Source organism: Peromyscus californicus, unplaced genomic scaffold, assembly GCF_007827085.1.
Source record: "Peromyscus californicus insignis strain IS unplaced genomic scaffold, ASM782708v3 Scaffold_11__1_contigs__length_118956290, whole genome shotgun sequence".
Classification (NCBI taxonomy): Eukaryota; Metazoa; Chordata; class Mammalia; order Rodentia; family Cricetidae; genus Peromyscus; species Peromyscus californicus.
In genome coordinates, this window is record NW_026294402.1 from 107,804,204 (window position 1) to 107,926,099 (window position 121,896).

Consider the following 121,896-nt stretch of genomic DNA (forward strand, 5'->3'; position numbering starts at 1 on the left):
TCTTATGCAGAAAACAGAGGGAACTACACTTCAAAGTACAGTCATTGAACCTGCCCAAAAGACATTCTTGCAAACTATTAGGGTCTGAAAGAAGTCCCATAAAAGATCACCAGTCACATATGCAATCAACAAGAACATTTATTAAAATTTTCAACATGTTGGGGTGGCAAATGGTGACCCCCAAAGAAGCTCAAAGGCTCCTTTTAAACAGAGTAAGGGGGAGTTCCAGGCAGAGAGATTAGTCTGGGGGCTGGTTGCTGGAGGAAAGATTAGCCTGGGGGCTGATTGGTGCGGGGCTCTAGTGGTTAGGAACTTTCTAGCAGCAGGGTAGGGAGAGCTATCTCTAGCTAACAGAAGGCTGTGGGTGCCTGCTGAGCTAGAAGAAGGCTGTGGTGCCCCTGCTGATTGGTTGCCCCTGAGTTGTGGTCTTCCTGAGAATTGCTTGCTCAGCTCCAGCCAGCGCCAATAAACCAACACTAAGGCCTGGTCCCAGCAGGGGCCTGTCATGGCCTTTGTCTGGCTCCCCAGCCCTCTCACAAACCATAGCTTGGTGCATTACTTCTGAAGTGCCATCTATCACAAACTGTGGAGCATAAGTATGCTTCATGCCAGCAGACATAGCCACTGGAAAGCCAGAGATACAGGACTGTGATCTCTGGAGGCAAGAAATCCAAGGTTTGTTCACACCAAGTGGGCTATCCCAGAGGCTTTCATGGTGCAGCTGTCAGAACAATGATGACAAGTGTCCCTTAGCTACAGGGTGGACCCCACTGTCTGTGTCTTCATAAACTTCTGAGATGTCTCTGATACACTCTGAAGTTTGACAGCCACTGGAAAATCTATATCATACAAGCCAAGTAGACACATACCTGTTTTTTGTCTGAGTTTTGGTTTGAGTTTTTTGGGGTCTTTTGGTTTTGTTTTGTTTTTGGTTGGTTGGTTGGTTGGTGGGTTGGTGGTTTGGTTGGTTGGTTGGTTGGTTGGTTGGTTGGTTTTAGCTATAAATGTAACACAAGAAGTACCTCCCCCAAGATCTCAGGAGCCCATGAGAAAAAGAAACCTCCCCTTGAGGATGGCATAAAGGAAGCCCTTTCTTTGTTATTTGTGACGCAGCCACAGGGCCTTGGCACAAGCTGCTCCTCTGGCTAATGTGCCTTCATACCCAGCATATGTGGTGCTGGGGATCAAACCCTGGGTCCTTTATGTGTCCCAACTGAGCTACAGCCACAGCTTGAAGTTGTTTTTATAAAATTGCAGTAATATAGTGACACATTTTCTAGTAACCCTCAATTCATGGCCTCTTCTTTCATTAATTGTTGTTACATGCATATATATATATATATATATATATATATATATATATATATATATATATATATTCTTAAATACATAAATACAACCTGCTCAGTCTGTGTAATGTTACTCGTGTGTTTTCAGGGCTGACCATTTGGTACTGGATAGCCAGTTGGTGTGCTCTTCCTTGGGGAAAACCATTTCTCCCACTCTCAGCTTTCCTTAGTTGCCTGTAATTCTTTGTGTAAGGCTGAGGCCTCCCAGTCTTTCCCTGATCCACATTAGCTTGTCTATTGTTGTTGCCCTTGTTCAGCTTGAGTTTAGGAAGTCATGCTGCTGGGACTTTGTGGGTGTGGCCTCTGGCACTCCTAGGAGACACAGTCTCAAGGCAAACTCCCTCCTCTGGCTCTTGCTATCTTTCTGCCCCTCTTCCGCAATGTCCCCTGAGTCTTAGGCGTGGGAGTTCTTTGTATATTTACTTATCCATGGAGACTGGGCCCAACAACTCTTCATTTTGATTGGTTATTATTTTCTGTAGTTGTCTCTGTCTGTTGAAAAGAGAAGTTTCTTGGGTGAGGGGTAAAGACTACACTTATCTGTGGATAGAAGGACAATTATTTGGAATGCAGTTAGGGACTATGCCGGTTTAGTAAAGTGGTGGTTGTAGGTTCTCCTCCAAGATCCATGACTTCACTAGCTCTGGGTAGTTGACTAGGTTTCCTGTACCAGACATGAGTTGCCTCTTGTTGAGCAGGTTTTAAGTCTAATTAGGGATGCATGAGATTTCATCTCCAAAAATTAATAATAATAACAATAATAATAATAATAATCCCAACAGCAGGTCAGTACACATTTGTTATAATGGACTTTTGAGTATTTTGTTTCAGTCTTGAATAAAATAAGTAAAACTAAGCTGCGCAATAAAGAGCTGTATGCAAACCACACCCTTTGTAGTCTGGATGCTTCTGTGCTATCAAAAGTGATAAAGCATACCAGCCAAAAGTTAATAAAAATAGAGATGACGCAGATGTAAAAGAACTACAACTGATTGATCAAATGAATATAGAACATGCTCACCACCCAGAGAAAACACGTTCATTTCCATCTTAGATGGAAAATCTTTCAGAAGAGTACATATATAGCACTATGTTACAATAGGGAAAGTCATCTCAAGTGAGATGTTACATGTCAAAACACAACAGAGAAAAATATTAATATGTATAAGCAGCATTAGAATTAAAATTCTGTATCAAAATACAAAGTTGAAGAAGGATTAAGTATTGGGCCCTATAGACATGTAAAACTTTGATAAGTCAGAATATCCCATAAATAAAAATACAGATAATGGATGTAATTGGGTGATAGATTTATGAGATTTGTTGCACTGTTCTAATTTATGTATGTTTTACTTTTTCCATTAGGCAGTGTTTTAAAATGCCATGCACAAAATTAAAGGGCAAATGAAAAATATTGCTATGTATGAGAAATAAGGAAAATAATTCATACTATCTAAGTATTACTTACATTTCATCTTTAAAAATATTATCTGTCAATTTAAAAAAAAAATAGGTGAGCTGGTATGTAGCTCAGTTTGTAGAGTGCATGCCCAGCATGCATGAAGCCCTGGTTTCAACCACAATACCACATAAAACAGAGCACAGTGGAGCATGCCTGTCATCCCAGCACTTGTGAGGTTGAAGTGAGAGGATCAGAAACTCAATGTAATCTCAGCTGCACAGCAAACTCAAGGCCAACCTTGGATACAAGATCCTATCTCAAAACAAAAAAAAAAAAAAAAAAAATGGGTCAAGGTTATAGACCAGCAGTTTCAAGTACAACAAAAACATGAGAGATTTTCCTAACACTAATAATCAGAGGCCCTGATTAATGTAAGAACTGATGTCCCACTCACCAAATAAAAGTCTGAAAAGACATCTTTTTCTCTGAGCCTGATACAAGATTAAATCCATTTTTCCTTGTCACTGTTCCATAGATTTCAAGCATCTCAGCAAGAAAAATAAACACAAACCTAACAAACTAGAAAGAAAATATTTCCATTGTCCAAAAATGAGATGATTATATGCACAAAAAAATCTAAATAATCTACAGACTTTAGAATCAACCAGTAAATGTAACAAGATTACTCAAGATCAGTGCTCAGAAGTAACTGCATTTATTAATGGCAGCAATAATTAACAAACAAATTTTTTTAAAAGACTATTTGCAACAGCACCCAAAATATTAAATATCCAGGAGTAAATCTAAAAACATAAATGTGAGATTTTTAACAGGAAAGTACAAATCATGACTGAAAGAAGTCAAGGATAGTCTCTATAAACTGGTAAGTATTGGAAGTTTAGCAATCCTGTGATGGTCATTGTTAATTGTCCACTTGAAACCATCTGGAATCATCTGGAAAGAAAGTCTCGGTGAGAGACTGTCAGCATTAGGTTGGCCTGTGAGCATGTTAGGAGGTGGATTATCTTGATTATGTTAATTAAGATCAGAAGGGCCCACAGTGAGCGGCACTATTCCCTAGGCAGGGGATTCTGAGCTGCTTAACAGCAGAGACAGTGAGCTAAGCATATACGCACTAATTCATTGCTCAGGTCCTGGCTGCAGGTGTCATGTGACCAGCTGCTCCAAGCCTCTGCCAGCTCGACTTCCCTGCAATGATGGCTGTAACCAGCAAACCAAAGAAACCCTTTCTCCCTTAAGTTGCTTTTGTCAGGGTATTTTATAGCAGCAACGGGAGAAGAAGCTGAGACAAATTCCAGTTTCCTCCAACATGATACTCATTATCAAAGCCTCAATAGAGGGTGCTGCCTTAAAACAATACACCTCATTAGGTGTCAATGTGTGTGCACATGCATGTGTGTATGTGTGTGTGTGTGTGTGCGTGCATGTGTGTGTATGGAAATTGACACACTGACTCTAAAACTTATGTTAAAAGACAAGAGATTAAAGAGAATAGACAAGAGAATCTTGGAAATGAGAGACTTCCACAATGGATACCAAGAAAAACTACAGTATATGGAGACAGGCCAGTGCAGGGAGAGAAGGACAGGCCAGTGCATTACAATCATCTGAAACATACAACAGTAAATACTCTAGAAATGAGTTTATGGCAAGTATGTGATGGAAGAACAGCAAACAAACGTTTTCCATCAATGGTGCTGGGTCAAAAAGCTATCCATATCTGCTCCAAGATAAGCCTTAACCCTTACTGTGAACAAGATTCCAGATGGAGTAGAGACTCAAATATAAAATATTAAAAAATACATGAATCCATATGTACTTCACAAGTAATCCCTACCCCAAGTCACATGGACTCCAATTTGTTTTCCACACAGCTGTTCCAGTTATCTTTTCAAACCACAGGTTGGATTATATTCAATTATGTTTAATGATTTCTCAATGCTCTCAAAAGAAAGACCAAATTACTTGCCATGGCCTCCGAGGCACTCCACAAACTGGCTGCTACCACACTCTTCAACCGTCTTCCCATCTCACTCACCCGTAGACAGTGCGAGTCCTGTTCCTCTGCCTGTGGTGCGATGACTGACCTCCACTCCTTGGCTCACTGCTCCCTTTTCCTCTTTTGCCCATCTACTGGAAAATCATTTCTACAAACATCTCTTTCCTGATCCTCTCCCCCATCCTAAAACAGGTTCCTCATTGGCTTCCTTGGCAGACTTTAGCATCTTGAAGGCAGGAAATAATGCACTACATTTCATCTCAGATGGAGAAGAGACTCCTGAGGCCCCACCCCTCCCAGAAGGACTATTGGTAGCTAATGATTGCTGGGGAGGAGAAGTAAAGAATTTTCTTCCGTGGTGTAGACACCAATCAATTGCCCATGCTCCAGTAAATAATCCCACACTCATGCTCATGCAAGTAACTGTAATTAAACTCAGTGGGATACACAGATACACACACACACACACACACACACACACACACACACACACACACACACACAAGAAATTTTGAAGTAGGAGAAAGGTTATTGGGAAGTAGAAGGGTTTCACTGGGAGGAGTGGGCATGAGAGAGTGAAAATGAACTAAAATTCATTATCTACAAATATGAAACTGTCAAGGAATTTTTTATAATTCCATTTGGTCCCAAGTAACAGAAAACACAAATCAATGCTTCAAACAAGATTGATATGTTTTTGCTCCTCAAAGGGAGGAAGACACCCAGTCACCAAATCTTGCCACCACCATTTTCTTTTCTCACATGGCAGGGAGTCAGCTCCTAGGATCCTGCTCGGCCACTTGTCTCCTGGGACTCAGGTGGAGGTTTCTGGCCCTTTTTACAGGCTGTTCCTGTAATCCTTGTGACAGACAGGGAGTGAGAATTGGGAAAATGAGAAGGCACTTTCAGGGCTTCTGATTGGCTGTGGTATATATCCCTTCTGCCCACATCTGATTAACTAGAATAAATTATATGACTAAGCCTAAAATCAGAGTGGGAAGGTCTCCAGGGAAGCAGCTCATCACATGGCAATGAGTAAGAATGAATGAATCCTTCTGAGAGAGAAGAGGAGTGAAATTATGGGCATCCCTGACAACGTAAGTCTAAGAAAGACATGGAGACTCAAGCTCTTAGCTCTGTTTACCACACTTTCTACCACATTCTACCAGATGGTGGTGCAATGCCAAGCTAGCATAGGCAGTGGACAATTCCTCGTATCTCAGGAAGCCAAGCAAGGTACATATATCACACTCAAGCATTTAATGAACATTTCACAACAAATAGCTTTTGTGTTGTAGATGCTCATGATAACTTCAGAATCAAACATTGACTTGTTACTTACAGAACTCACTTTCTGGGATATTTTCTGTATCTATTATAGGGCAAACCATCCTAAAACTTACTGGTTTAAGATGATTTTTTTTTTTTTTTGCTGCTACCTATGAGTTTGTAAGTTAAATGAGTGGTTCTGCAGACCTGAGCCATGCTTTTTTGACTTGGCTGAGTTTCCTCTCAGCTAAGCAGCAGCAGCAGCAGCAGCAAGAGAATCTGCTCATCTTTGGTAGCTCATCTGAGGCATTCATATAGCATCTTAGTGCCAGTCCACATCCTCCATCACTCTGGCTTGGGGATAAGCATACAAGCAGAAGATGGAATCTTAAGGGAGATGGGAAAGTAAATCTTATAAGGCTAAGACTCGGAGATAGCAATCACCATTTTCTCAAATTCTATTGGCAAAGCAGGTCAGGGGCCAACGCATGTACAGAGGTAGAGAAAGGGACCTCATATCTTTATTAGAGGAGTTACTAAAGGCATAGACACCCCAAAAGACAGATGATTAGGATCAGTTTTACAATCTGTTGAAAATGTCAAGGTCCCCATCCTAGTCGGGTTTAATTGCCAGCTTGACCCAGCCTAGAATCACCTAAACATAGTCTCAACTGAGTAATTGTCTTTTCTAAGTAGGTCTGTGGACATGTCTTTGGAGGATTGTCTGTTTGGTAGTTTATGTAGGAGAGTCCAAGCCGTTGTGGGCAGCACTATTCCCTGGGCAGGTGGATCTGGGATGTACAAGGAAGGTAACTAAGCCAGCAGCATTCCTCCATGGTTGCTGCTTCAGGTTCCTGCCTTGATATTCCTCAATGATGGCTTGTGTCCTGGAAGTGTAAATTAAATAAACCTTTTACTCCTCAAGTTGCTTTGGGTCAGAATATTTCATCACAGCAACAGAAAACAAACAAGATCAGTCCCCTTTGAATGAGTGTGGACGTTATATAGCATATACATAGTGTGTATGTGATATGGGGAGACAATAACTTATGACACAATAGAACTGAAATATTTGTCTACTCCTCTAGGAACAAGCTCAACAGCTTTGTTTTCTTTTTAATTTGTTCTATCCTATTCACGAAAGTTACCAGAATTCTCCGGGGACTTATAAAACAATAACAAAAAATTAAGAATCATAGCTGTGTGTAGTGTGACCTCCTCTGCAGACACACAATACACTGAAGTGGAACTAATGACTTCTTCTGAAAGTCACTTAGATATTTCAACCAAGACGATAATGCTCCACCAGGGAACCGTTTTTAAGTTCATATATTTTATGCATGCTTATTAAACATATTTTATTCATGTACATATATATAAGTAACCATATTCCATACAACAGTACAAATATATAATCCATATAAAAACCAAAGGAATAAACATAAAATCAACCTTTTGTGCTCACTTTAACCAAAATAACCATTAGGAAGATTCTGGAACAGAAGAATGTTTAGGTTCAAACTATGTCTTCATGCTATTAAAAAATTACCATTTCTTATGGTATCCATAAAAAAAATAACCATTCCAATTTCAAAGCTGGAATGAACATTTTAAAAGAAATTATGCCTAAACAATAAGTTTATGGGCCTCAGCATGTTATCAATATAACTAACCATTTGGGAAAAGACAATTCGCCCCCCCCCTTCACCCTGGATCAAATCATCACTTACTTTTTCATTGCTGGAGACTGAACCCAGGACCTTTCACATTCTAGGCAAACTTTCTCTACCACTGAGCTACATTCTCAACCCTCACCATCACATTCACATACTTACTGTAAAAGGAAAGCATTCGTGGGGTACGGTTATGATGGGAAGGCTGAAACCAGCTTCTGCACATAGGCAGTGTTAGAAGAAGAGAATGTTTTAGAAGAATAACACTGACCAAGAGTGGGGAGAAGAGCTGAGCATTTATTTCTGGCCTGAATTTCTATATAATACCCAAAGTACTCAAAATTAGATGTCAATGTTTAAATCTTAGGAATTATGTTAGAGTCATGCCCATTAGCCAGGCTGGGTACCTAAAGTTCTTCTACTTGCCTGATGTGTTTTTAAACAGAAATTCATGACATTCCAGTTGCCCTCAAACTCACCATATAGACGAGAATGACTTTGAACTCCTGATTCTGCCTCCACCTCCTGATTGCTGGGATCACAGGAAGGTAACACCACAATGTCTTAGTTGCTTTTTCTTGTGCTGTGACAAAATACCTAAGGAAGGAAGAGCCTATTTTGGTTCACAGTTTGATGGTACAGACCATGCTCATGGGGGAGCCAAAGGGGCAAGAGCCTGAAGCAGCTGGTCATAGGGTGTCCACAGCCAGTAAGAAGATAACAATGAATGCTTGTCCTCAGCTATCTTCCTCCTCCCTGTGCAGTCCAAGATCCCAGCCCACAGAATGGTGCCTCCCTCTTCGAGGGTAGGTCTTCCTACCTCTATTGACCTAATCCAGACAATCTCTTGCAGGCATGCCCAGAGACTAATCTAATTTAAATAATCCTTCACAGGTGCCTATTGGTGTCTCCTAAAGGATTCTAGATCCCGTCAATTTGACAATCAATATTTACTATCACATACACTCAGTTTTAAGGGATGCTAGACACTGAACTCAGGGTCTTGTGTATTTTCGGCAGGTGCTTTCCCCACAGCCTTTACTAGTCTTCTTGATAGAATGAGGTGTTCACAGCCTATGGGGACAATTGTCCTTTGCAACTTCGAACTGCAATGTTGGTGTACCAATTAGTTCACACATGTCTTTGTTATCATCATTCACATTGGCTCAGAAAATAAGGCAGAAGTAACAATCATACGGCAGAGAATCAAGCATTTGCTTGCCGAGGCCACCTCCCTTGCTGTGCTTAGATTCCGGCTACCCTGCAAACAAGCCAACCCCACCTGGTAGAAGATGAGATCACCCTGCTCAGTAACTGTTATGGCCACAGCCAATGGCTCGACAATAGTCAAGCATGTGAGTGAGGCCATACAAAACCATCATGTGCCCAGCTGACCCACCAGCCAACCCCAGAGCCAATCCAGCCAAATACAACCTAAGTCAGAATATCCATCCCCCCAAACCATGAGCTAAATAAATGGTTGTTATTTAAAACTAATATTGCTGGGGGGGGGGTGTCTTATGTAGAGAAGGCTAATTGATACAGACAAATTGTGTCTTATTACCCATGAAGGTGTTTGTCTGGGGAAACCCTGGATAGAGCCCTGCCCAGTCATGCACTGGGTGAAGAGTCCTCAGTGCCTTCTCCATAGGTTCAGTGTTTCTTCTAGTTTGATTTTCTATTACTGTGATAAACACCATGACCAAATGCATCTTGGCAGAGGAAAAGGTTTATTACAGCTTATACTTCCAGATCCCAGTTCATTGTTAAGGGAAGTCAGGACAGGAACCCAAGCAGGAAATGAATCAGAAATCATGGAACAGTGGTTCTCAACCTGTGGGTCACAACCCCTATGGGGGTCAAATGACTCTTTTATATGGGTCACCTAAGACCATTGGAAAACACATGTGTCTACATTATGATTCATAACAGTAGCAAAATTATAGTTATGAAGTAGCAACAAAAATAATTTTATTGTTGGGGTCACCACAACATGAAGAACTGTATTAAAGGGTCGCAGCATCAGGAAGGTTGACAACCACTGCCATGGAGGAATGCTGTTTACCGGCTTGCTCACTGGCTTATGTTCAGCTGGCTTTTTTATACATCTCAGCACCACCTGCCTAGGGATGGTGCTGCCCAGAGTGGGCTGGGCTCTCTTACATCAGTTAGCAATCAAGACAATCCCTGTAGATGTGACCACAGACTAATCTGATCAAAGCAGTTCTTCAGCTGGAGATAACGCTAGATTGTGTCAAGTTGACAATAAAAGCTAACCAGAGGCTGGGCAGCAGTGGCACATGCCTTTAATCCCAGCACTTGGGAAGCAGAGCCAGGTGGAGCTCTGTGAGTTCGAGGCCAGCCTGGTCTACAGAGTGAGATCCAGGACAACCAGGGCTACACAGAGAAACCCTGTCTCGGGAAAAAAAAAAAAAACAAAAACAAAACTAACCAGAACAGTGTGACAGGTTGTACTCAAACAAAAACACAAACACTCATTGTCCCCAAGAATTAGAACAGGGCCAAGGAGTCAATCTGACCTTTACAAACACACTGAGATCTATAGGGCTTATCCCTTGCCCTCCTTGCTCACTACACTCAGAGACATCAGATTCCTGGAAATCTCCAACTTTCCACCATCCCTAGACAGCAGACCCTTGGAAACTGAATTAATAAGGAAGAAGGTGCCAGCAACTTAACTTCTGAATGAGGAGAACAATGAGCCATGGAGGAAACTGCTCAGAGAGATGATCCTGGAGGTGGCAAAAGAGCCTGAGAAGCAGGACTCAAGTTTGGGGGTCGGGGGACACCACCCATCCTTGGCAAAGAAGAAATCTTGATTGGTTCTTGGCAGGAACTCTGAAGGATGTCATTCTAACACCTGGTAAGCTTGGCAAAGGCAGACCTTGGATAGAAAGGATGCGGGTGATCGGCACCACCACTGAGAAGGAAGAGCTGGAGCAAGGGGTTCAGAGCACAAGGACAGTGTGACAGGCCAGCAAGCAGCAAACCAACCAGCAAAGAAGCAGTCTAAGTGGGATCCTGTCAGGCACCCCAAGTAGGATAATGTGCCTGTTAAGACAAAGCATGGCATCACAACACAGCCACTTGAAAGTGCTGGAAAATATACCCCAGGTGCCACAACATGCAAGCCTCTGGTTTCTCCGAAGAGCCTTTTAAGAGGCTGTCATGGTAGCCGGGCGGTGGTGGCGCACGCCTTTAATCCCAGCACTCGGGAGGCAGAGCCAGGCGGATCTCTGTGAGTTCGAGGCCAGCCTGGACTACCAAGTGAGTTCCAGGAAAGGCGCAAAGCTACACAGAGAAACCCTGTCTCGAAAAACCAAAAAAAAAAAAAAAAAAAAAAAGAGGCTGTCATGGGCTGGGGCTATAACCTGGTCGAGTGCTTACCTAACATGCAGAAAGCCCCAATCTCCATTCCTGGTACCACATAAACTGGGCATGGAGGCACACCTGTAATCCTAGTACTCAAGAGATAGAAACAGGGAGATAGGAAGTTCAAGGCCATCCTTGACTGCATTGCAAGTTCAAGGCCAACCTAGAATACATGAGACCCTATCTCTCCATGAAAGCTGCTACCAGTGACCAAGGGAGGGCCTGTAGTGACCCCAGGATCTCTGCCTGGTGGTCTGAAAGTCATCTTATATTCCCATAAAGCACCAGGAGTCAGTGGTCTCACCTGGTTATCCAACTTCTCTGAATTGACATCTCTTCATGCCAAAGATGGAGAGCAGATCTATTTCACCATGTTATCAAAAGAATTCGAATTCCAGTGAGAATCTGAGATGTAAAATGTGTGCAGACCCAAGGAGATTGTTGGGTTTTGCTTATTTTTCTGCATATAAGAGACATAGTGCAATGGTATTTTCTGTCTCTTGCTTCTCTTAATGTGGGAACTGTAGGAATTAAACCTTCTCTGTTAACATACTGACACTAGTGATTTATCAAATTAGCACAGAGGTTAATGGCATAAACAGGTTTTGGTTTCAACTCCTAGCACCATCATTCAATTAGGTATTTGACCTTGAAAAAAAAACTTAATTTCTCCCCCTTAGTTTTCTCATCTGCAAAATCAACTTAATGATAGTTTCTATGTTTTGAAGAGTTAATGAGTTAAACATCACACAGCAATTTGCATAACACCAGGTACATTGGTAAGGGCTGATTTATAAATATTTACTGTTATTCCCTCTGCATTGCTGTTAGTCTCCTTTTTATTATTTTGATTGCTAGCCATACCACAAAGAGATGAAGCACAGAACGGCAACTAAGAAAGGTGACCCTGGACCTGAGCTACAAAGTCTCATTTTGTCATGAGGGCAGGAGAAAGGTTCATTGGCCTACACTGGCTCCAAACTGATGGGCAGCCAGAATCCCCTAGAGCAGCGACTCCAACCACATCACTTCTCTACTTAAAACCTCTGATAGCTGCACATTTCGGCAATTAGGATGCATTTCAAAGTCCTAGCCCAGGCCAAGGGCTACCTACTTCCATCTCTGCACTAAAATGTTATTCATTTGTTCTTGGGCTAGAATCTCTTATTCCCCCAATAGACAATAGGTTCTATAAGAACAGAGTATGGTGTCCCAGCCATGACTACACCCAGCAGCTGCAATAGATCCAACACACACCAAGCTGGTGACGCATGCATGTTCAAAAAATAAATGTTCATTAATGTGAACAATAATCCCTGGTGCCTATTGGAAAATTTATAGTTTATGGGAAATTTTGTGTGTCCTGAGCTTAATATTATCCAATTACTAAAAATGGATGCTTGCTGGATCAAGGGGATTTAATCATGTGACTGGTGTTGGGGCAATGCGAGGTGACCAATAGGCAGCATTGGGACTCATGAAACACAGCTGGGCAGTTGCCAAAGCCATACCTGAATGAGTCTTGGAAAGGCAAACCCCTGAGGACTATGCGTCCTGAGGACTTCATGCTGTTATTGAACATAGCTCTGATTGTTGTCATTGCAGCCTCCATATCCTTCATAATCTATGGGTTGTATGAAAACTCTCAGGGGGTTTCTAGCCCCTCACTGGGCAATGTTACTAGTACTTACAATAATAGTGATTGACTTTTTCCAGGCATTGCTGCTGGAGCAGATTAATGATTCAGCCACCACCCTTAGAAAGAATTTAGACATGTGAATTGTTAATAAGTTTAGGTTAAGGTGTTTCTGTTAATGACTATGAGGTAGAAAATCTTGGAGAACAATTGAAAGTTTATAAAGACTTTTTTTTTTTTTTTTTTTTTTTTTTTTTTGGTTTTTCGAGACAGGGTTTCTCTGTGTAGCTTTGCGCCTTTTCCTGGAACTCACTTGGTAGCCCAGGCTGGCCTTGAACTCACAGAGATCCACCTGGCTCTGCCTCCCGAGTGCTGGGATTAAAGGCGTGTGCCACCACTGCCCAGCTATATAAAGACACATTTTTAATAGTTGAACAAGAGACTTGTTGAGGTCAAGGAACAGGAACAGTGGCAGACTGGCTACTGCTGACTGACAGACCTTTAGTGCTAGGACGGGTTGATAATAGAAGGTGATGATTAATTCTTTATGCCCATTTCTGCCCTCAGCTTCCTGATATAAAAAAAAAAAAACTGTTGATGAGTGGGTGTGCACCCTGAGGATTTAAAGTAGAGCTAACTGGTTGTTTTTCATATAAAAAAGTTTATATTTGTGATTCTTTTAAGATTTTTTATGAGATTACCTTTTGAGACAAATAATAAAATGATTGGTCCTTTCTTTGTAATGGCAAAATGCAATCTTCCAGCAAAAGAACTGGCTGAGAAAAATACATTGCTTTCTTACTTGCTTGAGTTTGAATGCATATGGATTCTTGGGACAACTTGTTTTTCACCTGTAATACATAAAGTGTTTAATCATGTAAGAGATATGAAAAATATGTTGTTTTTTAAGCGTCTTCATTGGAATCATTCATTTAAAAAATAGAACGTAGCCACAGTATAACTTTTATATTATTTGAAAGATTCTGCTGGGGTATATAAGCTGTAAGGGAAAAAAATAAAAGACATGAGAGAAGGAAATCACCAGGAAGGATGTAGAAGGAAAAATGTAGAAGGAAGACATCAGGAAGGATGGAGGAGGAAGACATCAGGAAGGATGGAGGAGAAGACATCAGGAAGGATGGAGGAGGAAGACATCAGGAAGGATGGAGGAGGAAGACATCAGGAAGGATGGAGGAGGAAGACATCAGGAAGGATGGAGGAGAAGGACATCAGGAAGGATGGAGGAGGAAGACATCAGGAAGGATGGAGGAGGAAGACATCAGGAAGGATGGAGGAGGAAGACATCAGGAAGGATGGAGGAGGAGGAAGACATCAGGAAGGATGGAGGAGGAGGACATCAGGAAGGATGGAGGAGGAAGACATCAGGAAGGATGGAGGAGGAAGACATCAGGAAGGATGGAGGAGGAGGAAGACATCAGGAAGGATGGAGGAGGAAGACATCAGGAAGGATGGAGGAGAAGACATCAGGAAGGATGGAGGAGGAAGACATCAGGAAGGATGGAGGAGGAGGACATCAGGAAGGATGGAGGAGGAAGACATCAGGAAGGATGGAGGAGGAAGACATCAGGAAGGATGGAGGAGGAAGACATCAGGAAGGATGGAGGAGGAAGACATCAGGAAGGATGGAGGAGGAAGACATCAGGAAGGATGGAGGAGGAAGACATCAGGAAGGATGGAGGAGGAGGAAGACATCAGGAAGGATGGAGGAGGAGGAAGACATCAGGAAGGATGGAGGAGGAGGACATCAGGAAGGATGGAGGAGGAAGACATCAGGAAGGATGGAGGAGGAGGACATCAGGAAGGATGGAGGAGGAAGACATCAGGAAGGATGGAGGAGGAGGACATCAGGAAGGATGGAGGAGGAGGACATCAGGAAGGATGGAGGAGGAGGACATCAGGAAGGATGGAGGAGGAAGACATCAGGAAGGATGGAGAAGGAAGACATCAGGAAGGATGGAGGAGGAAGACATCAGGAAGGATGGAGGAGGAAGACATCAGGAAGGATGGAGGAGGAGGACATCAGGAAGGATGGAGGAAGAGGAAGACATCAGGAAGGATGGAGGAGGAGGACATCAGGAAGGATGGAGGAGGAGGACATCAGGAAGGATGGAGGAGGAGGAAGACATCAGGAAGGATGTAGAAGGAAGACATCAGGAAGGATGGAGGAGGAAGACATCAGGAAGGATGGAGGAGGAAGACATCAGGAAGGATGGAGAAGGAAGACATCAGGAAGGATGGAGAAGGAAGACATCAGGAAGGATGGAGGAGAAGGAAGACATCAGGAAGGATGGAGGAGGAAGACATCAGGAAGGATGGAGGAGGAGGACATCAGGAAGGATGGAGGAGAAGACATCAGGAAGGATGGAGGAGGAGGACATCAGGAAGGATGGAGGAGAAGACATCAGGAAGGATGGAGGAGGAGGACATCAGGAAGGATGGAGGAGGAAGACATCAGGAAGGATGGAGGAGGAAGACATCAGGAAGGATGTAGAAGGAAGACATCAGGAAGGATGGAGGAGGAGGAAGACATCAGGAAGGATGGAGGAGGAAGACATCAGGAAGGATGGAGAAGGAAGACATCAGGAAGGATGGAGAAGGAAGACATCAGGAAGGATGGAGGAGAAGACATCAGGAAGGATGGAGGAGAAGACATCAGGAAGGATGGAGGAGAAGACATCAGGAAGGATGGAGGAGGAGGAAGACATCAGGAAGGATGGAGGAGGAAGACATCAGGAAGGATGGAGGAGGAGGACATCAGGAAGGATGGAGGAGGAGGAGGACATCAGGAAGGATGGAGGAGGAAGACATCAGGAAGGATGGAGAAGGAAGACATCAGGAAGGATGGAGGAGGAAGACATCAGGAAGGATGGAGGAGGAGGAAGACATCAGGAAGGATGGAGGAGGAGGACATCAGGAAGGATGGAGGAGGAGGAAGACATCAGGAAGGATGGAGGAGGAGGACATCAGGAAGGATGGAGGAGGAAGACATCAGGAAGGATGGAGGAGGAAGACATCAGGAAGGATGGAGGAGGAAGACATCAGGAAGGATGGAGGAGGAGGACATCAGGAAAGCAGAGGAAAGGAAACATCAGGTAAAAGAACAGAACAAAAGAACAGAGCAGAACAAGGACAAAATAATAATAACATAAAGAAGCAGCTTTCATTCCTCAGGAAAGAAGTCTGTGTGTTTTTCTGACTCTGCATCTCATTCCCAGTCTCTCTGGCCTGCAGAAGGCTGATCCCTCTGCACTAAAGATGCATGTCTACACAACAACAGAAATCATTAAAGACTGAACGGCCAGTGCCTGCCGAATACCTAGTGTCTTCCCTACTCCAAGAAAGGACCTATGAGTTCCTGGTCCAGCAAACAGTACTGATGGAGAAACCATACTGAACCCAGCTGGCTTTGAATCCTCAGACTTGTTTCTTCCCCCATGACACCCATTCCTCCTCCAAAATCTAGGGCATGAAAATAATCGAAGGTCGCTTCCCACACTCAAAAGCAATTCAGTGATTCCAACACTCCTAAAATTGTGTACCACAACAGAAAGCTGTCCACTGTTTCTTCGGGAAACCCCACACTCAGCAACCAGACCCCCCTACATTGCTTCTCACCCCAGCCCCACTGCCAACAATGAGGCAGAGGTCCCCCGTGTGACAACCGCCCCACACTCAGAACTAAGACCTGCCAATACAGCACTGTCACTTTGCAATGTATGTACCCGTTTGTTTGGCTCATGTTTCCGCTGTGCAGCTCTAAATAGCACTTACAAAGAAAAGCAAACTCAACGACAAAGTTTTCTCTCTCCTGGCAGGCAGGCTGCCTCCCCATTTTTCAGCTGACCCAGAATCTCTGGTTTTGCTGATTTCCTACTGTAACTGCCTCCTCATTTACCACACAGTGGAGATCTGATCCCTTCCTACTGAGACAAGTAGTTTTGCCTGCTCCTTTGGGCTTTTAGTATTCTTCCAAATTATTCTGATTGATATAGACCTCCATCCATGCTAATTATGCATAGCTTCTCTTATAAAGTGTGGTTTCCATGGTGATGGCGAGGGGAGAACAGGTGTGCGGAAAGCTGTGCTATATTAAATGACAGTTACCCTCTGCCTCTCCTATGCAGATTGCTTTTCTCTGCATTTATTTATAGCAGGCAGTAATTAATCTGTGTGAATCTCGTTGCTGGAGGGTGGGGGAGGGGAGAAGGACACAGAATGATTAACAAGAGTCCTAATTATCCATGTACCTGTGAGTCTGAGAATTCTGTTACCGCCAGATAATTCCAAAGTAGAGAAGTCAAATTTACCCTTGCACAAAGATGCCACTGCATGACAATCAAGGCAATGCCTAAGAAAGGAGACAATCTTCCAGCTGCTGAGCCTCTGAGTAGTCATCTGCGCTACGCTATTCTGTGGAAGGTTTCAAAGTGGACACTGAGGCCCTCTTCAATGACCCATCAAAGTAGAAAATTAGATCAGGCCAGTGTCCCAGACTCCGGGGACTGTTAGTTCCACAGATCACAGCAGAAATGCCACCACTAAGCACAGGAGAAAGCAGGAAAGTAGTGCCTGTGGCTGGCCTCCTGTGGGGTCTAGAATACTGCTCATCTGAACTCAGTAGAGAGAGTGCAAGAAGACAGCAGAGCAGGCCCAGCCCAAAGATAACTCTGAGTCTCTGTGGGGCTTGGGTATCCCACTGTGCCTCTGAGCCTCAGTTTCTCTATCTGTAAATTATGTGTTAAAACACAAATTCTTGGGGCCAGAGTGATAAGATAAAAAGGGAGATTATTGAATCTACTTTTTAAAAGGAACTTCTTGTTTTAAATAGGATAAGTAATGAAAATTTTTATCTGAATTTGTCAAATGATAATGGACTGGACATTGTTAATATATATAATGGAGTTTTTGTCTGAATCTGTCAAATGTTAATGGACTAACCATTGTTAATGTAATTCTTGACTGTATGTATATACTATATATACTTATTGGATATAGTTTTTCTTGTATTAGTTATAAGCTTTTTTAAATTTTAGACAAAAAAGGGGAAATGTGGTGATATTGTGTTCCCTAATATATTGTACACCCTAATAAACTTATCTGGGGTCAGAGAACAGAACAGCCACTAGATATAGAGGCTAGAAAATGGTAACACACACACACACACATCTTTAATCCTAGCATTTCAAAGGCAGAGATCCATCTGGATCTGAGTTCAAAGCCACAGTGGAAACCATCAGGCATGGTGACTCATGCCTTTAATCCCAGGAAGTGATGGCAGGAAGCAGAAAAGTATATAAGGCGTGAGAACGAGGAACTAGAGCCTGGTTAAGCTTTTAGACTTTTGAGCAGCAGTTCAGCTGAGATCCATTCAGATGAGGACACAGAGACTTCCAGTTTGAGGAAACGAGATCAGCTGAGGAATTCGTGAGGCGAGGTTAGCTGTGGCTTGTTCTGTTTCTCTGATCTTTCAGCGTTCACCCCAATACCTAGTTCCAGGTTTGTTTTTTATTAAAAAGACCTTTTAAGATTCTTGCTACACCAGAGAGCTGGTTTATTTGGGCTTACTGTTTGAGGGCAAACAGTCTGTCATGGTGGTAATTCATGGTTGTGGGGCCATGAGGCTGCTGGTCACATTTCATCCACAGTCAAGACATACAGAGAGATGAATGCAAGTATTTGTGCATTCTCCTTCTGTTTCCTTTTATTAAGTCTAGGACCTCAACCTGTGGGAAGGCACTGCCCATGTCCACATCTCAATTTAATCTCAGTTAAAGTCTGTGCAGAAACACTCTCAAGGACGAACCCCAAGGTGCTCCTAGGTGAACCCAAGTCCAGTAAACTAACAATGAAGATTAGCCATTAGCACACTGCTCATGTGGTAGGTGGTGAGGGCAGTCAAGGGTGGGAGAATAAACAGAAGAATGTAGATTTGTCCCACCGCAAAACCCACACATGGCATCCCTGGGTGGCACAGTGCCATGTGTCTCGTGTAAGCAAGTCAGAGAATTCACTCACTCCTTCCAAAACTTTCCACTGCAGGGTGTAGACTCCCCCAGAGGTGTGGCAGGAGCTCCCGTGATGTGATAGCAGCATGGTTCACAATGTTTCTGATACTCTCAAGCTTTTGGGAGTCAGTCCAATAGAGTTAGTGTCATTTTGATGACCCAGTAATCAAATAGCATGGAGTGAAAACTGCAAGCTTCCTCTAGAACGGCAGGAGCTACTCTCCCAGGGAGACAACGCTCATGTTTGAAGCTCAGACTGGTGTTTCCTTCCCTATGGATATTTTATTTCTAAAATGACCTGGAAAAAATTGTACAGAACACTATAGCAATAAAAACAAAAGGAGAAAATAAAGAAACAATACACATCCCCTTTAAAAAGGAAATGCCTTCAAAGTTAGCCTGCCTTCTGTGAGAGAGGGAGAGAGAGAGAGAGAATAAACCCCCGTGTACTTTTATTGAAGTGAAGACAGCTTCAGCACAGAATAGGGAAACATTGAAGAAAAATATGTCTCATTCTCAGTGGATTTCCCAAACACCACAAGAAACATCAAAAAATTATTAAATTCCCAATTACTGCCATCCGTACATATGTTTTTCACAGCTGGAAAACAAAGTTGAAAATCAAGCAGGACAATCAAGCAGAATATAGATGTACTTGAAGCTTTTACTAACTCCCAGAGGGGTCACACAATTCAAAATTGGAGCTAACAAGAGGTTCTCTGTGGGGAAATGCCCATGATGGAGGACGAGAACTACCGTTCATTGCTGACACTCAGTGACCTCCATGGGACTGTGGATCTGAAGCCAGCTGAGAACAGGCAGGGATAGGAAGCAAGGATTGGTGGGTAGTAAATACCACGTCCCTTACTATCACAGGCTACTGTCACTGTGTCCCTTTCTCAAGTCACTGACACATATACTCACAGAAACGTATGAACATCGCCCCTCCTTTAACCTTTGACCATGGATCCAGGAAAGACAAGTACTAACGAAGCTTCAGGAACCTTAAGATGAAGCTTCCCAGCATGAAGCTCCCAGCAGGTGCAGCATTCTGCCCAAGTCCTCTAGGCTGGCAAGTTCCCATCCTCAACCTCCATCTTTCCACTCTTCCAACCACCCTGTCCTTCTAGTCAATACCACACACAGGCAGATCACATGGTCATATCACACTATAAACATTTTCTTTTTCCTGATGAGCACAGAAAGTAAACCAGTCCAGTACACATTATCTACAACGCTCACCTCTCATTCCCTGTCTCTTCCCAACATGACTGCAACTTCTCCTACAGGGCTAGCCTACGCCTTGCTTCAGTTAGCAGCCTATGACTGAAGAGGCATTGAGATTGGGCCTTGAGACATTGGTCATCTTCCACATCTGTCTTGGAAACCTGGGTCTACTAGGCAAACAAGTTCCAAGTTAGTTCAAGTGCACAGCACTTCCCTCTCACTAATCACAATCTGTCCAGAGTCCAAAATGTTAGTGACTTTGACCAAAGACCTAAAACAATCAAAAGCCAGAACTCTGCAGGAGAAACATGGTTTGGCTCTGTCTTAATGCTCTTTCACTGCGGCCTGTTTTATATCTATTTTTTAAGACCATTTAATGATGTTGTACAAGGATGTTTTAGTTTGGTTTCTGTTGCTGTGATAAAACACCCCGACAAAAAGCAGCCTAGGATAGAGTGGGTTTCTCTTAGTTTATAATCCCAGCTGATGAGACAGCTGGTCCCATCACACCCTCAAATAAAAGCAGAGTCGGGGAAATGCAGGCATGCTTCCTTGCTGGCTTGCTTGTGCTCAGCTCAATTTCTCTACCCTTACACAGTTCAGGATCCCTCTGCTTAGGGAATGGTGCCACCCACAGTAGGCTGGTCTCTCTTCCTACATTAGTTACAACAATCTCACCACAGACATGCCTGGGGGCCAACCCAATCACAGAGATTCTTTTCCCTGGTGACTCTAGATTGTATCAAGATGACAATTAAAGCTAGCATCACAAAGGGGGTATGGGATGGATGAAGCCCCAGGGAGGAGACTCACCACTAAATTTCTGCTCTGCACCAGCCACTCACATCTAGTCATACATGGCCAATAGATTACTGAATACTGCCACTGTAATAATACCCTTCCACAGACACAAGTCACCATGATCAAAAATCTATCACCAGACCCCTTGGTTTGTTTTCTCTATTGTTTTATTACTATTACTATTGATTTTGTTTGACTTTTATTTCCTGGAAAATATAATTGTGTAAGAAAGACCAGAGTTCAAATCCCACCTGCTACTTAATTGGCTGTTGTAATATTCTTAAGCCAAGGGTAAAGTTTACTGCAGAGAAACACAATCCCTTTAACCTGAACTCCACTACAATTAATTTCATACCTAAAAATAGTTGTATAGTAAGGGGAAAAAAAGGAGGAGGTGTTAGCCTAGCTGACTCCCCTGGGGCAACAGCCAAGGTGATTTCACAGAGACAATTCTGAAAAGAGTTTCTGTGAGTTATAGGATGTGGCTTTTTCAGATGTGACATGCCACAGGAAAGGCACCCAAATCCACCGTGTTTCTGCAACCTATTATCCTTGCTTAATTAGAATTTGTCAAGAAGCAGCTTAAGCAGCAGTTATCAAAAGGGCATAAATATCTCAGCATCAGCCCTTCTGCCCCTGAATTTCAATACCCCTCCCAAAAAAGACACAGGAAAATGTCAGGGTGCATGGCCACCCTGTCATATGAGCTGGAGGGCGATGCTAACAGCCCCCAGGCTCACGCTATAGCCTGGTTTGGGGACATGCTGTCAGGTGCCTACCTGGAAAGCTTCACCCCATCCACTCGGCAACGTTTCGTGTGTCACTCTGTTGTCACTATTCCCCTCAAAATGTACTGACTGGTATATTAAAAAATTGCTATGTCTAGCTGAGACAATTCTTAGGTAACAATAGTTATGAGCCCCTGCCTACAGTAGCGGATTTTCACCTACAGTAGCTATAGAAACAATAAAAGAGTATAACCAGGTAGGGGTTGATGGTTATTGTTCTGGCTCCTGTGAAAACAGGACTGATTGGACCCTCTGTGATCCACACTGCACCACTGCTGGGCTGGCTGGCATCTTGTTCCTCCATCACCTAGCAAAAGATGCTGTGCTGCTTAGATTCCAGTGTTGGACTCTGAAGACCAAGTTTAAGTAAAAACCCTGGGGCCAGCAATAAGGCTCAGAAGGTAAAGGGGCTTGCAGAGCAAGTTTGATGACCTGAGTTCAATCCCCAGAACCCATGTAAAGGGTGAAAGGAGAGAACTGACTTCCCAAATTTGTCCTCTGACCTTCATGCATGCACCATGGTGCATACACATATGTACACACACATACACATAACAATAATAATAAAACATAAAACAAATAAAAAGTCAGGAACTCTAGGTAGAAAGAATCCATGACCCCAGGCCCAGACAGTCTAGACTCAAAGACAAGACAATTCATAAGGTTATCTTCAGGGACCACAACAATGACCTGTCCTGCGCAGGTCAGTGAGACTTGAGATAAAATTTCCTCTGAGAAAAGGGAGCCACAGCACAAGAGCCACAGCATCCCCAGGGACACAGTCAAGCTTGGTTGGTCCAGCCCTGGGCTCCCCCAACACACTGCTGTGTCACTTCTCTTGGAGAGATAAGAACAAAAGTTCACCCAAGACACCGCACAAAGGTGTCATTCCATGCAAGTCTAGCTTGCTGAACCAATAAACTTGGGGTAGAGAGTAGGTTACTTACAAGAACATAGGTGAGGATTTACTTACAGAAGTATGGGTGTTCTGGTTAGGTTTTTTGGCAACTTGACATAACTTAGAGTCATCTGAGAAGAAGGAACCTCAATTGGGAAAAATACCTCCATCAGATTGGCCTGTAGGCAAGTCTATGGGGCATTTTCTTATTTAATGATTAATGTGGGAGGTTCCTGGAGGTAAAAAGAAAGCAGCTGAGCAAACCATGGGGAGCAGGCCAGGAAGCAGCACTCCTCCATGGCCTCTGCTTCACTTTCTGCTTTTGGGAACCGTTTCCTCTCCAAGTTGGTTTTGGTCATGGCCTTTATCAAAGCAATAGAAGTCAAAATAATATAGTTGGTAACTAAAAACAGCTACTGCACTGCAGAGTCCCACCCATCGTGTCTCAGGACGTCATGGACGCTGTGTCATGGAGTCCTGTCTTTATTAACCTCCCTCCATCTCCTGTGCATTCAAGCATCACCCTCTATGGCACGCCACTGGGAGGCAGGGGTGGTAACACCTGTCATCCCCCCTTTCTCCTTTCAGTATGGAGCGTTAGGAGCTCCATTGTCATTATCATGGACCTGGCTGTCACTATATCATTCTGCTTATTGCCATGACTACAGAGGCAGTATCGCCTCTGCTCCATGATGGTGATAGGGTGATCATACATGCCTGGCGGGAAGCACATTTATTAATTTGTGAATTATGAATGAATGCTGTGAAGGCAGAGGTGGGTAGTCCCCATGGAGACCCAATGGCCTGCAGAGCCTAAAGTCTTTGCCAGCTGACTCTTTGCAGGGAATGCATACAGTGACTTCTGGTTTAGGGGGTGGAGGCTGAGCCTGTGATATTTCTGAGAAAGCTGTGACTCTGGAGGCTTACCCCGGCACACCATGACAATCACGCTGTTATCTCACATAAGCTAGTGGCTGAACTAACTCCAACTCATGTTTTTGTGACTCCAAGTAAACCAAGGTACATTGCGGGAGAATAGAAAGGATCCCACCAGCCTAGGCTTGCCTTCAAGGTCGTGCTCCTGGGAGTCCATTTCTGGGATGGGTTTGTTCTCTGGAGTTCATTGAACAACTTTGCAATCATGAAGCCTCTTTGGGGAACAGGAGGGTAAGCCAAACATTTCAAAACGATTTTACAAGATCAACCACAACCAGGATGATTCTCATTCCATTTATTTGATTGATTTATTGCCTGGCAGGTCTAACCTGGGCTCTGGTTTAGAAATGTCCTCTAAGGGCCTCTCTATTAAGGCTTGATTGACAGCCTGTGGCTCTATTAAGAGGTGATAGAAAATTGAAGAGGTGTGGCTTAGTATAAGGAAGTTAAGTCAGTAGATAGGTACAATGAAAAGGACATTAGGTCCAGTCTTGCGCTCTCTCTCTCTCTCTCTCTCTCTCTCTCTCTCTCTCTCTCTCTCTCTCCCTGATTTTACATAAATAAGTACCATGTTAAAGGAGAGCAAATGACTCTCCTGTGCTATGGTTTGGATGTGATTCAAATGGATCACCCAAGTACACTGGATGCTTGGAAATCTGCATGGCAATATTGGGAGATAGAACCTAAAGGTTGGGGAGCTCACTCAGTTCACAGTGTTTTCCTTCAAAACAGAAAGAACTGAGTTCTATCTCCAGAACCCAGGTAAAAGGAGGGAAGGAAGAAAGGACAGATAGATGGAGGACAGATAGATAGAGGGAGGGAGGGAGGGAAGGAACAAACTCTGGGTGTAGTGACAAGCACCTTTAATCCCAGCACTTGGGAGGCAGAAGCAGGCAGATCTCTGTGAGTTAGAGGCCAGCCTGGGCTACAGAGTGAGTGCCAGGAGAGCCAGAACTCCATAATGAGACCTGTCTCAAAAAACAAGTCTGTCCAGGCAGGGTGTGAGCCTTTACAATCCCAAGAAGGCTGAGCCCCTCTGGGATGGTAGAAATATCCTCTCTCTTGATTGGGGTTATGCCCACTTGGATCACACATTTGAAAAGTTTTATCAGACTGTAAAAAATGTATACATTTTACTTTTAAAAGCATCTATCTCAATAAAAATAAAAATAGAACCGGCTGACGAGCTGGCTCAGTAGTTAAGGGCACTGGTTACTCTTGCAGAGGATCTGAGTTCAGTTCCCAGCACCCACATTGTATGCCTCACAACCACCTATAACTCTAGCTCCAGGAGATCTGACATCTTCTTCTGGCCTCTTCAAGGCCCACACAGCCATGATACACACACACACACACACACACACACACACACACACACACAAATTAAAAATAAATACATCTTTAAAAAAAACAAAGACAAAAAGAAGTAAATAACTGTGTAAGTAGAAAACATGGGAGGATTTATGAAGACTAGATGAAATCCTACAGCCCACAGCAGGAGAATGGACAGGACCCAGATCCCCTGAAATCCTCATTCTCCCCACAGGCAGCAGCTCTTCTGTGACAGAAAGTGAGGGCCTTGCCATGCCAAGCAGGGCAGGCATTTCCCCTCAGGACTCCAGAGTCCCTCTTCAGCAACCTCGTAGAACCTGGGGTGTTCATTTGGACATTGAGTCCGGGCTCTCAGGGATGGGAGCCCTCCAGCCGCTCCGGATTTAAATAATGATGTGTCAAAACCTGCCTCAGATGCCTCAGATTTAATCTCCACTGTGACCTTGTAAGCCTGCAGGATTATTAGAGCCAGCCACGGAGAAGCAAAGAATATTAAAGTTGTTTGTCAAAAACCTCTTGCTTCTGTCAAGGAAAACTCCAGAACAGAGGAACATATGTGCTGGAAACAGAATGTCCAAGAGGAAGGGAAGGAAGAATGTCATGTGTCCATGTTTGCCAAAAACTGATGGGGTCTGCAGCATTAGCATGGTGTTCAAGGGCCAGCTCTTTGCCACACTTGCAAGATTAAAATTATGTGTCTTCAATGTTTCCTTAGAACAAACATTTCTAAGCAACTGCCTCAAATCCTGCCGACCTTGGTGACCAGACCTGATCTGTCAGTGCTGAAACTACCAGCCAAGGTCTGTAGGCAGACCACATCAGTTTCTCTGGACCTCAGTTTCCCCATTTGTCCAGTGGAGAAGTGTACTAACGAGGAATGTTAAAAGAAGCGGGGCTGGGGAGATCGTTCACTGGAAAAGTGTTTATCTTGAAAGTGCAAAGATCTAAATTCAGTCCCCAGAACCCACTTTAAAAAAAAAAAAAGAAGGGGCTGGAGAGATGGCTCAGAGGTTAAGAGCACTGACTGCTCTTCCAGAGGTCCTGAGTTCAATTCCCAGCAACCACATGGTGGCTCACAACCATCTGTAATGAGATCTGGTGCCCTCTTCTGGCCTGCAGACATACATGCTGTATACATAATAAATAAATAAATCTTTAAAAAAAGATATTATTAAAAAAAAAAAAAAAAAAGAAGCGAGGCGGTGGTGGTGCACGCCTTTAATCCCAGCACTCAGAAGGCAGAGGCAGGTGGGTCTCTGTGAGTTCGAGGCCAGCCTGGGCTACAGAGCGAGTTCCAGGACAGGCTCCAAAGCTACACAGAGAAACCCTGTCTTGAAAAACCAAAAAAAAAATAAAATAAAATAAAAAAGAAGAAGAAGAACAAAATGAACTTGGTGGCCTTGTATTTGTCGTTCCCAGTGCTGGGGAGGTGGAGAAAAACGCACTCATGTGCCTCACTGCCCAGCCAGCCTGGCCTACTGGGCAAGTTCTGGGCTACATTGGCATGCTCTCTCAAAACATGTGGACAGTACCTGAGGAAAAACATCTCAAGCTGTCCTTTGACTCTCTGTCGTGTGTGTGTGTGTGTGTGTGTGTGTGTGTGTGTGTGTGTGTGTGTGTGTGTAATAGAGAATAACCAAGTGTGGCAGTGCAGACCTGTAATCCTCGCATTGAGATCAGAGGCAGGAGAATCATGAGTTTGAAGCCAGTCTAGGCTACACAGAGAAATCTCTCAAAAAAAAATATTAACATGAAAGTTACAGAAAGGCCTGGGACATTATACTTAGTAGTCATGAACTGCACACATTAAAACCCCACACAGTCCTCTCCCATCCACCCAGACTACATCAAACTTAAATTCAAGTGTGCACTCAGCCAGACCTGTAATTCCAGCTATTCAGGAGGTTGATCGTAAGTTAAGGCCAGCCTGGATAACTTAATGAGATCTTATCTCAAATATTCTTTAAGGCCTAGGGATATAACTCAACAGTGGAGCTCTTCCATCTCCACTATAGAGAGAATATATTCAAGTACTCTGAATACTCCCCCGGGAGGTGGGGTTGATCAGCATTGCCTCGCCAAGTCTGAGGCTCCTTCTGTTCCCAACTTAGACCTGACAGTGCACCGAGTGCACAGAGCCCAGCACTCTCCAGGTAAAACTGACTCATTGCAGCCTCACCACATCTGTCAGGCTCTGTGACAGCTGAGAACGCTTGAGTTCAACGTGTTCTGTGAGCGTGGCGTTGACAGGCGCCTGGGTGGGAGATGCCTGCACTTTGCTCAGTTCACTGAAGTCAGCAAGGCCATGCAGAAAGACACATATACCTGGAAGAGGAACAAAGGGCTTTCGTTTTCTACTGCTAAGTATCCTATCACTTCCAAAACCTGGTGTCTTAACCATTTCTTTCCTCTATAATTCAATCACACAAAAGGCTTGTGAGCTGAGGGATGCACCTCACAAACCCAGGGCTGGAAAATCTCCTCCCCGATGCCTTCTCCATCAATATCTGGTATGCTTTTTGCTCCTTGGCCTTTATCCCTTTCCAGTGATGTAGCATCTGGTGACCCCAGGACAATTGCACATCTTACAAGGCCACTAGCTCCAAGACATAAAGTGTAGAGATTTCGAAGCTAGCTAAAGGCTGCATCCCAGACATGCTGATGTGGTTTTGACAATCCTACAGGTCAAAGCAAAGACACAGGTCAAAGTTTGGAGCCCAGAGTTTAACTCCTGGGAATGGAATGGCAACATCACAATAAAGTTGACATGAGCTAGAAGGTGCCTCGGCAGCCATCTTTGGAAAGCATAATCTTCCACAAATCCCCTATGAGTTGTTTATTTTGAAAGTGAGAGTTGAGGGACCTATTAATACTGTAATCCAGTAACACTCATAGACAAAAATATGCACTACTTAAAGCTGATAAAAAGAAAAACGGTAAGATCATCATTGTTTAGGAGAAAGAACAAGAACGGTGTTTCTCTTGAAATCCTCCAGCAGAAAACATTGGGTCCTTGGGGTCCCCATACCTGGTTTGTCAGGAATGGAATGGAGCAGGCTGATTGGAGAATGAGCCCTTCCATTGGTTGCTATGGGGCATGAGGAAAGAGCAGTAGATGTCAATTCCCCTCTACACAGGTTCAATCTTCCACTTGGAGTAGACAAAAACAACAGTGTTTCTGGCTACTGTTTATTGACTGGCCTTACCCTTGACAGCAAATGTCAAAACCTTCCCCAATAGGCATACGGCTAAGGTGATCAGCAATGACCAGGGCCACTTGTAACAAAGGAACAAGAGTGTCAACTATGGCCACGGTTCACTGTGCTACAGCTGTCCTTCGGCTTTCCAATGACACCCACTTGAGGCTTCATTGACCCCTCAGGGTTTCTTGGCACTAACAAAGAGTGGCTAACAGGAACAATGGCAGTCACCCTTTGTTCCCCACAGAAATCTAATCCAAAAATGAAGTAGGAAGGAAGCACACAACTGCCCCCTGTCGGTTACTCTTCCCATCGCTGTGACAAAAGCAACCTCAGGAAAGAGGGTCTGCTTCGACTCACAGTTCAAGGGAACAAATCCATCATGGGGGAAATCATGGCAGAAGGAACGCGAAGCAGCTGGTCACATGCATCCACCGTCAGGAAGCAGAGAAAGAAGAATGCTGGTCTCGGTTCTCCTCATTCAGTTTGAGACTCCAGCCCATTGAATGGTGCCACATGCATTTTGGGTGGGTCTTCCTACCTCAACTGATCTAATCTGGAAATTTCCTCACACACATGCACAGAGGTCTGTCTCCTAGATCCTGTCAAGTCGACAATATTAGCCATCATACTTTGGTTTTGCACACACACACACACACACACACACACACACACACACACACACACATCCCCAATTGCATAATGGCTCAAGATTAAACACATTCTGAAACTCGGGATGATATGGAAATGTGCCTGTATGTACTGGACCATGAGAGTACCTTTCAGGCTATGTCACTGTGTTTTCATTTAACGAACTTCTTTGCTTAATGTCTTTCCCACCCACATTACAGCCTCTCCAAAAGCAAGGGTAATTTGTTCTCGCCTGTCTGCCCCTTTATTCTCAATGCCTAACCCAGAGATGATCAAACACTAAGCACTCTATAAATATTTATTGAACCAATGAGTGAACACAGCCTCTTAGCTCCATCCACAGTCATATTGGATAGTTAGGGACTATATTTCTCCTGTTCATCTCCATATCCCAGCTGGTGCCTACTAAATGCTCAGTGAATGTTTGATGAGTACATGAATGAAGAGACCCACAGCAGAGGAAGGAGGGAGGGAAATAACTTAGATGTGAAGGCAAACCTTGCCTCTACCTGCACATCAATCAAGTTTTGCTGAAGTCACACACTCTCACTCTCAAATTTCCTAGGTTTTGAGAAGCCCAACTTCCAGCACTACCCTCAACAAACTGCCCATTTGCTACCCTGGGTGAAAATGTGGTGCCAGCAATGGAGAAACACTGTTATTGGATAATTCAATTTCGTTTACAAGGTTGTTTTTTTTTTGTTTGTTTTTTTGTTTTTGGTTTGTTTTTTTTTTTTAGAGACAGAATATCACTTTGTAGGCCAGGGAACAGGCTAGCTTGGAATTCACTCTGCAACCCAAGCTTCCAACTAAGTGTTCACGGCAACCCTCCTGCCTGAAAAGGGTAACAGGTGTGTTTCACCATGCCTACCTCATTTGCAAGATTTCATGGCAAAAACAAATCATTAGAACCCAAAGTTTGTGAGTGCTCAGTAAAATTTAGTTTTGAGAAAGTGCCATCAGGGGCAATAGAGATAGCTCAGTTGGTAATATCCTTGACTTTCAGGATCTAAATTCAATCCCCAGAACCCACACTAAAGGCCAGACAGAGTGATATACACTTATAATCCCAATGATGGCAATGTGGAGCATGAAGACAGGAAGGTTCCTAGGAGTCCATTGACCAACAAGCCTAGACTACTTCAAGCCAATGAGAGAGTCTGTCTCAAAGAAAAAGTGGAAGGCATCTGAAACAGGACACCAAGAGTTATCTTCTAACCTCCACATGCATACATGTAAGCACAGATGCATACGTGCACAGAGGAGATGCCACAAAATGAAGCACGTTATTTAGACTTTAGCAACTTCATCTTTGCCTTCCTGCCCCCAACACAAGATCTCACCTGACTGTTCTCTTCCCCTGCCCTTCTCAACCCCAGCACCAGCAAGCTCAATGAAATCTGGCTTTTCCTTCACTGTTCATCCTGTGGCCATCTCTCCTTATGATTCTATAAATCAGTGCAGCCTACTCATGTTACTCACCTCCTGCCTTTGCTAGCTGCCTCATGGGAAACATGCAATGATCCAGCTAAAGGAGCCTGCCCTGCTTAGCTTGGGGAAAGGGCATTCTGTGCAATGAAGCATGCTGTGAATGAGTCACATCTCCGGAGACTCTCTTCAAGCTTGAGAATGCCAAAGATGCCCAGACCTGAGAAGTTAACACATCTTCTTCCTGCACAGAAACAAAGTCCCTAGCTTGGCTCACCATGCCACTCACTTGCCTGGGAGATCATTGTGTACAGACCCACAGGCCCAGCCTAGGAGATCCAAAACTTGGAGAGCTTGTAATTCTAGATTCTGAGTCTCTGTCTCTGCCTGAGACTTGAGCATAGTCAATTATTTTTTTATCATTCTCCAAGTTGCAGCAGGACAAGAGAGCTAGATTCGAAGGCTGAGTGTGAGATTAGGCAAAAAACCATCAGAACTCCTGCCACCAGCCAGGGCTTCCCCAGGAAGTGAGGGGATCATTCATGGGTGTCTTAGTCAGGGTTTCTATTGCGGTAATAAACATCATGACCAAAAACAAGTTGGAGAAGAAAGGGCTTATTTAACTTACACTTCCATGTCATAGTCCATCATTGAAGGAAGTCAGGACAGGAACTCAAGCAGGCTGGAACCTGGAGGCAGGAGCTGATGCAGAGGCCATGGAGGGGTGATGCTTATTGGCTTGCTCTTCATGGTTTACTTACTCAGTCTGTTTTCTTCTAGAACCCAGGACCACCAGCCCAGGGGTGGCACCACCCACAATGGGCTGGACTCTTCCCCATTAATCACTAAGAACATGCCTTACAGCTGGAGACATTCTCAATTGAGGCTCCTTCCTCTCTGATGACTCTAGCTTATGTCAAGTTGACATGAGACCAGACAGGACAACAGAGTAAAGAGAAACCTATGGGCTCAGACGTCATGTGGGTGCCAAGTACCGGGAGGGAGACACCACGGAATGAAGCCAGCTGGCCTAGCAGTTTCCTTGTTTCGGTTATTTTGTCAAAGGAACGGTATTTGGTGCAGTGGCTGAAATAGTGGTGGAAGTGCTTACTGAGTGCTCTGTAATCCAGTGGTCATTCTCCATAACTACCATACTTCTTCATTAGCCTCAGCTAGCTGCTGAAAAGGGCTGTAGAAATGTGAGAAATCCACGGATGTCTGGGAAGAAGACTTATTTATTAAAGAATAAAATGGGGATCACACTCACGAATACAGAACAAGTAAATGCCACTGCTGATCCAGCTGCCATTCTGCCCAAGGGTGATGGGGACCAACCGCAAGGCACTCTTTTCATCTCAATCCTGGTCTAACACCCAAGAGAGAGCGTGACACCTCTTCCTCCACTCTTTTTTTTTTCTTTTTTTTTTTTCAGGGCTGAGGACTGAACCCAGGGCCTTGTGCTTGCTAGGCAAGCGCTCTACCACTGAGCTAAATCCCCAACCCCAAAGGATTTCCTTTCTTTTTTGTTGTTGTTGTTTTTTGTTTTTTCGAGACAGGGTTTCTCTGTGTAGTTTTGGTGCCTGTCCTGAATCTCACTCTGTAGACCAGACTGGCCTTGAACTCACAGAAATCCGCCTGGCTCTGCCTCCTGAGTGCTGGGACTAAAGGCGTGTGCCACCACCACCCGGCTCTTCCTCCACTCTTAATCGGTCACATACGCAGACAAGACCTCACATAGGCAGACAAGACCACACCCTAGGGCTTATTACCCCAAGCCACTGGCTGAACAGATGGAATTCCCACGACACTACAGGCCTGGAAAACAGTCTCCTACCACAGTATACATTCTTTCGAGGAAGAAATGTGCACACTCTACTCTCAAGGAAGTCAGGATTGTCTGTCCCTCAAACCAACACAATTTTAGCCTCTGTACCACTCTATCCCATACCCCTACTCTGTAGATGTAACCAACCTTCTTATTAAATAAGAAACACAGAACCCATACAAAGAAGAAAGCCAAGAGGTCAGAGCTAAGAGCTAAAACCTTACCCTTCCTCCTGCGGTGGTCCTACCTCTCTGAACCAGAGCTACCCCTGTGTTAAAGTCTTTATATAGAGTTCCTGTCCTGACTTCTCATTGGTTGTAAACCCAACCACATGACCACCTCCTCACAGCCTGTCTGTATAGGCCTCCAGGTTTTCCATGATTGGTATTGAGATTAAAGGCATGTGTATCCAATAATGGCTGTGTCCCTGAACACACAGAGACTTACCCAGCTCTGCCTACCAAGTGCTGGGATTACAAGTGTATGCCACCACTGCCCTGCTTTCCTATGGCTTGCTAATAGCTCTGACCCCCGGGCAACTTTATTTATTAACATACAAATAACATTTTAATACAAATAAAATATCACCATATTACTCTCTTTTGTCCCCATTACTTCTAGGGTTGCATGAATTAAAACTCACTCAAGCCCAAGCATTCTGTATACTAGCAGGTAACCAACAAAGGCACAATTTGGTTGCAGGCCTCTGGTCACCCTGCATCCGCCCCTCACCTATAAGCTACCTTGGTCACCTGCTAAGAGAGCTGCTGGAGTGGTTCCTGCCACTCCCCCCACCATGAGATCCCTTCCTTCACAAGTGAGGCACAGTAGAAATGACCTGTGCCTCATTATCTGAACTGTTATTCAGCTTTAAAGCCTTCACGGGGAAGTGGGGCCTAACAAGTACTTCCTTTGGCTTCTTGTCATTTTTTTCTCCCTAGGAATTCCAGCTCACTATAAATCTTACCACATTTGCCTCTGAGTGACCCAAACAGGCCCTTTTGTCTGCCTTTCTTTTTTTTAATCACCTCTTAACTGTTTTAGCACCCAATTTTCACACCAATCTACATCCTCAGATCTGCTGGAGCATCTACTACTGGAGTTCTTTTCAGCCACACTGATGACTTGTCCCCATGCCTGAGCACTTGAGTTTGGTTACCTAGCAGTGGATGGATTCTGAGCTAGAGAAAATTCCCTCTGTAAAGACTTCTGGACCTCAGCTTCATGTCCTATCACCCCACAGCAGGAGCCATGCGACTGTCACCCCACCTAGGAGACCTGCCATCCTATCTCAGAAAGGTGATAGCTACATGGAGAGTCCCCCATGAATGTTCTACTAATCCTCGATTATGCTGCTCCCTGTTTGGGTTGAAGTGTAGAAGATACCAACAGACCAAAGAAAGTATTCCACCCAAGTCCAGCCTGGTGAAACAAGAAGTTTATCCAGGTTACTTCCAGAATTATGTGACTACACAAGAGCTTCACCATGTTGGGATAACCTTTTTGTGTGCTGTGTGAAGATGTGTCTCTGTCTTACCTCACCTGCCTAAGGCACCTTCTGGGTTTAATAAAGAGCTGAACAGCCAATAGCTAGGCAGGAGAGGATAGGTGGGATTTCTGGAGAGTGATAGGAACTCTGGGAAAGAATCTGAGGCAGGAGATTCACCAGTCAGACATGAAAGAAATTGAATGTATAGTATTGAGAAGAAGTAATGAGTCATATGGCAGAATGTAGATTAATATAAAAGGGTTAATTTAAGTTTTAAGAGCTAGTTAGGAACAAGCCTAAGCTAAGGCCAAGCTTTCATAATTAATAAGAACTCTCTGTGTCATTATTTGGGAGCTGGCAGTCCAAAGAAAGACCTATTACATTACTACTGACAAATCCCACCCTGTCAACTGTCTTAAATGATTTGGGAGATGACCTCCTGAGCATCTCATGGAAGCTTGGAGAGCCACACTAGCCTTCCTCTCTTCCATAAGGGAATGTTCATAGGCCCAGTCTCATGAAGGTCTCATGTGTGTGACCACAGCTGCTCTGATCCAAAGCAGCAATGGCCATGTCCAACCCTGAGAAAACAGCTATGCCACGCCTTGTCAAACCTGTCACTTCCCACCATATGGCAGAATCAGGAATGCTCTCTCTGTCTCTGTCTCTGTCTCTGTCTCTGTCTCTGTCTCTGTCTCTCTCTCACATACACACACACACATACACACACACACACACGAAGAAGAAGAAGAAGAAGAAGAAGAAGAAGAAGAAGAAGAAGAAGAAGAAGAAGAAGAAGAAGAAGGGTAGGGTGCTCTGGGGTGTGTGTATGTACCACCTCTAGCCTGTGGGGCAGTTGGTGTCTCCAAATCATAGTGAACTTGTGAAGGAACAGGAGTGACTGCACTTGCTGAGCTGGGTCATTAGCAGTGTGGAATGTTGCACTGGAGAGGTGACAGGAGGCGCTGGAGACAGAAGAGAGTTAAAATGGAAATTTTATAGAGAATTCTTTTCCCTTTTACTTGTAGCATAATTAACCAGAAGAGCCCCAGCTGATGCTGTTATGGTGACTGTAATATGAAACCGAAGCTTAACGGGAGGACTGGATGGAAAATAATAGTGCTTAGTGTCTCCACAGCTTTTTACATGTGATGGTTTTCATTCCCTTCAAACTACACAAACATTAACTAATTAATTGCCATAGGACCCCAGACAGACAGGAGGTTTCCCTATCTATATTTTATAAGGGAGGAAAATGAGACCTTTCTAAGCAAGGCAGAAGTAAGTTCTAGTCTCCAGGTACTCTTTCTTCTGCATCCACCACAGCCCGCAGGGAACACATATTTTTACATCTTTGCACAGTTCTAAAGATTCCTATTAATAGCCTTAAAATGTGAGTAGATTTGAGCTGGAAGAGACAGAACAGCAGCTCAGGACCAAATCTTTCATTTTACAGAAAGCAGCTTACTTCAGCCAAGGACTTTCTAAGGTCAAAAGCAGCTGAGGGGAGACGCATCTAGATTCGCCTTGTGCTGCCCAGTCGAGGGCAACATTTGTACCCACAAATTCTGAAAGAAAGCCATTGCTGTTTGGCCCGCACATGACAAACCATGTGTTTAAAAGGTGGGTTGTCGCCGGGCGGTGGTGGCGCACGCCTTTAATCCCAGCACTCGGGAGGCAGAGGCGGCGGATCTCTGTGAGTTCGAGGCCAGCCTGGGCTACCAAGTGAGTTCCAGGAAAGGCACAAAGCTACACAGAGAAACCCTGTCTCGAAAAAACCAAAAAAAAAAAAAAAAAAAAGTGGGTTGTCTGTAGGGGTATGTGTATGTGTGATGTGTGTGTTCATTTGGGGAGGATACATGTGCTTGCTGCAGGCATGCATGTATGCACTCATGTGGAGGCCAGAAGGCGGTCACATGTCTTCCTCAGTTGTTCTGCATCTCACTTTCTGAGACAGGGTCCCTCACTGAACCTCATTAATGCAGTTAGACCGGCTGAGGTGCACGTGTCTGTCATGTCCACTCTTCCACCATGCACCTCGCGCAGCTTTCTACACTTTATGCGGGGGCCGGGGATCCAAACTCGGGTCCTCACGCTCGTGCAGCAAGCACTTTACCCATGAGCCTCTTCTTCAGCCCCCAGAGGACAGCTTCCTGAGCACTTGCCATGCAGTCACCAAGATTTCATTGAGCTCTAGAGACTGGAAGTCCATAAGCTCGTGTCAAGTGAGATGTGTTGGGAAATCAGTGCTGTGAATGAGAAACACGGCAGAAAACCTCTGTCCAGTGTAGCCCAGGAGTCCACAGCCCTGGGCGCTTTGGCGTTTCTCAGCCACAGATACTGTTCTGAGAGCAGCGTAACTGCTCAGTAAATAAATAATGACTAATCAGCGGGTGTGTTCCGGGGCCATTCAGACGCTGCCTAAAGTAAGACAGGATGCAGCCAGGGTTCTACACTATAATCTTTTTGTATATTTATTTTATTTTTCAATCTTTGAGTGTCTGTGTATGGGTATATACACCTGAGTACAAGTGTCCAAGGAGGCCAGAGACATCAGATTCCATGGTACTGGAGGCATGGACAGTTCTGAGCTAGCTGCGGGTGCTGAGAATTGAACTCAGGCCCTCCACAAGAACAGAGGACCTCTGTACACTCTCTTAACTTCTGAGACCTCTCTCCCTACTACAATTTTAACCCAAGGGGAGATCTAAAAGCCCAGTCTCCTGATTCATTCAGCCTGTGTTTATGTGTTGAATAAGCCCATGTTGTATATCAAATATGACTCGAGGATTGCAATAGGTACAAGGACTACAAAGTATTCTTCACCTGTCTTTTGTATACATAAAGCAAACAGAACACCGGAGATCCGTTCAAACAAAAAAAAGTCCTTAGATGCGTGGTGGGCTGTAAGAGGTTCGGTCCAGTTTCTCCATGCCCACTATGTGGATTCCTAGTGACGGATCACACAGAGCAAGGCTAGAGCCAGGGCGTCAGATGTACGCTGTGACCGCCACGCCTCCCACCCTGAGGACACTCAGCCCCAGGACCTGCCGTTTTGACCACTGCTGTCACTGCTGTCACCATCACCACACTGTGGCCACTGGGCCGTCATCACACACCACCGTAGGAACCGCGGCCAGGGTGACACATGGCACAGGCAGCTCCCCTCGGGGTTGGCACTGGGAGCTGAGTAAAGAGCGAGCTGCTGAGAGTGGATTAAAATCCAGGCAGACTGGGGGGAAGAAGGCAGGCTCCGAAGACGGAAGAAACAGATATTTGCAAAACCTAGCACTTAACAGGTTCTCAGAGTCGTTTGTGTCATCAATAACTAAGCAATGATTTTTTTTTTAAATACAGTCAAAATTTCTTTAACTTCTAGGAGGCCATGCCAGTAGACTGATCAGAATATTCTGGAAAAACATGAGCTGCCCTTTCCATGACTGCCTGCTTCTGGTCTTGCCTTCTCTCTCTGTTTCAGTCACACATGCCCAACTGTACCTGGCAGAGTCATGCCACCAACAGGCAGAATTACTTGTGCGGGTGACTGAAGGGCATCTACAGAACCTGCCTATGAAGGAAAACACACTCACAAGAGCTTTGACTCCTGAAATCCCACTGTGGGGGGATTCAATCTTTATCACCACCACTGCCAGCAGTTCCGACTTAGAAACGTCATGAGCACACCTCTGGAGTGCCTTGCTCCTTGGTAGAGACACTCTTTCAAGGGTCTGTTATGCCAAGTCTCTGCTGGGAGCCACAGAAGCACTCATGTCCACCTGGGTCCACAAGCCCATTGCCTTCTCCACTATCATACCTCACCACCTGAAACCCAAGAGCTGTCAGACTTCTAAGCCTGTGCACAGGCATCTTCCTCTGCCCAGAGAGCCTTTCAGACATCCCAGTCTCTCTTGACTCTACCCCAGCTCCAACACAGCAGAGAACCCCTCCCTCCATGAGGTCCACGCCACCTGTCCACTTCTCCTATTAGCGTGTCTGTCTCCTCCTCTACAACTGTGCGGTCTCTGGGTCTCCAGTAATTAGCCAAGAGCCTAGCTCACTTAACTTCATTTTGAAACTGAGTCATGTCATTCAAGAGGTCTTAAGATGGAGGGCTTGCATGCGGACAGAAGACAGCAATAAGCACTGATAAAGAAAAGTCCTCCCCTTAATGAGTTTGCACTGGGTGGGTGACACATGGCCCCCCGGGTTCCCTGGACCCTAATTTGTCTGGCAATGCAGCTCCAGAGCCTTCAGAGGCAGCCAAGGAAAGTTTGTACGGCTCTTAAGTTGCTCTTCTTATAGACCAAGAGCAATGTCGGCTAAGTAGACTGTGACGCAACCACTGATCAACCCAGAGGACACTCAGGAAGTGGTCACAGCATGCCTCCAAACGCCTAAAGGGTCCAGGATCTTGCCAGCATCTCCACAGCAAACCCAGACAACGTGAGTCCCTGGGCTCCCCGCCAGTCGCCAGTAAACACAGAAATCCAGCTTTTTAGTATAAACTATTTGCAGCCTTCTAGTTCGTCAGCCTTCCCCTCCATTGACTTTCCCACCGTTCCCTAACTCTGAACGCAAGTCTCTTAGCACTAAATGCATGCAAATGGCGTTTAAGGGAAATTAAACAGTCAGGCTCTCCCAGTACCTGTTCAGAGCCGACATAGAGTTCCAATTTCCTGCTGATACAAATAATTATTCTGCTTTAAAATCGCCTAGGTTTTTTTCCTCTCTCTCTCCAAGAGAGACACTGCAAAATTACCTTCCACGATGCCATTTGGAGAGCAGGGAAAAGAAATTTACCATATAATTTGTTTTAAATAAACTTTTTAAAGGTATAGAAAACTGGAAAACAAGGCTGAAGACTCTCAGTACAGTGCCTGCTGCCCGGTTTTCACATGGAGCTTATCACTGTCTCCCAAGGTCAGAATTTAGTCACTAGCTCTGAATCTGGATAGAGACAGAGGGCGGTAGTGTGGGCAGGGCATAGGGAACAAAGGTAGAGGACCCCTGGCGCCAAGCAATGTCACTCTGTCTTCTCTGTGCCAAGGATGGCAAGTCTCTGGGGTTCAGAGGGACAATAGAGTGGTAAGGCCAACTCTAGTCCTCAAGAGGCTCTCTCTTTTGGGGGGAGACAAGGAAAGAGTTAATCATAGTGGGACCTCAGTAGGATGGCCAAGGGAGGAAGGAGACTGGCAGGGATGGATAACGTGTTCAGACTAAATGCTCAGCTGATGCTTTCATACAGGACAGACAGACAGAACTGGTTTTGACAGACTACTTTCCCCTGTCCCCAATTGTCATGGCTGTGCTGGTGGCCTCCCTGACCCTCTTCCCTTATTAAGGTGCCTGTCCTCTGCTGCTCTAAGTGCTGCTGCCAACGGATCTTCACCAGCTCTTCTCCAGAAACTGGCCCGGGGCACAGGGCCTGCCATGTCCACAGGACTTCAGTCCTCCCTCTCCCATTGGGAGCTGCCCGTACCAGAAGCAGCCCATTGACAGGAAGTCATACAACTTTGCACTTGCCCTTGACCAAGTCAACTTTGTGTTTCAACTCAGCTCCTAGTGAGTCAGGATAAAGAAGGCTGCAGCGAAGACTCCATCCACGTGGAGGTCTTTCCGTGTCCTCTCTCTCTTCCCTCTTTCCCCTTCTCATGAAAGAACCCCACTTGGCATCCCTATTCCAAACCGAATGGGCAAATATCCCTTTCTCAAGAAATTTCACTTGGGAGTTAACCTTACCTTAGTCTTGCCAGCATTCCTGACATGCTCTTGTTCCTAGGTTCCAGCTCCATGGCTGTAGGAGACACTGGGCTTTCTCAGTAAGGTGTAAGACAGAGGACCTTACATGCACAGATCCTGTCCCCTCCCAGACAGTCCTACACCAACCACCCTGCCCCTTTGTTCCAGGCACTTTCTTTGGAACTCATCTGCCCCCACCCACCTGCAGTTTCTGCTCCTAGGAATCCCCCACACTTACATCCCCCAGCCAACTCCAGATGCCAACTTGACAACATGACTCAAAAGCCTCCCAAGTTCCTCTAGTAGGATCATGGCTAAACTGCTCATCCTGGATCTCAGGGTCTCCCATGAGTGCTCTATCCATGTGTTCCAACTCTACACATATATGCCCTTGCAAACTCTGGCTACACAGAGTTCTTCAGCTCTCCCCAGACATGGCCTGAACCCTCTTCACTTTTATACCTTGCTCTCTTTCCTCACCATCAATTGTTTGAAATGTCCCACTTTCCCTAAGGGTTCCCATGACCACACAGTAGTGGTGAGCCTTTCTTTCACATGGACAAGCAAAGCCTTGCTGCCTCAAGGGGTCATTTTATTCAGTCTACAGTAACCTGGCTTTCTGTAAGAGGCCTTCTCTTCCTCTTGAACTGGCTCATGTTCCTTGGGTAGAAAATCACTGTTTGTGGATATAACTCTAAATCACATTGTGTGTGTATGGGGGGGGGGGGGATACACTTTCATATGGGCATATGAACCCATGCATGCTGAAACATATGAACGTGTGTGTGCATGCATGTAAGGTTAAAGTTCAATGCCTTCACTGATTGCTCTCATCTTATCGTGTGAGACATGGACTCTCATTCACCCTGGACTCAATTCATCTAGGCTGGCCAATTAGCTCCACAGATCCTCCTGCCTCCCTCTACCCTACCATCAACACTCAAGTTACAAGTATGTACCACCATGCTCAACTTTTTACATGGATTCTGGACTCAGGTCCTCATGACTGGATAGCAGGCACTTTACTGGCACAGCCATCCTCTCAGCCCCCACATCTTCCATTCTTATATAGGAGACAACAAAACCAAGGTTCTCATGTTTATTGAGCATTTACTACACGCCCAATACACTGAACCTTAGCATTTCATACATGTCATAATACACTGTACCTTAGCATTTCATACATGTCATAATACACTGTACCTTAACATTTTATACATGTCATAATACACTGTACCTTAACATTTCATACATGTCATAATATACTGTACCTTAGCATTTCATACATGTCATAATACACTGTGCCTTAGCATTTCATACATGTCATAATACACTGTACCTTATCATTTTATACATGTCATAATACACTGTACTTTATCATTTCATGCATGTCATAATACACTGTACCTTAGCATTTCATACATGTCATAATACACTGTACCTTAGCATTTCATACATAATACACTGTACCTTAACATTTCATACATGTCATAATACACTGTACCTTAGCATTTCATACATGTCATAATACACTGTACCTTAGCATTTCATACATGTCATAATACACTGTACCTTAGCATTTCATACATGTCATAATACACTGTACCTTATCATTTCAAACATGTCATAATACACTGTACCTTAGCATTTCGTATGTCATAATGCACTGTACCTTATCATTTTATACATGTCATATGACTTACACTAATGCCCACTTACCTCTCATGTGCAGCTTAATGAATTTTACCTATCTATAGCCATGAGCCATGACTTGATTCAAGGCAAGAAACTCCTCCTCTCCTCAACAACTTCCCCTGCGTTCTTCACGGGAGTCGCCACCGCTCAGAGCTCTCTCACCAAAGACTGGTTTGGGCCTTTCTTGAGTTCATATAAGTGAAGTGTAATTGGAACTCAAGAAAAAGTATGCCTAGAAAGGGTGCACTCTGTCTGCTTCTCTCATCCAATAGGATACCTCTAAGATTCATCTGCACATCTACCATGAGCTGGCTGGTGAAGGGCATCCCCTTCAGTACTCCACCACAGCGTGTTTATTCCACCTCCTTTGATGGATGCTTCTAGTATTTTGATACTATGAAAGGGGCTGTGAATAAACACAAACTGCCATTCCCTTGAGTACATGCTCAGAAGGGAAATCACCTGCCATGGCATACGCTCATTCCCATCATTAGTAGATTCTGCTGCATGATTTCTCCTCAGGCTTCACTCCTCTGCATACTCTTGTCCAGACACACAGGAGAACTTTTTCCACTCAAACTCTTGACATTGCAGTCTGTCAAATCTTTCCATTTTACCCATTCTGCTGGGGGTGACATGGTATCTTATCATGGCTTTAATGTATGGTACTGTCAGGTGAACTTGATCATGTGTCTATTGGCCATTTCTAGGTCTTTGCCAAGTTCTATCAGACATTTGATATACAAGGAAATTTCGGTCAGGTTTGATGCTACCTCTGGAGGACAAGTGTTGCTATCTCCATCATACAAGAACTCCAAAAAGCTAAGTTAAGTTGCCCAAGGTCACATAGGCAGGAAATGACGGAACTAGGACCTTCACACAGCTACACAGCTTTCTACCTGAGGGAGAGTTCTTCCAGAATAACGTGTGCATTAGGTGTACATACTATGCCATCAGTCACCAGGGTTTTAAATCCAGCCCCTGTGATTCCTAGGCAAACATTGGGTCTCCTTGAACTTCCTACAGAGTATGGGTGTAGTACCACCCCCTGCCTCTAGAGGGCATGGTGAAGATGTGCTGGCACAAAGCACACAGCTGACATAGCAAGAGCTCACAGCATGTCATGCACTTTCTTGGCGCCTCTAGGGATATCATCGTCTTCTTCCCTAGAAGATTATAAGATTCTACTATAAATAGAGAATAGGAGTCCCCTGCCTGCTTGCTTGTGGTTTTGCTTTCCATGATACCTTAACTCAAAGGTACCCCTAAACCAGAGGCTCTCAACATGTAGGTTACAACCCCTTTGGGTGTTCTGTATCAGATATTTACATTATGATTCAAAACAGAAGCGAAATCATAGTTATGAAGTAACAACAAAATAATTTTATGGTTGGTGGTCACCACAGCATGAGGAACTGTATGAAAGGGTGGCAGCATTAGGAAGGTTGAGAACCTCTAATCTAGACTGTGTATCTTTCAAAACCTTGAGACAAAGCATGCACATTGTATTGTTAAAATGCCAGAAGAGAACATAACCATCCAGGTCAGACCACAAGCTGACTCAGCCTCCAACCTGTAACATGTCCAGTTTCCAGACACATCTGCCCTTGAGCTGGAAATCCCAAGTTCATTACACATTAGAGAGGTATAAATTAAAATCACAGTAAGCTTACCACTTCACAGCCTCCAAAATGGATAAAGTTTAAAAGATTGACAATACAAAGGATTGGGTCCCTGCTTTTGCTCCCCATTGGGGACCCTTCAGATACATTTTAACTGCAGACTTCAATGAATGGGAACAGGTTATCGATTCTCCGTTATTAAAACCCAGAATGTGAAGTCACAAGACGTTTAGTTCAGTAACTTGCCCAGTAAATTTTGAAGGGATATAACATTATTAAATAAGTCTCTCGTGGGTTCTGTTGGAACAGTTCAAAAATAATTATTCTGGAGTTCCAAGAGTCAGCGTGGTCCCTGGTGTTTTCCCTAAGTTACTGAAACTTACTAAACATCTTCTCAGAGGCCAGTCTCCAGCCAAAAGGCAGCCAGTGCCATGGTGGAAACCACTTTGACCTGATAGCAACTGAATAAACATGTGACACCCTGGCTGCTGTGTACCCAGACAGAACCTATCTAGACAGAGTTGTATATAACAACTAACTGTATATGCTACGAAGCAAAGAAAGGTAACGTGATTTTAAAAATCAAATAAAACCAAAAGCTGAGTAGGACTATATCATATGGAAAACTGGTTTTAGATTGAGCAGATGGGAACATCTACTGAAGAAAACCCATGTAGGTTGAAACTCTAATATAGAAGTAGCTAGCCAAGGGATGAGGTAGGGGTCAGGGGCATTGGCCATAAGCAATCTGTTCAGGCTGTCCAGGAAACTGAGACAGTCCCCTAGGCTGAGGAAACAAAAACAGGAGATGCAAGCCAATGGTCTGATGGAGACAGCAGGAGTGAGGCCATGCAGCATCTTACAGGTCGTGCAGAGTGGTCCGGGTTCTGTCATAAAAATTAAAAACAACTGAGGAGGGACTTACAGTAGGAAGAGCAACATGGGACAAGAAGTTGTGGTCTGCTAATGGAGGGAGATCAAGGGAACCAGAAAAAGACAAAAGAAGGATGGAGTGGATGGGCCAGAAACTATTTTAATCTGGTCTATGCCACTACTACTCCCCCTGAGAACACCCTGTTGTGGAAGCCACCTACAGGCAGCCAGAGTTTAAAATGAACTTTAATCTCCAGCACCCACTGAAAAGGCTTCCCCAGCCTCGATGCACATTCTCCTCTCTATACACATTCTCCTCTCTCTACACATTCTCCCCTCTCTACACATTCTCCCCTCTCTACACATTCTCCTCTCTCCACATTCTCCTCTTGGCTTCCATCACGTGTCTGCTAAGTTAGCAATGGCTCCAAGATCCAAGATTTATAACCTTAAGTAACAGTAGACATCTCTAGAAGTGGATGGGCCTTCAAGGCTGACTAACAATGCTGAAGAGACACAGGCTCTGTCTCAGCTCCATCACTGCCAAGATCAGGAACCTCTGAAGGAGAAGGAATGAAAGAGAAAGAAAAGAATTCTCCTGTTTAGAAACAAGGTGGCCCCATCCTCATGTCTCCTGGCCAAGGAGCACAGTCCAGTCCATAAAATGCTGGAGGGCTGTTCTCTTGGCTCCAGTGTCTAGAACAATTCTCAGATTTGTAGTCACAGGCCATTTTCAAAGCCTTCAAAACTATGACCCAAAAAGCTTTAGTTTATATGGGTTGTAATATATTCTATGTATTGATGTTTCTTATGTGAGAAAGTAGAACAGAATCACCTTTAACTATTAATTTACTCCAAATTAATAATGAAAATCTGCTCTGTATTTATGCAAATAACTTATTTTTGTGAAAAATAACTACCCTTCTCAAGTCAAAGAAAACCAAGGCAAGAACAGCATCATCGAGACAGGAAAATGAAAACTAAACCTAGGCATTACTATTTAAGTAGTTTTGATCTTTCTAACCCCTGAAAGTGGCTAAGTGACCTTTATATGACCTTGGATCATAGTTTGAGAACTAATGCTCTGAAAATGATTAAACTGGGAATCTATGGACTGAGGGTCACCTATCCATAGACTGCCCCCTAGATAACCGGGATAATTAATGAACCAAAAACGTGAGCATCAACTAAAAGATTTGCACTGAACACTGAAACTCTATCCTACCTCCCCAAATCTGTCCTTAACCCATCTTGGACCACGGAACAATGTCAGTCAAGCTAATTCTCCAGCCAGGACACTTTAACATCCCATAGGAGTTCAGTCAGCTGAGTAAGGCCTTACAGACATACCTACAAACCACGTTGGAGTGGAGGAAGATCCCTTGAGCTTACTGGCCAATCAGTCAAGCTGAAAAGACTGTGAACTTCATGTTCAGTGAGAGACCGTGTCTAAAGGGAATAAAGGAGAAAGTGATAGGGAGGATCCTCAGTGCCCTGCCCTCCACATATACACACACTGGTTTGAACGCCCACATGTACACATGCATGCCTGCAGCCACAATCATTTCATACCTCTCTGAATCCTCTGACCAAAAAAGGATGAGATCCTGTCTCCGCTCCACTTTATCACTTCCTGTCTCCCATCTGTACAGACCTCCAGACCTCTATGGTTAACTAGGGGCTAGCTCCACGCTCTGACTCCAAGCAAGCTTTATTTGTCAGAGCACAAACAAAATATCACACAACAGGGACTAACACTGAACATGGAAAAGTGAAAAAGCAAGAACAGGGGGACATGGTGGAAGTGTACTCACCAATGCGCAACTTACATTTATATGAAAATGTAAGAACAAATTAAAATCTAATTTAATTTTCTTTTTAATCCAGAGGTGAAATCTCCAAGGGGTTAAGGGGGTTCCCAGGGTGAAACTTAGAATATCTGCTTCAGTTTGGAGTGAGGCAGAAGGCTCCAGAAGGTCCTGGCACCATGGCTAAGCGCTGTGGCCGAACACTGAGAATAAAGCCATACAACCGCGGGGAAATGCTGTGTTGAATTTGTAGTAACACATAGAAAACAATGTACTGCTTGAGTGGGTAAACAGAGATGGAGTTTCAGAGGTCAAACCAGGTTTAGTGAAACTAGAGAACATTCAGAGTCTATGACTTGACTTCCCACCTTGGAAAACACATCTAGGGAAGACTTCAAACTTCTGCTTCCCAAATCCCTCATCCACTGCCACATTCAAGCAAAGCTTTCGGATGTCTGGTTCTGTCTTCCTAGCCATCTGCATGGTCAACCCCCATTCTAGTTTCATTTGTGTTGCTGTGATAAAATAACACACACAAAATAATAATAACTTGAGGAAGGGGTGGAAAATTTAGCTCACAAACCCAGGTTACTGGGCATTATTTCAAGAAAGTTAAAGTAAAAGGAACTGGAAGCCGCTGATCCCGTCACACCCACAGTCAAGAACAGGGAGAAATGAATGCATGCCTGCTGACCACTCAGCTTCCTCTCTCCCCTCTTACACAGTCCAGAACCCAACGCCAGGGAGTGGAACCACCCACAGTGGGCTGGGCTTTCCGGGCATCACATATTTCAACAGAGCAGGTATTATGGGCAGTATGGAAAATGTCTGCAGCAGAGGGCACAAAGGATACCTGTGTCACCTGGTTCCCAGGTAGGAAAGGGAGGAAGAACAGCCCTCATTTGAGAAAACCAAGGGATAATCACATTTCAATGAGAGATGGGAGACAGGAAAACTCAGAAAATATAGCTAAGTTCCCTGCTGACATCTCCAGAGGGCACGGCGGAATGTATGGGTTCAATTAGAACTAGAGAAAATTTTGGCCCAGAGGAATATTTGAAAAAGCCTAGCATCATCGTTTATTGTAATAATTGAGGTGGGTAGGTAAAGAAAAGGTGTGCTGTTAAATATGAATAGAGCAGTCATCCATAACAAACTTATCCAAAACTTCAATACTACCTAAAACCTTGGCCATGGTTTGGATGGGTATATGGATGGGTATAAGGAAGAATGTATGGAAGGATGGATGGATGGATGGATGGATGGATGGATGGATGGATGGATGGGATGGACAGTATAGTTAGAATGAATGCTATAAATAAATGGAGATGAGCTCTATGGGATGGACAGGATGGATGGGTGGGTGAGTAGGAAGATGGGTGGATGGATGGACGGATGGATGGATGGATGGATGGGATGGGATGAACAGTATAGTAGAATGGATGCTATAAATAAATGGAGATAGGCTCTGTGGGATGGACAGGGTAAATGGGTAGGAAGATGGATGGATGGATGGATGGATGGATGGATGGATGGATGGAAGGATGGATGGGTGGGCATAATGGGTGGGATGGGTGGATGGTTGGGTAAACGGTGGATAGGTAAATGGGTGAATAGAAGAGTGGATGGGAGGGATAGAGGAATGTAAGATGTGTGGGTGGATGGTTGGATGGATGGATGGATGGACGGATGGATGGATAGATGGAGACACAGATAATAGAAATAAAATGCTATGTAGTTAATATGTTCTTCCTACTTTGTCCCTTGGTTGTAATTTTATTTACTCTGCTTTGTTTTAGCTTGGTTTTAAAGCAAATACATAATCACCTATGATAACAAAAGGGGTATGTAATAGCAATAATTGAAAATAAAAGACAATTCAGAAATAACTTCTATATTGCCTGAGTATTTTTCCCATGCTCTTTTAAGTAGCAGATTTGCCAAATTAATTCTATTTCACCTTGGCAAATATTAAAATTATTTTTCACTTCTTAAACACCCACCAGCTGGTTGTGGGTGAGATAAAGCTAGATATAAATTGGATGGCAGAAAAAGGCAAGCTGGGACATGATTCTTTGGAGCAGCAAAGTCACGAGCTCTGTTACTTTTGAGTGGATGATGAAGAGTTTATTTATAACCCCCCAAGTCCTTTAAATTTAATAATAAATAATGACTCATTTCTCCATGAATATTTCCTTGCAATATGATCTGTGAAGAGATATTGTTTAAAATCACATTACAAAGATTTTGACTGGTCTGATTAAGCATCCTTCAAATTACCAGGTAAACACAGTAAGTTATGTCTTGGACCAAACTGTCCCAATCAACTTTCTGGTCATCCTTTCTCAAACCAGTCACCTGTTGACCCTGGCTATCCAAAGTCAAGTCAGAAGCCCAGCAGCTCTCACAATCACTCAGATGTTAAGACTAGAACTGCTTCCTTGTTCTGGAAAAGCTCACAAGATGACTACACTAGGCCCTTGAGACTCCACTGTCACAGGACCAAGATAAAAAGCAGGCACAGTAGCCACCGGGTGCTGAGGACCATGGCTCCCTGGGAAAGTCGCAGGGAAGCATCTCTAAGAATACAGAAGAGGCTGCTTGGTCCTGAGAGCATCCTCAGGCCCACAGGAATCAAGCTTGTTTTCCTAGCACCTGTGCTTAAGGATGACAATTTCCACACCACATCATAACACACTGCTAGGCCAGATGTCCAAGATTTTTCCTCAGACCTGGGGAGGCTGCTTTGGCCCAGGTGTGGTACTTCAATGTCTGGCTCTATGCATGTATCTTTCAGGTCATCCACCCAGCCCAAAAGCCTGACCATGGGATAGGCCCATTGGAAGTCTGCCAGATGCCTCTTATAAATCTTGGTCTTATCCATCAAAAGTCCACTTCTCCTTTTCTGGGAGTTAAGCCTGTTCACAGCAGGGATGCACAGGTCAGACAAAGCAAACATCACATGCAGTCTAGCCTAAGACACCTACTCCCCCACTTGCTCTCCTGGTAATGAAAGAGAGAAACCTTGCTAGGACAAAGCAGACAAAATAAACATTTGTGCTCAATACTATTCTCATGGCTCTGACTGAATGCCTGACATGGAGCAAGGCCATACAGTACAGAAGGCACAGCAGCTGGAGTGGGAGGTAGCTGGCCACAATGCCTCTGTATTCAAGAAGCAGAGAGAGAGAAATGAATTCTGGGACTCATTTGGCTCCTCTGTTTCCCTGTGACAACAGCCTCTGTCACCAAAAGACACATCCCTCTCTTACCAAAAGAGAAACTTCAGTGAAGAGATGGACAAAGTGTGACAGGTCCAGTCATGTAGGACCCGGTCATGACCTTCATATTCATACCTGTGTTTCAAGTTCCCACATTATGAAATCATTGTGTAATCATCTCTTCACAGGTAGGGAGAGGACCACAGTACCTCTTGTCTTGCAGTGTGTTCCTAATTCTCCAGGTTTCCCTCTTCTCTATTTAGACATCTGGTCAACCTCCCCTTGCAACATCACTCAGTCTCATCCACCAACACAGCATATCTCAGATGGGACAGTGCAATAAAAGGGGTGATACAATGGGTACTCCTCGGTATGACCCTGGAGACCCAAACCAGGGAAAGTGGGGGTGGGGGGTTACAAAGAACTCAGAATTTGGAGTCCAAATATCAAAGAGTGACTCACTTGCTGGATACAACACCCTGAAAAGTCCCCTGTGGCAACTTCTCTACACCTGGTTTCCTTATTTATAAACCAGAGATGAGGGTGCCCATGAGCAGGTGACATCCTACAGACACCTAAAAGGCTAGATCAAAACCAATAAACAATGGCAGAGGTCCATGGTGCAAACAGAACTTCAAAGACAAAATGCTTCTTGTGTCAGCTGCAAAAAGCCTCCTTTATTGGCATCCTTAGTATTAACCAGACCAGGAATGTTAACAGAAAAAGAAGAATCCATCAGAGGCATAAGGAAGCTCTACACACATACACACACACACACACACACACACACACACACACACACACACACACAAATGAGACTCAAAGAGGCAACAGTTGAGAATGGGAGATGGCTCAGACAGTAAGGTGCCTGTTGTGCAAACATAAAGACCTGAGTTCAGACCCCCAACACCCGTATAAGAAAGCTGAGTGCGGCAGCGCACATCTGTGATCCCAGCACCAGGGAGATAGAGACAGGAGTCTCTTGGGAGCTCACTGGCCAGCCAGCCTAGCCAAATTAGTAAGCTTTGGGTTCAATTAGAAAGCCTGCCTCAAAAAATAAGGTAGAGAACAATCAAGGAAGACACCCAACACAGACTTCTGGCCTCCATATCCATGTGCACCCATATAAATGGATACATACTCACATGAAGACATACGTGCACCATACACACAAAAGAAGAAGAAGAAGAAGAAGAAGAAGAAGAAGAAGAAGAAGAAGAAGAAGAAGAAGAAGAAGAAGAAGAAGAGAGAAAAGAGAGGCAACAGTTGATAACACACTCATATCACAAAAAGGCCCTAAATCCCCAGCCAGCATGCTGCCTAGCTATTAGTCTAATGTCATTATACACTGTGATTTTGTTCCATTTACACCAGTGCATCTCACAGTGATTTGACAACCAAGTGATTTTAAGGAGTAAAAGGAGTGGTCGGGGTGGAGAACAATCTCTTCTTTCTCACATCATTTCAATGACTCCCGAGAAGACCCGAGGGAGCAGCCCATCAGAAAGCACTTTATAAATAGCCAGTGCTGTGCACTGCAGTAGCTTCAGTAAGGACAGTTTTCCAGGAGCCATGACCTCTGAATCCATCTGACCCACTCCACGGGAGCCCAACCAATGGAGTGAGCCCTGAGTGTAAAGAGAAGCAAGAAGGGATTATGGAGTTAAGGTTAGTAGGATGCAAAAAAAAGCCTCACTGGGTCCCTAGTCCCACTATCCATTTCTCCTTAATGAATTTAGCCACAGGCACATCAATTTATCTCCGGTTCAATGAGTCATTTATCTCCTAGCTTTATTCCCTACCATGATCCAAATGCCTATGTGGCCTGTTGTAAATTCATATATTGAGATATTTACTCCCAAATTAAAATTAGAAGTAAGGTCTTCAAAAGGTAATCAAGTCATTGGGCAGAGTCCTCATGAGAGAGATTAGCGCTCTGTACAAAGGGCCTTCTCATCTTACAGGTACACACCTATGAGCTGGAAAGCAGAGCTCCACCAAACACAGAATCATCCATCTACAACCTTTGGCAGCCAGGCCCCTCCCACTGCGGCTCCAGGGATCAAACTTGGGTTGTCAGGCTTGCACAACAAGTGCTTTTACCTGCAGAGATCTCTCACCAGCCCCATAAGATCGAGCTCTACCCTGGGTTTCCCAGCTTCAGAGTGGTAAGACATCAATCTCTGTCGATCATAAGCTATTCCAAATTTGGTGTTTTAGCATAGAAACCTTAGAAGCACTTAAATAATCTAATTTGTCATTTTTTAAAAAAGCAGAAAGCTGATAAAAAAAAAACCCTATCAACAGTTAGTACTGAACACTCCTATGACATTCCTTGTGACTAGATAGTGATCTCTCTAGTCATGGCATTCAAACTTGCAGGACATCCTCTGAAGTTCTCAGTAATGAAATCCACATGAGAACAATTAATAGCACCACATTCCCTCCTACTCTTGAGTCCTATGCCTGAAACTTGGGGCCCTCTTGACTAGTAGATATAATTGAGCCTTATTTGATCATACGGTAATTCCTCTATTATTTAGTATGGGCCAAGGCCCAGGACCAGTTTGAACAAAAGTAACTGGAATGGGATCCAGGCCTATTTTCCTCCCTCCCTACTTTCCCTCCTTCCTCTATTCTTCCCTCCCTTCCTTCCCCCCTTCCTGCTTTCCTCTCTTCCTTGATTTATTCAACAGCTACTCGATAGCTCCCAGGTTCGGGTCCTGACAAGCCTGTGTTAACCTCATCGTCTATGGAGAATAAAAGGCTTCATATCTGACCCCAACCAGAACGCAGACCTACCTCTGACGACCTCTGACCCTTGCCAGTTATTGAACCTTTCTGTACATCTGGTTGATCATCTCTAAAATAGAGATGGAAAGGGTATCTATTCAGTAGAATTCTGTAAGGATTGCCTGGCATGCTCCATGAAAAGGCCCTAGCAGAGTGCCTGTGGTTAGCACCTTCCCAGTGCACAGCATGTCTTACATGGTGTTGTGGTAGTCTGTGGTATAGCTCTAGATGATCCTTGTCTCCTAATGTTCATGGCCTCTTGTAGCTCTCTCCCTCTGGTCCTGTGCACTGGTCCTGGTGACTTCTAACCAACCAAAACAGTAGAGGCAATGATGTCACCTCCATGATTAGGTTATAAGACTAGTCTCCAGCATAGATATGGCCCTCCCAGCCCCACTTTCTCTCTCTTTCTCTCTTTCTGAGACAAAGTCTCACTATATAACCCTGGCTGTCCTGGAACTCACCCTGTAGACCAGGCTGGCCTCAAATTCAGAGATCTGCCTGGCGCCTCTGCCTCCCAAGTGCTGGGATTAAAGGTGTGCGCCACCACACCTGGTCCCCCAGTGCTGGAATTATAACTGTGTGTCATCACACCTGGCACTCCCTTGCTCTTACTCTCACTCTCAATTTCACATTTTTACACTTGCTCTCTTTGTATGCTTTTTTAGTCAAAAGGACCACTTTGCAAAGAATTGAAGACACCTTTCCAACTCAGTGGCCCAAGAGGAACACAATCCTACCAGCAAGCTTAGAAATAGATCCTGCTCTGGCTGATCCATGAGTCAATTGTACCCCAGTAGACACCTTGATGGCAACCAACAACAGGGCAAACAAGACCCTGAAGCAGAAGACCTGCTAAGCCACACCTAGATTCCTGAGCCACAGAAAGAGGAAACAGAATCTAATGTGGAGGCAACCTGTTATGTAGCAAGAGATAATAAATATATCATTGTTATCAAATGTTGTGCTATAATTGGGGATGTATTGGGCATGAGTCTCTAGGGGAACAGAACCAACAGAACATGTGTGTATTACAAAAGAAGATGCACCAGATTAGCTTACACAATAGAGGCTAGATGGTCTGCCAATGGCCATATGCATGCTGGAGAGGCTGAGACCTAGCGGTTCATAAAGCAGTATGTCTCAGCAATCCCAATCCAGTGCTGAAGGCCTGGAGACTTCTGGAGAGTCACTCACTGTTTGTGGTGGTTTGAATAAAAATGGCCCCATAGGCTCATATATTTGAATGCTTAGTCACCAGGGAGTGGCACTATTTGAAAAGATTAAAAGGATTAGAAGGTGTGGCCTTGTTGGAGGAAGTTTGTTACTGGGGATGGGTTTTGAGTTTCCCAAAGTCCATGCCAAGCCAGAGTCTATCTCTGTCTCTGTCTCTCTCTCACACTCTTTCTCTCTCCCTCTCTCCCTCCCTCCCTCTCTGCCTATGGATCAGAATGCAGCTCTCAGCTACTGTTCCAGTGTCTACCTGCACACTGCCATGCTCCCCACCATGATGATAATGGATAAAACCTCTGAAACTGTAAGGAAGCCTCCAATTAAGTGTTTTGTTTGATAAGAGCTGCCTTGGTCATGGTGTCTCTTCACACCAATTGAACAGTGACTAAGACACCGTTCTTCAGTCTACATTAGAGGGCTAGAGAAGTTCAAGTCTGATAGCAGCAGAGGCAAGCAGCAGGAGCAAAGACAAGCATGCCCACTAGCAAGAAGCAAAGGTGAGCAAGCAGGCACATTTTCTCCTAGGACCTCTTAGTATCTGAGTCACCTGCTGGGGTGCTGTCCACTCTGAGGAAGGGCCTTCTCTCAGTTAATCCTTCCTAGACATACCCTCACAAACATACCTAGAGTTGTGTCTCTTGACTGGTTCCAGATCCCATCAACATGACATCAAGATTAACCATAAGTGACAAATAGCAAGCATGTACAAAAAAAAAAAGCAACCAGATGGGTTCATTGAAAAAGGCAACCAGATGGGTTCATTGAAAAAGGCAACCAGATGGGTTCATTGACAGCTACATCAAGAGGACCTGAGAATGACACACTGAATACTTGACATTCCATAGACAGACATCGTGAAGTCATGGAATGTTCTTCTTAATAAGTCAAAGGTGGAGTCTTAAAGAAAACATCTTTCAAGAGGAGGAACCACAAGACTCTTTAAACCTGTGTATCATCCAAAGTAGGAAATAGGAAAACTTTCCAGACAACTAAGATCTCTTCTTTTTTCCTCCTTCGGTTATTGGGCAAGTCACTTTGGGATTTATTTCACCAAATCTAATGGCAAAGAAAAGACACAAAAGTAAAGTTACTGAAATAAACAACTACATTAAGTTTAAAATCAATTAAATGTGTATTACCCTTTTTAAGGACACAAATAGTACATTAATAACAGTGAAATGAGTTTGGTGGACTACATAAAAAAAAGTAAGACTTTTGAAACAACACTTGGTATTATAATATCCTGAACCAGTAGGGATGTATCTCTTTTCAAATCTTGAGTCAAGATTTCTACGTGCTCCTTCCTTGGACAAGTCCCATAAATCACTTTGAAAATGACCCAGTTTGTACACATGAGCCATGATATCCATGTATCTAGGCCTTACCATTACAAGGGGATGGAGATAAGAATGTGATCTATAAACCAAGCTTTAAAAAAATGACCTCTGAGTTGCTTAAAGAAGGAGTCAGCTTCAGAGGGGAAGTTGGTGTGAAGAAAGACAGTAGGATCTACGTGCCGAGTCTTCAGCTCTCCGTAGCAGAAGAGTCTGTTGCCATCAACTCGCAGAACTTCATACTATCTTTCTTTGATTGGTAAATAGAGTGCCTACTTCACAGTACGCACTGTGTTGGACTCTAATCCCCTCCTGAGCCCAATCACTTACCTGCTGGATTAGTCGATTAGTTAATTAGTTCATTGTGTCATTGATGTCATAAAATACCCAACAAAAGCAACTGAAGGGAGAAAGGGTGCATTTGGCTCACAATTCCGGTGGGTACAATCCATCATGGTGGGGAAGATATGGTGGAAGTCTCATGAGGTCATATCACAGGCAGAAGCAGAGAATGATGAATGTTTGGGCTCAGCTGCTTTCTCCTTTTTACTCAGCTCAGGACCCCAGCCCATGGCATGTTGGCACCCACACTGAGGGCGGGTATCCATCTCAATTAACCTAATCTAGGAAAAATCCCCCAAGCACAAAACAAGAACCCTGTCATCTTGAGGACATACAAAATGTGTCCTGTCACCAATGGTCAGCACCATCAAAGCAATCCCATAGTGTCCTCCCAGTGAAGGACACATTTGGAAAAAGGAGAGCCAAGATTGAGAAGGCAGTATCTGCCTCTTGGTTCCATAGACAGCCTGTGGGTCTGAGAAGGTCTGAGACCTACGTGATGTTGCACAGAACACCCTGGTGGCATTGATGACATCTCCTCAGCATATAACTAAGTTTGAGCTAGAAGATCTCTCTAGGTGTTGCCACATTGTGGCCCTCACAGCTCTAATTCCCCCCAAACACCCCAGAACAGTGAGATGTCCCTGGTCCACCTTTCACTCCCATCTCCCAGGAAAGAAAGCCAATGCTAACAGACATATGACAAGGTGTTCAGCACCAGATCAATAACTGAAACTCAGTTCATTCAGATCTCATTCGACTCCCCAAGCCTGAATGATCTATGAAACAGTCCCTAGACTGCTGTGTTAGTCCTAGGGCAGGAACTTGAAGTCAACCGACTCACTGAGCTAAAGCTATTCACTCCAGACAACAGTGTTGGCCAGACAGGACCCAGCCTAAAAAAGAAGTTCCATCAGGAAAATATGAACATAGAAAATACCAGCAACAACTACCAACATACAGAGCCTGACCTTTATACCCTAGATAATTCCTTCCAAGAGCTGAAGACCCCATGCTCCAATTCCCATCTTCCTGCTTTGGGGTATTTTTCACAGCCACAGCTCCATTCTAATCTTTGCAGATTCCTCCATGGGAAGTGGTTGGAGGGGAGAGCAATATTAGCTGATGATCTGGAATTAGTTAAACTGACTCCTAGGGTGTAGGACGCACTCTACTAAATCAGAGCTAATGAATTCCACAGAGGGGAAGGAAAAAATAAGCCCACTGTCTAAATATCCTTCATTTCATGAGAGACAAAAACAAAGTACACCTTTGAAAGGATGGCTCCACCTTGGTGAAGAGGACTCGAGAAACTGCCTGACTGAGAGCAGCTGCTTCCAGCCATCTTCTGCACTCAGAGTTTTGTCTTTTCAAATGCTTTTTGGCCTTTGAGATCCACACATCCTTGTTGCTGTGGCAGCAATAGCCTGCATGGGAAGGTGAATAAAGATTGGCTACTGAGGAATTGTCCATTGCATAGTGGAGTTATACAACCCATAATACAGACTGTCCCCTTCTGAGAAACTAATAAAGAGGGATAGGGCTCAGTGACTGCACACCTTGTCTAAATTCCAAAAATAGTAGCTTCGAAATGGCTGACAGTTCTTTGGCACTTGTCTTCTGAGAATGTGAGACTATTTCCCCTCCTGTTCAAAGCAGGTCATGCTCTAGGCTCCACTTGAAGCAAAAGAAATGGGCAGAGACGTGAGGCTCTGTGACTTCTGAGAGTTGCTCACAGAAAGGCAGGTTCCCACCAGGCACGTTGGCACACACCTTTAATCCCGGCACTCAGGAGGCAGACAAGGGTGCCTCTCTGTGAGTCAGAGGCCAGCCTGGTCTACAGAGCAATTTCCAGGCTACATAGTAAAAGCATACCCACCCTCAAAATAAAAATAGCTCCCATCAAGCTCTGGCTGTCTTGGCTTACTAACTCTAGGAAAAGCCAGCCGCCACATCATGAAGGCGCACACTGTCTGTGGCCTCTACAGGGAGGAGGTAGCCAACCTCCAACAGACGACACCACTGGATCACCTTGAGAGAATACTCACTCCCGGTCCAGCTTCCCATGACCTAGGAGCTACCCAGCTTGGTCACTTCTCAGCTCTTGACCCATTAGAATCACAAAAGAGGGTGTTTACTGTGTTAGGACACAATTTAAGACAATTTGTGGCAAGGCAGTAGTTGGTTTAAAAATAGAAGCATGATTCATTCTCAGCTGAAGACGATGACCATGTCTAAGATGAGAAGATGGGAAGAGATTGGACACAGAACTGACAAGACAGGGATAAGCCTGGAGGAATGGGGGAAGAGACAGCAAAGCGTAGGAAGCAGCCCTCTCCTCCCACGCCGGATATTTCTCCTTTTTCTCTGAATTTCTCCACTCACTTATCAACACATTCTTATCCCCATGGTTGCTAGCTTTATCTCATCACTTGGATAGATGGCTTATTTTTTAAGATTTATTTTAATTACATGTATGCATGTGTCTGTATCTGTGCACATAAGCATATATATGAGTGTGTGTGTGTGTATGTGTGTGCAGGTGCACACATATACAGTAGCTCACAGAGGCCAGAAGAGGACATCAGATTCCATAGAGCTGAGTTCCAGGAGGCTGAGTTGTCTGGCAAAGGCACTGGGAACCGAATCTGGGTCCTTCGGAAGAGCAGCAAGTGTTCTGAACTGCCAAACCATCTCTCCAGCCCCATGGTGGCTGTCTTCTTAAGGCAGGGGGAAGGGTCAATGTTTATTCTATGTTGCTATATCGTACCGGGCACTGTGTTCTGCATACAGTTAACCGAGACCCACAGGCAAAACTGGCTAGCTAACCAAATGCTCAGAACATTCTAACAGGATTGGACAGAGAAGTGGCTGGCAGACAGGAAGCCACAGTGTTTCTTAGAAATACTATTTATCATTTAGTGGCCCTCAAAAGACCACATTGTCAGGTATTCACATCTTCATCCCTTACTACACTATCATTAAACCTGACCATGTGACCACATCTGTCTGCTAAGATATTACCAAGCCTGATGCAAGTGAGACTTGATGTGCAGTCACATAGTGAGGTTTAATCCCCAACAACACCCCTCAGAATTCAGCTGCCATGGCTTGGTTTGGGTTTGGGTTTGTATGCATTGTATGTATGCGTATTTGTGTGCACGTTTGCATATGTGCGGCTTTACATGTATGTACATGTAGAGGCCAGAGGACAACCTCAGCTGTCATTCCTTCTGTACCATCCACCTTGTTCTTTAGACATGCTTTGCTGAGAAGTCTAGGCTTGCTGGTCAGTGAGCCCCAGGGATCCTGTCTCCAGATCTCCAGCAATGAGATTACAGAAACACACCACCATGTCTGACTTTACACGGTTCTGGGGATCTGACCCATGTTTTGAGGATGTCCAACAGGAAATACCAACTTTCCCCCCAGTGAATAATGTCATTTTAGACCCTATAGCCATCCCAGGACTCTGGCTGACTTCGGAGATGAAAACACCTATTCGGTCAAACCACAAGAGATAATTTATTGTGCCTGTCTATGAAAGTGCCATACCAAATGTGGGGTAGGATCATTCCAAAGGCCATGCAATTTGCTCAACCACGGCTTTAAGGGGCCCACAGCTGGAGTGGGTCTATTTCAGCCCAATTTCTTCCTATTACTGCCTGCAAGCCATGAGGGTCAGTGCACAGGAGGGAGGGAGTATTGCAAGCTCCATGGGGGCCCGGCAGATGCTCTGCAGTGGTGCAGACATCGAGGCTGGCTTTTGCTCTCTTTCTGCTTCTGTCTCTAACCTCGTTCTGCGTCATGTTCCCTCTGTTCCTCCATATCTCTTGCTAAGACTCTCACCTGCCTAAGGTGCCTTCAAAAGTCACTCAAGGCGACAGACCCCGAACCCGGCATAACCTGTCTTCTTTTCCAGGCTAGAATGCTGGGCTCAGGGTGCAACCACACAGCTGTGTAAAAATTACCCACTGATCCTGGGTTCCCTCTCACTACAGAGTGGAAATCAGTCTGTCTCGGGCTGTTGCTGAGAAGAGACACAAAGCCCCAGACAGAACTGAGCCTAGCTTTCCCAGAAAAAATAAGTTTCTGTTTTGTTTGATTCTCTCTGTTTAACCGATTTCTGTTGTCAACTTGACTGGATCTAGGATCAACTAATAGGCAAGCCATTGGGAACACCTATGAGGGATTATCTTGTTCAGTTCAACTGAAGTATGAAGACCCAACCTAGATGTGATTGGCACCTTCCAGTGGCAAACCAGATAGGAGGAACTACGAAAAGCAAAAGCTTATGCTTTCTGCTTGCTTGCCTTCTGGTCCTACTGGTAAGTTCTGTTGGCATCTTGCTGCTACTGCTGCTGCTGATGGTGATGATGATAATGATGATGATGATGATGATGATAACAATAGTAATAATGTCATTCTTCTCTGCCATGGAAACTCATCTTTTTGACCTTACAACCTAGACCAAAGACCAATGACTGTCCACTAATCCTCCACGCCTTTGACACCAAACTGCTGAGGCATCCAACTTCATGGACTGAGCACCTAGCATGTTCTCAGCCTCTCCAGTGTGTGGGAAGTCATTGTTGGACTACCTAGACCAATCTAGTGAATTCCCCTTTGATACACTCATGCTATTAGCTGTGCTCCTCTAGAGAACCCTGATGAACACACAGTTCCTCTGTAGTGTATTCTTTGTACTCTAGTCTCTTCTAACAGTGAGCCCTAGGTCAGTACCTCTGCACTTCACTGGAACCCAGGAGCAAGAAAGCTGTAGCTCTCCATGAAGTAACACAAGAAGTCCTCAGGGAGTTTAAGATGGTGAAACCATCCTGGACCCTATCCCCATCCCACAGAAAATTAAGTGTATTTTTAATGACCTCCAGGATACAAGTAAATAGAATTCTTCATTCACTCAAAAGGTAGAGGACATTTTATGCCCAAAAAAATAATAGCAACAATAGGAGGAGAGGAAAAATACAGTAAGAAACACACTCATGGTGATCTATATTATGAATATACATGTATATTCATATCTCAGCAGGCCCTGCAGAGTTACAGATGAGCTAATTAAAATGCTTATGTTTTTAGCAATGATGTTTATTGAAACCATTTCATAACCATCCATATTGGGGTTTGTTTTCAGCTATGATGTTATGCTACCTGGAATATTCTGACCTAAATTATTTATGGACCTAAGAATAGATTTCCTCCTCCCATCACTGACTTCATAGATAGATCTCAGGATACAGAAAGTTTTGGTGAGTTTCTACAGTGCTGACAAGGCATTCGTGCATTTCCTGTACCGGCTAAGACTCCTGTACAGGCTAGAGGCCTGTGGAGGGCCAAGGGTAGAAGCTGACTTACTTCCTCTAATGAGCTACTCACTTCATGTGGAACCTCCAACATGGATGATTCCCAATAAGTTCTGTTAAATGAGTGGCTGATGGTGGTTTCTCATAGCAACCCCTAGATAAATCAGGAAGGAAGACTTTAGTCTCTACAGAGGATAAGGTTGAAGCTCAAGATGTCCAAACCGACCCAGGCCTGCTAATTAGAGACCTGGGATGCTATGGCTTGAGTTCTCTGCTTCCCAGCCCAGGCATCCTACAGGAACTAACACATACATGTGCTAGAAATTGCAGAAAGTAAGTAGCCCTGGAAATCACTAAAGCAAGGGTAGAGAAGAAGCAGAATTCTTCAAGCCAGCGCACAAAGACAAAGATGAACTAATTCACCTGATTCTCCATCCATATAAAGAACTCACCAAGCAGTGCATCAAAGCTATATAACACACATAGGTATTTCAAACTAAAAGATATTCAGTATTAAATGCTAGTACTTACCAAGCATGGAAGGGCTGGACAAACAGTAGATATAGCAAGCCATAAGGCAACTGAGTTCAGAAACACACCACAGAGCTATAGCCCAGGTGTCTCGCCGCTCCTGCCACGGCTACCTTGAAATGTCCATGAAGTCCAGCTGCCATAGAGACTCCTAAGTACATTTTTATGGCTTTGCTGACCATGATCACTCAAACTAATCTAGACAACATGGAAATAGACTTAGAATCTCTTTCAGTCCTAGCTTTGTTTGAATCCACCTAACTGACAGAATCAACTTCTTAACACCCCAGCTGAAAGAGAGTCCTGGGATGATGATGTATATTCATTTTCCAGAAGGAGTATCAGTTCCCAGGACCAACTGACCATATGCACCACAGTTCACATCCTTACATCCTAGCTTGCCTTTCACAGAAACTTTTAAGAGCCAATAAACAGCAACAATACTGGATGTGATGCACTGTGACTCAAGTGAACAAAAATGTTTCCCTTTCCTCAAAAAAAGAGACAGTCAATGTCACATAAGCCACTGAGAAACTGTCATTCACTTTCTACTTCTGCTATATTCCCACCTAAAACCCTGTAAACTCTTTAATTTACCACAGACATCTTAAAACATAGGAAAAAGAAAGGTAAAGTAAAGGAAGAGATGTACTATTGTTCTGCAAAGAGAACACATCAATAAAATGACTCCTAAGAATATTCTGCTCAGCTATCATTGGAAAAGTTTCCTCCTACAATAGATGGGGACTAACACAGAGAGCCATACCTGGACAATGCACAGAGAGTGAGAGCCTTTGGAACACTCAGTTCTAAATGGGACAAATCCCTCCTCAGGGCTCAGGGAATTATGCAGAAGAGGAGGCAGAAAGTTTGCAAGAGCCATAGGCGATGAATAACAATAGAATGTCTTCCAAATAGAATAGGGTGATGCACGTATTAATTCACAGAGACTGTGGTAGCATATACAGAGCCTGGACAGGTCCAAGACAGATGGGGTCCCGGTATTGAAAGGAAAAAGTGGACATGGGTTCCCATTCCTAACCAAGAAGCTATCTGCAATTGACATCTACTTGCAAAGGAAAAATTCATTTTCTCTAATGGAGTCCCACTGTATATTGAGCACATTTATGAGTAGACCCCATGCCCAGCTGTAGATGGCCAACACAAAATGAACTCAATGGTATTTTTGCATATTTGTTTTTTTCCTCATATTGCTTTGTTTGGGCACTTTTTTTTTGTCTTACTGGTTTTCTGTATATGTATTATGGTTTCCAATTTAGTATTTTTATGGATTTGGTGTGTGTGTGTGTGTGTGTGTGCGTGTGCGTGTGCGTGTGCGTGTGCCTGTGTGTGTGTGTGTCACCCCCAAAATACCTCTTCCTGGAGCCTTCATGCCTGAAGTTCCACTGTGAGTGTGTAGATCTTCTGTTTTTTCTTCTAAAACCTCTTTGCTCAAAAATCTTTCTATCAAGAAACAGCTTCTAGGGGTGGGGACATAAATGGCTCAGAGGTTAAGAGCACTGGCTACTCTTCCACGTGAGCTGGCTTCCATTCCCAGCACCCACATGGCAGCTTGCAATCTTCTGTAACTCCAGTTTCAAATTAGTCAGTCAATGCCCTTTTCTGACCTCCTTAAGTACCGCACGCACGTGGTGCACAGACTTTATACATACGTACACAGAAAGTAATAAAATACTGTTTTAACTTAAAGAAACAGCTTCTGGGGCTGGGAGTGTAACTCAGTTGGCTGAGCACCTGCCTAGCATGCACCAAGCTTGGGATTTGAACCTATACACTGCCATGATGGCACCTGTCTATAATCTCCACTCAGGGAGGTGGAGGCAGAAGAATCAGGAGTGTAAACTCATTCTTGGCTACATAGTAAGCTCAAGGGCAGCCTGGACTACATACACACTCGAAAGAAAAAGAGAAGGGGGTGAGGAAGGAAGGAAAGAAGAAAGAAAGAAAGAAAGAAAGAAAGAAAGAAAGAAAGAAAGAAAGAAAGAAAGAAAAGAAAGAAATAGAGAAAAAGAGAGAAAAAGAAAGAGGTAGGAAGGGAGGCAGGGGGAGAAGGAGGGAGGGAGGGAGGGAGGGAGGGAGGGAGGGAGGGAGGAAGGGAGGGAGGGAGGAAGGCAGGGAGGGAGGGAAGAAAAGAAAGGGCGAGTTTCTAAAAGGCTTTTGTTTTGTTGTCGTGAGGATTCTTTACTCCCTAAAATTAAAACTGAAAAATGAGCAGGTCAACACCTCAGAAATGATTTTTACACTACAAAACAGAGGGGTAGCGTGGCATGGCTGCATGCCCTTTTGGGGCAGGCGCCCAGGAGTGGAATAATAGATGTCAGGAGGATGTGAGGGCAAAAGAGAAAACTTCGCCTTTATTTCCCTGGAGACAGAAGTCAGAAGCCAGAAATGAAAGGTGACAAGCCCAGGTGTAAAATGGCAGATTAGCTTTGTTCTAGGGATCCAGCAGGACTAAGGGACTCACAGAGTGACAGCCTGAAGGCAGGGGCTGGTACTAAATGTCAGCTAGAGTTCTTACTATGTCAACAGCAGACTCTGGGGAGAAACTTGCAGCTGGGACACAGATAAGATCACAAAAAAAGGACTCCAGCAGGCCAGGGCCTCCATGGGCCCTCTCATTTGAAAAACTCAACATTCACTCTGAGGTTGATCAGAAACTCCCCTCCCATTGAACACAGACACTTCCTGGATTAGTTCTTTAGTTCTTCTGGTCTAAAAACGATATTTGCTGATTAAGGCTCCCCCAGTCAGTGCAGTCCCCTGAGACTCTCCACATGAGAAAGGAGCCCTCCCTGGACCAGTGAACTGAAGGTTGGAAATTCAGTACGTACACCCAGCTCTCTCTCTGCACCCCTGGCCCCAAGCTATGGAGACTTCCACATAACACAGCAATTCCAAAGCTTTCCCCCCAGGACTCCAGTTCGTCCAGGTTCAACATCTTCAACATCTTCTCTAAGTCATCCTGCACTGTCCTCTACCTGGATCTTGCAAATACGTGTGTGTAAAACACAGCAGCAGACACACAGTTCCCTCCCAGGACCCAGCTCTGTCCACATTTTCACAACTCTGTCTTAGTGGGGTTTCTCCACCTCCACTCCCTAAGTCCTTCTCTAAACTACATTCAATTGATCTAAGAAATGGAACAAAGGGGCCGAGGAGATGGCTTGGTTGCTAAGATGCCACACAAGCCCAAGGTCCTGGGTCGGGATCCCAAGTACCTATGGAAAAGCAAAATGCAGAGGACAGAGTCTATGACACAAGCCCCAAAGGAAGGACAGGAGAGCAGGCAGCCTCGCTGGGCCAATGAGCTCCAGGCTCAGGGAGAGACCCTGCCTCAAAAACTAAAGTAGAGAGAGATGGAAGGAAACTTAGACATGGACTCTGGCCTTCACAAGCACATGCACATACATATACACGTGTCCACATGCACCCATACACACATATATACAGAGGGAGAGACAGAGAGGCCAGAAGCAGTGGTAGACATCTGAAATCTCATCACTGAGGCAGAGGGAATGCTGAGCGCTTAAGGCAATCTTGGACTATACATAGTAAGTTCCAGACTGGGCTATATTATAAGACCCTGTTTCAAAAAACAAAAAGAGATGAAGAAAAAAAGGAGGAAGAGTAGAGAGAAAAAAGAAAAGAAAAAGGAACAACAAAGAGACCCATGCCCAAATCTACTTTTGCTTCTTTTGACAAAGACAGTATGAGAACCGGTCTATGGCAGGCAAATTAGGCCACTACTTAATGGCCTGGAATTCCAATTAAAGGAAGGAGCCATAACAGACTTTATGAGGCTGCCTAACGGTAGGGAGGAATGTCTGACCCAGAATGGCTACCTTAAGAGAGAAAGCAATTGCCCATTAGATTTGCCGTGGGTGAGAGGAAGCTATAAACTACAGGGAGACTGAGCTCGTTAAAATGGTAATCTTCCCATCCCCACTATGGGGGTGCTCCTGGACACCTCAGAAATGAAATTTGGAGCAATCATGAAGCCAAGCATTTCCTCCCCGCGCCCCAACCTGGTCTAATTCTTGTCACTTTATGCGTTGATGCATATAGGCGGCCCCTGAATCTGGACTCCACTCTTGAGGGTATGCCACGCCCCAGACACCAGCAGGCACGGACTTTCAACTAAGGTTATCAGGTAGGAACATGGAGAAGGAGTCAGAGGCGCCCCAACCTGGTCTAATTCTTGTCACTTTATGCGTTGATGCATATAGGCGGCCCCTGAATCTGGACTCCACTCTTGAGGGTATGCCACGCCCCAGACACCAGCAGGCACGGACTTTCAACTAAGGTTATCAGGTAGGAACATGGAGAAGGAGTCAGAGGCCTGATTCAAACTGGCACCATCTCCTAATTCCTCTGAAACAGCTAGAAATGCCTCAAGAAAACCACACAATGTGTATTTAGGAGGGATGGTGCAAGGTGGGATGGTGGGCAACCGGCTGGTATGGAGATACTAAGGCCCAATTTCAGGCGATACTGAAGGGCCAGCCAAGTTGCGGGGCCTCTGTAGAACCCAGCTGGCTTGTGAGTTGTCATTGAATTACAGGTCAGGTTTTTTTTGTCTGCCAAACTATTGTTCTAACTCTATATCCTACAGTTGGTCTCCTGGGAAGGCATGGGCTCAAGATTATAGAGAATGTATGGGACTGAGCAATAAATATAGACCAAAGAAAGGGTAAAGTTAAATTAATCATACACACACACACACACACACACACACACACACACACACACACACCATAACCCCATTATCAAATTACCATCCAAAGGCTGAATAATGGTAGTCATTCTTGACTTCTTCAAATCCATCATTTATTGACTCATTCAACAAGTGTTCATGGATCCTCTATGCACCAGGCATTGTGCCAAGAGCTAGGGGTATGACAGCACAAAGTTCCATCCACTCCACCCAAGGATCTCATTGATGGTGGTCTTAGATTGAGTTCTCTACAATCAGATTCTGAGATGAAAAAGTGTATGTGGACATTTTACATGGGAGAACTCTCAGGAGATCAACTGTAGGGCAGAGTTCAAACAGCAGATTGGCAGGCAGAAAGCCTACCTGTGACTGACTTACGGCTCACTACTCAGCTGGGTTCTACAGGGGCTCCAAAACTTGGTGGCCCTTCAGTATTGCCTGAAGTTGAGGCTTGATAACTCCACACTAGCCAGCTGCCTGTTGTACATGCACTTGTAAGGAAGAATGTGAGCTTGAGCAAAGCTCTCCCTGTCTCTAAGCACAGGTCCAGGAGAGTCAGAACTGTGAACCACAGGAACCACTTGGAGAAGCGATCTCAGGCCAGTGTGGGACCAATGTCTCTGCTGAAAGGCCCTGCCCAGTCTGATGTAATCACTGCCAATCACTAGACCCCCTCCTCCTCTCTGCCTTCAGTGTGGTCCCACCCATGGTGGCCTTCTGATCTGGTCACTTGATTGTCCTGAAACCCAAAATCACTTGTGGAATAACATTTAATTTCCCAGGCAGAGACTGTGAAAAACTTTCCAAAATTCTTATAATAATTTTCTTCCCTACCTGGGTATGATAGAGCAAGCCTATAATGCCAGCAACTTGGGAAGTGGAAGCAGGAGGATCAGAACTCAAGATGACCCTTGGCTACAGACAGTTGTGGTGTCTGGACTACATGAGATCCTGTTGCTAAAAGTGTTTTAAAGATGTGTGTGTGTGTGTGTGTGTGTGTGTGTGTGTGTGTGTGTGTGTGTGTGTGTGTGTCCAGAAGGCCAGTAGGGCATCAAATACCCTGGAACTGGATTTACAGGCAGTTGTGAGCCATCAAGTGGGTGCCGGAAACTGAACTCGGGTCCTTTGCAACAGCAACAAGTGCTTACTACTGGGCCATCTTTCCAACCCTCCAAACAATTTTCTAAATGTAAATAATAAGAAAAATTCATGAATTTGAAACAGAGTTGGGAGACAGAAGGAGTTGGAGGAGGAGAGGCTGAGTGGAAATAATGGAAATATAGTACTGTGTAGGAAATTCTCAAAAAAAGTAAATAATTTTCCCCTCTTCATTTCTTTGATATTTATATTTTAATATCATTATATTCCAAATCTTCTAGATTTTCACTCTAAAAAATTTGGAAAGCTCAGTGCCCACATTTCTATTCACTAGTTCCTAGCCCACCTTCAGGTAGTGCTACTCTTAATTTCCAGATGCTAACGAGGTGGAGTCCAGAGAAAAATGCTGCTAAAGAATCCCTCAGGGCCCAGTGAGGGTGGAAGTTCTTCAGGTCACGTAAAGTCTCACTGTGTTTGGAAAAAAAAATGAAAAACTGAGTCACCTATGATACACAGTACAAGTTAGTCAAGCCTGTGCCCACAGCAGTGGCATCAGCAGCACCAAGCCTGTGCCCACAGCAGTGGCATCAGTTACACCATGTCATCTGCAGCAGTGGCATCAGCAGCACCAAGCCTGTGCACAGCAGTGGCATCAGCAACATCATGTCATCTGCAGCAGCCTCATTGTATTCAATGTGGCAATTTTGCTTCTGCTTGGATGTGATGCATTAAAATAATTTTAGTTCATTTCCTACTTTGTTATTTTTGTTATTGTTTACTTTAGTCTCCTGGTTGCTATACATGTAACAATATTAAAATAGGGTTTTAAATTTACATATACTTAAGAAAATTACAAAGAATGTGTTTCAATCAACATTAACAGATTGAGACTCTTTCGCCAAAAGATAAAGTTGGGGGCCAGCAAAGTGTCTCAGAGTAGAGGTGCTTGCTGCCAAGCCTGACGACTTGAGTTTGATTTCTGGGGCCCACAGAGAGGAAGGAGAGAATCCTCCCAAAAGTTGTCCTCTGACCTCCACAGTGACACACACAGGCACACATGTACACACACACACACACACACACACACACACACACACACACTAATTAAACAACAATTAAAAAGCTTTTTAAGAGGTAAAGGTGGAGATGCCATAAATGATGAAGATGGAAACATGCATGGGACCATCTTCTCACAGCCTCTGTGACTCTGCTGACCTGGTCAATCCATGCCTCTCACAGGCCTGCTAGCAGATGAAAGGGTCCTTCCAGTGGGGAAGAGGTCTATAGTATTCTAAACTAAGAAATTAGGGGCTGAGAAAACAGTTCAGTCAGTAAAGCCCTTGCCTTGCATGCTTAAGGACCTGAGTTTGAACCCCAGAACCCAAGTTGAAAAGAAAAGGAGAGGAAAGGAAAGGAAAGGAAAGGAGGAGGGCAGGAGAGGAGAGGAGAGGAGAGGAGAGGAGAAGAGAGGAGAGGAGAGGGGAGGGGAGGGGAGGGGAAGGGGGAGGGGAGAGGGGAGGGGGGAGGGGAGGGGGGAGGGGAGAGGGGAGGGGAGGGGAGAGGAGAGGAGAGAGGGGAGGGGAGGGGAGGGGAGGGGGGGAGGGGAGGGGAGGGGAGGGGAGGGGAAGGGAGGGAAGAGGAGAGGAGCGGAGAGAAGAGAAGAGAAGAGAAGAGAAGAGAAGAGAAGAGAGAGAAGAGAAGAGAAGAGAAGAGAAGAGAAGAGAAGAGAAGAGAAGAGAAGAGAAGAGAAGAGAAGAGAAGAGAAGAGAAGAGAGAGAAGAAATAGGCATGGTAGCACACACCTGTAATCCCAGAGCTGGGGAGGTGGACACAGGCAGGTCCCTGGGCATTGACCAGCCAGCCTAGCCTAGTTATCGAGTCCCAGACCAGCAAGAAACCATCTCAAATGTTTTTTAAAAAGTAGTGAACAGTGCCTGGAGAACAATACCCAAGGTTATCCTGACCTGCACAGGCACATGCACACACGTGCACACACAAGCAGAAAGCAGGCAGCTCTGTTGCTTTCCACTTCAAAATCTAATGTTGGGAAAAAAATAGGACATCCAGAATTCGATGTCTTTCTTTGCTTCTGAAAAATGAAGTCCATTCGACAGAGCTCAGGGATGGATTTTGACCACAGCCTATTTCTGAGGAGAACCATGAGTCTGCACTAACTTGGGGTGAAAGGAGAATTAGTCCCAATGTTAATGCACACATTGCATTATGGTTTTTGTCTTTGTAAAAATGTACCTGACAGGTAACATTGTATGAGTTCATCATGTACTATACGATGTTCAGATGTGTGAAATGCCAATCTAGCTAATTAACAAAGGTGACCACAGTTACTTGTGATTTATTCTTTTCTTGAAAAGCATAAAGAGAGTGGGGTTCTTAACTGTCCCACAAAAGACAGTAGACAAGACCTGTGAGGGATACAGAGGCAGAACTCAGGTCCTTCAAGGTCAAGACCATCTACACCATGGGTGGAGTAGGGCAAACATGCAACCAGCACACAGAACAATCACAGAACTTGTCTCTGCTCAGACTCAGGGTGCAAAGCCTCCATCAGGCAGTCAAGCTGCAGAAACTGGGGTTTCCACAGTGGACAGGGATAGGTTTTCACTACCTATGTTAGTGAGAATCCCCAAACAGAGTTGTGTTTTAAAACTATGCACGAGGGATGACTTGGTGAATAAAACACCCACTGGCAAGCCAAGCGACTGGAGTTCAGACCCCCAGAACCCATGTAAATGCCAGGTGGGAATAGCTGCCCACTATAAACCCGGCACTTGGGAGCTAGAGGCAGGGGATCCCAGTAATGCTCTGGACTAGACTAGGCTGGCTGTAATGGTGAGCTCTAGGTTCAGTTAAGAGACTGACCCTGACTCAATGCGTACAGTGGAGAGCCATGAAGGAAGACTCCAAACATTGGCATGAAGCCTCCACACATACCCCTGAGAAAAGAAAGGAGGGAGGGAAGGTGGGAGGGTATTCCACTGTCTACCAATGATATCAGAATGTAGAAATGTTCATATGTCCAGCTTATAAACTGAATATTGCAGCCTATTGAACAGGCCTTTCCCTCTTCAGAAAGTCTAGTGTGGCACAAGGTCTCTACAACCAAATTCTTGGATCCAAATTCATTCTCTGTATCTGACAAAAACTATAAAGTTATTTAAAACATTGTGTGTACATGTTTATGTATGTGCATGAGTGTGTGGATGCATGTAGTGGCCAGAAGTTGATGTCTGCTGACTTTCTCATGAATTCTCCACAGGTTCTCTCATTGGATGGGAGCTCAATGATTTGGCTAAACTGGATAGTCAGGGATTCCCCAAAGATCTCCATGTGCTCCCTCTTCAGTACGGGGACTATAGGCACATGCCATCACACACAACTTTTATTAAGTAGGTATTGAGGATCTAAACTCAGACAAGTACTTTATTGACTAAGCCTTCTACCCAGCCCTTAATTAAATCTTTGAGAAAATATTGAGGAGGCTAGAGAATGACTTAGCAGTTAAGAGCATTGGTTACTCTTCCAGATGACTGTTGTTCATATCCCAGCATCCACATGATGATTCACAACCTTCCGTGACTCCAGTTCCAGGGAAACCAACACCATTTTCTGGCCTCTGTGGGCACCAGGCACACATGGTGCACAGACATACATGCAGGGAAACACCAGTAAACACCAACATGATCACCATCATCATCATCATCATCATCAAATGATTTACTTAAATGTATATGGCTCAGTTTTCCCCTTAGGTATTTTTGAAAACAAAGCAAAGACAACCTAACAAGCTACTTCTACACCAAGCCCTCAGGATTCTCCCAGTAATACTCAGGTTCAGTGGGGATCTGTTTTGACGAAAGAATATATAATAGATGTGAAAAACAAAAAACATCATAAGCTTAAGTATTATGAATATGTCTATGAAACTCCCTGGTTTGCCCAGGATGGCCCTGGTTCTACCTACTAAATCTCAGTGAATGTCTAAGCATTGCCCCAGACTCCATGTTCACTCCCAAAGTATTTCTCTGTTTGGTTGGTAAATTATACTGTCACCTTAATTATAACAGATAAATAGAGACACATTGTATGTCAAAGACAATAATTCATAAGAAAAAAATCTCAAAAGAAAAATTACTCAGCAACATAACCTCAAAATGTATGAAATCAAAACAATTACAAGGAGAACTAGATAAAGCCAGTCAAGTGGAACATCTTTATATGCCTCGCTTGGCAAATTATAGATGATGAAACAAAAAAAAGCAAAAATAAAGAAGTTTTAATTGACACAAGTGAAATACTTGAATGTACATATGATATATATTTGGTATATATATGGTATATATTTGGTATATATTATATATATGGTATATATTTGGTATGTGTATATATGTATGTAAGTGTGTGTGTGTGTATATATATATATAAATATATATATATATATAACAAATAATTAAAAGTTAGATATCGACTTGAAACATGCATGGAATACTTAGTAAAATTAACCATGATGATAAGCCTTATACTTATCCATTATTATAAAAATATAATCATTTTCTTATAAAGCAAGGCTTACCAATAAATAAGGAAGGATGAACCAAAGTCAGAAAGAAAAACCTTCTGGAAATTGGAAAACATACTAGTAAATAACACTGCTGATAAAAGAATTCTATAAAATATTTAGACATGATTGATGGAAAATCACCTATCCATATTAGTAGTTTATGAATAAAGTAGTAGGGGTAAATTGCTAGCTGTGAATGTATCTACAGTCAAGCGGCTTCCCTCACACCTTCATTGCACATACATGTAATTCCATCTCGCATTATAAAGGCCTTGCACACTGCATGAAAAGGTTCTAACTGCTCTGTGCCCTCCTGTGATGGATAGTTCTAATTGTCAACTTGACACAGCTGGGCAGTGACTCAGCAAGGGACTGTCTCGATCCCTTTGGCCTGTGGGTATGTCATGGTGGGGGTGTTGTCTCGACTGCTTTGACTGATGTGAGAAGACTCAGCCTGGCTGCACCATGACTGGGTTTGGCTTCTGAACTGTGTAAGAAATGCAGAAGCAGGCACGCATTCATTCCTCTCTCCGCTCTTGACTGTGGATGTGAAGCTGTGACCAGCTGCTTCAAGGCCCTGCCTTGGCTTCCCCACGCTGATGGAATGGAACCTGGAATTCTGAGTCAAAGTCTAACTCCCCTAAGCCACCTTTGTCAGGATATTCTATTACAATAACAAACAAAACCAAGACACTTCCTCACTACAATATAAAAAACTTGAACTTAAACATTGTCTTTTCATGTTTGTTTCCCAATATACAACAAAATTCCCAACACATAACCCACTCAGAATGGCTAACTGAACAATAACATTCTAAAGAAAAAGAAATACTCTGAAAGACAAAATATCTGCCACATAATGCAAGCTAATATATGCATTATCAACATTCAAGCCAAGCTTGGTGGTGCAAGCCTTTATTCCCAGCACTCAGGAGGCAGAGGTATGCAGATCTCTGTGAGTCAAGGCCAGCCTGGTCTACAGAGTGAGTTCAAGGAGATCCAGGGCTACACAGAGAAACCCTGTCTCAAAAAAAAAAAAAAACCGAGGGGTGGATATTGTTAACATTCAATGTACCAGAACACTCAACACTCAATGCACCTGATAGAACCAGCCTCAGGGTATAAGCAGAAAGTAACTCTCCACCCTTGTCTCCTTTCAAAGCTGTGCAGTGGGAAGATGGTCCCCTGTCATGAGAAAGGTGGAGTGCCAAGTTGATGGCTCATTCTCAGCAAAACAATGCCTTCTTGTGCCAAAACATGGTATCACATGCCTGTAATCACAGCATTTGGGAGGCTGAGGCAGGATAGATTAACTCAAAGCCAGCCTGGCTACATAGTGAGACCATGTCAAAAAAAAAAGTCTCCTTTAAGATGCTATTGTGAATCTCAAGGATGCTCCTCCATAGTATACTTGATCTCACTGGTAAGGGAAGTGCCATCTACAAGTAACCAGCAGATTATTTCAGAAAGCTTAAGATCTGCTCTTCAATAAGAAGAAAATGCTGCTTCGAGGAGGACATGAGCCTCTCTGCTCATAGTCAGCATAAGGATTTCCGTAGATCATCTGGAAGATTACCCCAAAATGATGGTGGTGTGCGGAGAAGAAAGGGCTCATTTAAGCAGGGCGGAGGAGACAGACACAAGACAGAAACAATAGGTAACATACAACCCAGCTCCAAAGCAACTTCTAACAATGAGGAAAACAGGAGAGGAGATTTATGGCTGAATTTGGGGTGACAGGAAACAAAATGGGTTTGAAGAAGTGAGCTCACAGCAGCCCTAAAGATACGAGTCTGAACAACAGATGTTCCGCTGCAGAATAAAGAAAGAAAAAATGGGACTTTCCTGGATCCTTAACACACAGCTGCAGCCATTGGGAGAAAGAAGACCCCGCCACCCCCCGGATCTTCATGTGGGCTGCAAACACAATAATTAATGGGTACAATCACAGTTCCTAGGGAGCACTCAGGCTCCAGTCTCTGTAAGCCAACAAATTTCTGTGTGATCAGGGTGAGCCTTCCAGAGCTTTGCATAAAGCAAAGGATTCCTAACTCAATTTTTTTTCCATTTCTGATTGATGTTTTTGTGTCCATCAATGCTACAAGGAGCTAGCTGTTTGTATTCAGTGAGAAAATAGTTCTCTACACGTCTGTGTTCCCAAGGCAAGTAAAGCGTCTTAATAAACTTAACTGGGCTGTTGTAGTTGGGGTGAGATGTGTTTCCCAAGAGAGGCTCAAGTCCCCAGTGGATACCATTTCCCAGCACTGATGGAGTCACCAGGACTCTCACCTAATCAATGGGCTAATCCATTGATGGACTTATAATTTATGGCATTATTTATAGAGAGGACACAGAAACTGGGAGGTGAGTTTTGATTGGAGGAAGTGGAGCACATGGGGTATGTCCTCAGTCCCTTGTCATCTCTATGTTTCCTGGCCACCAAGAGTGAAGTAGCCACTGTGCCAACCACATTTGGTCTGCCAAGATGTTCTGCCTCACCAGACCCCTAGCAATGGATTCAGCCATCCATGGACTGAGATCCTGAGCCAAATAAGTTGTGATGGCTAATATTATCAACTTGACAAGATCTAGAATCGCCTAGGAGACATGCCTCTGGGCATGTCTGAAAGGGACTATTCAGTTTAGTGTCACTGAAGTAAGACGACCCACCCTGGATGTAGGTGGCACTGTTCCATAAGCTGAGGTCCTGAACCACATAAAAAAAAGAGAAATAAACTACACAGCAGAAGTCATTATGCTCTGCTTCCTGACTGCAGATGCTATGTGACCAGCTGCTTCCAGTTCCTGCCACCAGGACGTCCCTACCAGGGTGGACTATACCTTTAAATGGTGTGTGTGGAGGGGTGGGGGACCTTCTTCCCTTAAGATGTTTTCGTCAGGGTATTTTATTACAACAGAAAAAGTAACTAAGACATAAGCCTTTTGTCCCTTGGGGTTTTTTGTTTGTTTGTTTTTTGTTTTGTTTTGTTTTCCCAGGCATTTTGTCACAGTTTGAAAACACTAACAACAGGATCTCTCATCAGCGTCACCTAAGCTCGCAAGAGTCTGAGAATCCCGGCATTGTTTTGTTTGGGTTTGGCTTGGTTTCCGAGTCAGGGTCTCATGATATAGTCCAAGTTGGCATCAAACTCACTCTGAAGTCCAGAATGAACTTGTAATCTTCCTGTCTCAGTCTCCCAAACAGCTATGAATCCAGGCCTGTGCCATTGAACCTAGCAGAGCAGTTTCTTTATTCAGGGACATAATAGATGTGCTTGCAAAGTTGTTTCTAGAAAGAGCAGCCTGGACATATGTATTTCCAGCAAGAAAATGGGGAAATGACCCTGAAAGTGTATGTTCACTGACCAAAACAAGCCCACAGCTCAGTCAGGTATAGTGGGAATGGAAAAGTTCATATTTTTTTACATCTATTTATTTATCAGGATGGGGATACATACATAAAGATCAGAAGAAAATGTGCAGGAATTGGTTTTCTCTTTCCACCACATGGCTCTCAAGGACTGACTGAAATCTTAGACTCAACAGCAAGAGTCCCTGCCCACTGAGCCATCCTCCTGGTCACAGATGTTCCTTTTTGCTGTGAGTCACTTTCAAGAGTCCTATATAATAAAGTATACATTGAATTATAGTTTATAATTGCCATGTGAGGTCATAAAAGTTGCCAGCACAATGCGATGTCTTTTCCAGCCTTAAACCAAATATGGTCTCTTAAACCTAATTGGTCTCTCAACCAGTTCTCCTAGGCTCATTTCAGATCCACTCATCAAAATGCCCTTGCTATCACATCCCAGAATGACTGCTCAAGCTTCTGAGCTACCTGATGTACAGACTGTGACATCTTCACAGATGATTTCTGCATCCTACCTTATTTCAATGTCTTTTTCCCAGTGTTAGTGCACAGCAAACTCCTGGAGAGCAAGGTGATATCTTACAGCTGAGAAAGTCATCCGACAAGCCAAAGCAGCATAGAGAGTCCAGGCAGGTCCAATTCCTTGCGAGCACCCTGCTCACACTGCCTGTAGGCAACAAGAGGTTGTTGGCCCAAGTTTCAATCAAGTACATTATACATAGAGCAAAGTCACTAAGACTGGAGAGGTTGCAGTTTCCTTGAGGGGGCATTTAACCTCAACCCCCAGAACCACTGTACAGTTCCTTTGCTTCTAGACCAAGAACTTCCTGTGAGGTCTTTGGGTCAGCTCAAGTTTGACCTGATTAAGGGTTTCCTCAAAGCCAGCCCTGAGAAGGTGGTTTATGTCCAAGTGATTTATGGAGGGAGTGCCTCGCCTGTAAAGGGATAGGACAAGAAGGCTCATGAGGAGCAGAAATCATGCAATATGAAACTCTCCAGAGAAGTCTAGCCTCGACCCACTCTTATAGATAGTTCTTGGGGCATAACGGCACTGTGGGTCTGTCTGGCTCTAAAGCCAAAGAGCACAGCTTTATAAACCTCCTCCCATCGGGCATCAGCGAGTCAGAGGTTGCTATGTGCTGCTCCAGCACAAGAGGCAGGGGCTCCTGTCATCTATCAACAGTCAGGAGAAAGTGGTTCCGGTGACCCAGCCATGAGCCACAGCACACCATGGCTGGACATACAAATCGCACTAATAAATGAGGCCAAGGGACTCTAAAGAGAACATCAACACCATCACCATTTGCTACCTTCCTCCAACCAGACTGCACCTAGGGATGGCCTTGACATTAATCTTTCAGGGAAATTCAGGGAAACTCTGGATGAATTTTGCCTTTTCAGCAACCATAAAGGATTATCTTGCATCAAAGGGCCGTGCTGAGAGATGATGTTTTGAGAGAATGCCTTGAATTGATACCTCAGAGGGCTTCTTACGAAGGCATGATTTATACATCACAAGACAAAGGGGATTTATATAAAGAAAATGGATTCCTTTTCTGAACTGTTTTGAGAAAGACAGATGGCTTCCTGTAAACTGCAGTTCCATGTCTGTGAGCTGAGTGTTACCAGAAAATTACTAAGGTAATGCTGCCCCTGGGACCCACTACACCATCCTCACCACCACCCACGCTGCGTGTGGGGGCACATGGATGAGGGTGTGAAAGAGGCCACAGAAACTGTTACCTAATCAGACTGATGCCTACCACTAACAGCCCTCCTGGGGGAAACTCATATTATCCAAACTACACAGTTAATAGCCAAAAAGGACATTTTTAGATCATTAAATGGTACAGTAATTCCTGCTCCTCCGGCTACTGCTGTTGGCACATTTGCAGGCCCTATGCTTCCTATAAAAAAACGGCTTTTACATTTTCTTCAGTGGTATAGCCCCACTAAGCTGCCTGCGCCCCTGTAAATAAGCCCTTGCCCAGGTTCTTCTATGCAAACCTGATAAACTCATCTGGAAGCTGGTAGGATTGCTCAGTAGGTAAAGACACTTGCCACCAAACCCAAAGACCTGAGTCCTCAGAAACTACATGGTGGAAGAAAAAACTGATTCCTGCAAGTTGTCCTCTGACCTCCACATGCACACCAATGCAAAAACACATATAAGTGCACAGAGAGAGAGAGAGAGAGAGAGAGAGAGAGAGAGAGAGAGAGAGAGAACAAAAAATAAATTAATAAAACATAACAAATCAACTGAACTCATTGGGTCCTTTAAAAAGCATGAAAGGGGGACTAATTGGGAGAAGAGGAGATAGCAGTACTAGGAAAGGAACACAGCGGGGACTAGGGAGTGAATATGATCAAAACGCATTTTTTCACGTATGGATGTCATAATGAAACCCATTGTCATATGTAATTGATACGTGCCAATAAAAACTAATTTTAAAAAATCAAAAATCTCATTATGTAGGTTATTCTCCAGATTTTAAACACCTTAACTGACTCCCACTTAATCTTTGTGCTACTTTTCACATATACGTCTGATGGAGAAAATTCAAGAGTATAAGAGTTGTAGAAATGGGGATAAGGTTAAGACTTATCACTGCTTATCGGGCTTCCAAGTCCTTGGGAACAAGGTGACTGGAAATTATCAAAGAGGAGATAAATGGAGTCATATTGTGAGTGGGGAAAAAATATCCCTGAGAAATAAAAAGCAACAGCCCCAGGGAAACCTGGGAAACCAAAAGGTCTTTGAAGCACCAAGCTATAGAATCAGCATTCAGAATGAATGGTGGCAGGTCAGCTCCAGAGCAGGCTCAGTGGCATTTAACTCTTAAGTGACCCTTTCCTAGTGTAGTGGTGGCAAGCTTAGGGAGGGACTCTCATGGGTGTTTAGATTCCTGGTACCCACAGAAATGCTTGGTAGGTGTGGTGGCCCCCCTTTAATCCTAGAGCACAGGAGGCAGAGGTGAGGGGTTCCTTCTGGAGCAGGTTGGCTGGCTAGAGGAGCTGAACCAGCAGCTCTGGGATCCTGCCTCAGGATATAAGATAAAGAAGGGTGGAGGAAGACATCTCCCTTGTCATCCCCCCTCCCATCTCTCCCTGCCTCCCTTCCTCCCCCTCCGAGAGAGAGAGAGAGAGAGAGAGAGAGAGAGAGAGAGAGAGAGAGAGAGAGAAGCAAACAAATATAATTTAATTTTTCTCTAAATCAGTTCTGTGTCACTTGTGTGTTTCACAATATTTGGGTCATGGTGACCACTCATTAATCACTACTGAGACCACAGTTTAGTGACCCCTTTTCTGAATGCCTCCTATAGGTTACTCACCCAGATCCAACCATCTAGTGCCAGATTTTTTTTCTTTCAAAGTTATGGGAGAAGCTGAAGACCCTTGAATTAGGAAAGGACAGTAAGTTCTAACCCTCCTCACTGTGGGGAAATACATCTGAGAAGAACAACTTGGAGGAGGACTCACCGCTCATGGTTTCAGAGGGTCCATGGTCACTTGGACCCATCATTCGGGGTTTGTGGCAAGGCAAGACCTCGTGCCACTGAAATGTCACCTCATGGTGGCCTAGAGGCAGAGAACCAAAGGCAGGCCACTACACCACCACCCTGTCAAGGGCGAACCCCAGGACCTAACTTCCTTCCACCAGGCACCGCCTCCTAGTGTCATCACCGTCCAACAGCACCGTCAGGGGACAAAACTTCCAGCACATAAACTACAGGGGGACAATTTTTTCCCGTTGGTGCCCTTAACATTTATCACTGCTTGAACATATCCAATAATAAGGAACTCTCTCGTTGATGTGATTGCAAACCACTGGACAGAACTCAAGCTCAAGACTGGAAATTTAAGAAACAATTTGATGGTGATGGTGGTGGTGGAGGTGGTGGTAATGAGACTCAATAACAAACTAACAACCAAGTAGGCAAAAGACTTTTACCCTGAGAACTAAGAGACATTACTAACAATAATTAAAGAAAACATGAGTAGGAAAAACATTTCATGTATATGGATAAAAAACTTCATATTTTTATCATGTTGATAATGCCTAAAGCAGTTTATAAATTCAACACAACACCATCAATAAAATATGTTTAGTTTTGTTTTGCTTTGGGGAGTTTGGGGTTTGTTGTTGTTGTTGTTTTGTTTGTTTTGTTTTGTTTTGTTTTTTGAGATAGTGACTTAGTCTGCATCTCAGGATGATTTGGAACTCACTACGTAGCCAAAGATGGTCTCAAAACTCATAGCAATTCTTCTGCCTCAACCCCACAAGTGCTGAGTTACAGATATGAACCATCATGCCCACCCAGCTCCAATCACATCTTTTGTAAAAGCAAACAAAACCTCATCCCAAAACTCACATGGATTCTCAAGGGAACCTGAACAGGCAAAAATAAACTTGCAAAAGACTGTAGCTAGAGGTCTCAAGCTCCTTTCAAAACTTACCACAAGTCTACAATAACCAAAAGAGCCACATTTGGTCTATAGAAGATGCTTGAACCAATGCAGTAGGAGAGGGTTCAAAAACAAAACCCTACGTATTGGGAACAAATGGTGTTCGTTTTTGCAGTGCTAGGAATTGAACCCAAGGCCTGTGTGTGTGAAGCAATCAATCACTGTCCTGGTGAAGCCCATCTCCAGCCCCTGATCAAATGGTTTTTGACAAAAGTACTAAGGTAGCCAAAGGCTGAAATCAGACTTTTCCCTTACAATACACACAAAACTGACTCAAAATGAATCAAAGACCTAAGCACAAGAGTTAAAAGTGTGGCATTCTTATAGCAAAGGAAAGGGGGGAATCTCCACAACATTAGACTTGGCAGTGGTTTCTTGGGTGGGACAAAAGGAACAGGCAATGAGAGCGAAAATTAGTTTGCAATTCATCAAAACTAAAGCTTTCTGTATCCAAGGACATTGTCAACAGAATGCGAACAGCACACAGAACCAAGAGGGTTATTTGCAAGCCATGTAGTTGACAGAAAGTTAATGTCCAAATTACATAGTGAATGTTCACAGTTCAGCAGCAAAAACACAACAGCCTGTTCTTATGTTTTTGAAACAGAGACTCACGTATCTCAGGCTGGCCTCAAACTAGTTATATAGCCAAAGATGACTTTATTATCCTTCTTCTTACCCTCCAGTCTCCACCACCCAAGTGCTAGGATTCCAAGCACGTGACCATATACAGTTTATGCAGTGCTGGTGATCAAGCATGGGCTTCGTTCAGGCTTGGCAAGCACTCTACAACTGAGCTCCATCCTCGGCCCCAACACCACAATTCTTAAGGGAGCCAAAGATGTGAACAGACACTTCCTGTAAAGGAGTTATGAATACACAAGTGAGAACAAAGGTCCATCACTAGTCATTAGGAAATCCAAGCCAAAGCCCGTTGAGATATCACTTCACAGCCACTTGGATATTAAATAAGGAGAGAGAGAGAGAGAGAGAGAGAGAGACAGAGACAGAGAGAGAGACAGAGAGAGACAGAGACAGAGACAGAGAGAGAATAGCAAATGGTGACCAGGATGTAGAAAAATCGAAACCCTTGAATGTCACTGCCAGGAAAGAAAATGTTGTAGCCACTACAGAAAAACACAGAATTACCATGTGATACATTGCTACATAAAATTATCTGTGAAAGGTAAAAATTAAAGTGCAGAAATATAGAATATTATGCATAGAATTACCATATGACCTAACAATTCTACTTCTGGATAAACACTCAGAATGAAAAGCAAACTCTTCAATAGATATCTGTAGAGCAGGGTTTGTAGCACCATTATTCATGGTGGGAGAAGTGGGAAGACCCTAAATGCCCATCCACAGATAAATAGGTCAGCAGAGGATAGCATATAAATGCAACACTGTGTTATTGTATGTGGAATATTCCTTTACACTATGTGAATATGTGTCACTGTGATTGGGTTAATAAAGAAGCTGACTAGCCAATAGCTGGACAGAATAAGGTTAGGTGGGAAAACCAGACTAAGGACACTGGGAAGAAGAAGGGCAGAGTAAGAGAATTTGTCAGCCAGACATGGAAAGGAAACAGAAGGTGCAAGATGAAGGAGAGGTAACTCCATGTGGCAGAATGTAGATTAATAGAAATGGGTTAATTTAAGTTATGAGTTAGTTAGTAATAAGCCTGAACTATTGACCAATCATTTACAATTAATATGAAGTCTTCATGTCGGTTCTTTAGGAAATGGCGGGTGGGAAAGAAAAGTCCACAGCATTATCCAGGAAGGAAATCAGGGCCAAGCCCTTGCCTGGCCTGTGTAAGACCTGGGTTTGATTACCCAAACCACACAAAACAAGAAGTTCTAACAAATGCTGCAGCACAGATGAAAATCACTATACTAATTGAAATAAGTCAGACACAAAAACATATGTATTGAATGATTCCATTTACACAGATACCTAGAAAAGCCAAAGTCATAAGAGACAAGGTAGAGCACAGTGGTTGCTAAAGGCTAGGGAATAGGAAGAGAGAGCTCCTTAATAAGTGGACTTTCAATTTGAAATGACAAAAAAAATTTTAAAAAGTTCTAGAAATGAATAGTATTGGTGGCCACACAATATAGGTGCATTTAATCCCAGAAGACACCATTAAAATAGTAAATGTTATGTTGTTGCTATTTTAACAAATAAAAAATTGGGCTAGAAAGATGGCTCAGTGAATAAATCATTTGCCTTTCAAGTGTGAGGGCTGGAGTTCAGATCTCCAGAACCAACTTAAAAAGCCAGGCATAGCCCAGTGGTGGTGGTGGTGGCACACGCCTTTAATCCCAGCACACTCGGGAGGGAGAGGAAGGTGGATCTCTGAGTTTGACGCCAGCCTGGTCTACCTAGTGAGTTCTAGGACAGCCAGAGCTACACAGAGAAACCCTGTCTCAAAAAACCAAAGGGAGAAAAAGAGCCAGGCATGATGGCATGCACCTATAATCCTAGCCATGGTGACACAGGAGATGCAGACAGGTGGGTCCTTGGGTTCCCCGGCAGCCAGCCTAGCTGGTGAAATTCCAGGCCAATGGAGGCTCTGTCTCAAAAAATAGAACTTACTTGAAGAATACCAACAAAGCTGTCTTCTGATCTATAGACACACATGCACTCACACATGTGTGTGTATGTGTGTTTATGTGTAATAAAGTGTGACCTGCAGAACTGCACTGGAGTCCTGTTGAGTCCCCATCCCGAGGCTGAAAGCATCATAAGCTGAGCACACTCCCTGAGAGTCTGTAGCAACCAATCACATTAAACATTCATCATAGACCATTGCTTAGCAACCAATCACATTAAACACTCATCATAGACCATTGCTATTCCCAAAGATCATGTCTCAGTGTACTCTCTCCATTCTGTTTTTCTATTTTCTCTTTCTACTAAATGTGTATGTGTGTGGTATATGGACATGCATGGGAGAGTATACACACCTGTGTATACACTTGAGAAATCCAGAGGAGACCGGGTATCCTGTTCTACCACTCTGTGCCTTATCCCCTTCAGACGGCTATCACTCAGCCTGGAGCTGGGCTGGTGGCTCAAGCCCCAGAGATCCTCGTGTCTCCAGCCCCACAGCACAGGTGTTACAGGCCACACGCAGTTTCTTACACAGTGCTGAGATCCCAGCTCAGTCCTGATGCTTACATAGCAAGCACTCTTACCCACCCAGCCATCTCCCCAGCCCCTCCATTCTGCCTAATAACAGCAGCAAAGAATAACTGGCTCCCATCTTACCCATTTACAGCTTTCTTTCCTATTTACATATCAAAATGCAATAACATTCTTCTAAAATTACTTTTGAAAACCATCAATAACTGCTTGTTTCAACAATGTAGTCTGACTGTAAATGCACCATCAGAGGTCTCTACCAGGATCTTTCTGTGGGTTTCTTTGTGGACCTGCAGTACCTTTGAGCATTTCACCACAAAAAGGAACAACAGATACATCATCAAACCATCACAGGAACAACGTGAAAGGCCAAAGATGGCTCAGTGGTTAAGAGCATGGCTGCTGTCCCATAGCACCCTGGTTTGGTTCCCAGCATCCATATGAAGGCTCACAACTACTCTAACTCCAGTTCCAGTGTTTCAGGTGGCTTCTTCTGATTTCTGCAGACACTAGGCATGCACATGATACACAGACATACATGCAAGCAAAACACTCACACATACAAATTAAATGTCAAAAGGTTTTAAGACATAGGTATCAGCGCTAGGGAGATGGCTCTGTGGACAAAGTGCTTTGTGCACAAGCATAAGGACCTGAGTTTGAATCCCCAGAACCTATGTTAGAGTTGGGCATGATGACATGCACGTGTAACTCCAGCCCTGGGAAGGTGAAGACAGGTGGACATTGGGGATTCACTGACCAGCCAGCTAGCTGAAACAGTCACCTCACTCCAAATTCAGTGAGAGACACTAAATAAGGTGGAGAGCAATGAGGAAGTCACCTGACCCTGACCTCTGGCTTCCATAGCATGTGTATACACAGACAAGTCCACTCTAAACACATGCACACACATAGGATCTTCATCTGAGTTCCTACAGGCATGAAGACATCCATTCGGGGTTAAAACAAAAATATATACTTCCTCTTGAATTTATGAAAATCTCCATCATTTCTTCTTGTGGTGGTGGATCTGGGGTGTGTGGGAGGGTAGTGTTTATTTTTATAGGTTTCAGATCATCATCACCCTATCCGAAACAGAATGCCCACCTTCACACATGCTCACAGGAATTGTAGAAAAATCCAGCTTAACTAAAAAGTAACTTTTAAAAAAGGAAATCCCATCCCAACCAGATGTTAGATACTTTTCTAAAATGTTACATTCAGTTCATCTTGGTTTTCACATCATCTTTCCCTAGGGTATCACCAAAAATTCAAATGTATTAAATTCATTTTTTTCCTTCATACACTAATTCTATAATTCCGTTGGTGAGATGCTGCGGGGTGTTCTGCGCGCATCTTTGTTTACAAACCTGAGCTGCTCTTTGCTCTTGATTCTATTACCTTCCATATGATTATAGATTTCTTTTCTCCTGATATTTGCTCCATTATTTTACAAGGAAATTAAAATCTCTTCCAAGAGACATTCGTTTTCAGTTTTCAGTATCTTTCTCATTTTTCAAAACTGTCACTGTGTCTGCGTGATCCCACCCCGTGCTGTCCTCTTCTCTTCCATATCTGCAGCCTCCGTGACTGCAGGGGTCGGTGAGCTACACCCAGAAAACAATGAAACCACTCACAAACCTGAAGCCACTCCTTTTCCGTACGGGAGAAAACTCTGAGGACAGTGTTTTGCCGTTTTCTGCGTTAATCATTTTGGTTTATTGTTTTCGGTCTCATCTTAGGAGAAGGGGCATTTAAAAAATTGCTCAAATTGTGTTTTTTCATCTTTCTTCACATTTGGAAAAACAGGATGAAGCTCAATGGTGGGGCATCGTAACACACTCATCCTTCTGTTTTAGTGATTGCTTCTCAATGATTTTCCCCTGAGGAAAAAGATACAGAGAACTTCCTGGGCCTCTGTTCTCATGGGCTTTGGGTTTGACAGACAAGAGGGTTGGAGTGTCTCGTGTAGCACTTTCCAGCTCAGTGTGGTTCTAGTGTGAAGTGTCCCCCACGGGTTCATGTGTTTGAACACTTGGTCCCCAGCCAGTGGCACTGGTTTTGGAAGGTTGTGGGAACTTTAGGAAGGGAGCCTCACTAGAGGGTAAGTAGGGGTAGGTCCTAAGCTCTCCATCCCAGCCCCACTCCCTGTCTGCTCTCTCGTTTCCTGACTGTGGATACAGTGTGACTGACATCCTCATGCTCTGCCCAACCATGATGGACAGCGCCCTAAAACTGAGCTGAAATAAGTCCCTCCCCCTCCCTTAAGCTGTTTCTTGTCACCATAACTAGAGAGGTAACTGACACACTAGGTGGGTTCTAGAAAGATGTCAGAACTCTCAATTTCCTCAGTCACACCTGTAAACACAGCACCATCACCCCTTCAGGACTGTTATGCAATTCTGAGCTATTTTGTATGTGCCAGACCTTGAACACAGCACTTCAGAATGGGAGGAGATATTTCTATTGTCTGGCAAAGGATTAATATCCAAAACATAAGGCACTCAACAGCACAACAATAATAAATTGACAAAATGGTATTTATCAAAAGAATATGTATTAATGGCCAACAAGTATATGAAAAAGTGTTCAACATCACTGGTCATCACAGACATGTAAATCAAGACAGTGAGACATCATCTTATTCCAGAAACCTAACAGATATACGCTACATATAGGGGCCAGGAAACCTTTGTGCATGATCGATGCAAACGTAAATTAGAATCGACATCATGGGAAACAGTGTGGGGTAACCCTCAGAAAACTACAGATGGGCGCTAAAGAGGTACTGCTCAGTACTGCTCTTACAGAGGGCATAAGTTTAGTTCCCAGCACCGATGTCAGGCAACTTACAACCACCAATAACTGCAGCTCAAGGGGATCTGGCATCCCTCCTGGCTTCTGTGGGCACCTACACAAACCCACAAATATAATTTTCAAAGAAAAAAAACTAAAAATAAAGAGATGTCTCAGTGGGTTAAGACACTTGCCCCAAGACTGATAACTTGTACTGAACCCCAAGAACCCATATGGTAGAGAGCCAAGTTCCCCAAGATACTCTCTGATCTCCACATACATGCCGTGGCACACATGTACACAGATACACACATCTATATTCATGCACACAGAGGAAGAGGTGGAGGGAGAGAAAGAAAATAAATAAATAAAAGATAAATATAGTGAAAATACTTTAGGCTACCAAGTGAGTTCCAGGAAAGGCGCAAAGCTACACAGAGAAACCCTGTCTCGAAAAACCAAAAAAAAAAAAAAAAAAAAAAAAAAAGAAAATACTTTAAATAGAAACAGAACAACCAAATGATCCAGGAATCCCATTCCTGGGTCTGTATGCAAAGGAAAGTATGTTATAGGAACAGTAACCCCTCCCATGTTTATTTTATATATACTACTATCCACAACAGCCAAGACATGGGATCAGCCCAGGTCTCCACCCACACATGAATTGATAAACATGATACATATGTGCAATGCAGTATTATTCACCCACAAAAAGAATGAACTCCTCTGTGGCAGCATGGCAAGTCTAGAATACACACTATCAAAGGAAATGTCAGACACAGAAAGACTCATAGTGTGTGTTCTCACTTCCACATAGAAACTCTAAAAAGCAGATCTCAGGGAGGTAGAGAGCAGAAACGTGGTTACTAAAGACTGGGAAGTCAGATGGTAGGGGCAGGGCTGCAAGAGGATGGTTAGCAGCTTCAGGCATAGGAGAAGTAACTTCTAATAATGTTCAACTGCCCCGTGGGGAAACAATGGTAGGCAACACCCAATGTTTATTTCCAAATAGCTTAGAAGCAAGGGTTCTAAATGTTCCCAATGCAGAGAAACAAAAAAATATTTGAGGTGATCTGATCAATACACACTATGTCCATGTGTTGAAATACCTCACTCTGTCACATTAGCATGTATAATTACCGCACATTGATTCAGTCAAAAAGAGGACGTGAAGTTGGGAGAAGGTGGGGTGGGGCACTAGGAAGAATCAGAATAGAGGGAATGATGGAAGGAAACAATCAAATTACATCAATTATGACATTTTCAAAGAATAAATTTAAAATGTTTTTCAAAGTCAAATAATGTTTTAAACACTTTGACTTTCTTTTTACGCTTTGTTTATTTTTATGTATAGGAGTATGTGCCTGATGCCTGTGGAGGTCATAAGAGAACACTGAATCTCCTAGAACTGGAGTCACAGACAGTTGTGAGCCACCATGTGGGTGTCGGGAACTGAACCCAGACCCTCTCCAAGAGCAGCAATTAAGTCTCTTACCTGTTTAGCCATCTCTACAGCCCCAGTGTTGACTCTCTTCCTGATGCTGGTTAGTCTTAAAAAAAAAAAAGCCAAAAATGCTTCTTTTTCTATAAAGCCCAAGAGTTGCATCATGGAACTGTTTCTTTAAGGCCTCTTATTCTCTGCTTATTCCCACATTCCCAGCTGACGCTCCTGTCTTTGGCAGTAAAGTTCAGATGCCTTCCTCTAGGACCAATTTTTTCCCCCTCACTTCTGCATCATAATTTTTCTGTCTTTATTGCTTGTTATTTATATCTTACACTTTCCTGGGAGACGATATCAGAGTTACTGTGGAAAGTCTCCCAGTCATAAAATATCTAAAAACACATTCAAGGGACCTGAGGACTGAGACAGGGAGAAGACACGGTAGTTAGAACGAGGAACCGACAGAGGGCAGTTTAACCTACCATGGGAAGCAGGCATCATATAAGGTATAGTGGTCTGAAAGAGATCTCCCATCAGTCTCGGGCATTCGAATACTTGGTCTCCAGTTGGTGGGTGAGGATGAGGAGGTGTGGTGTCGGTGGAGGAAGTGTGCCACTGGGGGTGGGCTTTGAGATTTTAAGACTAGAGACATTTCTGGCTTGTGTTCTCTGCTTCCTGTTTGTGGCTTGAGATACAAGCCCTCAGCTACTACCCCAGCTACCATGCCTGCCTGCCACCTGCTGTCTCTTCGACGCCATCATGGACTCTAACCCTCCAGAACTGTAACCCAAAATAAACCTTTCTACAAGTTGCTTTGGTCACAGTGTTTTATCACAGCAACTGAAAAGCAACTAACACAGAAGGATCCTCATATCACTAACCCCAGCTTGGAAATAATTACCAGCCCTGATACCCAGTGGGCACTCACCATTGCCTGGTTACCCTGCCTCACCTTTCACAGGCTGGTTTGCTCTAGCCTTTCGAACCATTATGACTTAATTTGTGGTAGTAAAACAGCTTTCCTGGTGAGGAAATGGAAGGCTTTATTAGTGAAAGTCACCAGCCCCATGTCACCCAGCTTGAAGGTAACAGGCTCAGGATTAAACCCTGGGGAATCTGGACCTGAGCTCGTGGGAGCTCACAGACTCTGGACCAACAGCTGGGGAGCCTGAATGGGACTGACCTAGACCCTCTGCATATGGGTGACAGTTGTGTAGTTTGGCCTGTTTGTGGCCCCTAGCAGGAGGAGAAAGATCTGTCCCTGGCACATGAGCTGGCTTTCTGGAACCTATTCCCTATGGTGGAATGCCTTCCTTACTCAGCCTTGATGCAGAGGGGAGGAGCTTGGTCCTGCCTCAACTTGATATGCCATGCTTTGTGGACTCCCATGGGAGGCCTTACCCTTTCTGAGGAATGGATGGGATGGGGATGGGGGGTAGAGAGGAAGTGGGAGGAGGGAATGGGAGGAGAGGAGGAAGGGGAAACTGTGGTTGGTATGTAAAATAAATTTAATAATTAAAAAAAAACCCTGAGCAATCTGGCTCCAAAAGCCAAGCAACCCAACTGGATGCTTGTCTATGTTTCCATATACCTGACCTTTGCACGATGATGCTCAGCAAGCTCACACAAGGCTATGGGACAGTCAGTGTGCAAGTTCAATAGTCTCATTTGCAAAGAAAAGGATAATTTCTTATTACTTTGTTTAGGTACAAGAGTCTAGAAAACAGTTTGGGGGTGTATCCATCTGTTGCTGTTGTAACTGAATGCAGACATGAGGTGGTTTATAAAGCATGATAATTTAGCTCAGAGTTCTGGAGGCTGGAAGGTCCCCAGTGGAGGGACAGTACCTACTGAGAGTCTCCTTATGGATGGGTGCTGTGGGATGGTCTGTATGTCAAATGTGTTACTGATTGGTCAATAAATAAATCACTGATTGGCCCGTGGCCAGGCAGGAAGTATAGGCGGGACAAGGAGGAGAATAGAGCTGGGAAGTGGAAGGCTGAGTCAGAGAGACATTGCCAGCCGCCATGAGGACAAGCAGCATGTAAAGATGCCGGTAAGCCACGAGCCATGTGGCAAGGTATAGATTAATAAAAATGGATTAATTTAAGCTGTAAGAACAGTTAGCAAGAAGCCTGCCACGGCCATACAGTTTGAAACCAATATAAGTCTCTGTGTTTACTTGGTCAGGTCTGAGTGGCCATGGGACTGGCGGGTGGCAGAGATTTATCCTGACTGTGGGCCAGGCAGGAAAACTCTAGCTACAGATGGGAACTCTGCAGAGTCCAGGGTGATGAAGGAGGTCACATGATAAAGAAGTTCAAGTAGGAGACAGAGACAATTTGTCCTTTACAACAGACCCATTCTCGGAGAGACCCATTACCCCATTAAACCATGATCCATTGGTGAATTTGTCTATTCATGGTAGCAGGGTCCTTCAGAATGGGGATAAATTCCAACATGCATTTCAGACCACAGCAAGAGCTCAGAAACGAACTGTAGATGCCCTGGGGAGAGAGAGGACCCAAGTTCAATTCCCAGCACCCACATCGGGTGGCTCGTAACTGCTGAGGACTCCAGCTACAGAGGATCTGATGCCCTCTTCTGGCTTCCATTAGCATCCGCACACACGCACACACGCACACACGCACACACACACACACACACACACACACACACACACACACACACCATAAATGAATAAATAAAATATTAAAGATAAGGAGTTGGATAGATGGCTCAATGGTTAAGAGCACTAGCTGTTCTTCCAGAGGACCAGGGTGTGATTCCCAGAACCCACATGGTGTCTTATAACCATCTGTAATGTCAGTTCCAGTCTGATACATGGATACAGATGCTAACATGGATTGAGGCCAGGGCTTATAAAACCTCAACCCTAGATTTAAAAAAAAAAAAAAAAAAAAAAAAAAAAAAAAAAAAAAAAAAACCTCTGAGGAATCCGAAGAGTGAGAGAAATAGTCTTCCCCAGGAAAGAACACACCAACTGGTTATCCAATACCAAACGGTCAGCCCTGAAAACATACGTATACAAGTATACAAACTGAATGAGTTATATTGTGTATTTAGGAATACAAATACACACATACACACACACACACACACACACACACACACACACACACACACACACATAGACCAACAATTAAAGAAAAGGAGGCCTTGAATTTGTCAATTTAGGCGTGGGATACATGGGAGGATTTAGAAGGAAGAAATGGAAAGGGGAAATGATATTATCTCAAATTTTTTTAATTAATTTTTTTCTAAAAATGCCTGCCAAGATGGTGTATTTCTGCTTAGTTAGCATTTTTTATTGCTGTGATAAAATGCCATAAAAGGCCAACCTGGAGAAAAAAGGGTTTATTTCAGCTTGCAATTCTCAGGTCCCACTCCAGCACTGCAAAAAGTCCAGGTGGGAACTCAAGGCAGGGACTGAGGCAGAAGCCGTGCTTATGCTCGTTCACTATGGCTCTCTCAGCCTGCTTTCTTCCATCACTCAGGGCCATAGGCACAGGGCGGTACTGCCCTCAGTGGGCTGGGCCCTCCCGCATCAATCATTAATCAAGAAAATGCCCCCACAGACTTGCCTACAGGCCAGTTTGATGGAGGCATTTTCTCAGTTGAGGTTTGTAGCTAGAGTTTTCCTGCCTGGCCCACAGTCAGGACAAATCTCTCTCACCTGCCAGTCCCACAGCCGCTCAGACCCGACCAAGTAAACACAGAGACTTATATTGCTTACAAACTGTATGGCCGTGGCAGGCTTCTTGCTAACTGTTCCTATATCTTAAATTAATCCATTTCTATAAATCTATACCTTGCCATGTGGCTCGTGGCTTACCGGCATCTTCACATGCTGTTTGTCATCGTGGCGGCTGGCAGTGTCTCTCTCTCAGCCTTCCACTTCCCAGCTTTATTCTCCTCCTTGTCCCCCCTATACTTCCTGCCTGGCCACTGGCCATCAGTGATTTATTTATTGACCAATCAGCAACACACTTGACATACAGACCATCCCACAGCAGAGGTTCCCTCTTCCCAAATGACTCTAACTTGTGTCAAATATATAACATATATATATATGTATATATATACATACATACATATATGTGTATATATGTGTGTGTATGTGTGTGTAAATATATATATATATATATATATATATATATATATATATATATATAAATGGAGAGTGATTAGGAAGAATGCTCAGTGTGGACCTGTGGTCTCTGCATGCACATACACACGCATACACGCATACACACATACACACACACACATATACTGTGCACATACAAATAATAATAAATAATAAATTGATATAATAAATTAAATATTATAATATATAATAAAAATAAATAATAAATTAAAAATAAAACAAATACCAGCTCACTTGTGATTCAAACACAATCAAATGCTAAAAAGTCATAATTTTTTTTCTCTCTGGGCAGTGTAAAGTCCTAAAGCAAAGACTGAACACACTGGTTTTTATCGATCTGAGACATATGTGTGTGTGTGTGTATATACACATACCTATGGTCAGGAGACAGGAATACTAACAGCTGTGTGCAGTCCCCACCAGGGGTCACTGAGGATAAGAAAAGGGGGAAGGGACAGAGCCACAAACAGCACCAACATCAAAGGCCGGTCACAGGCAGAATTGGGAATCTCTGTCATCAAGTCACCATTGGTGACATAGGAACAGCAGCCAGCTGTGACTTCTCCCCTGTCCCTCCAGCCAACAGTTCTATCAGAATGGTAGTGGACACAGGACATGTGTCTCCTTGCCTGGCCTACAATGAAGTTCCTGCTCTGTTGGAAAGCCCCTAAGTCTTCCTTACAGAAAACGTCTCCCTTCTGTTGCTGTCATTCTGTCTCACAATCTCCAAGGTGACATGTCGGGAATAGGCTGCTTGCGCTGCTAATAAAAACTGCTTCCCCAGTTTGAGTGACTGCAGTTGTCTTGAGGCTGCCAGTGGGTTCGTGCCACTCCCTTCCAACATGGCCTTGAAAAACGACAATAATGTGATTTGGGTCTAGAATCATTTGATTTGGTTAGCCGAGCATGCCTATGAAAACCCATAATTCATCAGAAAGCAAGAAGCAGACAATTTGACAGGAAATTGAGAGAACCTGGTTCCCCTGACTCCCTGGGGGTTGGAGTCAAGGTAAGAGTTGGCTCTGTTCTCAGCAAAGAACATGCCTTAATTCCAAAAGCTGCATTAATTCGGAAGAAAAGAGAACTCTGGGTTGGTGGGTCAGAACTCTGCAACCAGAGCACCCCCTGGCTTCTCCAAGCCCGCCCCACCCCAAGCCACTGTGCTCCCTGCCTCTGTCCCCACAGATGCACAAATATTGCTAATGAGCATCAGGGTCAAACAGCAGGCAGCTGGAGAGAGGACCCACAGTTCTGATCAATGTGAGCAATCCTTAGCCTGCCCCGGGCCTGTGGTCTCCCTGGCCCGCTCAGCAGTTCTATGGGGTTATTTTTAGTGTGTTGAGTTAATCGAGATCCCTGAAGTGGTGTGAAAAGAGCCAAGTCACTGGAAGGTCCCTGCTGAATTCCTACCCTGAGACAGGCTGCAGCTGCAGGGAGCCCGGGGTTAGATGAGTAGAGTGTCATTGCTGGTGGTGGTGATATAGAGTGTGTGTGTGTGTGTGTGTGTGTGTGTGTGTGTGTGTGTGTGTGTGTGTGTGTTGGGAATAGAACTAAGAGGCTTGCACATGACAGGCAAGTGTTGTCTCATCTTTTCCTGGGGAGACATGAACCAAGGCCTGCTCCCCTCAGATAAGGCACCAATCTCACACAAGTCTAGTCTGGGGAACAAAGGAACTTACTGGGCTTATTTATAAGACTCATGGGTGACCCCCAAACAACCCTAACACTAAAAGTACTACTCCAGCATGGATGAGGACTTCCCAATAGCTGCACAGATGGAGTCCCCTTCTGTTAAGGCCCTGCCCTATATACACTCCAGCACCTTCCATAAGAACGTGTGGCTGGGACTGCTGAGAGGAGGGGACACAGGACCAAGTGACTGAGCCTCAGGTAAGGGTGCAATGACCCTCCCAACCCCTTCTCCTGTGAGGGACGTAAGCCAAACCCAATCTTAAAGATTCCTTGCAGATAGCCACAGCTGCTCTGGTGGAGACAACCATGCTTTGTCATGCTTTGACTCAACAGTCAGAAACAGCAAGGCGGCGGCGGTCACCCCCGATCCAGATCCCCAGCCCCACACTTAGTGGCTGAACTGAGGCATCCTATTCTAGGATGCTCTGAGCTGAGCAAGATAGGGACAAAGGAGGTGAGCACAGCCTTCTTCCTCAGTGATAAATATAAAGGTAAGACAGAAGAAAACCAATGATAGTCTTCAGGGAAGAAAATAAGCCAGTAAGTTTATATGACATTAAAATACAGGTTAGGAAATCAAAGTCACTCCCTCCCTGGCTGATGTCAACCCTTCGGTCTCGTATTTGAATAACACCTAGCCCACCATTCCTTCTAAATAACTGTCAGGATAATTAGAGTTCTAACAAAGGACATACAGACTTACTCAGGAAAGAAAATTATGACAGCCTTGATCAAAATTACCCTCTAAATATCATGTTACTGTTTTAACAACCACATTTTAGTTGTAGGCTAGGAAGATGAGTCATGCTACCAAAGCTAGACACAGAAATGAAATCTGATTCGTTCTTTTTTCTGGGAACCACACACGCCGATGTGCCCACAGGAGGCTCGCCTGCAATTAATGTGCGCTAGGTTCCTGGTGGGCACGGCCCCTGAATGCCAACGCTGTATTAAAAGAAAAAGGGGTGGGGATGGATGAGAGCAGAAATGAAGAACTCCTCCGTCATTCGGTGCTACTCTCAAGCATCCTTGGTGCGGTTCCCCATGCAGAGGAGGAACAGGAGAAAAACCTCACCCCGGACAAGACCATGGGTGCTGCAGCCTTTCGTGTCCTTCCAGCCCTCTTTCATGATAACTTTAGAAGGCACCAGGCTGTCGTCAAACATGGGACCTCCCCCAGAAGACACAATGTGGGGAAAAAGGAAAAAGATATATAATTAAATCTGTCTTGGTCGAACAAAAGACTGATTGATGCCTTTTTTTTGAGACAGTATCTCATTATGTAGCCCTAATTGGCCTGGAACTAGCTGTATAGACCAGGCTGGCCTCAAAACCACAGAGGTCTACTGGCCTCTGCCTCTAGAATGCTACAATTAAACATGTGAGTCACCACACTCAGCTTGAATTTTTTTTCCAAATGGCTTTTTTTTTTTTTTTTTTTTTGATAGGATCTTGTATAGTCCAGGCTGGCCTCAAACTTGCTATGTAAAAACAGGTAGCCTTGAATTTCTGACTCCTGGCTCCACCTCCTGGATACTAGAATTACAGGCAATAGCTCAGTTCAATGTAGTACTGAGGATCGAACTTATGGCTACATGTGTGCTGGGCAATCACTCCACCAACTGAACCACATCCCTCAAATTGGTTTTATATCACTCACTGAGCTTCATTGTAATTATTGAAGCTGCAAAGGAAAAATGTTCCATTAAAAGTAGAAAAGTACTTAAATTCTATCGTAAAACAAGTGAGAGTGTGCACACTCCTTCACATAAACATGGGCTGCCTCACTTCCAAATGAGAACGCTGTCATAGCTCACTCACCTGGAAGTGAGAGGCAGAGGCACCAACATCTTTTCATTGATTCGAAAATCGGATGTTGCTGTGGCTGCCAGAGGAAAACAGGACATTTTTATCTCTCTGGGTTCAGTATAGGGAAAAGCTAGACTTGCCTTTTATTTAAAATATCAAATGCTATTAACTAAAACTGTTATTTTAAAAAACATTTCATTTCCAAAATCACTAGCCTAAAAACATTGAGGATATCTAAAAGACCAACACAGGCCATTCAACTATTTTTGGATAGGATATGCCCAGGCTAGCTCATGATTTTCCTGTTTCAATCTTTCAGTTGCTGGGATTTCAGGTATATGCCACCATATCTAGCTTAAACAATTTAAGAGTGAATGTGTGTGTGTATGGTGTATGTGTGTGTGTGTGTGTGTGTGGTGTATATATATGTGTGGTGGGGGTGTGGTGTGTGTAGTGTATGTGTGGTGTGTATGTGTGGTGTATGTGTCTGTGTAGTGTCTGTGTGTGAGTGGTATGCGTGTGTTTTCATGTATATATGATGTGTATGTGTGGTGTGTATGTGTCAGGTATGTGTGTGTGGTATATGTAGTATGTGTGGTGTGTGTGTGGTGTGTGTATGTGTGTGGTGTGTATATGTGTGGTGTGTGTATGTGTGGTGTGTGTATATATGTGGTGTGTATATGTGGTGTGTGTGTGTGTATGTGTGGTGAGTGTGTGTATGTGTGTGTGGTATATGTGTGGTGAATGTGTGTATGTGTGTGTGGTATATGTGTGGTCTGTGTATGGTATATGTGTGTATGTATGTGTGATGTGTGTGCATTGTGGTATGTGGTGAGAGTGTATGTGTGTGTGTGGGGTGTGTGTGTGTGTGTGTGTGTGTGTGTGGTGTAGTATATGTGTGTGTGTATGTGTGGTATGTGTGTGTGGTGTGTGCAATGTGTGTGTGGTGCATGTGTGTGAGTGTGTGTGTGTGTGTGTGTGTGTGTGTGTGTGTGTGTGTGAGATGTATGTGTGTGCATATGATGTGTACACGTGTGTAGAGGCCAGAGGAGGACAGCAGGTATCCTGCTCTGTCACACACACACACACACACACACCACCACCACCCACCCACCCACCCCCACCACCATCCCATCCCACCCCACCCCACCCCCACCCCCTGCCTTCCCTTGAAGCAGGATCTCTCACTGAAGCTGGAGTGGACTTGCAGCCAGCAGGCCCCAGCACTCCTCCTGCCATCATCCCCCCCCAGCCCCAGGACTGGGATTCGAGGGGAGGTTGTACCCAGGTCCTCACGCTTACACAGCAAGCTCTCTTACCCTCTGGGCTCTCTTGCCAGCCCCACTAATATATTTTTAAGCAATACTTTCCAATTTTTTCTTTACTCCACAGAGAGCTGCTCCGTCCCTGCCTGCTATATGGAATCAAGAAGTTAGAAGGAACAGGAAGCAGGGAGTGTCCCAGAATGCATCAGTCAGGCACATTTGGCTTCCTCTTCCCAATCAAGGATGTTACCTGTTCTTACTGGTAGCTGTTCTGGGGAGCACAGACAAGGTGGGGAGCAGAGAGGAGAGAGTAGAAGGACATTCCAGGGCAGAAAAATCTTCAAGTTCTTGCCTGAGCAGGAACTTGTCACTGCTGTAGCTTGAATGCTTGCCTGTTCCCAAATTCAGGTTGACATTTTATCTCTCCTTGTAACAGAGCTAAGAAGTAGGGCCTTTAAGAAGTGACTTGCCCATGAGGGTTCCGCCCTTATGAATGCCATTATCCTATGAGTGGGGTCCTTACTTAAGAATAAATTCATGGTGTGGCTCATGGGCTTCTGGCCATGACGTGACCATTGGCTGTCGTACTCTTAAACTCTCAGTAGCTATCATTACCTGTCTTGAAAGTCTCAGAGGACTTCTATGCAGTTCATGGCTGCTGGGGGATGGGGAGATTTTCCCCAGGGGTTGGCTATTGTAAATGTGGTAAGCAAACCTCACCCAAGATCCTGTAAACAACCCTAATGAAACTCATTGGGTCATAGGGGAGGGGGAAGGAGGGAGAGAAGAAGAGAGGAAAGGAGGGAGGAAGGAAAAAGAAGGGTATTAGCTGGGAAATAGCCGAACAAAAGAGAGTAACTAATGCTCAAAATACATTATGCTCATGTGTGAAAATGTCATGATGAAACCCACTATGTATAATATATGCTATTAAAAAGCATCCCCCCTCCCTCTACCCCCTCCATCTATCCCTCCCTTGGCCACTGCATCCCCCCTCCCCTGCTGTGGGATGTTCTGTATGGCAAATGTGTTGCTAATTAGTCAATAAATAAAACACTGATTGGCCATTGGCTAGGCAGGAAGTGTAGGCGGGACAAGGAGGAGAATAAAGCTGGGAAGTGGAAGGCTGAGTCAGAGAGACACTGCCAGCCGCCATGATGAGAAACAGAATGCGAAGAAGCCGGTAAGCCACGAGCCATGTGGCAAGGTATAGATTTATTGAAATGGATTAATTTAGCAAGAAACCTGCCATGGCCATACAGTTTGTAAGCAATATAAGTCTCTGTGTTTACTTGGTTGGGTCTGAGCGGCTGTGGGACTGGCAGGTGAGAGAGATTTGCCCTGACCATGGGCCAGGCAGGAAAACTCAAGCTACACTCCCCCCTCCATCTATCCCTCTCTTGGTCCCTGCATCCCCCCTCCCCCCTCCATCTATCCCTCTCTTGGCCCCTGCATCCCCCCTCCCCCCTCCATCTATCCCTCTCTTGGCCCCTGCATCCTCCCTCCCCCCTCCATCTATCCCTCTCTTGGCCCCTGCATCCCCCCTCCCCCCCTCCATCTATCCCTCTCTTGGCCCCTGCATCCCCCTCCCCCCCTCCATCTATCCCTCTCTTGGCCCCTGCATCCTCCCTCCTCCCTCCATCTATCCCTCTCTTGGCCCCTGCATCCCCCCTCCCGCCTCCCCCCTCCATCTATCCCTCTCTTGGCCCCTGCAGACACTCACGCTTTGGCCTCAAAGCCTCCAGAACTGCGAACCAGTAGTACGTTTCTGCTAGTCGCCATTGCTGAGTCTGTGGTATTCCAGAGCAGCACACATCCCTGGAATATCAAATAGCCTTCAATCGTGTGGTCACTACTACAAGGCAGCCAGCTGTTTCCCAAGTGCCATTGAAAGCAGCTGTTGATCTGTCCTGCTGAGGAAGTGCTGTTTTATCAACAGCTGATCTGCACTGTTTCCATCATAAGTCAGCATTTGGGTTATAAAGTACGGTGACAAGCATCAATTTTCTTAGTCCGGCCCTTGTCTCATTAACATCTCATCAGAAGCCTTAGTGTAAGACCTCCATGTGAAAAACACTCCTGGAGGGAGGGGTCACTAACCCTGAAAATCATGGAGTCTCCTGTCCCTAGGGAAGCCACCTGAAGGGGGGAATTGCTCAGGCACCACTGTCTGCCATTTCTAACTTCTTGGCTTCCACTTTCCCAACACAATGTGAACTCACCTGTCCTCGGAATCCAGAGGCATTTCAAACCTTCTGGGCTCCCTTAAAATAATGAAAAAGTCCTTCTTAACCGATGACTCGAGTTCCCCTGACTGCAATTTGAACAGACACCCCTTTCTCTCCAATGAAGGACGAATCTTAAAGCTTAGGAGTCCCACACAACTGACCAAACTCTTTTCTGATCTTCTGCATTTTGTCTCCGTATTTCTACCTGGATCCTGTGTCTAACGGAGGGACTTGTGGGGAGGAGTAGCCACTATATTAACAAGCGTCACAGGGAAATAATGATTGCCTAATTCAGCAGAGCAGAGAGAATGGGAACAACCTTCAAATGCCATCATCGGAGGCGGCACTGAAATGACTCGGTTCCCGACACAGTTCTGTCAATTAGCTGAGAAGGACAATTACCACTCCTTTCTCTCTTTTATTTGCAAAGAACCAAAATTTTCTAAGGATGATAAATGACTCCCTGGAAAATTCAATGCTGCTCCTGCTAAATCTGCACTTTTCATATCCTAACGATTTGGGTGGACTTTTTTTTTCAGTTATTTCTCATAATCAATAGGATAAGCAACTATCAGAGAGAGAGAGAGGGGGGGGGGGACTGTGTAGAATTCAGAAATAAGGGCCATACAAGAAATCTGGTACACGTGAATCTGTCCAAATGACCAGTGAATGAATACATACCTCATTATAATATGGGTGAGGATGTTGTTAAGCAAATGATGAAGTAAATTTCATTTTCATTGTTTTAAATCCTATTCCTGTTGCCCTGAAAAGAAGAAAAGGAAATATATTCAGATTATGACCTTTGAGAATTTCTGGACTCATTAGCGTTTTCTACAACACAGCACAGAATTAAAGCGAGGACTAAAACTGAAGCGCTCCCCAACTGCAGTTAGAACATCATTAATGGCGCATAATTAAGAAGGTGCCCGTGATGGTCCCCTGTCTTGGCTGACGATGCCTCACAAATAGCATTTGGGGTCTATTATATAATATAGCCAGCTAACAATGGCCAAACCTGCTAGTTCAAAAAGAGGGCTCACTTTGCTCCAGTGCTCTGACCGGGGACAAAAGGGGTGGTGGGAACAGGCTATGTGCAAATCCTAAACCAGTTTCCAGAAGCCTCTGCAGCCTTAAGGGTTCCTTGGGCTGTGGAAGAGGGAAACACAGGAAGAAAGAAAACCCAGGCTAAGATACTGGCAGGGAAGAGCAGAGAAGGGGAAGTCAGAAAGGGGCCTCAGGAAGGGAAGGGTCCCCATTAACTGCTCTCGGATGCCACCTGAAAGCCATCACAGAAGACAGAGGAAAGGAGAGAAAATACTTCTAGGCATAAGGACGACTAGGTGGTGTCTGCTGGGGTCCACCAGAAATGCAACTCCGCCACCTGACTCTGCTTCAGTTACCTTGTACAGTGTCAAAAGGCACCCAAAACTTAGCCCAAACAGCAGTGTGCTCCTCTTTGTGTCTCTGGGTGAGACTGGGTTCTGTTCCATGTGGTGTAGCTGTGGTTACTGACGGTGATGGAAAGGAGGGAGTCTGGTTAGCTGGGGCTGGGGATTCATGGTGGCCTATTGTATTCTGGCTTTCCTTACTGCTGTGACATGATGACCAGACGCCAGGCAACAGACAAAGGGATTATTTTGGCTCATAGTTTGAGAGTAGAGCCCATCGTGACAGTGAGGGCATAGTGACAGGGCAGCTTCCTCACATGGGACAAATCAGGAAACAGAGGAGGCAGGAGGTCAAGCTGAGCTACACACCTCAATGACTCACTTCCTCCAGCTAAGTCCCATTTCCCATGGGGTCCAAAACCTCCCAAACAGCACGATCAGCTAAACCCGAGAGTTCAAAGGCATAAGTCTGTATAGAACACTTTATGTCTAAACCATAACCTCTCATCTCCCGGGAGTACGTCTCCACAGCATTTGCCATGTCAGGGATTGACCTGAACTCCTTTCCTGCAGAGCTGCTGCCTTCTGAGGGTGGATCTCAAGAGAAATGTCAACACACACACACTTGCTCAGCCTCATCTGCTTTGTGCTTACCAGCAAGCCATTAGCCAAAGCAAGTCCCATGTCCAAGTCCAGAACTGGACTAGGAGGGAATGCCCAAGGCACAAACACGAAACCCGTGTTTCAAAGGAAACACCAACCTACCAGTCGACTACAAGGGCACAAGCCTCCCCAGGACTGATGTCTTCTTCAGAGACTACTAAGGTCCACTGAAGCTGGTTGACATGGCCTAACAGTAATTTCGCAGACACTGTAATGGCTATTACAGTGCCCACATAGAGACACACTCTCACATACATGTCCAAACACACGTGGTTCCTCTGGCATCCCTTTATTCCACTGCACATGTCAGAAACACAAGAGCCATTGGTGGGGACGGCATCGCATCTCCCCCTTGCTTGTCGGCTTGGTGTCAACTGGGCAGAATTTAGAATCATCTTGGAAATACCTTTGAGAATATTTCCAGAAAGGCTTAACTGAGGACAGAAAAATCCATCTTCAGTGTGGTCACATCACCCCATGGTCTAGGGTCCCAGAATGAATAAAAAGGAGAAAGTGGGCTGGCCCTGTTGGCACGCACCTCTAAAGCCAGTACTCAGAAGGTAGAGGCAGGTGGGTCTTTCTTAAGTGGCTCCTGTCCGGTGTCTTGACACAACAGCACACACTAACTGCAATCCATCGCAAGTCCTGTCCTCTGGGATCTGGCCACTTCCGACAGCCAGGTGGCTCTCCTCATTGGCTGGTCACTCCCAAAGAATCCACCATAACATAGCCAGAGTTTGCTTCACAGAACACAAGGCAAATCATGCCACACCATCCTGCTCTGCTTCCATGTTTAACCCCTTCAGTGCCTCATCTCCCTCAGAATAAGAACCAGGATCTCACTATAGTCATCCCGCCCTGGCTTTCAGACTCCCAGCCATACCCACCTTCTCCACTCTCTCAGACATCCCACCCTGCCTTCCACCACAAGATCTTTGCTCACTCTCCACTTGGTCAAGTCCAGCTCCACAGTCAAATCTCAAGTACCACTTGTCCAAGAAATTCATATTGGTCCCTGAAACTGTGTGACCTGTTCTCTCCTCCCTTGGAGCTCTTCATATTCGTGGAAAGCATTATAAGAATGGAGAGTCTAGGAATGGGCTTGACATTTGCTTGCCCAGCACGGTGTAACATTGGCAATAAACACTTACTATTAATACTTGCTGTGGATTCTGCAGTAACTGGCCCCTACCTGCCTGGCGCTTCCAAGCTGGTTGGAGAAGCTAGGAAAATATTCATACATGCACACTGATGATGGTGAGTTCCAAGCAATTAAGTATAATAAAGGGGTAAAGAGAGACAAAAACAAAAGATAGTTTTCATTTTTTTCTCCATTTTATTAACATATAACAGTTGCAAGAGCTACTGGTATTTGTTGTGACATTTTCATACACACATATAATATACTAACTATATTCACCCCTTGTGAAGATGTTATTTCTGGTATCTATCTACAGCAGTTCTCTCTGAAGAGATGACATTTGAGCAGAGACCTAAGGAAAATACAGGGACCAGTCGTGGGACCCTCTGAGAGAGAATATTCTAGGCAAGAAGTCAGCAAAGGCAAGATCCCTGAGGACCAAGCATGTTCAGCATGCATGACCAGCCCTCAAGAGGCCAGGCTGAGTTGAGGAAGGGCTGGTAATAAACGAGGAATGGGAAGGAATTGGCACTTGAAGTCATGGGGGGGATGCTGGGACAGTGTTACAGACTGGGCGGTGTGAACAAGAGAAATGTATTCTTTCACAGTCCACTAGCAAGGTGTTGGCTGAGTAAGTCCCTTCTGGAGGATCCACCTCGGGCTCTTCTCCTATCTCCTCATGACCGCCACCCTTCGTGCTCCTTGGCATGCGGATGCTCTGCCTCAATCTCTGTCCCTGCTGCCACGTGGTTACATTTCCTTCCTGTGTACACGCTTCTGTGTCTCCTCTACTTCTTTCTTGTTCTTTGAGATGAGGACTTGAGGTGTAGCCCAGGCTGGCCTTGAGCTTGAGATCCTCTGCATCGACCTCACAAATGCCAGGGTTATAGGCAGGCATCACCACACCTACCTCCTCCTCTTGTTCAAAGGACACTAGTCACATTGGATGAAGGGCTCCCCCCAGCCCAATATGACCACATCCTTCTAAGTACGGTCACAGTCTGAGGCTCAGGGAAGGACAGAAATGTGGGAGAGCCGCTACTCAACCCACTGCAGTGAGGACTTGGGGCTCTGCTTCACTTGTGTGAGAGCAATGAATAAACAAATAGGTGATCAGAAAAATGCTCAATGGAATGACACCCAGGTGAGATGATAGGTGAGCCTTTGTGAGCCTTGTGGCGGCTCACTGTTGATCCTGCTCTTACCTCTGGATGCTCGTTTGGAATGGATACTCAAAATGCATTGTTCTTAACACCTGTCCAGGAAGCACAGAGACATCTCTCCAACCAAAACAGCAGAACACTCATGGGTCCCCTGACAGGCGGCCTCCCCCCTGTCTCTCCCACATCCAAACTCCCTTCTCTCAGCTTCGTAATTAGGCCTGAATTCGGGTTCATCCAACATAATGACAAGTGCCCAGCGAGGACGGATCGTATTTCCCTGCTCAGCCCTCATTATAAGTCTCAGCTGATGGGCTGCTAAGTCCTGACACTGCACATTTATTTAGAGGCACAAACACCTGTGACCAGAAAACCAGGCCAGCAGAAAGGCTTGTCTCATCCCCTCCCCCACCCCTCTTCTAGAGGGGTGGCCCACCCTGCTGCCACCCCCACAGCCGAAAGCCAGAGCCAAGAAGGCAGGGTTCCCCTCCTGAGCACCTGAAAGGCCTTACTCAGCTTCCCCATAGTGTAGCCTATCCCAAGTGAAGGTGCTAGCCCGTCATGGGTTAAGGAAATAATTATTGTGGGGCTGGGAGAGTTGGTAAACAGCCTTCGCCTGAGGAGGAAGCAGGTTCCTGAGCCCAGCTGAGAAATACAATTAAGTTGTAATATTTTGTCAGGGCCTTCCCTCCTCCTTCCTGTTTACCAGGGTTAAGAGACAATTTCCACTTTGCAATTCTCTAGGATGGTGAGTGTAGCTCACAGCAGGCAGGTAAGATTAAACTGCCTGTCACAAGACACTGGCCTTGCATGTCGCTACATACACTGAACCAAAGAGATGAGAGTTCTAGGTGCAAAGATCTGCTGACTGGAAACTCTGACAACTGGGTACAGGGCGGCGTTGTCTCCTCTGCCTTCTCCATTACTCCAATGCTTGATTCAGTTCAACAGAAAGACCCGGGATCCCCTACATGCAGGCAAGCTGTCCTGTCTCCTCCATAGATGAGGGCCTCACAGAAGGGTCTCTGCTTCCCCAGTGACAGTGAGGTCCACATCCTAGTTAGCGTTCTCTATTGCTGTGATAAAACATTGACCAAAACCAACTTGGGAAGGAAAGATTTCTTTGGCTTACGTGTCAATCGTTGAGAGAAGTCAGAGCAGAAACTCAAGGCAGGAAGCTGGAGGAAGGAACTGAAGCAGAAGCCACAGAGGAACACTGCTTACTGGCTTGCTCCTCATGGCTTGCTCAGCCTGCTTTCTTACATAACACAGTACCACCTACCCAGGGGTGGCACCACCCACAGTGGCTGGGGCCCTCCCACATCAATCATCAATCAGGAAAATGCCTCACAGACATGCCCACAGGCCAATTTAATGGAGGCAATTCCTCTGCTGAGGTTCCCTCTTCTCGGGTGACTCTAATTTGTGCCAAGTTGACAGCAGAGTTTGTTAGGAGCCTCCCCTCCTGGAAGAAACCGACCTATGAACAAGCTGGAGGTGGCACCTAGCACCTGGCAGAGTTAACCCATTCCTCTGCTGAGCCTCAGAGGATATGCCTATCCATATGAGATATGGCAGCTCAGAAGGTTCACATTTAGCCAATCTCAAAATCCTATCAGCCTTGGATTGCTCTTCATTTCTCACCACACCGAATAACTGGAAATATGTTAACTCTCTTTATTGTCCTAAATTTAATTCACACTAAAGCCAGTGGTACTGGTACACACCTTTAATGCTAGCACAGAGGAAACTGAGGCAGGGTGAGCGGTGAGAGGACTCACAACCTAGGCTACATAGTGAGTTCCAGGCCACCCATGGCTATGACAGCAAGATGATGTCTCAAGAAAACAGCAACAAAAAAGTGTATACATCAAAAGACTTGAATGTTCCAGCAGCTTTGTGCAAAATAGTCCAGAGCTAGAAACAACTGGGATGTCCATTAACAGAAGACAAGATGGAACAACTGTAGCCCACACAACAGAATAATGCTCCTCAATAAATCAGGCCAATGAAACAGGACACACCAGTGACATGGAAACATAAAAACGACTCTCACAGACAAGAGTTTGAATGGCAGAGGCCAGTGCCCTTGGAAGCACACAGTCGGGTAAAACTGATTTATGTAGACAAGTCAAAACGGTGGTTAACTCCAGACAGGGTGTACAGAAGGGGGAATAGGTGAGCTAGGATATTTTCTTAGCTGACAGAAATTTTCTGCACCTTTTTCAGTCTGGTAGTCACACAGTTGTAAAGAGTTACCAAGACACACACTTCATGTGTTCCTTTTACTGTATATAAATTAAGCTTCTATAAAGAATTTCTAATATTTATTCAATGTCTTTTCATTTAAATGGTATCCTCCTTCCTAAGCCACCAGACTCTCCAAGCCTCCAGCAATATGCTTAAAATAAGGGTTTTTTTTTTTTTCAATATTCTCAGGCTGTTAGATGGGTGCGTGTGTAGATGAATGGATAGATGAAGGATTGATGGATGGATGGATATATGAAGGATGGATAGATGGAAAGTGAGTGGATTAATGTATAATGTAGAGATAAAGAATGGATGAATAGGTAGATAGATAGCTGATGGATGGATGTGTGGGTGGATGATGGATGGATGTGTAGCTTGATGTATGGATGTATGAATGATGGATGGATTTGTAGGTAGATGGTAGATGATGGAGATGGATGGATGCATGGGTAAATGATAAATGATGGATAGCTGTGTGGGAGGATGATGGATAATGGATGGATGGATGTGTGGGAGGATGATAGATGTGTGGGAGGATGGTGAATGATGGATAGATGTGTAGGTGGATGGTGGATGGTGGATGATGGATGATGGATGGATGTGTAGGTGGATGATGAATGATGGATGGATATGTGGGAGGATGGTGGATGATGGATGATGGATGGATGTGTAGGTAGATGATGGATAATTAATGATGGAAGGATGTGTAGGTGGACGGTGGATGATGGATGGATATGTAGGTAGATGATGGATAATTGATGGACAGATGTGTAGGTGGATGATGGACGATGGATGGATGTGTAGGTGGATGATGAATGATGGATGGATATGTGGGAGGATGGTGGATGGTGGACGATGGATGGATGTGTAGGTAGATGATGGATAATTGATGATGGATGGATGTGTAGGTAGATGATGGATGTGTGGGAGGATGATGGGTGATGGGTGGATGGGTGGGAAGATGATGGATGGTGGATGATGGATGGATGTGTGGGAAGATGATGGATAAATGTGTGGGAAGTTGATGGATGGTGAATGATGGATGGATGCGTGGGAAGATGATGGATGATGCATGATTGATGAATTTGTGGAATGGATGGTGTTTGCATCATGCCCTTCAACTTTCAGAAAGTGACCTACAATGCTGAATTGCTCTCACAGAAGATGGCTACATCTGTACCCACTCACCACTCACACTCACCTAGTCCTCCAGGTGTCAACAGCACAGGGCTGGTCAATGACTGGTGTATGATCAGATGAAAGACTTAAGTTCTACATTCAGGAAGAGATAAAACCATAATGTCGGCCCATAATTGTTGACCATTATCTGAGGTACTTGGAAACCATGCTTACCAAACTTAGTGAAGGATAAGAATCCTTGAATAAGTCAAACTTAGGACCAAAGTGACCTGCATTAAGTGTCTTGACAATTGTGACTGGTGCCTAATTGTTTAGATCAAGAATTGGGGTTGGAGGTTGCTGAGGATTGAACTCAGGATTTCACACATGCTAGGCAGGTGCTACACCACTGAGCCACACCCCTAGCTAAGACTAGGGTCAAGATTTTCTTAATGGGTGAGAGGTATGCCAAATTAACTAAGAAGACAGGAGACAAATACAAACTTTTGTAGGTGCATTAGTTACTTTTTTATTGCTATGACAGAACACCATAACCAAGGCAACTTAGAAAGTGTTTACTTAGGGTTTATGGTCTCAGAGGGTTAAAGTCCATGATGGCAGAGCAAAGGCATGGTAGCAGGAACAGCAAGAGCTCACATCTTGATCCATAAGCAGTAGGCAAAGAACATACTGAGAAAGACACAAGTTTTTGAAACCTCAAAGCCCGCCCCCAGTGATGCACTTCAACAAGGCCACAGCCCCTAATGCTTCCCAAACAGTTCTACCAGGAGGGGACCAAGCATCAGAGTATATGAGCCAGTGGGGGACATTCTCATTCAAACCACCACAGTAGACCATTAATAGTTAAGAATCAGTTACATGCTTGGGTCTGTAACTGGGAGTGTTTTGTTTAGACAGATAACATGTCTGAATCCAGATCTGTTTTCTCAGCATTTTATCATATTTCCATCTGTATCCTTTTAACTCTGTATGCATGGGATTTTTCTTCTTAAAGTGAAGAAAAGGGAAGCTGGGGAGATGGCTCAGTGGTTAAGAGCACTGACTGTTCTTCCAAAGGACCAGGGTTCTACTCCCAGCAACCACATGGTAGCTTAGAGCCGTCTGTGACTCCAGTTCCAGAGGACCCAACACCCATGGCAAAACACCAATGCATATAAAATAAAATTTAAGGGGCTAGAGAGATGGCTCAGAGGTTAAGAGCACCAACTGCTCTTCCAGAGGTCCTGAGTTCAATTCCCAGCACCCACATGGTGGCTCACAACCATCTGTAATGAGATCTGGCACCCTCTTCTGTATACATAATAAATAAATAAAAATCTTTTTTAAAAAAGTGAAGAAAAAAACATCCTAAGTATGAAATTTATTTCCAGTTCCTTGAAAGAAAGGGTCCTCAGACCACATGGGTGGGTAGAATGTAAAACAGCAGTATTGTCTTGCTGTAAAGGATGTTATTTTAACCTGCTGAGGTGGAGTTGATACAAACGTCTACACAGGAGAAAGAATATAGGTGAGAAATGTTCTAGTTAAATGTAGGGAAAGCTGCAGTGACATAGGCTGTTGTGGGAATTCACTCAGCCAATGATCTTGGGGTATGTGGCTTGACAGAGGAGTATTTTAATTAGACAGAAAGAGGATCCTTCTGTATGCTGTGAATGTGTGCGTTGCTCTCATTGGTTGATAAATAAAGCTGTTTTGACTATAGCTGGGCGTAATAAGGCTGGACAGGAAAGCCAAATGGAGATACAGGGATAAGAGTGGAGTTGGGGCAGAAGCCAGTCAGCCACTGAGGAAGCAAAATGTATAGAAAATGAGGTAACAAGCCGTGAACCACATGGCAAAGCGCAGATAAGAAAATAAGGGTTAGTTTAAAAGTAAGAGCTAACAAATAATAAGCCTGAGCTACTGACTGAGCATTTATAAGTAATATTCAGCCTCTGAGTGGTTGTTTGGGAACTGACAGGTGGGAGAGAACCATCATGTTATATATGATTACAATAGGCATTGGTCATTTTTAAGATAACAGCCAAGCAAGACCTGTCACTCTTGTCTCTCTATTTGCTGAATCGGTGGTGTTTGAGATAGAACAGGCTGGGCTTTAGCTGATGATGTTCTTCTAAATCTATAGAGCATGGAGCTGCTATAAATTAAACAGCTCCAGAAACTTGACCTTGAGCCTCTGCCTGTGTTCACAAAACCATCTGTATTGGGTACTGTCCTCAGACCGCCCAGAGCCCAAAGTCTGTGGGTACCAAAGGCAAAGTGTTACCCATCCTTCTTGAACAAGGCTGTTGTGTGCATGCCCACAAACACAGAAGCACTTGCTCACTCTTACACATACACCATCCTAGCCCTGCCAACATCCCACAACATGGAACCAGGAGCCCCCACCTTTGACAATTTGGCTTTATTTGAGGTAGTCTCACTGTGAGGCCAAGGCTATCTAGGAACTAGAGACTCTCCTGCCTCAGTCATCACTCCCAACCCCCTCCTCACAAACATAGTGCTGGAATTACAGATGTGGTGACCACACACCTAGTTCTCAATGTGGTTTTGCTCCCCCAAGAGAAGTGAAGTTTGAGTGTTAGGATTGATGGCACTCCCTTGAAAGACATATTGTCACCAAAGGTTCAAAAGGAAGGAAAGGAAGAAAGGGAAAGGCTGAAGGCAGATTCTCAATGGTCAGAAAGGAGAGGAGAGTCAACCAGTCTCCATAGCCTACTTGCTTCCATTTAAGTTTAGATAGTTAAAATGTCTACAGAATGTTTGCTCTCCATGCCCATTCCAGAGAATGCTGGAAAGTGCTAGAAGATCCTGGAAAGTAGGGGTAGCCCCTGTTGACTCCAAAGCTCCATTTTTGAAGGACCGTGAAATTCTTCTCTTGGTCTTTATGGTCTCACTCACTGAACCCTCCACTGTGACCCTGGGTCTATACATCTTATCCACATCTTCATCCTCAGAGCCTGCCACTGAAGACCCAGAAAGTTCGCCAGCACAGGAGGCTACTCACTTCTCTGGAAAAGGTGGCTTACAGACACAATGTCACACACACTGGCTGGTCACAATACCAGGCAGGGTTATCTGGTTGTCCCAACAACCTACAGTTCCTCTATTAGTTATAAATTCAGAAACTGTCTGGAGCCACTTGGTCCAAAACTGAATATAACGTCTCAGAACCACTCTTGAGCAAAGGCACAGAGATGGTGCAGAAGCTGTGAACAAACAGAACCTCATCATCCAACAAATGATGCATACAGTATACTCAGAATCCCTCATTTATGTCTCAGAATCTTCCTCAAAAAATGAGTGCTTTTCCATTTATTTGCATCTGTGAATGATGGCTTTATTTTTTAAGAGAATGAAACACTACTACAGTATAATACAATAAATACCCCCACCTTTGAGAGATGAAAAATCCTAAATTTTAGTCTTCCAGAAACAATTATAAATGGCCCAGACAAACCCAGTATTAAGATCACGGTAGGAAATTATATTCATCTCTTTTCTCACTGCTGTGACAGTTCCTTCTGGCTCCTGGTGTGAGGATATGATAGGTCTCTTCTGGCTCACATGTGAGGATACAGTAGGTCTCTTCTGGCTCACATGTGAGGATTCTTCTGGCTCACATGTGAGGATATAGTCCATCACAGAGGGCGAAATGTGGCAATGGGAGCATGAGGCAGCTGGTCACACATCACCCGAAGCCAAGAACATGAATGCTGGTGCTCAGCTGGCTTTTTCTTTATCTCTAGGCATGTGGGTGGGGGTGTGCACAGGAGTACTCACCCTTGTATGCACATGTGGTAGCCAGAGGTTGGTGTTAGTTAGGTGTGTTCTTTATCACTTTCCACCTTACTTTCTGAGACCGGGTCTCTCGCTAAATCTGTAGCTTGCCATTTCTGCATGAGTGCCTAGCCAGCAAACCCCTGAGGTTTATTGTCTCCACCAGGGCTGGAGTTATAGATGCACACTGCTGTGTCTGATTCCAAGGTACTTAGAATTTGAACTCAGGTTCTCTTTCTTGCACAGCAAACTCTTTACCCACTGAGCCACCTCCTCAGCCCCTCATTTTCACCTTTTTATTCAGTCCAGGACTCCAGCCCACGGGAGGGTGCCACCCACATTCAGAGTGGGTCTTCCCACCTTAGTTCCTCAGTTGATCTCCTCTGAAAAAGCCCTCCCAGACACACTTGAAGGTGTGTCTTCTAGGTGACTCTAAATCTAGTCAAGTTGACACTCACGATTAACCATCACAGAAAGTCTCAGTTCCATATGCTCTCAGCTGACACAGAATTGCAGCTTTCTAGACTAGGTTACAGGCGGTGAGCCTAGGGAAAGTCTTGGTGAAGGTAAGGAGGCAGCTGCAGGGAATGTACTAAAAAGGAGCAGGCACTGCATGTGTGTTTGAAGACATTCACAATGGCCACCTTGGGTCCACAGAACTGAGGTAAATTTCCATAGCCTAGAATGGAGGGAAATGGGGGCACAGATAAAACAAGGTTGTCTGTGGATTGTTGTGGGTGTTTGTTAGTTCATGGGGTTTATTGTATGATGTTCTGGCTTTTCATCTATGCTTGGGATTTCTCTCAATACAGCTAAAAGTGTCATTTAAGGATAAATTGATTTTAGAGTATTCTGCTTTAAAAGGGTAGAAATCATATTATGCATTTTAAAACTATGTCTTTCAAAAGCAATTCAACTAAAATATTAAGGCACTTTAAAAAGATGCTCTAAAAAATGTATTTATCTAAAAATAACTCAGTTCTTGTCAGTAATCGCCTTATATGGAGGAAGGGGAGTTTATGGGGATCTATCTGTCTATGGCTGGCTCTGTATCCCTCCCTCCAGCTCTCTTTCCCTCCTTCCCTCTCTCTCAGCATTTTCCAGGTCCCAAATCTACTCTTTTAGCACTGAGAACCTGTCTCCTGACATGGGCCAGCAGCCATCTCTCAAATGTACAGCTCAAGGCATCTCTACGATCATGAGGAATGAGGATGCTGGGCCTCCTACCCTGTCCTACCTAAGCAGAAATGACCTCTCAGCTGCCCTTGGGCACCTAGAAACAGGATTTCTTTCTGCTGCTGGCTATCTAAGTAGGCTGCTGAGGGTTGGATTTGGGTTTTTAGGCTCAGCACACAGGCCTACTCCTGAACCCTAGAAGGCTTCACCCAAACCCCAATGGAGACCATCAGAGACAAGCAAGTGTCACAGAGCAATGCACTATTGGACCAAAGCCAAGCTGACCAAAGGAGACAGCAGCAATCAGATCTCTGTGGAGGAGAATCATTCCAAAGAAGATTATCCTGTTCTTCACATCACTGACCTCTCAATGTCGTGGGAGCAACAGCCCAGGCTGGGAGAATAATTGTGGTATTTTGAGGTAATATTTGGGAGCAACAAAATCTGAGATGTTTGTGAACACTTAGCTCTCCCAGGTTTCTCTGTAGGTCCTATCAAAGACCACTTCAGGGTCCCTCAGTGATTGTTTGTGAGGAATCAATATATCAAGATATCAATAGTCATTGATAGCTGCTTAAAGTTGTAGTGACCATCTCTCCTCATCACAACCAGCTCATCACTCAAGCCAAAGCTGGGTACCAATCCAGGACCTACCCTCTGCACCCCACTTCCAGTCAGTCCATTTTAACCCTAAATATCTCTCAGCTCTGTCCCTACTCTCCATTTCTACTGCCTACATGCTCATCTACTTCAATGTCAATGAGTCTGTTGACACCTATGAGAAAACTGAAACAAGGCCAAGGCAGGAAAGAAGCCCTGCTCTACCCCAGGTATCGGGTGGCAAAACCTCCCTGCATCCCCTGCATCATAGCATCTGCCTCACTATGACTCAAAAGTGGAGTCGGTCTGGGACCCCAGTCAAGAATCTTGCATCGGGACTATAGAGACAAAATATTGATAGCTAACCAAGTGTGGTGACTCATGCCTATAATCGTAGCACTTTGGAGATGGAGGCAGGATGAGCAGGAGTTGAGGAACAGACTATACTTCATAATGGGTTTGAGGCCAGCCTTGGTTACGTTAGACTTCATCCTCAGTGCCATGTGAAGCTCATTCTAACTTGAGGGAGTCGCAGGAGGCAGTCTTTCATCCTGACCAAAAGCAGGGCTTGCTCATGGTATGTTTCAAAATTGGACTTGGAGTCTTTAGCTAGAATACCCCATCTCCATTCCCCACCCCACAAACTTCACCACATCTAATACCATGAAACCTATTTCTGCAACCTTCTGAGCCTCTGAGAGTCTTCACTCCCCACCGCCACCACTACCATGACTTAAGTACCTGTGGTCACAGAAAGCCTGAGGGGACCATGCCCTACCTCATGTGACACTGGTCATTCTGATCCAGTGGTCTTGGTGCAGATAGGAAGGTATGAACTGGTTCAGAACCTCAAGTCAAACCCAGAGAGTGAGATAAGCCAGGTTTCCACTAGGTGCCATAAACTAATATAAGCCAAAAGTAGAAAGTACCAAGTCCTTAAGGTCACACAGGGGGAAAGCAGAGTGTATGGTAAGGCTCCAAGACCAGGCAGTGGGAGGAGGTGGCAGAGCAACCCCAAGATGAGGAGTTGTTCTCTGAGACTGGCAGATGGACTATGTCTTAGTTGGGATATCTATGTCTTAGTTGGGGTTTCTGTTGCTGTGAAGAGACACCATAACCATGGCACCTCTTATAAAGGAGAACATTTAATCGGAGTGACTTAAAGTTCAGAGGTCTAGTCCATTATCATCATGGTGGGACATGGCGGTGTGAAGGATGAGAATTCTACATCCACAGGCAGTAGGAAGCAAACAGTCTTGCTGGGCGTGGCTTGAGCATATAAAAGACCTCAAAGCCCACCCTCACAGTGACACACTTCCTCCAACAAAGCCACACCTATTCCAACAAGGCCACATCTCCTCATAGTGCCACTTCCTCTGGGGGCCATTTTCTTTCAAACCACCACATACTGATGGCAGTGTAAGTGCAAAGCCATTTGAGGTCACATGAAAGTCCCTACAGAGGTCATCAGTGGGTGCCTCTATGGGTACCAGCACTCACCATACAGAAACACACACACACACACACACACACACACACACACACACACACACACACACGCTAAATGTAACAAAGTAAATATTTTATTAAAAAAAATTTAAAGCCAGAAAAGTTCAAAGGACTTCCCCAAGTTTTTATCTACCGGACAACAGACTAGAACTAGATGGCCTATCTTCATCAGGAACTGCCTAGAGCTTCCCTGGCATCGTATTCTCTTTCCAACTTCCGAGAGAGACCTCATCTTTGCTGCACATGGATTGTCTGTGGATGAAATATAAATATGGATCCAACTAGCACAACACCGCTAAAAATGTAAAAAGTATAGGAAAATTATTTGTCAACTTCTAAGTAATCGTCACTTGTCATCATACTGTCCAAGAAGATTTCTGAAAATGTCTTCCTATGATTTCTGTGGTATATAATACATACAGATAAAGTCCTAAAGCTTTATGTCAGCCTTAGCCACATGAATTACCAGAACCTTCCTACCTAATGAAATACTTTTTAAAATGAAACTATTCTCTTGGAATGGGAGTGTAGCTCAATGGCCCAGTACTTTTCTAGTAACCATGAGGCCCTGGGTTCAGCCCTCCTCTCCAAAACTTAAGAAATGATTCTCTTAGCAGTGGTGTTTAAGTAAATAATAATAATAATAGTAATAATAATAATAATAATAAATAAACAGAGACAGAGCAGCGAGGAAATGGAGTGTTTCTGTTTCTTCATCTGGACTGACCTTGGGACCTGTTTGGCTAATGGAGCATTAACAATAAGTGTGACATAAGAAGAGGAGATAGGGCTTGCCCTCTTCCTGTACAAGGAACCATATAGGAATAGTCACAGCTAGCCGCCTGGACGATACATGACTGTGGGGAAGAAGTAAGGCATCTAGGCCACCAGCCTGCCAACCACTAGCCCATGTGAGTGAGACCATGCTAGACTACTCACAAGGCACAAGCTGCCCACAGGTGACGTCAAGCCCAGCCAAGGATGTTCAAGCCACCTCATATCGGGAAAATGACTGCTATGCTGGGCTACAGTCACAAGCCAACATGTTTTAGGATGTTGTGCACCAAAAGCCGGCAAATTCTTTCTATAGCACTGCAGATACCTTCATATTAGTGAAGTCTAACGATGTTAGAAGTGACTTTCACTGTGCTGGGGGAAAGGGAGGAAGTACTGTTGAGTAGACATGTTTTCTTCCACACCAGTCTCAGAGACTCATTAGTTTTCATTTTCTTGCAGATAATCACCATTTGACTGTGGGTGAACCCTCCATGGATGTGTCAGAAGTTCTTGATCAATACAAGAACTAATCGGTGCACTGAGAATCCCAAATCCAAGAAGAAAATAGCAGGAATTGGGCTAGATGGTTTCCAGGGCTTGCTCACTTAGCCTTCCCCAACTCTGTTCATTGTTGGCTAGGCCTGTCACTGAGCAATATGGGATTTGTTCTTCTTAAGATTCAAGCTCCAGACAAGTTTCCTTGCCAAGCAGTTGCTGCCCTTCTCGTCTGCTAAGAACCACAACCACCACTTTCTCAAGCCCCGGTTGGTCCTTCAGGCCTGTATCTATTTGGTAAATTGCTTATATATTCAAATATTGCTATTCTACAAGTGAAATTCCCATTGTGGTTGACGAGGGTCCCAACCACCTCTCCGGTTAATTTGCCACCACTGTCTCCTTTGTTCACCCTGGCCTCCTAATGCTCATTATACACATCCAATACCCTTGGTCCTCACAGCCTTCACACTGGCTTGGATGTTCTGCTCCACATGGTCTCTCAACCGCCAAGCTAAGTCTGGGCTTGTTTGCATGCTGGTAGCTCAGCCTGTTTCAGAGGGAAAGAAAGGAAGCACGTGACATCTAGGCTCAGAACTGGTGCTTGGTTACGGCTGCCACATTCCACCAACCATAGTCTGTCAGAAGACCAGCCTACATCAAGAGATAGAGAAACAAACCTTAACTCTTCAGAGCAGAGGCTGCAGAGTTACAGAACAGCAAGGTGTGATCTCAGAAAGGAAAGAAACTGGGGTCGCATTTGCAATCAACTATATCAGCATAGACCCAGAAAGATGCCTTTGGGAAGTCTCCCTGGGGTTGTAGATACCCAACTTCCTTTATATAATTTTCTTTACATATTTCTTTATATATCTCTCTTTGGGATTTTGAATTTATCAAACAACATATAAAAAACAATGAATAAGTTTTAACTAAAAAAATGTAATCCTGCTTTTACAATTATGTTTTAATGTCTAACAAGGAAGAGGATGAAAACCTTTAGCTGAATAAAATATGAGACAACCAGACTTGGTAGCACATACCTGTAATCTCAGCGTTTTGAAGGCCAGCACAGGAGGGTGATGAGTTCCAAGCCAGCCTGGCTTACAAAAAGACAATCCTTTCTCAAAAATGTAAGATGAAGCCAGACGCAATGAGACACACCCATGATCTCAGTATTTGGGAGGTAGAGGCAGGAAGGTCAGGAGTTCAAAGTTTCAAGCAAAGTCAAGGCCACCCTGAATTATGTGAGACTCCATTTCAAAACACCAAAAAGAGAAAAGAATTAAGGAAGGAAGGAAGGGAGAAAGGAAGGAAGGGAGGAAAGAAAGGGAAGGGAAGGAAGGGGAAGGGAGATGGGAGGGAGGGAAACAGGAGGCTATGAGGTCCCTGTACCTGGTGAATAATCAATCACATGTCAGCTGAGTCCACATATGCAGCAGTCACATTTGTTAACTTCCTTATATTTTGGTTCTTTGAAGAATTCTCTCTGAGAGGGTCCTACACCTTACCTGGGCAACACAATAGAGCTGACCCTACTGACTGGTGGTACCCCTCCCCAACAGGTAAACTGACCCCAAGAATGTGAGTGTGTGGGATCTGGCCCCGCCCCTCGTCTACCATATGGTGGTGTGGGCAGGGGAGAGATGCCCTCCCCCCATCCCCTGCCCTGAGGTCATAAGAGCGGGAGAGCTGTCCCTTCCCCTCACCAGCTGCAGCACTCAGGAGAGTGGCCCCTGCAGCTCGCTTGGGCAACACAGTAGAGCTGGCCCTGATGGCCCAGGTGTCGGAGAGCCAACCCTGAGGGCATGAAAGCAGGAGAACTGGCCCCGCCCCTTGCTCACTGCTGCAAGGGGTGAACTAGCCAGGACAATGCTGGAGAGCTCACCCTGGTGGTGAGGATGGGAGAGAGCTGGCGGGTTGACCAACCCTACGACTAACCAGGCCCAGAACCAGGGTTATAAGTTGGCCCACTCCAACATCCATCCCATCTATGAGCTGCTGGAGCAGAAGAAGGGGCCAATCCTGCAGACCCAAAGTGGTAGGATCTCCACGACACAGGGCAACGACAGGACATCCAAGAGGATTCCCAGTGAGGGCCCAGCATCAGTAATGTAGTAGAAACCATTGGCCTCAAACCAGACCAATGACTCTTTACAATGAACACTTATATGTAAAGCTATATGGACAAAAAGGTTTACTGCATAACTCAGTGTGTCATACTACAGCTTCCATGATGAGATTTTTCCTTTTTTCCTCATTTTTTTTTCTTTTTTTCTTTAAATTTTATTTTGTTTTACTGGAGGTGGGGGGAGCTTTGCAAGGGCAGAGGGTGGATACAAAGAGACAGGAAATGAATGGGGTCAAGTTGCATCATGTGAAAGACACAAAGAATAAATAAAAAGAAAGTTTAAAAACAAAACATAATTCTGTGTGTCCTTAGAGTTTGAAGTGGCTGGCATCATCCCAAAGGGTAGGTGCAATACAAGGACATCCACACAGACTCTGCAGCCACACCTATATGGATTTCACTGCTATTCGCATCCTTTCCTATCTGCACACTCCGTGGCAACCATTCCTCCTATCTAGGTCATGATTTTCTCCTCTGTAAATGCACATACAGTATGTCCGGTAAAGATAAGAGAAAACACGCAGAACAGCTTGAGAAGCATTCTAGCGTGAAAGAGATGCCACAAATGCTAAGTATTGTTTTAGAAGAAAAACTTGTGTTCTCCTTCCATAAACCATTTCCCACAGTTCTTTAAAAATAAACTCTTCACGAGCTGGAGATGACTCGTCAGTTAAGAGCACTGGCTACTGCTCTGCAGAGAATCCATGTTCAATCCCCAGCACCTATTTGGCAGGTCATAACAGTCTGCAACACCAGTCCCAAGGGATCTGATGTTCTCTTCTGGCCTTCTCAGGTACTGCATGCAAGTGGTGCACAGACATACACACAGACAAAACACCCACAGACATGAGATCTTAAAAATAAATAAATAAATAAACCCTTCAGGCCAGGTAACTGACTAACAATCCCACAGGGAGCCCCACTTAGCTGACCCTTGAAAGGCCATGAGAACCTTTGTATTGCTTATAATTCTCAAAGCTCAGTTCTACAGAGGGTAAACAGTGCTAGTCACTCACTGTCACTCACAAAGCAAAGCCTAGCTCCTTGAATACACCATCAGAGAATACTAGGCAGTGTGTGTGTGTGTGTGTGTGTGTGTGTGTGTGTGTGTGTGTGTGTGTGTGTCCTCCAGGAAGCCAGAGGCTTCAGCCAGTCCAAAGAGTACAGTTTAGAGGAAATTAGACTCTAATTCAGAATTTAGATGGATAATAGAAGAATGAGGTGATGTTATAGGCTCAGGGGATGCTCCTGCAAACCCCAAAGAAATGAAGCTCCAGTCTAGAAGAGGCCTTCTGGGATTTGGACCGATAACGGGGGTGGATCAAGTGGATTATCAAGGCTTTAACTGGGCTGATTGCGTCCTTTCAGGCTTAATCACAAAGGCACTTCACTGGAAGGAAAGGGCTCCATCCTGGTGAGGAATTAGAGACAGGAAGCTGACGGCTTCCAGAGGGTGGGGCCCAACCCGGCCTGGGAGGCTAAGATGCTGGGCAGCTGCTGCGTGTGACTGGACAGCTAAAGATGGAAGATAGGTGCTTTCCAAAACAAACTGCAACTCGTGCTCACTCACACATACAGATTTACTACCCAAACACTGTCTGGGAAGCAAACTTCATGTCCAACAAAGAAAGACTGTTTTAGACCAAGGATTTACAGCGAGTAAGAAACAACAGACACCATTCTTTGAGTCGGAGTAGCCCAGGAACTGAGAAAGGATCACGACTTCATTCTTTGCTGGCACCAATCAGAGTTTTATGAAAGTGGGCTTCTGGGGCTGGCACATCCATCAGGAATGAAGAAGCTCTGCAGACTTCCTGCCAGTCTCTTCCTCTGGCCAACCTGTCCCTCATTCTCCCCAAAATCTTACCTCTTCCTCCATCCACAACCCCCAGGCTTAAAGGCTAACCCTGGACAATGATCTTCCTGATCCAGAGGCAGATCATAAATATTATAGACTTCACAAGCTAAGAGGTCTCCTATGCTAACCCCCAATTCTACTGCAGCCCATGGGCAATATGTAAATTAATAAGAATAGCTGTTTCAATAAAACTTTATTTATGAATACCAAATGTGAGTTTCATATAGCTTTTACATGTTATAAAATATTATTCTTTCGATTTTTTTTCCCAACCATTCAAAACTGTAAAGCCCATTCTTAGTTCCTGTGCCACATAAAACCAGGTTGGCAGGCAGGATTTATCCCAGCAGCTACAGTTTGCCAAGTCTTCATCTAGCCAATGCATAATATTCTGAGACATGAATATCCAGTATTGGGACTGCAATACCAACTTCCACCAAGGCAAGCTGCATGTTAGAGCATCAAGGACCCATTTCATTCCAAAACTGGCCAAAATGCAAAGAACAACTGACCATCATCTCCAACTGACACATCTGCAAACAGCCTCCACACCTGAGGCTCAGGGAACATTATGAAGAGGGGAAGAAAGATCGTAAGAGCACGATGTCTTTTGTGGACACGGCGGAGAAGCACCCACGAAATCTTAACAACATCATCACCTAAACAAGACCTGCACAATGACAATACAAGCTGGTGTGCCACTGTGGACGTGATAAAGCCTGTGACCAAATGCAACTTGGGAAGAAAGGGGTTTGTCTTATCTTACGACTTACCGTCCTTCATGAAGGAAAAGCAGAGCAAGAACTCAAGGCGGGAACCTGAAGTAGAAGCCTTGGAGGAATGCTACTTACTGGCTTGCTCCCCCTGGCTTGCTCAGCCTGCTTTCTTATGAACCCTAGAACCACCTGCCCAGGGTTGGCGCCACCCACAGTGGGCTTGACCCTCCATGTCAATCATTAATAAAGCAAATGCCACACAGACTTGCCTACCAGACAATCCGATGGAGACATTTTCTCAATTGAGATTCTTTCTTCCCAAGTGACCCTAGCTTGTATCAAGTTGACAGAAAACAAGCCAGCACAGCCCCACCCCTAGATAAAGAGCCTTGGGCAATTAATGGCTGCTAAGAGGAGAATCAGTCTTTTCCAGGGAAAAGCCCCTTGTTAGGTTCTCCAGTCCAAGTGGTCAGCCCTAAACACATACCCATATGAACAACATTAAATAAACTTAGCAGGGTGTATTTATATACACAATATAATTAAAGTAATCATAATAATAAAAGGACCAAGTCTTCACCTAGTGTATAATATTCTGAGAAATGAATAGCCAATATTGAGGTTGAAATACCAACATTCCCCAGATTGGTAACACTAATAATTTGAAAAGATGAATTTGCAAGAGAGTTGGGGTGGGGGACACAAGAGGAGTTGGAGGAGGGATGAGGGGAAAGTGGATCTAAACTCATGTATGAAATTCTCAAACAAAATAATAAAATACATATATTAAAATCATTATTTTTCCCCAGTTGCTAGCTTTAAGCAGCTTCCTACAGCTCTGTACCATGCTGTATGCTGGAAATAGGCCAAACATCCAGAAAAGACCTGGTCCCTTGTACTTCTAGAACTGATGGTTGGCAGAGAGGACTCTGATGGAGCTGTAGGAGGACCATTCTGAGCAGGAAAAGAAACTGTGTCAAAAAGACACGGAATCAAGAACACTGAGTCCACAGCGGGTCTTTGACACACTCCAAAGCCAAGCCAGGCCCAACAAGGCCCTACTGTACCACATAATTCCCACCTGACTCCAGAATGCCCTGAGAAAGCCCTCTCCTCCTAGCCTGCCATTGGTGAGGCCACAGCTTGAACTGTGTGTGGGTTAGAAAGAACCATTTTCTGTTCCGGTGTTCAGGATGCAGTGCAGGGGTGAGGTTGCAGAGCAATGGAAACAAATACAAGCTACTAACACTCGAATCACAGAGCTGAGATGGGGACGAACATCTGTTTGAAGGCAAATCTACCGATCATAACCCAGAACTTTGCATCTTTTGGGCAACAAGACTCGTTTACATGCAGCCTCTGAAAATTGTGTTGTTCTGTCTCCCCGGCCTGTGAAGGGCGCAGAACGCAATCTGTACTTGCTTATTTTGTAGCTAAGCAACTGTCAGATTCTATATCTACTAATAAGAAAGGGTATAATTATACCCTGATACTTTAATTAGCAGCAGATGCCTGTGTTTGTGAAGAAAATGTAAGATTTTAGAGGCCCGGAAGCCCAATTATATGCAAACTTCAGGTGCCTGGTATCAGGCCTCTAACTCTTCCAGTAGGTCAGCAGAGATGGAAGGAGTGACTGCAGCCTTTGCCCGCCTTGGCCCCGTGAGGAGGAATGGGGGGCTAATTTGCATGGGATTTTCATACCATTGCCTATCAGTGTGTGCCTGTGTTTTCCTGCACTGTTCCAGAAAACATGGTAACATCTTTACTTACATAATTCACCATTTCTTTCTAGCTACAAAACCCTGACAGAAGAGCAAAAACCCAGAACGTGGCGAATTGGGGCAGCCCACTATAAATTATGACTGGGTTGTATTTGGACAGCACCTTCCTGAAAGTGTTTTTGAGCTTTTCTGTGACAGAGGTATATTTCCTCAGGCGGAAGTGGGGGGGGGGGGTGTCGGTCGGGGAAGAACTTTAAAAAACTTTAACTAGTTTGGTTTTCTCTCTCAGAATGCAAGGCAAGTTACTATAATAAAATACAAACTTTCTTCTTGAAGTCTAAAAGTACTTGTCTTGTGTTGAGACCTTTGGGGAAGGACAAAAGTGATCAAATGTGTCCTTGGAGTCCCCACATTCCTGCTTATTCATCTTCACCTGGTGCGTGCAAGATCCCCATAGGGACTTAAAACAGCATCAGAACTTTTTAAAGGCTCAGGAGAGGCTGAGGTTGTAGCCCAGCTGGAAGAGTGCCCACCTAGCATGCATCGGAGTTCCATCCCTGGACTATATCAACAGGATGTCAAGGCCACCCACACCTGTAACCCCAGCACAGAGGAGGCAGAGACGAGAGAATCAGAAAGTCAAGGTTACCTTCAGCTACACAGCATGTTGAGGCCAGTCCGGGCTACAGGAAACCTTTCTCAATAAAACCAAATAATTTTGAAAATTAAAAAGGTAGAAGGGAAAGAAAGGAAGGAAAGGGGAAGAGGGTTTAAGAGAGAGGGGAGAGAAAGAAGAAAGGATGGGGGAGAGAAAGGGAGGGGGAGGGAGGGGTGGAGGGGGAGGAAGGGGGAGGAGCAACACACTGATCCTTGCACTTCACATTCCTTGTAGCCTCAAGTCTCTGCACAGCACCTGGTGGGAGCCTGCTCACCTCGGCTTTGCTAAATGACCACACTGGATCTCTCTGGGCCTTCAGTAAGAGCTAGCTAAGACATGCTCACACCCCATCCTCCAACCCACAACCCTCCTGCTTATAGGCCTTCAGACTTCTGCAGCATCAGCAATATAGCCAAGCTAAATTAAAGACAGATAGTCACTTGGGAGAAAAAAAAATCAGATCAAAACTTAAATGCTGAAGTCTCTAAAAACAGTGTCCCTACCCATCTGCCACAACCTCAGGTTATTTCAGACAGTACTGCCATCAAAATAGGCAGGAAATAGCTGTTTTTAAAATGGGTTCCCAAATAAATTCTCAAACTCTTATCTCCACTGGCCAAATAGAGCTGATTGGACCAAGCACTGTTAGATAAAGAGGCCAGGTTTGGTGGGCTGGAAAGATGGTGTAGCAATTAAGAGTACCTGAGTTTGATTCCCAGCATCCACATGGCAGCTCCCATTCATCTGTAACTCCAGTTCCAAGGGCCCTCTTCTGGCCTCCATGGGTACTGCATGTGGGCACTACACACACAGGCAGGCAATCCGTCCACACACATAAAATAAAAATAAATTTTTTGAAGTAGAGAGACCAGGTATTATAAGATGACACCACAATTCTGGGGTTGATGAATCTTTCCTTTGCCTTTTGTTAGAAGTCAAGTCCCTCCAGTCCATAGGCGGACTCCAGCCCCTCTAACATGGCTGTCACTGGGTGCCCACGGAGAATGAAGAATGGAGACTCTTAGGAACCAAAGAAAACCTGTGTATTCTTTTCACAGTCTGGTGAGGCTAACGGGTGGACATGGGAGGCAACTACATGCTGAAAACTCTCCCGCTAGTCTCTCAGGGGCAAAAGGCCCCAGTTATCAACATCTGAGAGGTGTGCAGGCACAGCCCAAGGGCCTGGTGCATGGTGGGAAAAGATTTTCTCACTCGTGCAGCCTGGCTCTGATTAACCAGCACTGCAGACTATCCGCTGCCTCCTCCAGCCTCCGGGAGCAGAACCAAGTGGATCGAGAATTCTTACCCACACTTAATTCTCTGCAGCTTCACCGTTCCCAGCTGTTGACACCTCTCCAGCAAAAAGAAGGAAGGAAGGAAGGAAGGAAGGAAGGAAGGAAGGAAGGAAGGGAGGGAGGGAGGGAGGGAGGGAGGGAGGGAGGGAGGGAGGGAGGAAGAGAAGGGAAGAGGAAGGAAGGAAGGGAGGAAGGGAGGGAGGGAGGAAGGAAGGAAGGAAGGAAGGAAGGAAGGAAGGAAGGAAGGAAAGAAGGGAGGGAGGGAGGGAGGGAGGGAGGGAGGAGGAAGGGAAGGGAAGGGAAGGGAAGGGAAGGGAAGGGAAGGGAAGGGAAGGGAAGAGGAAGGAAGGAAGGAAGGAAGGAAGGAAGGAAGGAAGGAAGGAAGGAAGGAAGGAAAAGAAGAAGCCAAAATTACAAATGCCTAATCTCTCATTCCACATAAACATCCTTCCAAGACTTGCTGGACTTGCTGGTGATATCTCAGTTGCTTTCATATCATCCCAACCATCTCTTCATGACCCAACTGTGCTCAGCTGCCTCCCACCCACCTGCTCCACACCCTAGACAGCAGCAGCACCCACTGCCTAGCAAACTTTCTTCTGATGTCCATCCACTGCCATCTAGCGTTCACACACTGTCACATCCACTGACTCCAGGAGTTGCTAAAAGCATTTCTGTGAGCTACTTTAAGTATTCGTTGCCCTGGGAATAAATACCAGGGATAGGTTTGGCTCTGTCCATCCTTGCAGAGAAAATTCCATTTCTGACCCTGA

General features: G+C 44.6%; 2 long non-coding RNA genes across 5 annotated transcripts in view; both read right to left on the reverse strand.

The window, feature by feature from the left end:
• Positions 1-8,312, reverse strand: part of LOC128100461 (uncharacterized) — a 39,925-nt gene extending 31,613 nt beyond the window's left edge. Inside the window, exon 1 of the long non-coding RNA XR_008214804.1 lies at positions 8,193-8,312. This is a non-coding gene — a long non-coding RNA (uncharacterized LOC128100461). The remainder of the gene's footprint in view (positions 1-8,192) is intronic.
• A 31,855-nt stretch (positions 8,313-40,167) lies between these two features.
• LOC128100470 (uncharacterized) lies at positions 40,168-121,230 on the reverse strand. 4 transcript variants are annotated; one of them, XR_008214812.1, is made up of 9 exons: positions 121,135-121,230; positions 120,531-120,629; positions 119,820-119,864; positions 97,344-97,428; positions 96,158-96,252; positions 74,153-74,304; positions 55,274-55,430; positions 44,623-53,383; positions 40,168-43,831 (listed from the first exon to the last, which is right to left on the reverse strand). It is a non-coding gene; the product is annotated as an uncharacterized LOC128100470 (long non-coding RNA). The 4 variants fall into 4 exon arrangements; XR_008214807.1 differs by having other exon boundaries at positions 40,168-53,383; XR_008214808.1 differs by lacking the exon at positions 55,274-55,430 and having other exon boundaries at positions 40,168-53,383.
• Positions 121,231-121,896: the final 666 nt, after the last annotated feature.